At 42.0% G+C, this 134,899-nt stretch overlaps 32 protein-coding genes and 1 pseudogene across 32 annotated transcripts; 16 read left to right on the forward strand and 17 right to left on the reverse strand.

Moving 5' to 3' along the window:
- Positions 1-18,351: 18,351 nt before the first annotated feature.
- LOC128718638 (mantle protein-like) lies at positions 18,352-18,984 on the reverse strand. Its single transcript, XM_053812259.1, has 2 exons — positions 18,979-18,984; positions 18,352-18,903 (listed from the first exon to the last, which is right to left on the reverse strand). The coding sequence occupies exons 1-2, from the start codon at positions 18,982-18,984 to the stop codon at positions 18,352-18,354; spliced, it is 558 nt and encodes a 185-aa protein (XP_053668234.1).
- A 1,729-nt stretch (positions 18,985-20,713) lies between these two features.
- LOC128718639 (mantle protein-like) lies at positions 20,714-21,335 on the reverse strand. Its single transcript, XM_053812260.1, has 2 exons — positions 21,330-21,335; positions 20,714-21,265 (listed from the first exon to the last, which is right to left on the reverse strand). The coding sequence occupies exons 1-2, from the start codon at positions 21,333-21,335 to the stop codon at positions 20,714-20,716; spliced, it is 558 nt and encodes a 185-aa protein (XP_053668235.1).
- Positions 21,336-22,883: 1,548 nt separating this feature from the next.
- Positions 22,884-23,505, reverse strand: LOC128718640 (titin-like). The gene is made up of 2 exons (XM_053812261.1): positions 23,500-23,505; positions 22,884-23,435 (listed from the first exon to the last, which is right to left on the reverse strand). Exons 1-2 carry the CDS (start codon positions 23,503-23,505, stop codon positions 22,884-22,886), a joined length of 558 nt encoding a protein of 185 aa, XP_053668236.1.
- Positions 23,506-24,946: 1,441 nt separating this feature from the next.
- On the reverse strand, positions 24,947-25,568 carry LOC128718641 (mantle protein-like). Its single transcript, XM_053812262.1, has 2 exons — positions 25,563-25,568; positions 24,947-25,498 (listed from the first exon to the last, which is right to left on the reverse strand). Exons 1-2 carry the CDS (start codon positions 25,566-25,568, stop codon positions 24,947-24,949), a joined length of 558 nt encoding a protein of 185 aa, XP_053668237.1.
- Positions 25,569-27,235: 1,667 nt separating this feature from the next.
- Positions 27,236-27,857, reverse strand: LOC128718642 (titin-like). Its single transcript, XM_053812263.1, has 2 exons — positions 27,852-27,857; positions 27,236-27,787 (listed from the first exon to the last, which is right to left on the reverse strand). Exons 1-2 carry the CDS (start codon positions 27,855-27,857, stop codon positions 27,236-27,238), a joined length of 558 nt encoding a protein of 185 aa, XP_053668238.1.
- Positions 27,858-29,250: 1,393 nt separating this feature from the next.
- Positions 29,251-29,872, reverse strand: LOC128718643 (titin-like). Its single transcript, XM_053812264.1, has 2 exons — positions 29,867-29,872; positions 29,251-29,802 (listed from the first exon to the last, which is right to left on the reverse strand). Exons 1-2 carry the CDS (start codon positions 29,870-29,872, stop codon positions 29,251-29,253), a joined length of 558 nt encoding a protein of 185 aa, XP_053668239.1.
- A 1,410-nt stretch (positions 29,873-31,282) lies between these two features.
- LOC128718644 (MAGE-like protein 2) lies at positions 31,283-31,997 on the reverse strand. Its single transcript, XM_053812265.1, has 2 exons — positions 31,914-31,997; positions 31,283-31,834 (listed from the first exon to the last, which is right to left on the reverse strand). Exons 1-2 carry the CDS (start codon positions 31,995-31,997, stop codon positions 31,283-31,285), a joined length of 636 nt encoding a protein of 211 aa, XP_053668240.1.
- Positions 31,998-33,432: 1,435 nt separating this feature from the next.
- On the reverse strand, positions 33,433-35,197 carry LOC128718645 (MAGE-like protein 2). The gene is made up of 3 exons (XM_053812266.1): positions 35,159-35,197; positions 34,027-34,062; positions 33,433-33,957 (listed from the first exon to the last, which is right to left on the reverse strand). The coding sequence occupies exons 1-3, from the start codon at positions 35,195-35,197 to the stop codon at positions 33,433-33,435; spliced, it is 600 nt and encodes a 199-aa protein (XP_053668241.1).
- A 150-nt stretch (positions 35,198-35,347) lies between these two features.
- Positions 35,348-36,193, reverse strand: LOC128710431 (uncharacterized; annotated as a pseudogene).
- Positions 36,194-37,693: 1,500 nt separating this feature from the next.
- Positions 37,694-38,323, reverse strand: LOC128718646 (zinc finger protein 512B-like). The gene is made up of 2 exons (XM_053812267.1): positions 38,318-38,323; positions 37,694-38,257 (listed from the first exon to the last, which is right to left on the reverse strand). Exons 1-2 carry the CDS (start codon positions 38,321-38,323, stop codon positions 37,694-37,696), a joined length of 570 nt encoding a protein of 189 aa, XP_053668242.1.
- A 726-nt stretch (positions 38,324-39,049) lies between these two features.
- LOC128718647 (mantle protein-like) lies at positions 39,050-39,679 on the forward strand. Its single transcript, XM_053812268.1, has 2 exons — positions 39,050-39,055; positions 39,116-39,679. Exons 1-2 carry the CDS (start codon positions 39,050-39,052, stop codon positions 39,677-39,679), a joined length of 570 nt encoding a protein of 189 aa, XP_053668243.1.
- Positions 39,680-44,511: 4,832 nt separating this feature from the next.
- LOC128708962 (vanin-like protein 2) lies at positions 44,512-46,851 on the forward strand. Its single transcript, XM_053803944.1, has 3 exons — positions 44,512-44,796; positions 45,322-46,502; positions 46,584-46,851. The coding sequence occupies exons 1-3, from the start codon at positions 44,512-44,514 to the stop codon at positions 46,849-46,851; spliced, it is 1,734 nt and encodes a 577-aa protein (XP_053659919.1).
- Positions 46,852-47,766: 915 nt separating this feature from the next.
- On the forward strand, positions 47,767-49,779 carry LOC128707715 (probable ATP-dependent RNA helicase DDX52). The gene is made up of 4 exons (XM_053802674.1): positions 47,767-47,847; positions 47,904-48,673; positions 48,776-49,420; positions 49,500-49,779. Exons 1-4 carry the CDS (start codon positions 47,767-47,769, stop codon positions 49,777-49,779), a joined length of 1,776 nt encoding a protein of 591 aa, XP_053658649.1.
- Positions 49,780-51,763: 1,984 nt separating this feature from the next.
- On the reverse strand, positions 51,764-54,370 carry LOC128718649 (uncharacterized). The gene is made up of 2 exons (XM_053812269.1): positions 54,216-54,370; positions 51,764-54,149 (listed from the first exon to the last, which is right to left on the reverse strand). Exons 1-2 carry the CDS (start codon positions 54,368-54,370, stop codon positions 51,764-51,766), a joined length of 2,541 nt encoding a protein of 846 aa, XP_053668244.1.
- Positions 54,371-65,387: 11,017 nt separating this feature from the next.
- Positions 65,388-67,889, reverse strand: LOC128718650 (uncharacterized). Its single transcript, XM_053812270.1, has 4 exons — positions 67,860-67,889; positions 65,877-67,806; positions 65,553-65,812; positions 65,388-65,453 (listed from the first exon to the last, which is right to left on the reverse strand). Exons 1-4 carry the CDS (start codon positions 67,887-67,889, stop codon positions 65,388-65,390), a joined length of 2,286 nt encoding a protein of 761 aa, XP_053668245.1.
- Positions 67,890-78,505: 10,616 nt separating this feature from the next.
- On the reverse strand, positions 78,506-79,241 carry LOC128709101 (MRG/MORF4L-binding protein). The gene is made up of 2 exons (XM_053804084.1): positions 78,827-79,241; positions 78,506-78,768 (listed from the first exon to the last, which is right to left on the reverse strand). Exons 1-2 carry the CDS (start codon positions 79,239-79,241, stop codon positions 78,506-78,508), a joined length of 678 nt encoding a protein of 225 aa, XP_053660059.1.
- A 401-nt stretch (positions 79,242-79,642) lies between these two features.
- LOC128707356 (nuclear pore complex protein Nup75) lies at positions 79,643-81,993 on the forward strand. The gene is made up of 4 exons (XM_053802308.1): positions 79,643-79,672; positions 79,738-79,838; positions 79,899-81,572; positions 81,654-81,993. The coding sequence occupies exons 1-4, from the start codon at positions 79,643-79,645 to the stop codon at positions 81,991-81,993; spliced, it is 2,145 nt and encodes a 714-aa protein (XP_053658283.1).
- Positions 81,994-84,472: 2,479 nt separating this feature from the next.
- LOC128719823 (streptococcal hemagglutinin) lies at positions 84,473-89,795 on the reverse strand. Its single transcript, XM_053813460.1, has 4 exons — positions 88,988-89,795; positions 86,805-86,929; positions 86,391-86,724; positions 84,473-86,025 (listed from the first exon to the last, which is right to left on the reverse strand). Exons 1-4 carry the CDS (start codon positions 89,793-89,795, stop codon positions 84,473-84,475), a joined length of 2,820 nt encoding a protein of 939 aa, XP_053669435.1.
- A 3,479-nt stretch (positions 89,796-93,274) lies between these two features.
- Positions 93,275-94,504, reverse strand: LOC128708361 (regulator of microtubule dynamics protein 1-like). Its single transcript, XM_053803336.1, has 3 exons — positions 94,355-94,504; positions 93,943-94,143; positions 93,275-93,871 (listed from the first exon to the last, which is right to left on the reverse strand). Exons 1-3 carry the CDS (start codon positions 94,502-94,504, stop codon positions 93,275-93,277), a joined length of 948 nt encoding a protein of 315 aa, XP_053659311.1.
- A 1,789-nt stretch (positions 94,505-96,293) lies between these two features.
- LOC128708167 (uncharacterized) lies at positions 96,294-101,609 on the reverse strand. The gene is made up of 6 exons (XM_053803128.1): positions 101,329-101,609; positions 100,201-100,514; positions 99,324-99,382; positions 99,114-99,270; positions 96,491-98,438; positions 96,294-96,423 (listed from the first exon to the last, which is right to left on the reverse strand). Exons 1-6 carry the CDS (start codon positions 101,607-101,609, stop codon positions 96,294-96,296), a joined length of 2,889 nt encoding a protein of 962 aa, XP_053659103.1.
- A 2,321-nt stretch (positions 101,610-103,930) lies between these two features.
- LOC128706773 (ubiquitin-protein ligase E3A) lies at positions 103,931-108,035 on the reverse strand. Its single transcript, XM_053801715.1, has 6 exons — positions 107,992-108,035; positions 106,853-107,434; positions 105,742-106,717; positions 104,738-105,676; positions 104,202-104,667; positions 103,931-104,127 (listed from the first exon to the last, which is right to left on the reverse strand). The coding sequence occupies exons 1-6, from the start codon at positions 108,033-108,035 to the stop codon at positions 103,931-103,933; spliced, it is 3,204 nt and encodes a 1,067-aa protein (XP_053657690.1).
- An 817-nt stretch (positions 108,036-108,852) lies between these two features.
- Positions 108,853-109,796, forward strand: LOC128718651 (uncharacterized). The gene is made up of 3 exons (XM_053812271.1): positions 108,853-108,990; positions 109,065-109,078; positions 109,673-109,796. Exons 1-3 carry the CDS (start codon positions 108,853-108,855, stop codon positions 109,794-109,796), a joined length of 276 nt encoding a protein of 91 aa, XP_053668246.1.
- Positions 109,797-110,571: 775 nt separating this feature from the next.
- On the forward strand, positions 110,572-111,688 carry LOC128708574 (zinc finger protein 37-like). The gene is made up of 3 exons (XM_053803553.1): positions 110,572-110,709; positions 110,785-111,504; positions 111,566-111,688. Exons 1-3 carry the CDS (start codon positions 110,572-110,574, stop codon positions 111,686-111,688), a joined length of 981 nt encoding a protein of 326 aa, XP_053659528.1.
- A 1,334-nt stretch (positions 111,689-113,022) lies between these two features.
- On the forward strand, positions 113,023-114,745 carry LOC128718652 (zinc finger protein 235-like). Its single transcript, XM_053812273.1, has 4 exons — positions 113,023-113,169; positions 113,239-113,943; positions 114,006-114,154; positions 114,739-114,745. Exons 1-4 carry the CDS (start codon positions 113,032-113,034, stop codon positions 114,743-114,745), a joined length of 999 nt encoding a protein of 332 aa, XP_053668248.1. The 5' UTR covers positions 113,023-113,031.
- A 272-nt stretch (positions 114,746-115,017) lies between these two features.
- LOC128718653 (zinc finger protein 714-like) lies at positions 115,018-116,158 on the forward strand. The gene is made up of 3 exons (XM_053812274.1): positions 115,018-115,155; positions 115,225-115,935; positions 116,006-116,158. Exons 1-3 carry the CDS (start codon positions 115,018-115,020, stop codon positions 116,156-116,158), a joined length of 1,002 nt encoding a protein of 333 aa, XP_053668249.1.
- A 1,206-nt stretch (positions 116,159-117,364) lies between these two features.
- LOC128718654 (zinc finger protein 184-like) lies at positions 117,365-118,642 on the forward strand. Its single transcript, XM_053812275.1, has 4 exons — positions 117,365-117,514; positions 117,575-118,291; positions 118,362-118,510; positions 118,588-118,642. The coding sequence occupies exons 1-4, from the start codon at positions 117,377-117,379 to the stop codon at positions 118,640-118,642; spliced, it is 1,059 nt and encodes a 352-aa protein (XP_053668250.1). The 5' UTR covers positions 117,365-117,376.
- Positions 118,643-119,447: 805 nt separating this feature from the next.
- Positions 119,448-120,757, forward strand: LOC128718655 (zinc finger protein 184-like). The gene is made up of 4 exons (XM_053812276.1): positions 119,448-119,597; positions 119,667-120,371; positions 120,442-120,590; positions 120,703-120,757. Exons 1-4 carry the CDS (start codon positions 119,460-119,462, stop codon positions 120,755-120,757), a joined length of 1,047 nt encoding a protein of 348 aa, XP_053668251.1. The 5' UTR covers positions 119,448-119,459.
- Positions 120,758-121,554: 797 nt separating this feature from the next.
- LOC128718656 (zinc finger protein 57-like) lies at positions 121,555-122,837 on the forward strand. Its single transcript, XM_053812277.1, has 4 exons — positions 121,555-121,704; positions 121,774-122,487; positions 122,557-122,705; positions 122,792-122,837. Exons 1-4 carry the CDS (start codon positions 121,567-121,569, stop codon positions 122,835-122,837), a joined length of 1,047 nt encoding a protein of 348 aa, XP_053668252.1. The 5' UTR covers positions 121,555-121,566.
- A 1,043-nt stretch (positions 122,838-123,880) lies between these two features.
- On the forward strand, positions 123,881-125,089 carry LOC128708918 (PR domain zinc finger protein 5-like). Its single transcript, XM_053803899.1, has 3 exons — positions 123,881-124,018; positions 124,090-124,905; positions 124,970-125,089. Exons 1-3 carry the CDS (start codon positions 123,881-123,883, stop codon positions 125,087-125,089), a joined length of 1,074 nt encoding a protein of 357 aa, XP_053659874.1.
- A 424-nt stretch (positions 125,090-125,513) lies between these two features.
- On the forward strand, positions 125,514-127,461 carry LOC128718657 (zinc finger protein 26-like). The gene is made up of 6 exons (XM_053812278.1): positions 125,514-125,645; positions 125,711-126,508; positions 126,577-126,731; positions 126,807-127,063; positions 127,180-127,277; positions 127,342-127,461. The coding sequence occupies exons 1-6, from the start codon at positions 125,514-125,516 to the stop codon at positions 127,459-127,461; spliced, it is 1,560 nt and encodes a 519-aa protein (XP_053668253.1).
- A 424-nt stretch (positions 127,462-127,885) lies between these two features.
- Positions 127,886-129,616, forward strand: LOC128718658 (zinc finger protein 37-like). Its single transcript, XM_053812279.1, has 4 exons — positions 127,886-128,017; positions 128,083-128,892; positions 129,135-129,286; positions 129,355-129,616. The coding sequence occupies exons 1-4, from the start codon at positions 127,886-127,888 to the stop codon at positions 129,614-129,616; spliced, it is 1,356 nt and encodes a 451-aa protein (XP_053668254.1).
- Positions 129,617-130,487: 871 nt separating this feature from the next.
- On the forward strand, positions 130,488-131,522 carry LOC128709706 (sphingolipid delta(4)-desaturase DES1-like). Its single transcript, XM_053804716.1, has one exon. The coding sequence runs from the start codon at positions 130,488-130,490 to the stop codon at positions 131,520-131,522; it is 1,035 nt and encodes a 344-aa protein (XP_053660691.1).
- Positions 131,523-132,319: 797 nt separating this feature from the next.
- LOC128709705 (serine/threonine-protein phosphatase 2A regulatory subunit B'' subunit gamma-like) lies at positions 132,320-133,791 on the forward strand. Its single transcript, XM_053804715.1, has 2 exons — positions 132,320-132,374; positions 132,434-133,791. Exons 1-2 carry the CDS (start codon positions 132,320-132,322, stop codon positions 133,789-133,791), a joined length of 1,413 nt encoding a protein of 470 aa, XP_053660690.1.
- Positions 133,792-134,899: the final 1,108 nt, after the last annotated feature.

Here is a 134,899-nt window from a genome sequence, read left to right on the forward strand (position 1 = left end):
TGGGATGAGATTATCGATTTTTAAGCAAAAGGAAACCAAGCAGCCCCATTGATTGATGTATCGAAATTAGAAAACTTTCGCAAACAGCTCTTCACGCTCGAGGTGTGTTGTTAGGGCTAAGCGGTTTTGGAGGATTTGTGTGTGTGTTTTTTTTTGTATCTTTTTTCTGCTACTTCCCCAGTCAGTAAGAAAGAAAGAAAATGGAAAACTAATTTTCCAAACCATCCCACAAGCATCAATGTACCATTTCGCTCAAACAGAATGATTTTCTGTTGGCATAGTGCGTTTTCCGTGAGGTTTCCCGTTGTGTTGGCCCTCCGGTTTGACAGGTTGTGCTTCATTCTGCCAATTCCATTCCATTTCCTCGTCGCCTGATGGCACAGGTAAAGATAAGCACCGTTTTTGCATTCATGGCGTTGGCTTTGTGTCAATTTTAACGAACGGAGCAGCTTGTGCGGCAGTCGTTAAAGAATAATTTAACAAACAAAAAAACGCAAATGGTTGGTAGGTAAAACTTCTCCTTAGTTCATGAGTTTTTGTCAAGTATTTTTTTGCATTTCATCTCAGCAATTCAACATTATATTTGGGACCCACCAATAGTAAAAGTTACTTCCCAAAGTTCAAAGTAACTGAGATGAGAATCTGTCCACCGTGAGATGTTTGGGTCATTTTTCCCTTCCTTTTTACTCGTTTACCCTTTTTATACTCACTAAAAAATTGTTTTCGTTCTGTTTTACAACAGCACTTCACCCAAAATTCCCGGAAGCCAACTTACTTTCGCTAACGAACATTTCTAGTACTAATTTCACGCTTATTAAACACCGAAGAATAATACAGTGTAATGTAATCAAAAAGTGCTGTTGCCATTAATACAATACATCTGATGTTCTTTGAATGTATTTTATTTATGTGAAAAGTTATAAGTCCTGCGTACGAAACAACGGATCCGAATGAGATTTGATGTTAGGCTTTGTCGAGTAAAGACCAACGTCTCTGCTATGTAAACTACCGGGCGGCTTGTAATCAAAAGCGTTGGATTGGCAATTTAAACTAGCACGAATGTCGAATTGAGACCTAAAAGGGAGAGATGAAAGGACAGTTTTTAGTGCTCTTGAATTAAAGTAGAATTTTACAAAACATTCGACGGGTTTTTTAAACTATTTTTCAAAACAAATCGTTTAAAATTCAATTCATACTTTGTATTTAATGTATGTAATGTATTTATGTATGTAATTTTATGTATTGAAGAAACAATTTGTTATAAAAAATCATTATGTTTTCCAAAAAATTAAAGTAGTCATTTACAGTCTTCCTAACTCATTCCCTCACATATCTTTCCCTTCTGTATCAAAAAAAAAAAAAAAGAAAACGAAAAATGTTAACTTCCTGAAGAAACAAGCAATTGCAATTTGAAAAATAAGCAAAATGGGCAATGGTATGAAAATGAAAGTTTTACTAACAAATGAAATGAAACAAAAAAAAACAACAACAACCTACCATCAAGCAATTGATAAGAGCTTCCCAAACGGCATGGGGTTTACAAGAACAGAAGCAATGCTAAGCAGAGACTGGAAAATGAAGCAAGCAAATAGTAGGTTTGGAATAACATATCTCACCAAAGCGTAAAAGATCAAACCATCGCAAAGTAAAGAGACGAATGCAAGAGAAATGATAAGGAAATGTAAGTAAAAACGAGAAGCAGTTAGAGAGAAAAGTTGCGTAAACGAAGTGGATTTAAAAACGGCTACTGGGATGCGTTGTTGAGTTTCTGTTTGTAAAGTCGCTCCCGTTCACTAGGCACGGTTCACCGCTTGACCGTTTTCGTTTCTTGTTAACCGAAGCCCGATCGTCCCACGCGGACACGAGTTTGTTCGCAAATCTTCCGCAAGGGATGCAGGGCATCCATCCATCATCGTACCGTGCGTGCGGGAACACGTGTTACAACGGGTTTTGGGAACCAAACCAAGCGCCACATAATCGATTCGGTTACCTGGTCCCATTTAGAACGCGCAGACGAATTCATCTCATGCTCGGTTTAATCTCCGTTCCCGGTGCGGTCACGGGGCATGATGGATGGCACGGTGAGGTGTAGCGCGAATCTTGTAAAACGTTCATAGAGAATCATATCAAATTACACATTCATAGCATAATTTCTTGTCCGGCAGGAAGCGATCGCAACACGGTATTATAGTATCACAATTTCACAAACATTATACACGATTTGCTCTTTCCCAAAATCGAACCATCTATCACTCTGTACATATGGTCTCTTTCTTACACACTTCCAAAAAACCCTTCACACACATCGCGAGTTCCCTCGTTTGCCAGGCGAAGAGGGTTGTGCATCTGAGAGGAACGGTACCTTCAAAACTAATGAGTAAATTAAGTAAATGTACATCTCAGCAAAACACACCGCACCAGACACACCTTGGCTGTATAAGTACGACCTAACTGGCTGGCGTGTGTTTTGGACTTTTAGAATTCGTCCAGAATTCTGTACGTGTTTTCTGTGTGTGTGTGTGCGTGTGTAAGTGTACATCATCTTTATAGTGATATGTAGCTTGGGGGTGGATAGGAGGGGGGGAATGACCTCCGTTGTAGAATCCTGAAAGCAGTTGATAATAGTGCAAACACACACCGGGTGGTTTTCCACTCCTTTGAACAACCTCATCAACTCTATGTTGCATGTCGTTGCAGGGGATGGAAAATACCAAGCGAACAGTAAGTAAACACAGAGTCAAAACTACTGAGAAAACTACGAAAATCAAACATCACAAACGTTATACAGTGGAAAAAAAACGCAATCACACACACGCGCTCACCATTTTACTGGTCAGCTACGATGCAGACGAACGAAACCAAAGCTGTACTTTAAGCGTCTGCATCCAGCTAGTATATTTAGCTCACCATCAATCAGTTATCGATCGAAAAAACCGGAAGAACAAAGATGGACCTAAAACATTCTTCGTTTTTCACTCCCAAAAAAAAGGTGTGTACGTGATGTGAACATGTTCCATGTAGATGTAAAGTCACACAAGTCGTAACATTTTGGCAAAAGAAAACTAAATGAAAGCGTTAAAAGGATAGAATATTCGAGTGTACATCAATCTGAAATCTGTTTGATACTACAGCTTGGGAAGAGGATAACACGAGAAGCGTTAAAAAAAAACATGTCGCATCATAAAGCAAAAAATCACAAAAACCACACATCTCAATGTTTCGTGTACTTGTTCAAATGGGCGAATTCGATCGGAACGAAATGGAACATTGATGAAATGTTTGCTGTTTGTTTTTTTTGTTTTGTCTTCTGTGTCTCCTATTCGTGGCGAGTGGATGGGCAAACGAAAGCAAACGAAAAAAAAAAAACAGATGGTAAAGCATGTTTTACACAACTCGGAACGTAATCAACAATGGTGCGGGATTGTAACAAAACTTCAAACTCATTCGTAATCAAACTTGAAGCAGTTAGAACAAAAATGTACGTAGCAAATTGGGTAACGAAACGAACGAAATCACTAGAAAACAAGACAACACAAATCCAAAATTGTCAACTGAATCTCTTTTCTCTTTAATGAATTTAAAAAAAAAAACATAACAAAAAAACACACATCCACACGCTGCGCTAAAGGCTGAAAGAAGCAGCTCACTAACACCATACTAAGCATAAATACTAAAATAGTCTCGAGGGAGAGTGTGTACTGACGAATTTTCATAAGATAGTAGTTACAAAGGCAACGCGAAAAACGATCTGGCAGCATGCGAATGCGCCTGTTTAAAAAGGAATGAAAAAGACAACCAAACACAGCTACTAATCTTAACAAAAGTCAACAGGACTTTGACAGGAAAAAAATGTCCACCACGAAAAATCAAAAATAAAACAAATTGTATCATACCTACTGAGCTTTTTCCGGTTTTGTACTCTGTTATTTTTTTGTATTTGTTGGTCCGAAACTATATTAAATCGTTACCGTCTGTTTCAGCTTTGCAACATGTTTGTGGCTCAGTTGCGCTCAATATTTTGCAAGTTGACAGTTGAAATTGAATGAACAAAACGTTGCCTTTTTCACTCGTCAAACGCTTAGCACGAGGTATGCTTCCTATGGCAGCAACAATTCCCTAGCAAAAAAACGGTCGAGTATGCGTTGAAAAGTGATAGAACACTGCTGATGAAACTCATAAAAGTAAATACGCAAAAATACTTCAATTCTATTTAATTTCTCACAGCTGGATGAACTCTGCTACAATTCCCTCCGGTCTTTTTTATTTGTAACTTTACACCGACCATTCCAATCGGGCGAGATAGGTTTCTGGTAGGTGAAGTTAATTTATGCCACATTAATAATTTGCTATTTTATTGAATTAAATGCATCGTCGAGTGTGTTGTGCCTTTTCTCTCTTACCATTTTTTGTTCTCAATTTTTCTCTATTACATCGAATCCTCATTGTTCTCGGTGCTCATTTAATGTCTCAATCCAGCATACCATATTTTAATCATAATTTAATTGTACAATTACAATAGCCCATCACGTAGCTAATGAACAATAAGCTATTGATCATTGACGTTGGCCGAGTAGATAATGAAACAGCTAATGAGCAAATTGAACTAATGAACGCGTTAGATCGAAATACATAATAAAGAGATATATTTAGAAATCAATGTGCTCACTTCAATTCTATCAAGCGCTTGTTTCGATTTTTATTTCTTTTTAAAGCCAATACATGATGTTATTACTTTAATGCTGTTGGTATTTGTGTTTTCTTCTCTGCTGATTTATGTTTTGAGTAAATGACCGTAAAGCTACTCCTGCTAAATTAAAGCAGCCCTGTATATAAAACGCCCCAAGGTATGCAAAACGCACATCGTGTTTTAAGTGTCATTGTCCAAGCGATAGATTTTGGGCGAAAAGACTCTAAAAAGGTCTACAATAGGATTGAAACAACCCTGTGCAGTAAAGCGCCGTAAAGTATGCAAAACATAAAACATTTTCTTACAATCGCATTCTAAAATAGTGAGCTATTTGTGGCGATTCGTTTTAAAACGGGAGTAATTGGTTTCCTTTTCTCAAATTTACATTTTCAATTTTAACATTAACAGTTCAGCTGCGAACCATCACTTCGAAACACTTCTACGTTATTTTTCCAGGAATTATCGATAACGAATCAAGGACAAAAACGTCAACGAAAACGAGAGTACTTGTCAACATGGATCTATATTTCATGATGTCAATTAATTGTCGTGAGTGTTATACAGAACCATTAAATTAAACACCAGCCATTAATTTGTAACCAAAGAAAGCATGATATCGTTAACCCTTTTCTAGTCATTCACTCTATTTTGGGTTACAAACGCCTAAAAGTATGCATTCGCGTTTTTAGATTCTGGCTGGCTGGCGGTACCCTATAATGGGACGACAATTACCTCCCAAAAGTACGTTTCCAGCTATAAATAGTACGTGTGCCGTATAGTTAAAGCACTCTCCCGCGAGAAATGGTGCTTCACGGGAAATGGGCGTTAATAAGCATAACGCTGATTAGATCGTCAATCCATTTCCTATCGGTAGTGTACGCCCGAAAAATCCCAACACGAACCATGGCTGGAAAATTACGCCCGAAACCCGCTCGGGAAATCATCCAAACCTGTTGGTGCCCACGCAGATTCACCGTACACCGATGATGAACCGATGGAAAACTTTTCCCATGCCACGCCCCCCCCCCCACGGTCGATACGACAACGTGATTAGAGGTGCTTTAAAATCCGGATCGCAATCACCAAAAATGCTCGGTAAGCGCATTCGACCAAGAAGTTGAAGTTTCGATTTCATCTCGTGTCTTGATTCTTGGAAAAAATGAGACCTTTTCATGCTGGGTAAGAAAAGACAACATTCGACAAAAGGGCATCCAAAGTACCGGTCGGCTTAGTTCGTACCATAGAAAAGCTCTACCACATTTAGGAAGAGATTTCGTTCGATTCCTGGCTGGGTAGGCTATTTGCTGACGAACTCGTGAAAGCCAAGGATTTGATGGGGATTAGTTGCCACCGGGCCGAGATGGGCCGTTCGGGAAAGGAAGAATCAGCCCGCTACACTACGGTGGTACAATATACTTTTAGTGTGCCGTTCAAAACCCTTTCAGTTATCGCGATTCAATTCGGTTTCTCATTTCCATTTAGGATGAGCACTTGATGATCTACACACGGCCACCCCGGATGGTACCGTACATAATTCGCACACTCGTGCTCGGTGCTCGCATGTTATTTAATTCATGCAACTTTGTTTGTTTGTTGCCACTGCTGGCAGAAGGTCTTTCTTGTCATAAAGTGTTACCCTATCGAGCCATCCCATTTTTGCTCTACTCCGCACGTGAGAGCTTTTCGCGGGTTTTTGCGGGGGGGTGGATGATTTGGCTTCCGCAATACGAACTACATCGTACCCGTGGCTGCTCGATTGCATCCGGGGTGCTTCAGCTGATTGGATTTCCATTATCGACTACTATCGATGGCCAACCGGAAGTGGATAAGGACCACGCGGGCACGGCAACCAGGGTGGTGGTAAAGGGTATTGCTGTGGGACAGACTAATACATCTCGTCTAGATGCTGGACGGATTGGAATTGATGGTATGCCGTTCCATAATCGAAAATTGACACCATTTTACTTCGTCCGTTTTCGTGCATTCGTATCCAGAGCATTCGCTTCAGATAGTGTATAAATTAAACCCTACTCGTACTAGCGTCATGGCTATGCATTTCTCAACTTTAAATGGAAGCATTTCAAAACCCCACTGTACGCTCGTTCAGGAAGATACGAAATAATGCTCTAATGCTGTTGTAAGTAGCTGTAAAACATCTCTCTACATTTCATTCCACTCCAGTTGCGTTCACCATGCAATGTAATCTTTGAACTTTTTGCCTCGAGTAGCACCGCATGTATTTGGACAGAAATTCTCTTTAAAAAAACCCCCAAAAAGTGCTACAAACATATACACAGGGTAAAAAGTACACCTGTGGTACCAACCGATTCCGGGTCCGAATGGGTTGGAAAGGCTCATTTGGCTCATCTCTTAGCCGGGAATGATTTATGCTGTTTTGAAGAGAGGACCACCGCTCCCATCGTATGTTATGCTTTTTCGTGTGTTTGCACTTTTCCAGACCAAGCTTTTCAATTATGCTTTTTTTAGTGAGTAAAGATTTTCCCTGTACGTGGTGCACCGTCACAAACAAACAACACACACACTCACACAAAAGCACGCCCACCCGCACACCGGCCGGGGGGTTGCACAACATACATAAATCCGGGTGCAAACAAAACCTTTTGCGCAAGCACACACGGGTACGGTGAGCCGGGATACGTGTGTCCAGTTTTTCGGATCGGTCAGTAATTAAACTTCCATTTTTGTTTGAAAATGCGTAGCGCTACCCAACACTGCGCTGGAAGCGGCTGTAGTGTTCTTCTGTGCGAACCGAGCCGCGTGTGGTATGATTTGTGCATGCACCGGGTTTGTACTTGCATTTTTATCCCCCTCGGTGGGAAACGTGTCGCCTTTCTCGCTCCCGTTTCGTGTTTCGTTTTGTGGCTCAATTTTTCATTCATTATTTATTTTTAATTACCCTCGGTACCGGCGATGTTTTTCACAAAATTTGTAGGAAGATAAAATGTGCCACACTACTGGCACCAACGTCGAAATAGCCGGATCGAGTTTGAGTTTTGAGTTGTCTGTTGTTTATACCTGTTTTGTGCTTAATCCGTGCTGTGAATTTTAAATTTACTGTCCGAAAATTACATTTAAAGCTTGGGATGTTTTTTTTCCCTTGGTATAACATTTTGCGTTTCTAGCTGCCACAAGAGAGAAGCCTTCACTTATCTTTTAAAATTCGCGTTGATAGCCCAAAAGATCAATTTTTGATGGCTATTGGAATTTAAAAATGGTAAAAACTAGTAGACAGTCAACTCTCTCTTAACGTGTACCCCTTTCAATAAGGTCAACGTTATCAAAGAACCAATCGTTAATGTGTTAGTTAAGATGACCATTACAGGGTGCTCCACATCAAATTGCATTACGGAGAAAATGTTGAAGAAAACTACATAGCTGACCGAACCTTTCCAAACTTTTACACAAGAAAAATTTCATTCTATTTCAATACCATAACCATACGCTTCACTACACTCATTAGATTATGGATACGTGGCTGCAATTTCTTTTTTGCTTTTTTACTTTTTCTTCATGTTTGCTAAAGATATGATTTCCTTGAGATGCTTCCGTAGTGCCTACCTTATGGTAGCTTACTATTTTACGATGGGCCTTACTTCCAGTGCGTTGGGAAGGTTCATGTCCCTTAGGTACGCAAGTAACTTGGTTACGTTTCTCTCCAGGAAACAAAAATGAAATCAAGGTACGAAACTATATCAAACCTGAAGGCCCGTGATCTTGGGGCCCTCCTATTACAGCTATAGAAGAAAAAACGCATCTCTAGACATTCCTAGAAATAGATCTTCCCGTTTACAGTCCCGATTGCAACGAACTAACGAGCGCGCACTACTTTGTTTGAGCAGATCGCTCGCCTAATCATGCATTTCATGACAAACTTTTAGCGACTCTGCTACTTTCCTTTCTCGGGAACTTCAAGTTTGTGCTGACAGTAGCCTCGAATACACAATGAGACAATGAGGGTTCGTCAGCTTTTCGTTACGTCGTTTAAAATTAAACGTCGTTTTAAATTAAAAAAAAAATGAAATATTTTTCAAAAAACATTGTAAATAATACACTCCAAACAATTTGTGTTCAAAATTTCAAAAGAAAAACCATAATGGATAATTTTCATGGCGTTTTTTATGCAATTTGATGAAGGAAACCATTGATGTTGGACATTTAGTTCAGAATTGGGAATTGAAGACAATAATACCGAAGAGCTTCTACCGGAGCACATCAAAGAAATTCTTCGAATCCCCCGAAGAACTTGTGGTTGTAGATAGAACCAATGTGCAATCACCCGAAGACAATCTAACGATCGCTCCTACCTTCACGGCACCAACTACTCCGACACTGCACACAGCAGATTCATTTTGTCGTTGGTCAGGTCGGTCATCGCTCTAAACCAGAGTGGGAAAATAAAACATCATCGTCATTCCTTCAAGATTACACAAACACAACTGAAAGTCACTGTACGCATCAATCGGGCCCGTTAAAATCACAGCAAAATGTAAATAAATAAATAAATGCACCGGTCGAGCGAATCGGATCCGAAATTGAATTAATTACGTATCACTGAAGCAATCGTGGAGGGAAGCCAGCGAGCTTCACAATACTAAACGATTTCTCTTGGCTACTTGTATGGGGAGAGATCAGACACCCGAAAAAGGCCGCATGTGGAAAGCCAAAACCGAACAACAAAAAAACAAGCCCGCTGACACATCCGCATTTCGGTGGATCATTTTTGATTAGGTCAATTTACGACGAAATGCATCAAACAGGAGGGCAAGAAAAGCAAAAAATAACACACACAAGTGCAAAATGAACTTTTGTTTCTTCTTCTGGTGTTGAGTTAATGCCTTGGGATTAAATTTTGAGAGTTTCTACAATTGGTTGGTGTTACGTTTCTTTTGTTCATATTTATTTTTTGTACACTAAATTATTATTGCACTTTTTAAAGGGACATTAAACTAACAAACACGATCACTACTAGCACAGGTAAATAGATTCATCACTTTTAGGTGCCTTAGTAACAATTAACTCACTCTCTCCAGCGCTCCTGCTCGATCATTTACATTCATTGGGTGACAGGTGATAATTTTCTCTTTCTCTCTCTCTCTCTCTCCCTCTCTCTCTGCAAGAGGATACCATCTCCTAGTAGTAACCACGACAACTCGTGTTCGATTGGTTCACTCTTCACACAGCGCCATCTGTTATTAAAAGCAAGAAACATATTATTTTAATAGTTTAATTTCTACTTTGCAAAAACTTACACCGTGTAACGAAGTAACGGTTTATTATTCCCTTTGTTTTAATTATTTCCCATCATTGTTAAAATCCTCTTCGTTTCCCCCCTTTATATTTACCATCTACACCCTGACCACCACAGGCAAGTTTACCGAAAACATGAAAAACACACATGTTAACCGGTGAGAAACGCTACCAGCCTTCTGCCAGTATAACTCCCATGCCAATAGTACACCGTCCCACCTGTCAAAGTTTACAAACTGTGCGAATGTGAACAAACGGCAATTGCTCGCGGTCTGCTTCGATCGCTTCGGAAGGCGTTTTATGAATGTTTTATCATTATTTAATTTATTCAATGATTAATGTATCGGCAGATGATGCCAATGCTGTACGTTCGAGCTCTGGTTAATGTGCACATTCGGGTCGGTTTCGGTAAAGCGAACGAAATGAAAATAGAGAAACAAAAAAGGAGAAAATAAAAAACAAACATGAATCCCCCACTACGATAGATAATGCGCGGCAAATATCCGGCAGTGTACTCGTTTCGTGTGGCTTACACCCATCGGTCCCATGTTTTAACCGCTCCAACTCCAATGTACACACCTGCATCCCTTACTTCTTGGCGTCTGTGGCGTGCTGCTGTCGGTGATATATTTTATTTTGATTTTTACCACTCACTGATGTGGCTGCAATATTTTACTGCGCTTCGTACACAAACCAAATTTAAAATAAAAAAAAAACATTCAATGAGTGGGAGAGAAAAACTCTGTGATTAAACTATAGCGGAAATGGAGCTAAATGAGGAAAAACAAATCATGTGATGTGGCGAAAATTGGCTATGATTTCGTAATGGTTTTGCTACCCGGCAGCGAATGGGCAAAGCGAAATAATGAATGGGGTTTACGTACAAATGGATCAGATGAGGCTTTATTAGTTCCGTTTTAATGAACAGTTCGCGGATGGGTAGCTTTTCAATCTCGAGAAGCACCATTTTGAACTGGGAGGAATAAAAAGCTTGCCTCCTTTTTTACAACAGACTGCAGTAGAATTCTGTCTAGCTGTAAGGGTAATTATAAGCAGTTGCGATAAGAGCGATAAATGATTGTTTATTTTACAAAGGTGAAGTTACACTGCCAGACGGGCAAACACCGTGACAAACTGCAAAACATTAATTCATGAACTCACCTTACAACCTTTCCCGGGCCCATCGCTCTTCATTTCGGAGTAATAATCAACGATAAATGCCATGGCACAATAGCCACCGGTACGGGGCAACGTACTTCGGCGCCTTTGTTCTAGAACCGGCGTAAAAAGAAGCGTTAGGGAAGATTTTGAAAGGTTCTGCAACAATCTGCAGCCACCGGAGATGTGCGGAGAAAGCGCATTCTTCATCGACCCAACAGCTACAGAGATAAATAGACGGGTGAGAAAGAAAGTAAGCTACAATAGAGCACTCCACACTCCAACAAAAAGAAATCCCGCTCAAGCACTGCGTCAATGGAGCATCATCGACACCTCCATTATCATCAGCAACGGGTATCATCGTCGTCATTGTTACGAACGGTGGTGCTGGCGGTATGCCGGGCAAGATGCAAGTGAAAAACTGCAAGTGCTAAATTGCGCAGAGCTGTGAAGCTGCAGGACAAGCGCACAATAAAGCAGGTCTGGAAGAGTCTCCAGGGGCACGAATAAATAATACCACATTTAAATGAAGTAATGAAAAATTAAGAACGGACAGGACGAAGTGATAAGGGCTGACGGTTGGCTGAAAGACAAATGTTTCAGCACTGCGGAAAGATGACGAACGGCATGGAGGTGAAAGGTTTCTTTATCAATTTGAGTATCACTCCCGAGTTTTCGAGATTTCATCGTTCGCAGTTCATGAGCTGCAATGCACCGTAATCGCCCCCCCAAATTTGGGATATCAACCTACCTTTTACTCAATCATCTTTATTTGTATTACGAAGAATGAAATAAAACGTGCACATCGCAACGATAAGTAAATGGCACGAGCTAAAGCGTTGGTGTTAAGTGTGGGCAATAACCAAGCTTTTCCAAAAGCTACACTTCAACACCACGGTGAACCTGTTAAACAAACACTCATCAATCACAAGGGCGTCTGGGAAACTTTAGACGCGAAGCGCCGGTACGCATGCCACTTTGGAGGACCTTCGTGGTACCTGTAACGGTGAACGATGGTTGCTATTTTTCATGCCATTTGGGAGTATTAATAAGTTGGTGTAAATTTGATAACAGATGTCGCTGGTAGGTTTAGTGCGTGTTTGTTTCAGCTGTCATTGCTGTCAGTTTGAAGTGTTTGTGGTGGTAGATTTTTTGACAATATCTGTCATGTCGCTGAAGTGTAAACGATCCAGTTTCTGTGGGCTCCAAAGTTGTCAACTGTCTACAGTAATCGGCAATCAAAATACTTCCTTTTTGTTAGAAATGTTCAGTGTGATCACACTCTATCTGAGGATATGTCACCGACCGAAAATGAGTTTTATTTGAAAAGTTGAGTTTGAAAAGTTTGATCTTAAATTTTATAAATTGGTCATTGGAAAACTAACGCCTATCGAATAGAAGCTATCAGATATAATAGGAGTCACTTATCCTGCTACACCCTTTTTTGACAGTCTCTAATAACACAAACTTACATCCATGTACGGCTAACGGTTGGAATGCTGCCAGCTCCTAGCCAAACCATAAATTCATGCCAAGATTATCATATTTTTTATATGGGGGACCAGCTGGATATTATTTGTAATGAGCTCCAACTCATAATAGCATATATTTACTACACTTTTCAACAACTACAGACTTGTACTTCCAAGATTGATTATCCCATTAAATCCCACGGATGCGAAATCTACATCCAAATAGTTAAAATTATCCAAAAAAGGGAGCTAGGACATTAGTTTCATTTGGCCATCTTCAGAACTCGAAATAACGTCGTCTTCTCAGTATATCCTTCCAAACAATTATTGCGCCTTAAATGCAGTGGCTTGTACCAACCAACCAAACAACATGAAACAAAATGTAAAAATCAAATAAACATGTAATGTATTGCCTGCAAACCATGCATTCTTCCACAGCAATAAACCTCCACACTAACTCAACTCAAGGAAGGATCTACTCGCCCATTTTATCCCGTGATGGACACCGTTTCTGTTTCTTGTTTTTACTCCCGCTCGAAAAACCAAACCACTAACAGAGCTGACTTACATACACTACACAACGGCAAACACAAGCATCGATTACAACGTTCTTTGGAGAATGTTCAGTTCTCCGACTGTTACAAACGAATTCCGCCAGTGAAACATTCCACTTTTCCAAACGGTCACCAACTCGCGCGCGGTTTCGCGGTCTGGCGACGTATCGGGTTCGACTGCCCTATTTAAGCTTCCGAAACACCCAAACCTACCGATATCCGAATGCTCAATAGAGCAGCTAACAAATGCGAGTGTGGAAGTCGTTGGTGTGGTGCCTGCTTCATCTATGCGCTGCAGAATTTTGCGGATGCAGTTGTACAAACCGAAACCTACAGTAGATGGTGCCTTCCGGGTTTCCCACTCCTGCAGGGAATGACAAACGACATGAGATATTTTGTTCTAACTTTTAACCGCAAACATTTTTCTTCACTGTAATGTTATTGCGTTTGGTTGAGCTTTTTCTTTATCACTGGCAGCTCTCCGTTTTTATATGTTGCAAGAATTTCTCCAAGAAAAAAGGTCCTTCAAGTATCATCGCGAGCTGTAGAAAGTAAACGAACTTTATCAAGGATTTACCTCACTGGCTCACAGGCTTATCGCTTTGGCATCATTTTAAGCTAATTTTCACATTCCTGTCGTGATGGAAACTGCTGGTGAACACTCTTAGCTAAACTCCATCCACCCAAACTCGCCGGTGGACAAAGTGATTTATTTAAGCTGCGTATGAGCTCGTCTGGTCGGAAAATTGATTTAACAATAATACGTATCTTAGCTTCCAGGTCAAACGGCCTCCCACCACCGCACCTCGCAGTGTCCAGGGACCAGACCGCTTCAAAATCAGATTTATATTTCCTCTTCGCTTCCGGTTTCTCATCCCCAAACCGCTACCAGCTCCCAACCAAAAACGCACTGACGAGACAAATGTATTTGTGTGAAGCGGAAAAAAAACTTCTCACTCGATAAGCACGGACTCGTGGCGTGCCTCGTTATTCCCTCAGGCTTTGGAACGTACGACAGATGGATGAACGGACAGTTGGTCCTTGGTACAAGCAGGTGCAAGCTGGGTGGATGGGAAGGACACACAAATCCTCCCGAGATTCGTCGAGTTCCAGTTTCATCACAAAACAACGGGCACATTATTGGCACAGATTGCTCGTTACGTTCCGCCACAGTTCCACACAGTTGCAGGGCAGGGAGCCATTTTTCCTCCCCGATTTCCCACCATCTCTGTTCGTACTAAACGCTTGCAATACGGACAGCATTTCATCCCCTCCAGGCAAGCTATTTCACTTCGGCCTAAGCGATGGATGAAGCTCACGAACCATCCACGATCCACCGCTGCACGAGGTTGCGAATCAGCCCGAATGCGGCCAGTGGAAGAATGATACGATAAAAAGTCCCCAAGGAAATTAAATTTTATGGATTTTCATATTAAAACAATATCGTCAAAGAATGCGCACTACTTCATTTAGCTCACGCCATGGCAGATCTTATTGTAATTATGCTTGTCTAGACGAGCAATTTGCGCTGTGTGTGATTTTTCTCCTGTCTTTTGCCAATGTTTAGATAATTTTCTACCTCGAAGCTTCACTTGCATGAGTTTTTAACTTCTGTGATGCGTCTATGATGCTTGGCACTCTGTGATGTTATGCTTCACTGAAGCTGTTTTATTTCTTTTGGTGTAACATTTTTCTAAATGTTTCTTACTCGGTATGTTTGTTCAAAGATTATCTTCGCACATCATTTATCGCTAGTGTGATTACTTTTCATTATTTGAAAGGTAGGACTTTTATTCATTCATTTATTTATTTTATTCCATAATTTGGATTCTTTATCGATCGTTTTTCAGTTTTTTTTTGTCCGAAATGTATGGCTTAGTCTACTTAATATATCAAAATCAATTTTGGTTATTGATTTTAGTTTTCTTTTTTTATTTTATTTTTCTTTATGCTCTTTTCTTATTTATTTCATCTAATATGACGGCTTATGCCGTATTATCATGCTCCTTTCTGTTTAAGTATTTATTCATATTTATTTTTGTTATGTCTTTCACTTTTATCACTTTTTTTCATTCCATACGTGCTGTTTTATTTCAGATATTCTGTGTTTGGAATTGCCAACATTAAATTCAACATTATTTATCAAGAGTTTTTCGATTTCACAGTTACTGTCACAAAACAATAAGACTCAAAATCGCCTACAGTATAACAGAATCTTTTCTAGGTGAAATATTATGCATTGTTATACTTGGTAGCTTATCACTACTCTCCATGGGATACCTTACTTATCATTGAAAAGCAATTCCTGTGCCACTGACTCTGGAGTAGTTGCATAAATTTCACGACGGTTACTCCAAACAGGTTCATTCCTTTCAACGTTCAAGCTCAGCTTTGTGAGAATTCGCTCATCGACGTGTGTGATTTTGCCACCTAAATGCCACAAAAATGGTCACATAACGTGGCTCCAATCGTCGCTGTCGCCGTGCTCCCATTTCTGCTTCGTGTTTGTCATATCGTGGCAATATCCTCCGAGTCGCCTTATAAATGTGTTGAGAAATTGGATTCAACGGAATCGATATCGGATCTCCATAATCGCGGCAAAATGTACCCTGCCGAAGAAGCATTAGGAAAACAACCAAAATGTTTCTCCCGCAAAAAAAAAACTCCATCATTGACATCTGGGAAGGTTTTGCTTCTTTTCTTCGGTACGGCTTTTCGCGGCCATCTTTCGCGCATTTTGTGTTTTATCTTCATCTTTAAGTTGGAAACTTGCCCGAATTTCACATCCGGATCGTGACAAGAGAATAAAAAAAATAAATAAACGCTCTCCAGCGGACGCGAGGGATTTAAATAATATCAAACGTGCGACGTGGGACAACTCTGGCAATGCGAGCGGGAACGAAACGACGAGAACAAAACTCAGTAAAAACATGAAACCGAGCTGGTGTCCTTCCTGTTCCGGTAAATGGAATCGTTCCGAGCCTTTATTGGTGCTATTCTTTTGTCTTTCCCTCACTCTCTCTCTCTCTACCGCTCACCCACATTCCCGCTGTTCGCCCTTTCGCCGAACTGGTGGTGTATCATACCCCGTACTCTCCATTCTTCTGAGGTCTCTTTGTCACCTTCCCACGGCGTGGTGAGAAATGAAGCAGCCGGAATCAGGACGTGTTGCCTGAAGGCGATCTCCCCCATCCGGATTCGAATACATATTCATGATAGATAATCATAATAATTCCTGACACATCAATAACCATCAATATTCCGTTCCGGCTTGCTGCATTCCTTTGCCACTGCCACAGTGACTCCGACAGCGTTTTGAATAATTTTGGACACCCGTGCCGGATCGTTTTGGACATTTGCTGCGTACACCCGTTTGTGTCGAAATGGTTGTCATCTCCACAATTGTTCCCTTTTTCCACCCGGACAGGAATGCCCTAATCTAAGGGAAGGTTTATTGAAGGAGACCAATAAATTATGCCAAAATTATACCAAAATGTACCTCTGTTTTATTGGAAAATATCTCTTCCAAAGGTCCAACGATAAAAAACCCATCTTATTACAAAAATAGGTGACAGTTCTTTGCGTTGAGGAATAAAACAAAATCTTTCGGAATGTGAAGCTGCTCGACTACGCTAATTGCTATTGCAGTTTAATTTGACTTATTTAAAAAAAAACTCTTCTTGTAGCAAGCCTCCACGCATCAATCAAGTTATGCAAGTGCTGCATCATTAATAAAGTGACATTTAACGACTTTCAAATGTCACGGATCACGCTCTTCCTGCCACTCGGTAGATTACAACCATCTTTCATCCCTTCTCACACACACATACACAACAAATCACAAACTTTCGGTGCAAAGCTGAAAACAAACAGTGCCTCCAAAAACAGCACGAAACAAGAAAACACAAAACTTTCCCACCGAAAAGAACGAGCGGGCCTGCAAGCCTTGTTGGTTATGAATAATTTCATCCCCAGACTCACATGCGGACACACCGTTGACAGCCAACATGCTACTACTAAGTCACATCGGGCGAGGCGGACGGCGCGTGGCGGGCGGGTTGCGGCTGCTGCAGTGACAACTACCAGCTACGAAGTGCACCATCCATCACGTACGCTCCGGCTTGCTCGGTGCTGCGGCGGCCAGCTCATTAGACGAAACCGGCACACTGCACAGTCTGCATTCACATTTGGCTCCCGACACGGCAAACCCATTTTCGGGAGCGAGCAGTTATTTTCAATTTGCTTTACCTCGTCAGAAGAGCAAATGGGTAAAGCTGGCACATAATCCTTGCCGGCTGTACTTGCCACCGAAAAGGGGAAGAATGTGGATGTGGAAGGGGGGCGGGAAGCGGCCGAACGAAGGATCATAATCGGGCTCACAACCCACTAACATGGCAGATGCGCTACTGCGGAATTAGGCCAACCGGAATATGTGTGTTATGTAAAATCAGTAAAAATAAATACACACATACACACAGCCCTGTTCTACAAAAGGGATTACTACCACAGGTCACACATGCACTTTAATGCAAAACGGATCTTGTCGTTTAGCAACCTTTTTCTATGGCTCATCATACATATTTAATAAATTAAACTTTATTCTCCTAGACTGTAATAAAATCATGCTTTGCCCAACAACATAGAATAACGATTTTTTTTTCAACACTGTTAACAAAGAGAACCATTTCCGAAATTTCCACATATTGTTGGGAAGCTATAAAATTTAGAACTAAATTTAAATTAACCCATTCATTTTGTCTGCCGCTCAACTGGACATACATCGAAATCGTGGAACTAAACCGGATCACGTTTCGGAAAACTTTGTAACGGAAAGCATATCATTACCATGGTAACCGGTGTTTGGGTAGATGAAAGATTCGATCTTTGTTGAGAGCATCTAGGCACAAAACCGTTGGACAGAAAGCTCTCGAGTCGAAAGCTTTCTAGCGTATAATACGAAAAACCAAATCAAGAGCGACACTGTCAAACGTGGAAAAATGTATCAGACGTTTGAAAACTGCACTACAGACCATGATAGTTAGTGGGTTAGTAGATGTGCTAAATCATTCTGGGAGATGCACAAAATCTTACCAACTGTCTCACAGAGTTGTTTTTGAAAGTTCGTCGCACAAAACCAAGAACACAATCTAATTGAATTTTCGATTAACTATTGTATTGCACAATCCAACATCATTCGTCGCAACTTACAAAGTTAGCCCCAGAACGGCTTCTTGTGCTCCTTCTTCAGAATAACCGTGAATGGGACTGGCTTTTCGACGTACACTGGCTCCTTCACGTACACTGGGTAGGGCTTATCGACATGAACTGTGTATGGCTTCGGGACCTCGACGTATTCCTTCTGGTAAACTGGGACATGGACTGGGACCTTCACTTCCACTGGGTACGGGCGGTCAACGTGCACTGGAACCTTCTTCTCAACGTACACTGGAACCTTCTTCTCGACGTACACCGGAACCTTCTTCTCAACCTCCACTGGGTATGGGACCTTCACCTCGACGGGAACGTGCTTCTCGACCTCCACTGGGTAAGGTACTGGGACCTTCTTCGTGATGACCTGTTTCACTTCCTTCTCGGCGTAGTCGTTGTCGTAGTATCCGTGAGATTGCTGATGTTCATAGCCGTAGGTCTCGTACGATTCCTGTTGAGAGGATCCCAGCTCATACAGTCCCCGCTTTTCCTTCTTCGAATCGCTGACTGTCGCTGCGCTGGCAAGGGCCAGGGCCATAGAGAATGCAATGAACACCTGTAATGAGAATGGTTTTTTAAGTACAAGATCCTGACGACCAGTCCCTAGTGTACATTTCCATCCAATGCTTACCTTCATGTCTGCCTACCGATATTTGGTGTCTACCGTCTACGTGATGAACCAGTGAACGATCACAACCGAATGATACCGTTTCCTTCAACAGTGGGCATCTTTTATACTAACCTTTCCGGCCTAACCGTGAAGCACTCTTCTTCGTCATCTGTTACTACTGCTCGCCAATAAGACGCACCCGCTCATAGAGCCCAAATCAGTTACCACACGTTTACACCTTTGCGCAATTAGTCGCCACCCCGGTCGTGCACCGTATTCGGTGTTCCCAATAAAGGGGGTGGGTCGATTTTATATTTTCAGTTGGTTTTATTTCCAGCGGGCAGAGAAAATTGACGAGAAAGGAAAAGTTTATCGCACCCATCGTGCTGCGCTGTGATGGTCGCATCTTGATGAAAAACGCATCCGACCGAACCCAATTCATACGGCCCCCCGGTAGGAGGGTATTGACCGATATTGAGTCTAGTCTTTGAGGTCGCTGATGCGTTGACATTAAACGTTACCTAATAGTACGATTCAACGAATGCATTTGTGTCGGTGGATAACTTTCTTGGCAGCACGGTGGGTCTTACAGTACTTTGAACTTCCGCTTACAAGCCGCGTGGATGGTGTTGTCAGCAAAGTTGAACCCATTTACACCGTCCGGTGCAGCGTTAACCGTGTAACCGTTTTGTAAACGGAATAGACAACGAGTCTTACGCTGGTACATTCAAGGTCGACCTAAAAATTACACATTGTAAGTTATGCTTTAACTTCAATCAAACATCTCACACATAGGCATCATTTGGGTTGTCATTATTTTATACCTGATTTCGGTCAATCAGTTGGAAATTGAAGAAAAGTTCATCGATCGATTTTTTTTTCTATCAGTATTAAATTTGAGAGAATATAGAAAATTCTAATATTGAAATGATGATAGCAACGCCGGTCTTCGGAAAACAGACACCGGTGTCAAATTTCATCCTATAAATGAATTACTATTCAACTGCGGGTCATTGCAGACAAAAAAGCCAGAACTGATTGTCGAAGAGTTCTTGAGGGTTTAGTTCAACAATTAGAAGGACATGAAAATGGCATGCTATTTATTATTTAATCCGCAACCTAGCTGTGTAATATTAATTCTAAGTAGCGCCTCATGCAGGTAAAACATTCAGTCTTAAAGTATCAAAAAGCTAGAACATGAAAAGCAACAGTTGATAAAAATAAGCCAAATGCTTGAACATTAAAAGAATACAAATTAGACACCCTTAAGGTTGAGACAAGATTGAGCGCTTAAGTTTAATAGAAACTGCCTGATTGTACGCAATCCATGTAATCTGCGGGACTGGAGTGATCCATCTCATCAAGCAGCTCAAGCGGTTTTCTATTTGATTTTGCGCATGACGAATTATCTTTCCATCACCAGGAGCTTGTTTGGTGCAACCTTCGACATTTAAACCTATATGGAAACAAGTTCAACCAACATGTTCCTCTTTTACTATTTGACGATGATAACTCACCTACCACGTTCATCCTAAAAAACCCGCCAATAATGTCCAGTCTAAGCCTCTTCTATGCAAAGGCAACAGTCGGATAAATTAAAATTCGTCAAGGTTTTCATGCTAGATAGTCGTACGTTAAAAAGATGGATTTGGTCAATGGATTTGAATACCGTTTAGAACAAGACAGTAATAAATCAATGATAAACCGCATATTACAACCACACATAAGATTCAATTCATAACAATATATTTAACATTCAACCGAAGAATGGCTTCTTGTGCTCCTTCTTCACAAGAACAGTGAACGGAACTGGCTTCTCGACGTACACTGGCTCCTTCACGTACACCGGGTAGGGCTTATCGACATGAACTGCGTATGGCTTCGGGACCTCGACGTATTCCTTCTGGTAGACTGGGACATGGACTGGGACCTTCACTTCCACCGGGTAGGGACGATCCACATGGACTGGAACTTTCTTCTCAACGTACACTGGAACCTTCTTCTCGACGTACACCGGAACCTTCTTCTCAACCTCCACTGGGTATGGGACCTTCACCTCCACTGGAACGTGCTTCTCGACCTCCACTGGGTAAGGTACTGGGACCTTCTTCGTGATGACCTGTTTCACTTCCTTCTCGGCGTAGTCGTTACCGTAGTATCCGTGAGATTGCTGATGTTCATAGCCGTAGGTCTCGTACGATTCCTGTTGAGAGGATCCCAGCTCATACAGTCCCCGCTTTTCCTTCTTCGAATCGTCGACTGTCGCTGCACTGGCAAGGGCCAGGGCCATAGAAAACACAATGAACGCCTGGAATTGAAGAACACCTCGTCAGATTCATTCTTCGCTTGACCAATTGCAGGTGGATACTTACCTTCATGTCTGCCTACCGGTTGGATGTACTGCACGATTGAAGATCCTCGACTGAATGATGCTCTGCTGTCGCCGGCACCTTTTTATATCATCGACACGGTCAGCAATAAGCTTCGTTTATTTTTTGTTTGCTTCTTTTTTGTTAGGAGATGTTTCTGCAGTAACCCCACGTCAGAAGAGCAACCGAGTGTGACTTTCGGTATTGGTTGCATCTAGCATTTCATCATTGAGACATTTTTACATTACTTACATTGCTTATTGATGTTTATACCATTTCCGAACTATTGCATTCTTTATGGGCGGACCGGTGACATGATGGTACGGTCTTCACACGACAGGACCGGAACACAATCCCATCCGGACCAATCCCTTGTACGCAGGACTGACTATCCAGTTACGGGTGAATAAAGTCACAGAGAGCCAAAAATGGCATGCCTAGACCTCTTGAGGTTGTTGTTGCCGATAAAGAAGAAGAAGCATTCTTTACAACGCTTGACCAGTCTAATTTGAAGCAATTTTTATAAAATGAAAGTTTTGATCTCAACCCGCTTCCCTGTACCCTGTGTGCAGATAACATTATTTGTGACTATTTTATATTATAAAACACAATTGCAATTTAATGCCATTAAAAAGAATTCCGAATAAGCCATAATTAGCTTACGGTTTTAAAGTTCTGCATATTCACAGCATGTTCTTCCCAACGATAAATGGGTGAAATGTTGTAAGGAAGAATGAGTTTTAACCTTTTTCTTTTATTTTAATATCTTTAGGTAAATCAAATTTATCCATTTCTAGTTTTGAACGGTTTCATTTTCGTCAAAACACTCAATTAGTGATCAGTATTTGGATACTTTATTGTATTATCAGCTCAGTAAGCAATTTAAAACATCTACAATACATGATAATACCAAAAACCAATAATCGGATAAAAAATAACAAGGCATCTTAGCAAACCATGTATCGACAGAAATATAACGGAGTTGACCTAGAATTAAAGTGGCGCATGGTAAAAAGAAGATAATTAATGAGCTAATCAGTACTATCGCAGACTCGGAGGTGGAACTTCTTACATCATTTTGTATCACCATATTTTTGATAGCATTTGACGAATGCTTCGAAACATTGGCTGAAAAAGCCAATGTCCAATGAAAAAGCCAATGTCGAAGCATTGACTGAAAAAGCCAATACTCAGTCAACGGCTCTCGTGCATAGAGTGTCCAAAGTATTCCTGCGACAGTTAAAGAACCCTTAGTGATTCTATCGAATAAGTATTGAGTCTATATCATGCAACGAGTTACTAATCTTTCTACATGCCCACCAGAATTTTGTCGTTTCTTCAAACATAAGCCGAATAAACCTGGTAAAATACACCGCTCGTTTGAAAATCACTGTACCTGTGAAATTTACAAAGAAAATCATTATCCAACATATTCTGCAGATGATCTTCACCAACCAGTCCATAGACGCTACTAATTGCTATCTCAAATACACAGTCATTTGAAGATCAGTCTAGAATCTTTATTCTACCAGTATTTTACATCTCGCAAGCATAACTTCAACCCCAGAATGGCTTCTTGTGGTGCTCCTTGATGTGCACCGTCACCGGAACGTGCTTCTCGACGTACACTGGCTCCTTCACGTACACTGGGTAGGGCTTATCGACATGAACTGCGTATGGCTTCGGGACCTCGACGTATTCTTTCTGGTAGACTGGGACATGGACTGGGACTTTCACTTCCACTGGGTAGGGACGATCCACATGGACTGGAACCTTCTTCTCAACGTACACTGGAACCTTCTTCTCGACGTACACTGGAACCTTCTTCTCAACCTCCACTGGGTATGGGACCTTTACCTCGACTGGAACGTGCTTCTCGACCTCCACTGGGTAAGGTACTGGGACCTTCTTCGTGATGACCTGTTTCACTTCCTTCTCGGCGTAGTCGTTGTCGTAGTATCCGTGAGATTGCTGATGTTCATAGCCGTAGGTCTCGTACGATTCCTGTTGAGAGGATCCCAGCTCAAACAGTCCCCGCTTTTCCTTCTTCGAATCGTCGACTGTCGCTGCGCTGGCAAGGGCCAGGGCCATAGAGAATGCAATGAACGCCTGGAATTGAAGAACACCTCGTCAGATTCCATCTTCGCTTGACCAATTGCAGGTGGATGCTTACCTTCATGTCTGCCTACTGGTTGGATGTACTGCACGATTGAAGATCCTCGACTGAATGATGCTCTGCTATCGCCGGCACCTTTTTATATCATCGACTCAGTGTCGATTGACCGTTCGCACGTGCTGTGATTATTCTCCGTTTGCTTCTCTTTCGTTTGGAAGTACTTCTTAAGCAACTCCTCACAAGAAATGCACTCGAGCGTGAATAGATGCATTCGTATTTTCATGATTTTTTTTCTCTAATGGGCAATACACGTTATGGTTGTACTTACAACGTGCATTTTTTATATTCTTGTAAATGCAATTTCGTGCAACAACAATACGTTTTATATAGTAATATCATTCTTAAAGAATAAAACACGACGATGCATAGGTTATGAGTGTTGAATTTGTTTTTAGTTTAATTAATATTATCTTAAGTAAAGCCCGGTTATATTTGTTACGTAATCGAACAGGAAACTACAGCCAGGGTGATTCTCTCATAAGGACATCGCTTATGCGGCCTGGAGAACATTGTAATAAAACTAAACTTTTTTTATCATTTCATCCTCCGGCCAAGTAAGTTCAAGTGCTCATAGTTTAAATTGAAAATAAAATTTTGTATGTTTGATATAAAACGTACATTCCTAGATTATAATAATCCATTCCACTAGTGATGAGTACAAAAATTCAGAGTGAATGAATGATTGAAATCTTTTTAGGGAGTGAGTTAATTCAAATCTCCCAGAAGAATACTTATAACTCTGAGACAAATAATGAAATCATTCAAAATAATTAAGATTTAACTCTTTACGGCGACCTTCAACTCACGATTTAAATCGCGAGTTAACTCCCACAACGGTTGAAGGACACCGTGAAGAATTAAATCGCGGCTTAACTCACGATTTAAACCATGAGATGAAGGCCCCTTCCCTCCTCGGTCGCTTAATTAAATTATTAAAATTTTGAAGAGTGAGTTTAAGAGTTATTTCTTCATTTTAACACTTCAAATTAAATTTAAATACATGAATACTTGATTTAAATACTTGAAAAGAATTAAATTTCCTATTTCTCCTTTTAACCGTTAAAAAACTGTTAACTATGTCATTCCAGGTCAGAAAAAACAGTCCTTCCCGCTAAATTATTACTTGTTGTCTCTACAGTACCAAACTTTGACGAGGCGCATGTAAACAGCTTACCATAGATACAAAATTGCATATCATAGAGGAAAATAATCCAGCCGTAGAATTAAAAATTAATTACTTAGCGAAAAAAATTACCGGCAACGATTAAATTGTAAAACTGGGTGTTATTCAACCCAGTTACATTACGAGTAGATTCCTTAACCTCTTATTACACGTTTCTGTGACGTTTTCACTGATAAGTAACGATTATTGATGCCAAAACACGACATTTCAATTGAATAATACACCGATATCAGTTTTAATAGTTCACAATATATTTAACATTCAACCGAAGAATGGCTTCTTGTGCTCCTTCTTCACAAGAACAGTGAACGGAACTGGCTTCTCGACGTACACTGGCTCCTTCACGTACACTGGGTAGGGCTTATCGACATGAACTGCGTATGGCTTCGGGACCTCGACGTATTCCTTCTGGTAGACTGGGACATGGACTGGGACCTTCACTTCCACCGGGTAGGGACGATCCACATGGACTGGAACTTTCTTCTCAACGTACACTGGAACCTTCTTCTCGACGTACACCGGAACCTTCTTCTCAACCTCCACTGGGTATGGGACCTTTACCTCCACTGGAACGTGCTTCTCGACCTCCACTGGGTAAGGTACTGGGACCTTCTTCGTGATGACCTGTTTCACTTCCTTCTCGGCGTAGTCGTTACCGTAGTATCCGTGAGATTGCTGATGTTCATAGCCGTAGGTCTCGTACGATTCCTGTTGAGAGGATCCCAGCTCATACAGTCCCCGCTTTTCCTTCTTCGAATCGTCGACTGTCGCTGCGCTGGCAAGGGCCAGGACCATAGAAAACACAATGAACGCCTGGAATTGAAGAACACCTCGTCAGATTTCTTCTTCGCTTGACCAATTGCAGGTGGATACTTACCTTCATGTCTGCCTACCGGTTGGATGTACTGCACGATTGAAGATCCTCGACTGAATGATGCTCTGCTATCGCCGGCACCTTTTTATATCGTCCCACTGGCCAACCGTTGCTTCTCTTTCGTCCGGTTGGGTGTCTGAAGCAACTCTTCACAAAAAAAGCAATCGAGCGTGACTCAAAAGATTGGTTGCATCTTGTTTTTATTGCTGAACATTTCTCTCATGTGCAACACACGTTGATCCTATGCATTCGTTGTCCGTTACATTTTAAATCGCCAGTATTGCTTCAAAAATGTATTAGTGTTTATATCTTTGCCCTAAATCATCAAGTCAAAAATAAAATAGAACTACATACTTACTTACTTATATTCGTATTTAAATTATTAAATGACAAATTTTACGTTCTAGTTATGTAAAAGAACATTTACAAAATTCTTCTTGAATACTCTAAACAACGGAAACATTGTATTAATTTAATGGTAATAATTCATTTAATAATTATCTTCATTACATTCATACTCATATAATTAGACTGTTATTATTAAAAATTATTATTGGTTGAAGTTGAAATCATTTTCGCAATTCGAAAAACAAAATTAACTGCAACATCACTAACATAACAATTTCTCTATCAATAATAATGTAAGTCTCAACTTACACTTTCCTGGTGCAGTATGTTTTGTTAATACCATTTGCTAGATCAGTTTGTATTTATGTGGAATTTAAAATGTACCGATATATTAGTGTTTTAAATCAATTGGACCTTCTCGAACTTGAGCGGATTTATGGGGAGATATTTATTATTTTTCTCAAAACTTATAGATTTGTACGATGCATAATGATGTGGCCTTGGCAATGAATTACAGAAACCTGCACTCTCCACGTGGTTGATGTGGTGGTTGATTGCGGTTGATGTTTTTTTTATGTAAATTTACAACCCTAAGCAAAAGTCGATCATACGTATTACAATATTAATAGTTTCAAATCTCGGTCTAAACAACTTCAGGAGCAGTTGAACTACCACGCGTTATATCGCCGTTTTATGTGACTTTAGTTACCCATAGTTCATTACGGTTCAACCCAGTGGTAACATTGCTGATTCCGTACGACAGGAATGGTACAAAATCCTACCTCAGTACGTGGTACTGACTATCCAGCTCCAGGTGAACAAACTCAACAAAAGCAAATAAATGGTAGGACAAGACCCTTTCAATTTATAGTGCCACTAAAGAAGGAGGAGATAAGGTTATGTTTTGACCCATTATTAAATCAAAATTTTACAAAGACCAGTCGAATAATTCAGTACTGCCTCAAGCATTTGATCAGCTTACAAGTCTCAAGTCTCATTGATTAGAAAATCAAAATAATGATGCATTTTCTACGACATCGTATCATATCTCATGACAATTGTTTGTCCTTTTTGATTTGTTTATGAAATCATTTAAAGTGTGAATACTACTCATTGATTCTAGAACATTTGATTTGCTAATTTACAGAACGGCAACAGTGGTAAAACAATACTTCCACTGATACTTACGCCTGTTACAGCATCGCCCATTGTTGTTTTCCATCCACCTCTCAGATGACGCTACTAATTGCTATCTCAAATACACAGTCATTTGAAGATCAGTCTAGAATCTTTATTCTACCAGTATTTTACATCTCGCAAGCATAACTTTAACCCCAGAATGGCTTCTTGTGGTGCTCCTTGATGTGCACCGTCACCGGAACGTGCTTCTCGACGTACACTGGCTCCTTCACGTACACCGGGTAGGGCTTATCGACATGAATTGCGTATGGCTTCGGGACCTCGACGTATTCCTTCTTGTAGACTGGGACATGAACTGGGACCTTCACTTCCACCGGGTAGGGACGATCCACATGGACTGGAACCTTCTTCTCAACGTACACTGGAACCTTCTTCTCGACGTACACCGGAACCTTCTTCTCAACCTCCACTGGGTATGGGACCTTTACCTCGACTGGAACGTGCTTCTCGACCTCCACTGGGTAAGGTACTGGGACCTTCTTCGTGATGACCTGTTTCACTTCCTTCTCGGCGTAGTCGTTGTCGTAGTATCCGTGAGATTGCTGATGTTCATAGCCGTAGGTCTCGTACGATTCCTGTTGAGATGATCCCAGCTCATACAGTCCCCGCTTTTCCTTCTTCGAATCGTCGACTGTCGCTGCGCTGGCAAGGGCCAGGGCCATAGAAAACACAATGAACGCCTGGAATTGAAGAACACCTCGTCAGATTCCTTCTTCGCTTGACCAATTGCAGGTGGATACTTACCTTCATGTCTGCCTACCGGTTGGATGTACTGCACGATTGAAGATCCTCGACTGAATGATGCTCTGCTATCGCCGGCACCTTTTTATATCATCGACACGGTCAGCAATAAGCTTCGTTTATTTTTTGTTTGTTTCTCTTTCGTTAGGAGATGTTTCTGCAGTAACTCTTCACCAGAAATGCAATCGAGCGTGTCCCAAAAGGTGATTGCCTTTTTTTTCTTTGTTTATTATTTCTCTTATGTGCAATACACGTTTATCAATACCAATTTTTGTCTAATTCATCTTGAAACGCAGACATTGTTCATTATTTCAGAAAACAATTAGAATATTTCTTATCCTTGGAGAATAAGCAGTCCGGAGCAAAATCCCTTGTAATATACAATTAATGCAAGCAAAAAAGGCGTACGTACTTGAAACGAGAAGCGAAAAAATCATATGATTTAATTCATCAAATTATTATCAATACAAAGTATTACAACATGTCTCTACTAATATCATAATTCCATTTCAAACCACATATTTATGTAAACGACACGGATATCATGCTGCCGTTATGAGGAATACCTGTAGCTAGAGCTTTCCAAGTGAACAATTTTCTCTGGTACTGCGATAAACTAAAGATGTTTTGTAGATATACATCCTAAACTAAAGTCAGTAGAGAGAGCAAAAGGGTTGTGAAGAAGTATATCGCACACCTTTGGAAGTATCATACGCTTGGATCATGTAACGTTACAAGTCGAATATATGGCTCACAGAATGATAATATTCCCAAACTTCATTCTGTAATATACCATACAAGGTGACTGATAATTATTATTTAATTTGAATACTTTCGAACACAACATTGATCTTTTTCTCTTTTTTATTTTACTTATACGTATACTTACTCTTTATTTTGCTTCATGAGAATGACACTGGACGACCAAGTTCGTTAAGTCCTTTTAGCTCGTCACATGGACAGCGGAGACCCAAATTGAGATGGAGGGATGACGTTGATGCGTCCACCAGAAAGGCCTTGATAATGGATTGGCTTAGCGGCTTATATGACTCCTGCAGCAGGCCAAGGCCGCGAAGCGGTTGTACATCCCGATAACATCCTTATCGAGCTGCCTCTCTAGCATACGGAGAGGGTTAAAGCGACGCTATTCTGACCCATTTCTAGATCAATTTATACAGTTTTTCCTACTTAACAGCCTTCTTCGGGGCACCCCACACGGCGAGGCCCTAGGTGGCCGCCTATTCGGTCCACCGTTAGATTCGCCACTGACACAGGGGCTTTTTGTTAATGTATAAAGGTACGTTCCAAAACCGCTACTAATTACTATCTCAAATACACAGTCATTTGAAGATCAGTCTAGAATCTTTATTCTACCAGTATTTTACATCTCGCAAGCATAACTTTAACCCCAAAATGGCTTCTTGTGGTGCTCCTTGATGTGCACCGTCACCGGAACGTGCTTCTCGACGTACACTGGCTCCTTCACGTACACCGGGTAGGGCTTATCGACATGAACTGCGTATGGCTTCGGGACCTCGACGTATTCCTTCTTGTAGACTGGGACATGGACTGGGACCTTCACTTCCACCGGGTAGGGACGATCCACATGGACTGGAACCTTCTTCTCAACGTACACTGGAACCTTCTTCTCGACGTACACCGGAACCTTCTTCTCAACCTCCACTGGGTATGGGACCTTTACCTCGACTGGAACGTGCTTCTCGACCTCCACGGGGTAAGGTACTGGGACCTTCTTCGTGATGACCTGTTTCACTTCCTTCTCGGCGTAGTCGTTGCCGTAGTATCCATGAGATTGTTGATGTTCATAGCCGTAGGTCTCGTACGATTCCTGTTGAGAGGATCCCAGCTCATACAGTCCCCGCTTTTCCTTCTTCGAATCGTCGACTATCGCTGCGCTGGCAAGGGCCAGGGCCATAGAAAACACAATGAACGCCTGGAATTGAAGAACACCTCGTCAGATTCCATCTTCGCTTGACCAATTGCAGGTGGATGCTTACCTTCATGTCTGCCTACTGGTTGGATGTACTGCACGATTGAAGATCCTCGACTGAATGATGCTCTGCTATCGCCGGCACCTTTTTATATCATCGACTTAGTGTCGATTGACCGTTCGCATGTGCTTTGATTATTCTCCGTTTGCTTCTCTTTCGTTTAGCGTTTCTGCAGCAACTCCTCGCCATAAAATCAATCGAGCGTGGCTCGAAGTGTTTGCGACATACATGGACTCATAAAATCTTAAAGTACTTAAGTAACATGTCGTTTATAATCTTTAAATTGGAATGTTTTATTTTGCTATCTTCTTGGATTTCCTGCTGGATTATAAAACATTCCTTCAATATTTGGTGGAATGATTAGTGAAGTTCGCTACTTCCATTCGAACAAGTTTACTTGAGTTGGAATCAACTAAAGTAATTCTCAATACTATTAATGTCATACAAATAGAATAAAATTTGCCAGTTTGCTAATGCATGAACTTAAATACTTTATCTATAAACGAATTACGAAACGTTTAAATTATTTAATTTGAAACTATAATTTAATGTGATAATATTTTACTTGTAGTCCGTACGAGCTGAAGGTAATTTTTAAAAACGATAATAAATTGATAAAATACTAGAATTTTTGAATAATGATTGACGAAAATTTGCTTTTTTATTGTAATTTTGGAATTGCTGTGCAATTTATATGCGAGGAAAGCAGCAATTGCAAGATAAATGTATATCGACAATATAAACGATTTAAAGAACAAGCTTTGTTAAGCGATCATCCTGGCGAGCGGTTATCGTACCTAGAAAAGGAAAAAGTACCAAAAGTTGTGTAACGGACTTGTTTCATCAGAAAACCTGTTCCGGTACCGAGTAACTGCATACTTTGGAACAGTTCGCCGAATGGTGACGTCTCCAATGCCTATCTGTCACTCTCATTCGATTCACTCGAATCCTAGCAATTCACTAGCAATGTTTCCTTGGACCTGTCTACTTTTAGTTTTATGTTCCTAGAACAGAATTAAACTTGCGTCTGGTGTAACAGGAGTGATTTTTAACATATTAGATCTATTCAGGTGCGTTACTAAACGTAATTGTTTCCATTCACCAGATGGAGTGGTACTTTCCCACCAATACCTTCAACGAATCAATTGATACCAATCGTGGACAATCTTGTATCCAGTGACATAATGACACTACTACCAAATCTAACAAGCGCTTAGTATTTGTTTCGAGATTTAGCAATATTATTTTCGTCTTGTCGAATACACAGTCGAAAACACTCAATTAATTTAAAGAGTAAATAGAATTTTTTATTAACAAAATCTTACATCTCTATCATTGCTTTGTCCATTAATTGCCAAAAAGATGAGCATGCTTCATTGATTAAATTTATTACTAGTTTATTGAGTTAACTACACATCCCATTTAGAATAGCCACCAGAATGGCTTCTTCTTGTGCTCTTTCTTCACAAGAACTGTGAACGGTACAGGTTTCTCAATGTAGACAGGCTGCTTCACGTACACTGTATATGGTTTATCAACGTGTACGGTGTAGGGTTTCGGGACCTCAACATACTCCTTCTGATAAACTGGGACATGTACTGGGACCTTCACTTCCACTGGATACGGGCGATCCACATGGACTGGAACCTTCTTCTCAACATACACCGGCACCTTCGTCTCGACGACGACCGGAACCTTCTTCTCAACCTCCACAGGGTAAGGGACTTTCACCTCAACGGGCACGTGTTTTGGCACTTCAATTTGATACGGGATGGGCACCTTTTCGACCTGATGCACATTGTGCTCCTCATAGTCGATGTAGTTTCCATCATCCTGCTGGTGTCCGTAGTCGTAAGCCTCGTACGATTGATGCTGGGAATACTTCTCCTCGTTCGATTCCGCACGTTCCTCGGTCGTTTTATCATGCGCCACACCACTTACAACAGTGATTGTTAGGACGAGTAGGATAAAAATCTGTCTCAAAAAGAAATGGGGAAAACGAAAAAAATATTAGGATGATGTCGAATCATGTCACAGGTTATGTTTCATTTACCTTCATTGTGAGTGATTGTGTTGTTTCGACGATCTGTTCGTAACTGATCGAGTGATCGCTGCACACGCGTTTTATACCAGCCATCTTCTACTTATTAAACTGTCCACGAAACGGACGAAGAAAGTGAAATCCAAACTTTTTCCTTGTTTTGTTTTGTTCAGCTGTGCAGTTTATTGGAAGTCGTTGTGCAAATTTACACCACTAACGCACCGGTCGCACTATGAGTCTATTGGTTTAATGATTCTTTATGTAACGAAGTTTGTAGGATAGTGAATTTGACAGAAGAATTGCTTTCATGCCAAAGGTCTAAAGTAAAATGTATAATTCATAAGCAAAATGACACAACACTTACCTGTCTGTTGTGATGTTGTATGAGCGATCGGGATTTAGCATGAGCCTTTATTTCAATTTATCTATCGTATTAACGATTTTCGAATCTATTCCTGTCCCTAAGACCTAAGAGCGTCATCCATCACTATTGAGCTTGTAAACAAACTATTGATCAATCATTACAAAACCATGCAACATCTAAATGGCTTACAGCGTTTTTATTCACTTTAGGTAATTTAACGATAATGTGATATTCAATTTTGTGTTAGTTTATAGATGACATTAGAAACAGATTCGATTGGAATCATTTTCATGTCCTGACCATACTTTGAGAGTTTAGGCAAGTCTTATTTCTTATTTCTGAATAAGTGCATAAGCAAGATTAGTCCTCCTGCCGAATCCTGCCAGATTCTTACTCACATCTGCAATACAGCTATTAAGTTTAAGTACATTAGTGATGTTTCTTAGTGATGTTGTCTCAACATCCTTGCCGTTCGAATACTACGAGCCATGTAATTTCTAGATATTTCCCGACATATCACGCATAAATAAATCTTGTCCAATTAATTATAACATTGTGAACAACAGAACGGAGACGTGATGTATTGGTAGCGATGCCGGTCTTCACACGACAGGACAAACCCAAAATCTCATTTGGACCAATTTCCCGTACGTAGTCAAAGACGGTATAAATGGTAGCCCTAGGCCAATCTCTCAAGGTTGTTGTGCCGATAAAGATCAAGAAGTACAAAAGAACGATATTCAAAGCAATGTTCGCCATATCGGAAATGATCAAATTCACTGTTGAAATTACGAAATTACGAACTCGTATTAAAATCTTTACCAGAAAAAAAACATTGATCACAGCATTGGTCATTAGAAATATATTACAAAGCTCATTACAAAGAAGATCTCTATGAGATGTACAATAACCTTACTATAGGGCAACCTCAACAGCGTTCGGTGATCATGTCTTAAGAATGACCCATACTGCACAAAAATATAGAAGAGCCGTAGAAAGATCACATTAGGATAATGCAATGAAATGGATATGAGACCAAACCCAAAGAATACTTTAAAATTAAAAACCAAAACAACCAGTAATTCCATTGCATATTTCAAGTAAAGAATTATATTTTTGGCATCATTCGTCTCTTACAGGCATGCGGGAATTCGTTAAGAAAACTTTTCAACCATAGTACGGCTTCTTGTAGTGCTCCTTGATGTGAACCGTCACTGGGACCTGCTTCTCGACGTACACGGGCTGCTTCACGTACACTGGATAAGGCTTCTCAACATGAACTGCGTACGGCTTCGGGACCTCGACGTATTCCTTCTTGTAGACTGGAACGTGGACTGGGACCTTCACTTCCACCGGGTAGGGACGATCCACATGGACTGGAACCTTCTTCTCAATGTACACCGGGACCTTCTTCTCAACGACGACTGGGACCTTCTTCTCAACCTCCACCGGGTACGGGACCTTCACCGGAACTGGAACGTGCTTCTCGACCTCCACTGGGTACGGAACCGGGACCTTCTTGGTGACAATGTGCTTCACTTCTTTCTCAGCGTAATCGGAGTAACCCAGTCCGTAGTTATCGTAGCCATAGTTGTCGTAGGATTCTTCAAACAGCCCACGCTTCTCCTTCTTAGATTCGTCGTCGTTCGCTGCGCAAGCGATGGCCAGGGCCATAGAGAACACGATGAATGCCTGTGAATGATCCAGAATTAAACTCTCGGCCCTTTTTCATCATATTCTCTGATAAGCCACCACACCTACCTTCATGTTTGACTTTCCGCTGTACAATGCTTGGATCTACCGTATGCTCACTAACGCAGCGAATGCTCACAATCGAATGATAACATTTGAGGTTGGAAAAATTGTATTTATAGCAAAGTATGTTTCCTTCAGAAGAAACCCCCACAAAAAAAACCATCGATCGGTCAGTCGGTTGTGACTATTTCGCCGATCGCAGTCTTACAGACGTTTTCGCATTTTATTGTCGCTCATTTCCTTTGCCGTGAAGCAACGCAATTAACGAACCATAAACAATCAAGACCTCGCACTGTATGCTACTGTGTTTTTTTAAGCCTTATCATGATATAGTAGTGACACAAGAAGCAGTTGGTGTCTTTTGTTTCGATTAAATGCATGTGAATTGATTTGTTATTGGAAAACTTCCTGCACACATAAATTCCTGAACCAGTGTTGGTGGTGGTGGCTGTTGAAGGACACGGGTTCATCATTAAAACAATTGCTTTGCCCAAGAAAAAAACATTTTATTCCATCCTGTGTAGAGAAATATTTAGTTTTGAGCTGCTGCCTTAGAAATTGTTGTATTTTTGTAACATGTTTTTTAATGTGTCCATTATACAATTGCCTTGCTCTGTCTGGCTAAACGGCCTTTGCTAGACCCATATTCCTGTTGTGTAAATAGGGCTGTAGGCAGAATAAAATATTTGAAATAAATAAAAAATAGGTAATATAATTAAGCTTTATTTATGCAATGAAATCAGATTGTCACTAAGTCACACATTAATGCTGGTTTAAAGACAGATAAAATTTCACCCACGACCTTCAGATGTTTATTCAGCACGCACAAAGTCGAGACGGACTTGGTTAATAAATAGTGCTTTACTGTCCCTCTAACAATTATGTCCAGAAGATATGTCAGATATTCAATCCAATGCAAGCAGAATCAGCACAACTACTAATCAGGTCTTGCTTTCTAATTGTTCTATTAACTGTTCCTGGGGATGGTTCCCATGACCAGTTTCAAATAATTATTTGTTTTTGGTCCAATTATCACATCAGACAACCTTATTTAGAAAGTGAAAGAAGTAGATGGGTTGCTTTACGTCCTCTGGATGAAAGTACCTCAGAACATAGTGTCAAACTCGATCAGATGTACCTCAGTTCCACGTCCACCAGAATTGGTTCTGGAACTCATGTTTACTCATGTGGCCCATAAAAGCAACGATCTTTGAATTATGCCATCAAACAACGCAATACAGTTTTAATTTCTATGATAACATTTATTTAGGATCATCAACAGGAGTCAGTAGTATCCACCGACCAATCCCAACACACTCAAGTCCTTTCAACCAAAGAATGGCTTCTTGTGGTGCTCCTTGATGTGGACGGTCACTGGAACCTGCTTCTCGACGTAGACGGGCTGCTTCACGTACACTGGATAAGGCTTCTCAACATGAACTGCGTATGGCTTCGGGACCTCGACGTATTCCTTCTTGTAAACTGGGACCTCAACTGGCACCTTCACTTCCACCGGGTATGGGCGATCGACGTGCACCGGAACCTTCTTCTCAATGTACACCGGGACCTTCTTCTCAACCACGTACGGGACCTCCTTCTCGACCTTCACCGGGTACGGGACCTTCACCGGGACTGGGACGTGCTTCTCGACCTCCACTGGGTACGGCACCGGAACCTTCTTCGTGATGATCTCCTTCTTGGTGTATCCATAGTTCAGTGGTTGATAGTGATGGTCGTAGGACTCGTACGATTCATGGGCCGATTCCAGCTCGTAAAGTCCGCGCTTTTCCTTCTTCGAATCGTTGACTGTCGCTGCGCTGGCAAGGGCCAGGGCCATAGAGAAAACAATGAACGCCTAGGGGGAAGGGATGCAGAATATACAGACTCAACGGTCACTTTTACTGCTGGATCGACAACGACCACTTACCTTCATGTTTGCCTTTCCAAAAAATGCTGCTGGTGAACTGCTCCGTACAACGGTCGTCTGTTGGATGATGGTTAAATCCACGCCACGGGCTAGCTTTTATAGTTCGCCGGACTTATGTCTTCTTTCTCCATCATCATTTCGATCAATCATAACTTTCCAACCTACTACTAAAAAGTCCCCCTAAAACTCACACACACACACACCTTTCCAGCTGACACGCTCCGGTAGCGTTACGGGGCGTTGCATCGTACAGTCAGCGAAATAGCACCAAAACATCATGCAGATCTTCTTCATCTCGGTGCTCCGCGGCGATGTAACGCACGGCCCAACAGCAGCGGACAGGCCGAAAAGCGGAAAAATTGCAATACAGTTTGCAGCACCGGGGCGTGTAAAATATGAAAAACCAATGATAATTTTGAAGGTCATCGCTTTGGTGGAGATTTCGTTGGTTGTGATGGTGGTGGTTGAGATTTGTAACGGAGCTTGAAAATATGCCACGTGGGCCGGAAATATGCGCGAGACCGCTGAAGAAAACACTCAAAGATTTTTCCGATACTGTTCATGACCATGAGCTTATTAATTCCAAGATCTACAGTTTATTCTTCATAGATATAAAACTAATGTGTTAGGTTTTTAGTAAATTGTTGTGCTGATCAAACCTCAAACGAGTAGTATTGTTGCTGCAATCGTTTACCTTCTTCTACGCCATGTGGCTGAATGTGCTTTTTCTATATTTTAGTATAAAACATCATGCTTCAACTGATACTTAATTTTTGATGATTAAAGACTTAATGGACTAAAGGGTGTCTCACATCAACACCAGATGCTGACGAGACTTCATTGTCTCATCATCTCTACCGTTCTTCGCCGCCAAGCACAAATTACATGTTCCGGAGAAACCAAAGTAGCACAAGAAGTACTCGATTTGGCAGGCGATCTACTCAAACAAAGTAGTGCGCGCGCGTTACTTCGTTACTACCAGGACTGTAAACGGGAAGATCTACTGCAAGGAATGTCTGCTCTGTTTCTGGAATGTGTCGTGTTCATCCATATAAATAACATAAGGGCTCCACGATCTTCTTAGGACATGAACCCTCCAAACGCGCTGGAGGCCAATTGAAAAATATTAAGCTATTATGAAGCAGGCACTACGGAAGCATCCAAAGAAGGTAAAATCTTTAGTAGACAGGAAGAAAAGAGAGTTTGAGTAAAGAGAAAAAAACTGCAGGCAGATGTTGTACAGTGGAGTGAAACGTATGTTGCAAGCATACGCTTATGCTATTTAAGTGCAAAGAATGTAATTTGATGTGGAAGACTTCATTTTTTTTAGATTTGTGTGTATGTGGAAAGTGTTAATTTACCGTAGCCGGGTTCATATATACAATTATACAGTTAAAACAACACCCGTCGAATTATTAGAGATATTCAATTCGCTAGAATGTCAATTTCATAGGGGACTGTTTCATAAATCATTAACATAAACCAATGCTTTCTTCATTTAAAGAAAATATTAAAGAATTAGCATCTGTAGTAATTATTATTTTCTTCTGAAGAATGTTTTGAAGATTTGCGTGCGTAAATAAGTAATTTTTACGGCAGATCATTATTCCATACAATAGCGTTTAAACATTTCCGCATCAACATTAAATATTAAAAACAAAAATTATTTAACACATCGAACTAAACGCAAAATTCCATCATATTTTATTAGTTTTTCCAACGCAATTCAGCCTCGTTCCAGATCATTTAACCCCACAGTGCTTTGTGTTCGTAGGAGACCGGGCTGCTGTAGACGGTGGACTCGTGTTCGTACACCGGCGCTGCAACCGTCTTGTGGACGTAATGTGGCTGCTTCACGTACACCGGGTACGGCTTCTCGACCGGCACTGGGTATGGCTTGGCCACCTCAACCACCTGCTTGTGGTAAACCGGGACCTTCACTGGTACCTTCACCGGCACCGGATACGGACGATCGACATGCACCGGAACCTTCTTCTCAATGTACACCGGGACCTTCTTCTCCACAACGACCGGGACCTGCTTTTCTACGTGCACTGGAACTGGAACCTTCACAGCGACCGGCACCTGCTTCTCGACGGCCACCGGGTACGGGACCGCGACCTTCTTCGTCACCGTAACGTGGTTCGTCACCTGATGGTGGTAATCGTTGCCGTAGTACTGATCATGCCCATCGTAATACTGCTCGTAGCCGTTGTTCAGCTCGACGATGCCGCGTTTATCCTTCTTGTTAGCCTCTGGTTCGCTGCTGCAAAGGACGATTGCCATCACGGCGGACAGGACGATGAAAACCTGGACGAGGAAGCAGAGAATTAGGCACTGTCAGAGCTTCTGTCTCAGTGGGTGTTTTACCTTCATGTTTAGGCTTGGTTTAGGTGGAGCTCACTCGATCACTAAACGATTACTGATGATCACTTTCGGTTCAATGGGCGGCTTATATACTGCGACGTTCGCTTTTCGGTTGACCATCACCTTCACAAAGACACAACAATTTACGGAATTTACCTTATCGACAGTCGATATTTTATAGCCCATCGAGGAATCAGTGTCAAATATGTGTGGTTTGGATTCAATTAATGTATCAACTTGATTATTTTTCTTTTAAGATGTACGAACTCACCTTACCCAAGAAGAAAAAAATTGCTCGATTTAAAAAGTATTAAATTAGGTATTATATTGTTATGTAAAAGCACCTTATGGCTCTTACTTATACAGATTCTTCTTTCCTAATCAAGTTATTTTATCAATCATCAAGTAATTTTTTTTAACATTTTTTAGTTTACAACTTTTCAATTTGTATGAAAATTTTAATTATGGTATGGTAAATGTTGTAATAACTTTTAAAAACTACATAAAACACTACAATTAAAATTCGAATACAATACAATAGTCAATTTGACGAGATACATTTTAGTCATTAAGTATTGCCAGTGGTTTATCACTTGCTGTAGAATTGAAGTCTCCGTAAAGGTGATGGTCAACCGAAAAGCGAACGTCGCAGTATATAAGCCGCCCATTGAACCGAAAGTGATCATCAGTAATCGTTTAGTGATCGAGTGAGCTCCACCTAAACCAAGCCTAAACATGAAGGTAAAACACCCACTGAGATAGAAGCTCCGACAGTGCCTAATTATCTGCTTCCTCGTCCAGGTTTTCATCGTCCTGTCCGCCGTGATGGCAATCGTCCTTTGCAGCAGCGAACCGGAGGCTAACAAGAAGGATAAACGCGGCATCGTCGAGCTGAACAACGGCTACGAGCAGTATTACGATGGGCATGATCAGTACTACGGCAACGATTACCACCATCAGGTGACGAACCACGTTACGGTGACGAAGAAGGTCGCGGTCCCGTACCCGGTGGCCGTCGAGAAGCAGGTGCCGGTCGCTGTGAAGGTTCCAGTTCCAGTGCACGTAGAAAAGCAGGTCCCGGTCGTTGTGGAGAAGAAGGTCCCGGTGTACATTGAGAAGAAGGTTCCGGTGCATGTCGATCGTCCGTATCCGGTGCCGGTGAAGGTACCAGTGAAGGTCCCGGTTTACCACAAGCAGGTGGTTGAGGTGGCCAAGCCATACCCAGTGCCGGTCGAGAAGCCGTACCCGGTGTACGTGAAGCAGCCACATTACGTCCACAATACGGTTGCAGCGCCGGTGTACGAACACGAGTCCACCGTCTACAGCAGCCCGGTCTCCTACGAACACAAAGCACTGTGGGGTTAATCACGAATTCCGAGCATAAAGCCCCGGTTGCAACACACTTATCAACCCCTGCGCATCGAATGGACAGAATATATTTATGTACCCAACACAACCACCTAAATCTGATTGGTATGTGCAAATTTGGCCGTTCCCACACAGACGAAAGAAAACAATCAATAACAATAATTTCCAATGGTTGAATTTTACGGGATTTACAATCAAATGTCACCAGATTTTGTGCAGCGCGTTTCCCTGTCCCGAGTTTGGGTCGATGATTGCGTACCCTGAGTTTGCTGACCCATATTTATCAAAACCATTTAGGAGATTCGACTTCAGATCTTCAAGGAAAAGGTCCACTCACATTCTTGACACGTTTTACCTTTTCTTACACAACCGGTGGAAATCACATTTCATCCTTATTCGTTTGCAGTTTTGATAGGGTCATGAAGGGGATGTAAAGGTTTGTCGTTATTGGTTCATTTGGAGCACTGTTATAATCTAATTTTCAGCTTCATATTCTTTCCTTCAGTTCTGCCACTTTCACATATCTACATTTCAAAACCAAAAACTCCAGAAACCAAGCCCTCTCCAACAAAACACTCAATCGTTTCGATTTCATTTTCGGTTAACTTCCGGATGAGTCAGCGTGCTACGATATAAAAAAAAAAGAGAATGCTCTGGTTCAGTCCACAACCGTCGCATACATTAAGTGCCTTCCGTTGTGGAATTTCGTTTTCGTATGTCTTATCTTACGGTGCGTTGTTTGTACCTTTTTTTTGTGTGCCTTCCCCATACATCACCTGTACACACACTAGAACCGTTGATGTTGCCCAGTGCTAGCCTATAGAATATCAATCAACCGAAAACTGGTACCGAAAAGGGACGAAACGATCGTGTTTAATTGTGGATTTAGTTTTCCGATACGTGATCGGTACGGATTAGCAGAACCGTACAGTGTGTAGCAGCAGCAAAGCGGTTGACATGCCTTATAAAAATAAAAAGAGTTAGTCATTTATGAATCTTACCTTTTGCACTAGAAAACTTCAGGAAGAGATACCTTTTCGTCAATTGTCAGTCAGTCAGTTAAGCCTACTCTAGTCTAACGGATCGGTGGCGTATCGGCAACTGCGTCGGTCTTTATACTGCAGGTCCGGTCCAGAATCTCCTCGGGACCAATTCACCGTACGTGAATAAAGTCAAAGAAAACTAAGACTGACAGGCTTGGATCTCTCGAGGTTTTGTTGGGTCGATTGAGAAGAACTCTAGCCAAACCTAGTCCAGAATTCGGAGATTTGATGAGTATGGGATTTTATTCAGGTCCTGTCTAGGTCCTGAGTAATCTTCTTAATACAATCATCAAGGTAATTCATGTTTTCAATGTCTAATACTGAGGTTTGCAGGGAATTCTAATACTGAGGTTTGCAGGTCTATGGCTTGCGCTTGTTCTAACTGAAACTCCATCTTTCCGTGCAAAGTAGCACTCAGGCTAATGGGGATTAAAACACTCTCCTCAATTTACATTTTCTTGCTTTTTTTTTTCAAACGAGATAATTTTTTACTGAAGTCATTAGTCGTGAAGTTAGTTGTAGATTAATAATTACTTTTTGCTATTAGAAACCGGTCATAAAGAGAGTCGATCCACGACCCTTAATGTACTAAACCGAACACCGAACCAAAAGATCTTGTGATCACCCACAACTCCTACAGCAATACCACACTGACGTCCTCATTATTGTACTCCCTTGTATATGTTACTGTAACATCATGCCCGATTGATCACCGCACCCAATTCGTGTGGAATCGAACCAGTACGTGAGTGGATTGCGTTATCGGCATGGTAAACTGCACAGGGTGCTAAATATGCTAACAGGCTTCGCTTCGTCAGCCTACTTGCAACCGGCGAAAACACGTACATTAAATTGCTGCTTAAGTTCTAAGTCAAATTGTCACCGCTACCGCAAGGTCACACCGAAACGTTATAGCGTGTTCTACGCGAACGCATTAGCCAGGTACGAGTTGTTTGTGCTAGAGTTCCAATCATAATCATCGTCGTTATTATTTGTCATCATCGACGTCTCCGTTAGAGCATTCTGTCTGCCGGCTAGAGCTGGAAGTACACGCGCTTGGTTAAGCAAGGGGTTAGATCTCTCTCACCTTGAGCTGAGTCACTACTCTAGCGAATGCCAATCACTATGGGACAGTTTGATGTCAAACAAGCTTTAGTTTTGGTATCACAAGATAGAAGTTTTTAATTCTTCATTACTTGTTGTCCCACTTTCCTGAGGTTAGCGTATAAAAAAAAACATATCTATATTTTACTTCACAATAATAAAATTTCATGCGGCCGACCATCACAGTCTCCCGCAGTGCGTCAAGAATCATCCGCGGGTGTGCTTCTGCCTACGGAAGCATCCACTATCAGCGAACCGTGCGATCGTGTGCGCGCCAACAGTGTTGTACGCTCTCGCGCTCGCCTCTGCGTTGTGTGTTTGCGTGTGACCGCAGCTGACAAGCCGGGAGTCATGCCGCTTTATCGGTAACATTCCATTCCTACGCGTCTCAGTACCGAATCCCGCGTGCACTGTTCCGGATGCAGCGTACGCCGAGGGTTTTGTTTGCTGTACGAAAAACAGTGTGCAAAGGGCAGTCGAACTAGGAAGAAAAAAACCACATCAAAACAAACAAACCTGCAACGTGGTCCGCCCGTCAGCTGATCCGGTGCAGTAGGCCGTAGCTGAGTGTGTGAGTGCGTGCGTGCGCCGTTTGTGATCATTGCATTCCTATGACATGCGTTATCAGCACCGAAACGGTGGCCGGAACACGGCGAATTTCATAGAAGAAGAAAAAAACACCTGAAGAATGTGATTGTGAATGTTTTATTTTTTCGGTGCGAGTGGTTGTGTGTTCGTGCGTCACAACGCGAAACTTCCTGTGGACAGACAGGTGTGGAGAAAGAGAAATGTAAAACAAAAGCAAGATGTGGCAGTTTGCTACTGCTCCTTTCATGCAGATCTTTAAAATTAGCACGATTCAGAACAGTGATTATTGTTTTAGTGAAACGTTTTAGGTGTTATTTATTGTATTTTTAATATTAATGTAAAAAAACGAGGCTCAAAAACGAGGTGCTGCAAATCAAGCACCTTTCTATACGCAAGATACGTAACTTTGAATATCCTCAGTCATCGTATTGTTGAACTATTTGGTGAGTAATCAACTGTTACTGTATACATTCCACCAGTAAGTGTATCATACTAATTTGAGTCATCGTTGTTGTGCAAATACGCAAGCATGAAACGCAAATGGTTAGGTTTCAAAGACTACAAAATAGAGCCATGGGAATAATTTTGGGATGTAATCATTTCACGTCAACGAGCACAATGTTAAATATCCTGCAGCGGATGTCAGTTCGACGAAGGATTGTTTACATTACTATGGTGTGCATTACAAGACAAGCTCGTAAACCTATAAACGCTACTTCTAATGCCAGGAACTCTTAGTGGTCTCCATAAGCTTTATGTAGCTTTATAATAAAACACCTAATCATGTTGTAAATGAGAGTTCTCTTCGCAAATTCAGAACGGCATGTGTGGCGACTTGACGAATCATTCCTCTAAAGACTGAAACCGTTGTCCACTCATATAGATATTTTATGTTATTATCGTTACGATAACATCTCCAAGGAGAAGGACATTATCACAGCTATCTAAAAATGTAGAACTGCTTCGAGGATGTACAGTATTCTAATCGTTGATAACGAGAGAAAACTCTGGATTGAAGCCGCACTTTAGCAAATTACCCTTACTGGAACCCATTTCTAAATATGATTGCTAACTACAGAAGCGAATCATCCATAATGCGGATTAATCAGCCGCGGAAGTTCCAAGGAACCCGCGAGATCCGCAGTTACTGGAAGAACCAGGATGATTTGGCCGTTTGAGGCCTCGTTATTAAGGGGAGCCCACGAAGAAAGTTTACTTCAGCAGTCAAAGGGTCTCGACAAGTTAGACGACTCTATACCTCGGTGAACCTCCAACGGGGTTTCGACGATAAAACAATCGTCATTCTATTTGAGGCAACAGCGAGACCTCCAAATAGCTTTTCGCTTAGGGTCTCCGAGGAGCTTAAATATATGGCTTCTAGTTAAATGTATTGCAAATCTTGCTACAAGCATAACATACATTTTCTGAACTCCCAGCAAGTTGACAACAAGATCTTTCCGAATTGAAGATTTTATCAACGATTGCAACATTGTATGTTACTCTTTTATCATTATCGCTTCGTAATTTGTCATTCAATGCATCATTGCCATTCGATTTGGAGCAAGACTTCGTATATTTTTGTTGGTATTGTTTGTCCACGAATTTCTGATAACATTGTCTCCGTAAAGTATGTTCTCGTGTACGCTTGCTTCGGCAAACCTAATTTTGAATTTTCGATCAAATGCATCTTATGTATTACTTCAACTCAATCATTTACGCAGCATGCACCACTACACCACCGCAAGTTCGCTATCAGTCACCCGGCCTAGTCACAGCACCGCTCACACACGAACCACGCCGCTATCGGATCGGAGAAGCATTGACTGGCAAAACAAAACAAAAAAGGCAAAGAAATAAAGCTCGAAGAACGCTCGGTGACGATAACGTGTGCCCCCCGAAGAAACTCCCTAGTAGCAATCAAGCGTACAAGTGTGCCTCAGTCTTGCATTAGCTCTGGACCGGAACAGGGCAAAACCACAGTCGGGGCGATTGTGATCCTCCGATCGGTCGACAACCCACCGTTTTGGACATCGCATCTGTACGTAGCACCGCTTAGAGGATCACCAATTCTTCCCACACAAACAAGTCGACGCTATGACGTTCAGCAAGAATCGCTGGTTGAAACTGGCCCAATTTGCAACGGTGTTACTCGCGGTGTCTCAGCTGTCCGGAACAGATGCTTCGTACGAATACGGTGACTATAGCCAGGAGGGAACTATCGAGGAAGTTGTCCAGTTCGCACGGTCTACGCCAGAAAGCAAAAGTTACGTAGTGTCGGTGGTAGAATTCCATCCCGAACCGATGACGATGCCCATCGCACTGCGGACCGATCTACATCTAGCAGAGTACGGTCGGCTAATACGATCACCGGAAGCGAAGGTACGTTGAATTATGAACTGATACGGCGCGCAGCACAATTTCAACCAACCATTCATAACGATCGCGTACAGTTTAGGATTTAATTGCGTTCTTATCTGCTGCTCTTAGCAGGCAAATGTCCGAACGTGACGAGTTGTGTGCCCATGAACCGAGTGTACATAAACTTAGATTTGCATTCTTTTATGACATGAAGTCTCTATTTGTCAATGAGCGGCTCCATACAGCTGGTGAACAATGACATCAATACACATCTTCTACAACAAGCAAAAGCGTAGTGTTATTGTCTTTCACTTAAAATGTACACTGATCTAAGCCTAAGCTGATGTGATCTGTCCTGTAGGGTCGTGGAAGGGTAATAAACAATCTCAGTTGTTAGCTCAGTGTTGCTCAGTTGTCACACACGCTCCGGGGAATGTTAAACCAAAGACTTACGCGATCGCAATTATTAGCAATAAGTTGTGGAATTTCATTGACAGTCACTAGTACCAGTTTTAAAAATTTCCGTTCAATTGCGTTCATTTTTAGCCCGCCGATATTATAGTGTTCCCGGAGCTAACGCTCAACACGCTCTCCGATACAGTGTTTGTGCCCGATCCGGCGCATCACATTGCACCGTGTGACGATCACGGTACCATTCTAGTCACCCTGTCCTGTCTCGCGCGGGAAGTACGCAAATATCTGGTGATCAACCTGTCGGAACAGTTTTACCTACAGCAGCAGGGCAGAACCGTCCTGTACAACACGGACGTCGTGTTCGATCGGAACGGTACGGTTATCGCACGGTACCGGAAGTACAACCTGTTCAAGGAGCCGGGAACGAGCGTAACACCGTTGCCGGAGTTGGTCAGCTTCGAGACTGATTTTGGTGTACATTTCGGGGTGTTCACCTGCTTCGACATTCTGTTTGCGCAGCCAACCCTAGAGCTCGTTAAGCACGGATTGCGAGACTTTGTGTTTCCCGCCTTTTGGACGTCGGAGCCGCCATTTCTCAGCTCGACACAGATCTTCGAAAGCTGGGCTTATGCGAACGATGCTAACCTGATCGTTGCCGGTACGAATTATGGTCCATCTGGCGCAACCGGGACCGGTGTGTTCAATGGTCGCAACGGAGCACTGTTGGCACACTACACGGGACAGGCTACACGTGCGCTGTACACCGTGACAGTGCCTAAGTCAGGAACGGGCACCATTGCTCGATATCACTCTCAGACGAGCGATGTGCTGGAGGTGCCAATAGCGGAACCGAGTGGACATCGCATACCGGGCGGTGAATACGAAAACGTTCGCTTGGGACGAGACTTTCTGGAGCAGTTCACCACAATCCAGCTGAACCCGAACTGGGAACAGGAAACGATCGGGCAGATCGTGTGCAGTGGAATGTTTTGCTGTGACTTTACCGTTAGCTTAACGTTGGATGCTGGGCGCGATCTAACTCACCACTATCGGTTCGCGGTGTACGATGGCGTACGTACCTTCCAGGGCTTTGCCGACGCACACGTATCAATATGTGGTGTAATTGCGTGCGCGAACCAAAGCATTGCGAGCTGTGGACTTATGTTGGAACACAATTCGGAGTATCTCCAGTTTAACTCTATCTCCATATCGGGACAATTTATCGCAAACGGTACGCTGGCGATGCCTAATACGCTCGACATGCGCATGTACTCGTACGATGCTAGTCACTACAGCTTTACGGCCGATGTCAAGTAAGTCATCAAAATAGTCTAGGAGTGTCATTTTTCTTATTGTAATATTCGTATTCAATCTACTCGTTCATGTGTCCACAGCTATTCCTCCAACAGCCAGATTGTGACGATGAACCTGACTACCCCGATCAGCGACATGCAAACGTTTGGTATCTATGCGTTCAACCACAAGGAGTTTGAATTCTTTAACCCGATTCAACTGCCCGGCGACGGCACTTCAATACCGGACCAAGATGATGATGGTGGTGCTACCACGGGTGCAAAACCCTCAGCAATTGCATTTCTGTTTCTGGGAGCTCTACTCACCACCTGGCACTTTATGACATTCAAGAAGATGGAGTATCTATAATACTATTGTGACTGGGTACCGAACCATTTTTCCATGCAACATCAAAGTTCCTGTACAGTATTTTCGGCCAAGCCCACGAACCCCAAGCACAATCAGCTTGATGATAACATGCTGTGCCATCGCATTCGTCAGTAATTAGTGTATTTACAGTTACAAGAAGCCAACTAAATGTATAGCAAGTACCAAAAACTCACACTATACTATCCTTATTCGAAGTGTTGTACGACAAGGATGTGAAGGGCACCTGGTTTTAGAAGAAAATTGTTGTGATAACTAACTACGCTGAAGGTGTAAGTGAATATCTAGAATAAGTACATCGATTATGGACCATCCCATTGTACGTCTGTGTTTCAATATGCAAGCACTATTGGCTGGATTTATTTGCCTAGCTACTTAAGTTATACAAATTTTGCAATGATGCATGTGCAAATAAAGTCAGCCATCACAAAAAGTTACAAAATATTTATCTGTGTGCTATACCACATCGTAACGAATTATTTCTACAATCTATTAATGGCCATAGCTTTGCATTGTTTTGAAATATTAAGGGTAAAATAAAAAAAAACAAATTGTACATAGCATGTGAAGAAAACTTACAACAAAGAATATTGTATAAATGGTTAAACCTAGCACAGGTTCTTCCAGGTAGAAATTTGAGAAAAGAAAATTACAACTATTTTTTCTCCCTGTTGTCGTTTGATTTTGAAATTTAATTATTTACCCGGTGAAAAATATACACCACTCCCCATTGCACAAAGACATCCCTACCCCTCACAAACTGTCAAGCTGACGTTCCGCCGCATGGTTCCATGGCGTGAGCTTTGAAACGCGTTCAAAACAGTGGTGAATTATTTGTCCTGCGCTGGTAAAGATAAAACGAATACTGGGAAAAAATTGAAATACTCCATTAATAACATGATTGCAAACGATTTGTTTCGTAAGCTTACGTGTGGTGCCAAGTTTACCAGCAAAAACAAACTGCCAACCAAGCGGAAGGTAAGTGGAATGTGTACATATTTCAGCTTACAAACCTAAACTGCATTACGTGTTAGCTCGAAAGTGCCGGTACAGGTGCGGTTGCAAAAATACAGGCACGTTTAAAGGACGAATCGGACGACGATGAGCATGATGTAAACCAGCGTGCTGGAAGCATATCTCTAGCAGAAAATGCAGCAAACCGTACGGAAATTAAAAGCGAAGCTTCATCATCCGACGAATCCGGGGACGAACAGCAGAAGCACCCGAAAAGGAAAGAGAAAAGCACGGGAAAGATGAAAGTAAACAACGTACACCGAATAAATCAGCTACGCAATGAGTTTAAAATCCACGTAAAGAAAAGCCGTCACAGTCCAGAAGTGCCTAATATCATAGAAACGTTTGATCAGCTTAGCACTGAATGCGGATTGTCGAACCGGCTAGTTTCAAATATATTGGCCTGCTATAGCAAACCAACGCCGGTGCAAATGCAAGCCATTCCCATACTGCTCAAAACGCACTCGTTGCATGCGCTTGCTCCTACGGGCTCTGGCAAAACGGCAGCTTTTCTCATTCCGATTCTGCATCATCTGAAAAAACCGATGAAGTGTGGCTTCCGCGCTCTTATCGTTTGTCCCACGCGCGAATTGGCCAAGCAAATTCAACGAGAAGCATTACGCTTGGGCGATGAAATGAACATACGCACACACGTTATTCAAACGGTAGATAATCCAAAGAAAAGTGATTATAGCTTCAATAGTGGCCGCAACTACGACATACTGGTGACGACACCGAATCGGATCTGTTACCTGCTTGCACAAAATCCACCAAAAATCGATCTAAGCAAGTGAGTAGCAATATTTGTTCCTATCCTTCTAGCAATTTTTTCAGCATTCCCACAACTGTAAACATTACGCCAAATTTGTTGTATTACGTTTTCCTCTCCCAGCATTCAATGGATAGTGATCGATGAGGCGGACAAACTGTTCGAGGATTCTAAAAACTCGTTTCGTGATCAGCTCGATACGGTGCTCACTGCATGCAACAACCCAACCAAAACGATGGCCCTCTTTAGCGCGACTCAAACACGGGAGGTAAATTTGTGGGTTGCCAAAAATGTTCCCAATCGCATCCGCTTTTCCGTTGGCCTTATGAACGGTGCGGTCGAACTGGTCGAGCAAAAGCTTCTCTTCACCGGTAGTGAATCAGGCAAATTACTTGCGTTTCGTGAGATAGTAGCACAAGGTCTCCATCCACCGGTGCTAGTGTTCGTACAGAGCAAGGATCGCGCTCAGCAGCTGTTCACGGAACTGATCTACGATGGGCTGAACGTGGATGTGATACACTCCGATCGTACGCAGCGCGAACGGGACAATGTGGTCCGCGCTTTTCGCGAGGGAAAAACTTGGATTCTTATCTGCACGGAGCTCATGAGTCGCGGTATTGATTTCAAAGGTGTCAATTTAGTGGTTAACTACGACTTTCCCCCCTCGACTATCTCATACGTGCATCGCATCGGGCGGACGGGTCGCGCTGGTCGAGCGGGAAAAGCCGTTACCTTTTTCACTAAAGACGACACTGTCAATCTAAAGAGGTACAGTAAAACGATCGTTTTATTGCTTTCTTTTTTATGGCTTATCGTTTGATAACTTATTTTATAATTACATTTGTAGCATTGCACATCTAATAAAATCAGCTGGCGGTGAAGTGCCTGATTATATGCTGCAACTACACGGCAGCAGTAAGCGGGCCCGGGATAATTTAACACGGAAAGCACCGAAACGAGCTGCCATTCGAACGCTTCCTACGTTCGAATATCAGCAGCTACAACGCAAGAAGCGTTTTGTTTCCAAAAGCAAAGGCAAAACCAAACCAACAAGCTGTTCAAAGGTGAAAATTAACGAAGCCGTTAAGAAACCCACACGTTCAAAGAATCCTGAGCGCAAGAAATAAAAAATAGTTGAATTTTTTGTTGGAAAAGTGTCCTATCTACCAACTACGGGTACATTACAACGCAGAAGGGAAAGAAAGAACATTACATTGGATCTACGGTAAAGTCTTGGCAAGGATTGAATTTCCGGATGAAGCAGGAACGCATCGAAGATTAAGTAGGAACGACGCCGATCTACACACGGCAGGATGGATACGCTACGTGGTCGAAAGACAACCTATACAATCGGAAAACAAATTGCAATTACGAATATATGTTAAAGTCGTCTAGTTTTTGGCTTCATTGATTTGAGACAAAACTTCAAGAGCTTTATGTTTTTAAAAGCTGTCAAAAACTTTATTTTCAAAATATGACCGTTGCATCACCGTAAACAACAGTCACTACCATTTATCCGATTTCCAATATCCAATATCCGATTACGTGGTAAAATAAGTCTCACAAGCCAGAAATGGCACGCATGACCTAGTAGGTCGTTACGCCAAGAAGAGAGATCATTCAACTTATGAAATTTATTATCTTTCAACAGATAATTGATGATGTTTTCATACATTACAGCCAAAGTTTTTCTAAAATCGAATATCCCCAGAGGGAAAATACAAAAGTCCTTAAGCACCAGATAGTACGCGAATTGTATAACTTCGGGGACTGTACTAATTTTGGCCGTGTATACATTTCACATATGTAGCGTAAATAATTAATTTTGTAACAGCTGGGTTGATAATTGTTTGGCCTAAGATAGTAAAAGACAATTCAGACAAGTAAAAGACAATCCCATCCGGACCGGGGGTAGGGTCGCAGGACTGACTATCCAGCTACAGGTAAATAAAGTCAAAGAAAAGCCAGAAATGGCAGGCCTAGACCTCTTGAGGTTGTTCTGCCGTTATATAATAAGAATAATAATAATATAAGGTTCGGACAGAAACACTTAGCTATTTGCTTCAGATTCTTTCTGAAGTAAAATACTTACATTTTGGTTAGAATTGAACAACAAAACTACTAAAAGTTAAGTGAATTTTTTCGCCTTTCCGGAACTATCAGCTGACGGAAAATTGTTTGACAAATACAGGTCTCTGCTTGTGTTAACGAATACATACTCTTAGCGTTGCATTGTATCTTACCTTTAGTTAAAAGTTTATTTCGCGACAACACAAAAGGAAATCATTAATCGTATTTTTCGTTTTTGACAATTCGTAACAGATAATTCGGGCCTACAATCATTTCGAGTAACAAATTTTACTCGTAAGGTTTCCGGACACATTGGTGTAGTAACAGGCTACCTTCCTTTTATCGAACAGATTTCTTTCTCTCTGTTTTCCCTGAGCGAACTGTTGAAGAAATCCAAAACAGCAAAATTGCACCTGATTTCATTAAAAACAACTGCAATCAACACTGCAATTGTAGTATTTTTTTCAATGTTTCGAAACAAAGGTTACAACCAGAGCAAATATAGGTAGCCTTGTATTACCAACGAAACCTAACTCTTCCTTCAACAGATCGGGGGAGAAGCAAATAATAATTTGAGACGAATATGAATAGTACACCTATGCGCTTAATTTTATTGAAGTATAAATATTCTTATGTTCAACGATTTTAAAATATTCTTAGTTTGTCTAACAGTATTTAAACTTCCAGATGATATTCTATTTTGCACTTGGATGAATGGTGGAACATTTGGCTGAAGAAACAAAATGATAAGTAATACAAAAACAAAGAAAATCTTTTAAAAATCATTCTTCACAATTCTCACACTTGCTACCCTAAACTTACCTTAGAACATCCAATATGGTATCAAAACAATTTCACAGAGTGTTTGTTCGTGACATGTTTCTGGATCATTTCCCAACCATTGATCCCATAATCACAGTATATGCTTTATATCATAAACATGTTATGCGAAATAATGTGGTCTATCATGTTCTTGGCAACATTAGCTAATCTCAATAAGCAGAATACTTGTGCACCGTTTGGGGCATAAATGTTGGATAATTATTTCTTGAAGCTGTTCAGCGCTTTATCCAAAATATTATTCTCTGTGGTTGAGAGGGTGTCACCTGGCAGTCTCTTAACACGAAGGCCGCTAGAATTCGAATGTTGACTTCTTTCTTCTATATCACTAGCACCAAAAGGAGCAGCAACTTCAAGTGGTTTGATATCGATGCTATTCAGAGGGTTGGTTTCGCATTGATCCATGCCGTCTGTAAGATTTTCCTGCTTTATAAAACTGACTTCTGGTTGCAATAAACGCTGCCCCTGTACGATGGCTTGCAACGGCGTCCTGATGTGTGTCTGGCACTCCTCAGATAGCGTAGGTTCTACTTCCTGCTTGACATTTTTTGGCAAACTTACATGTGCATTATCCCAGACTGGTTCTAATTTTACCATCCCGTATGGCAGTTCAATTTCTTCGTCCTGCAGGTTGAAGTTGACCAAGCTAAATTTCGTATATCCTACTTCAATGGAACTAGTTTTTGGATGATCTTCCTTGAAGTGCCGCATTATATTGACGAAAAGAACTTGCACAAAATTGCACTTGTTGCACATATACGCGTACAAGTGGTTCTCCTCAAAGGTGTATGTGTGCCACAACTGCATGGAAGGATTCGTACAAACTGAATGATGCGTCACTCTGTCGAAAGGCATTCGTGCAAATGTTGGACATAACATACATTTGTAACGGTATTCACCAGTGTGTTTCGATATGTGATCCAACCACTTCTCTTGCGATTCTCTCAAAACAAGGTCACAAAAATGGCACCGAAATACGATTATCTCGTGGTCCCCATACCGCGATACTGCTGTTATGCCACTAATTCCAAATGGATCCGCTCTTATAAGCTCGGCCTGCTCGGGGGCTATGCGACTAACGTACACAGCCTTTTTTGGATGTTTGTACACATAGTGTTGCACAATTAGTTCTCCATTGTAGGAACACAAACAACATTTCTCCATGTAATCGCTGCGGCAATGTACTTTTGGATCGTTGTTAGGCGGCGTATTTCGATTCAATATCGTATTCGCATCTCCAACAGAATCTATTTCAAATATCTGCACATTATTCTGTAATGCACGAAGATCGGTTGAGTGATTTTCGCTAGAGCGCTTTTTCTTTGCAAGCGGTGGACTTGGGGAACGTATTGTTCTTTTGGTTGATGTAGTTTTTGGTATTGCCGCTTTTTGTTCCTTCTGTTTCTTTTCGGTTGTTACATTATTTATCACATTTTTGATTCCATTACGATGATGGCTACTATTCATTGATGGTACATTGTTTTGTGGTTTGGAGACTGATTTACGTGCAATTGATTTTGTTTTTTTTGGGATAGTGGTCGTTTCTGTAGTTTGTTTTTTCAACTCCACTGGTTTTGATTCTCTGCGTTGACTAATTTTATTATGCACTGGTACGGTTTGTTTAGCCGCACCTAGATTTTCCAAATAATGCGTTGAGTCGATTGATTTGCTTCGAGTGCGTTGTGCAATTTCTCTCGTATCAGTACGTTGCAAAATTATTTGTACTGTTTTGGTTATTCCAAATTGCGCAAATAATTGCGTATTGTGATCTTCAATCGAAACACTTTTCCTCCTGCCTAATTTTGGTAGAATTTCTTTAGTGTATGAGATTAAGTCCTGAAGCTCGCGATGATTTTCTTTATTTTTTTGGTTAGATTTAGATGTTTGGTTTGGTGGCACTATTTGTTCAGTAGCCTGATCATCAGTATCATTATTCGTTTCACAATCTTTTGCAGAACATTCACTTACACCCTGCTGAGGGGTAGTTTTATTAACTGCTTCCGATAATACACGTGCATCGTTTCTGTTATCTGCATGACGTTTGTCGCCAGTGATATGATTGTTATTGCACGGTGGACTATTCCTTGAGGTTGATTCCAAGTAACCACTTTGTACTGATACCGGGTTAGCCTCTGCGATTCGGGTATCTGTTGCGGCTTTCTGCATGCTTTGTTTACGTCCATCTTCTAGAAGTTTCTGCAACATCCTTTTATGTTCACCATACGTGGCAGATTGTGGTGGTGGAGGAGCAAACACTTCATGTCTGCGTTTAAATAAATCGCTTTCAGATGTTTTGGCAACATTATTTGATGTACTGCAAGGACTGCAATTCTCTGGTTTGCTAATTTTTCTTCTGGGATATTTCAATGCAAGTCTTTGTTCGGTATCCACAGCGAGCTCATTTACAGGTGCTCTTGATGGGACAAATCCTGTTGAACCCAAATCAATGAAATCTTGAAGTGTTGTCGACCCGACAGTTCCATTAGAAATATCATGAGCGTTATTTTCTATCACCCATTTATAGAGAGTCTTTAACAAGCTCTTCAACATTATTTCTTTAATCGTTTCTAAGTTTGCTGTTTTAACCCTAGAGTAATAGGAAGAAAAATAAATTATTGCAAAAGTTCAAGACTGCGTACTATGTTCGTCACACCTTTTGTTTTCAATCATCTTTTGATTTATCTGTTGTAATATTTCTTCATTTTTTACACGAAATTTGGCATCCCTTATTAGCTTTAATCGATCTATTGCAAATAGTAAAAATTGTTCCACCTCCTGCCTCAAGCGTTTATTATAGGTATCGTCCATTTCATCTGAAAATAAACATCGAAACATGTTATTTATAAAAAAGTTTACAATATTATAACGATAATAACGAAAAATAGCATAACATACTTCGTTTGATAAGTGATTAGCTTCACTAGTATAAATTAATGCTCTTTACTTCTGAGAAATGGGGCACATCATACTCTAAGTTAGAAAGCTTAAGCTTTAACCCTGTATCTGCCAAATAATCCAGGGACCGAGCTGTACCATTCTGTACAGATTCGTAAAGGACATAGCATTTTGACATAAAGAATGACACAAGGGAACATTTTCGCGGAATTACAATTTGAGAAAAATTAATCAAAATTCAAAATTTATTTTTAATTTCAATTCATTTGAAATAATATATTAAAATAATCCTTTTTCAGTTGTTTTCGTTAAAAAAATTGTTTACATTTTTCGCACACGGGTAACATGGCCTAACCTGGCTCAGACCAGCTAGCAAAATTCTTTGTCATGACATTTGTCGAGCTTGGGTTAGCTACTTTCATTGGGAAAATTTGCCGACGGTACCAAACTACCGTTGGCCTCAAAAACCCTCTGATTATCGTATGCGTGATAAAGTTTGCACCACCGTACAAATAAGGATTCCGTTTAACCTGTGCATTAAATACCTTGGTTTTATTTGCATGCACATAACCTGCAGTTTTTTAGATAGCCTTGTAATTTTGTATTTTGCCTTTTGGTGCAAACTGCAGCGTTGTTGTTAATGCTCATGATTGTATGAAACAAAAGATAGTCATTAAAACTCCCCGTGACGAGTAAGGGCAACTCATTCGTTAATACGTTTCAACCCACTAGCTCTTACTGACTAGGTTTACTGACATTTCTAATGCTAAGGCAAAACGCGGTGAACAACAGTGCACAAAATCTTTTCTCAATATCATCTATCACCTAAATTTCATTATTAAAGTTTTCCAAACTTTATCATTTCATTTCGGCAATTCCGTTGTGGCGTGTTTCAATATTCGTACTACAACATTTAAAGTTCATTTGAAGGATCCTCTCTCGCGTAGTGTGATGACAATACCCTAGTAGCAACCAAATCTGAAACATCCGTAAGCGATCTGGATCACATGGAATCATATTCATGACCTGATATACATAGTAGCTTTTTATAAAGCAGCCTATATAAACTATCATAGTACGACCTGATATACATACTATTTTGAGTGTAGCTCACGATTGGCGCTAGCAACTCTCAAGGATATAAACGAGAGATTTTCAATAAACGAAAAATTTATCATCTAACTTTGCTAAAACGACCCGTGTTCGATGGGCGTATTTCCGGTATATAGCAGCTCCCCGACAGCTGATTGGGACCTGATGCTTTGGTGTTACTCGAGTTTTCGCATATTCCGATTTCCTTTAGCCATATCGTTTATTTTTCATATTGAAGAGTTGAAAAATTATATGTACAAGGGGTCAGGCACTACTTTGTATTGAAACCAAGTTATCTGTAAAGGTGTGTTTTATAAACTAAGAGGAATTCACTTATGCTATGATATTTTCAATCGAAAACACTTGTAACCTTTCCGTTCGTTCTACTAATGGCGTTTCTGAGATGGTAGATTGGCCGGAATCATACTCTAAGCCAGTTTTTTTTGTATGCGTTTTGACGTTTCCAGGCTTATCCGCTTACAGTTCGCCATACAAATGGCCAAGTTAAGCCAAGGAACGAAGGATTAGATTGGTTTCCCAATGAAAGTACCCAAGTACCCAAAACCGTACCCAAGCAGTCAAAACAAAGAATATTGCTAGCTGGTCTGAGCCAGGTTTAGGCCTTGTTTCCCGTGTGCGAAAAATGTAAATGATTTTTTTTAACGAAAGCAACTGAAAGAGGATGATTTTAATAATGAGAATTATATATTACTTCAAATGAATTGAAATTAAAATTAAATTCCTACACTTTTATCGATTTTTCTCAAATTTTAGTTTCACAAAAATGATGCCTTGTGTCATTCTTTATGTCAAAATGCTATGTCCTTTCTCTGTTCAAATCTGTTCAAAATGATACTGCCCGGTACCTGGATTATTTGGTAGATACAGTATAAAGGCTTTTGTTAAGCTTTTTAACTTAGCGTATGATGTGCCCCAATGGCCGGAATCACACTCTAAGTCAGTTTTTTTTTTGTATGCGTTTTGACGTTTCCGGGCTTATCAGCTTACAGTTCCTCATACAAATGGCAAGCCAAGTTAAGCCTAAAAGAATGATTTGATTGTTTTCCTAATGAAAGCAGCTAAAGGTAGCCGGACACGCTAGCTACCAATAGCCAGCTACATTTGACAGCCAGCGATTTTCCTTTGTTCTTCAACGGGGTTCATTGACGTAGCTAACGTTTTCGGGCCTTCTACCAAGGTCTGTGTAATAGAGAGGTCGATGCATACAGTACAAAATGACATAATAGCGTGGGAACTTTTTTTACATTTGGCTATGAAACTGTTTACGTCTTTCATTTCCTAGCTGTTGTTTTTTGTGTATTATTTTAGCATACACCATTCAACCATCCTAAAACGAGTTCAACTAAAACCATGTTGGATAAGATTACGTGCCGGACAGTATCAACCGATGGTTCGCCAACAACTGCGCAATCACTTTCGAGCTTTTTGGGTGCGTGGAATGTAATCATCAAGTATACAGTAGTTTCAGTGTACTGAGCTGAAAATCTCTGCATCCTTCTGCACGATTTCGTACGACGTCATCATTGTATTTACCGGTACCTTAAAGTCGAAGATCTCTGGGAAGTCCGACTTGGATCCGGAACTTCAAAAATCGATTTCAAAATGCCGGACATGACATTTGCTTTGCATCGACCTCTATATTACACAGATCTTGCCTTCTGCGGTCGCTGCCGCTGTGGCTGTCAATCGTCGGTCAAGCGACATGTCGGTGTGTTTATGTCGTGAAAGTTGATGGATCTGATGACGTCTTCAATAATAATGAATTCTTCATTTTAACAAACTATTAACACTTAGTTACACAAGTTGTAATTACTATTTACTCTCGATTTTTTGTCTATTAAATTTTGATGAAAACATTCTTGTTTAGACGAACTCAGTTATCTGATGTGTATACAAGTTTCCGCAATACGCGATTATTTTAATATGTTATATTTTGTTTCATCTAGCGACTTTACAATTATAAATACAATTAACGGGGAAATTCTTTACATGTAATTTCTTGCAATGTTCAAAGGTAAACAGTACTCTGCGCTAACCAAGTGTATTATTTACGAAATTACTTCCACGCAATAATTTCCCATATAACACTTGCAAGAATTGGATGGTAAACTGTAGTGTGGCCTTGAACTGCATCGGCAGCGTTTGTGTGTATACTGTGTTTAACAAATAACATGCATTCAAAAATACTCGCCGTGATGCTTCTGTTAAATCATAACAATTGGAAAAATCATAATAATGTTCGGTTTCAAAACGCCGGTTTCAACGGTGGAAATTCAACTCGTTAACCCGACTAGTATAACTTTTGCGGTCGCTGAGCTGTCAGCTGCGTCGCTGGCTCGTATTCCGCATATCTGGGATACAAGCCGACGACGAAAGAACAATGGAAAGCTGTAGACGTCAAATGTAAAGCTACCCGTAGACGTGACATATTTATCTGCCGAGATGTTTGACGTCTACAAATTTCTTTTGTTCTTTCTGCAATGGCGACCAGCATGACCTTGGATAAACAGCTCACGTTTGGGAGGGCTTCTGTGGTAGCGCAGATGTTGCTGTCAATCGCTGCAGTTGTACATGCCAAATAAGGGTTTGTTGTGTTTATGATTGTGATCAATATTCTTCAAGTTGTGGCTTGTGTTTGTTGTGCCGTTCTGTTTTTGTGAAAATTTTTGAACTAAAATGGCATTCAATGCAACTGTTCATGCTGCAGCGGCAGAAGCTGCAAGATTAGTGCAATTATTAATAGAAGAGGAGGAGGAGGAAGAGGAGCAGAATGCAGAACGGCGCTGCTGGATGACGGACCTTTTTCTGGAAAGGGATCTTGTGTGGAGCCGGCTGTTCCAGGCTATTGATTGAGAAGGGCCGAACAACCGCTATAACGATTTCTTCCAACTAAATCGCGAGGAGTTTAACCATGTTTTATCTTTGGCCGAGCCGAAAATTGTCAAAGAGGATACAACAATGCGCAAAGCAATATCCCCTAAGCAACGGATCGCTATCGCGCTTCGGTTTTTGGCTACAGGCGATTCATATGAATCCCTGGCTATCATATTCAGAGTAAGTTATAAGTTATAAATGATAGTAAAAAAATAAATCATTATCAGTTTCGGAATAATAACGGCGAAAATTCAAATCCGCGAAATATCTTCTCATCGAACATGAATCAACTCCTTAACACTACAGGTATAACTTTTGCGATTGCCGATCTGTCACCAACATCCCAGCAGATATCCCACATATTTGGGTTACGAGCCGCCGACGAGAGAACAATGGAAGACGGTAGACGTCAAACATCTCGGCAGATAAATATGTCACGTCTACGGCTGGCTTAACTGGCTACCTGTAGCTAGCGTGTCCGGCTACCTTAACCCATAATCTACAAATGTCAAAACAAAGAAATTTGCTAGCTGGTCTGAACCAGGTTAGGCCATTTTCCCATGTGTGAAAAATATAAACAACATTTTTTCCCATGTGTGAAAAATATAAACAAAATTTTTTTTCGTGTGTGAAAAATATAAACAAAAAACAAAAAGATTATTCTAATATTCGGGTTGAGACACTTTAAAAATCAGGCACAGCAGTGCTCCGATTTTTTATAGTAGAACTAATACTAGGGACCTACGTCGCTAGTTAATAGCTTTCTTTTACTGTTCCGCGAACGACATGTAAACGCCGACAAATTCTGCACGTAGCTCGCTCTAATATATATTCTTATATATATATTCTTATATATACTCTTCTTCTTTATCGGCACAACAACCTCAAGAGGTCTAGGTCTGCCATTTCTGTCCTACTGTGACTTTACCCGTAGCTGGATAGCCAGGGGGATTGGACCGGTCCGTTCGTATGAAAACCGGCACCGGCGTGTGCAAAAATGAAGTCTAGTAAGTCAGAAATGACAGGCATAACCTAGAAGGTCGTCACGCCAAGAAGAGATAATGTGGGCTACGGGGAAATAAATGTGTGCAGTTCGATGTGTGTGCTACGAGGAGAAGAATTTATGACGTTTAATTTCATTCATGATTTTTTTTAAAGATAAAAAGAAATAAAAGAGAAATAAAAAAAAGATGACAGAACGACCGTACGAATACGAAGAATTATACCCGTGCATCTGTACCGAGCGGACTTCCAAGGTACGCTGGCCAACGTACCTGTCATTTTGGTGTCTCACAAATCGTGGGAAGCTCCCAACGTACCTGGTAGCGTACCCAGCTCCATGGTAAACGGCAGGTAAGTTGGCTAACGTACATGTGAAGACCGCTAGGTGTAGATGCACGGTACCACGTCAAACTTTTTCAACTAGACGTGTCACTTGCGGTTTGAACAAAGCCTGTAAAGCAGTTGCCTTATTCAATTTTGGTAATGGCTATTACACATTTAAGAATAACGCTGTGAAATTTTACTTATGCATAAAAGAATAGCTATAAAACACAAAGCATGTGGCAAAAAGAATTTTAGCCTAGCAACGAAATATCTCAGACAAATTGTACAAATGTCCTGTGCATATTGCATAACTATGTAGGGGGGGGGGGGGGGGGGGGGGGTGGAGTGGGGGGAGGGGGTGGAGTTGCATTCCAATTTCTCCAGGTTTTAACGGCGCTCGTCCAGGAAGGTTTAAACGGCGCTCGTCGGTCCCATTTCTAGGATACTTTATGCACTTTTCCTACTAAACAGTTTTTTCCGGGACTGCGGGGCCCTAGGCGGCCGCCTACTCCGCCCACCGTTAGATCCGCCACTGCGACTGACTCTCAGGCTATGGCAAAAAAAAGCTGCTCAGAAGCCAGAAATGGCTGGCCTAGACCACTTGGAGGTTGTTGTGCCGAAAAAAAAAATAACCCTATTATCCGACAATGGGCGCCCCACATATTTGTTGTATCAGCCATTCAGCAAAAGCATATATTGCAATGCTAGCTTTGGCACATTATAGGAAATAACATGTAACAAATAAGTACATTTATTGGAAGTGGAAGTTTTGCAATTAAATATACAGTCAAGTGTTCTTTGAAACGCGGCTCGGTGTTGTATTGGTAGCGGCACCGGTCTTCACACGACAGGACCGGTCCAAAATCCCATCCAGACCATACCTCCGTACGCAGGACTGACTATCCAGTTACGAGTAAATAATGTCAACGAAAGCCAGAAATGGCAGGTTACACCTCTTGAGGTTGTTGTGTCAATGAAGAATTATTTGAAACGAGGCTCTGGATTTTTACAGCCAAACTACACATACAGTTTGACAGCAGGAGTCGCTATAATCTTTGGTTCCCACACAACCCAATCGTGTCTGGACAAACCGAGTCAAACGGCTTGATATCATCCGTTGAATGACTTTGACGTTGAGTTTCTTGATTTTTTTATACATTGATTTCATTATACATTGGTACTCCAAATTAGTCTAAGTTTGGTGCAATCAACTCTTCAAACATTTATTAATTCATCATTCGTAACATTGTTTTGATCTGAGCCTGACGCTGTTCAAACTACACGTAACAAACCGCGTCAAATCGCATCAGACAGATTTTTGTATGGGATTGACAACAGGCGCAGACTGCGCCATAATCTGTCGACTTGTCAAACTGTGTGTGTAGTTTGGCTGTTACAAGGAAAAATCAGCTCGAACGGTTTACGCAATCGAATGTAAGCATTATTGTTTCAACTGTATAAAAATTCTTGTTGCAGAAGCAAAAAAGTTAGCTTGCACAGGTTTGGTTGTTAGACAGGTAGAGCGAGAAAGCAAGATCATGTTAACCGATAGGACCTTTCTCTTCACTCACACAACAACACAACGCGATGCTCGAACAGCCGATCGAACCCACACAACCGTCGTTCCCACTTGGCTCTTTCTACACAGCACGCTATGATCCCACACACACTATCAAAAACAATACATTGGGCGGCCATTTTGTTGGGACAATATGGCGAAACTGCAATGTACCTTACAAGCATGCCTTCGCGTTCTCCCTAACTGGCGTATCATATGTGACAGAGCGAGAAAGGATACTGGTTTAGCTAGTAGGATATTATTTGTTTCGCTTTTCAAACAGTTTTTCAGGTGCTTAACCAGCACTTGAATGTTTTACGAGCACACCCGTTTCTGCTATCCTTTGCACTCAATAGCAACATGTTTCATATTATTCTCCATGTAGCAAACGTATACACATAAGTAGACTGCGCACGATTTCCAATAGCAAAGATAACTAGAACTGATGTTCTGTTATAACTTATAAAATAAGATCACCGTGCGTGTCTCGTTTAACACTTGTTCGTGGTCCGTTTTTCTATGGCAAAATCAAACTAACAGTATTGTAAGTGATATATACGATCCGACTCGGTACACCTGATGCGTCATTACAAAGGTGCACCAACATCAGGTAGCACATACAAAAACCACTTTGTTTATCACTGAACTCAACACTGTCTTTCGTTTCCCAACGGGTAAGCGGAGTGGAAAGTAATATTTTATACTTACGAAGAAAAAAACGAATCAATCTTTTCCACACAACAACACATTCCACGGCTTATAAAATCAGATCCTTCTTTCTGAACGATGCAGCCTCGAATGATACTGGATCTTTTGACAGTTCGCCCATGGAAGGTTGGTCCATGCATTCTGTTTGACAGTTGTGCGTATTATTGATTTCAAAGTTTTGTTGTTGTGTTCACTGGTGGCAATAGTTGGGATGGAAAAAATCCTTTTCAACAATTGCGCTAATTTAGCACCTCCAGTAGTTTACTCGGTAAGTAACTCGATAATAAAGTAAGTAATGCAATGCATATATACAAACCCATTTTTAATTCTGCATTCTACTTTCTAACTTACCTACTTTTCTACCGAAAAATAATAATGCACGATTGCAGATCACGAATGATCTAGGTTTAAACAACGATTGAACCGTGCTTTACATACGCTTGTCTGACGATGCAATTATGGTTTATGCATGTAGCCAAAAGCACGGCAAACGAAGATCACCATATGATGTACAATCAAGTAAGAAGTAGATCCATCATCGTAGCGCTGTAATATGGATATTTTGCTTAAGTTCAATTACCATTGACACACTTTGGTTGGATTCGGTACATCACGACTGCACAACACGCTAGATCTGAGTTTACTTTAAGACTGCAACGTACCGTCAACACGTAGGATTGACTGGGCTGATCATGGTCTAGAACCGAAGACACATAAGCTGCTTGAAAAAACAACAACAGTCAGCTACACTGTACAGTTTGTTTTTTTTTTTTGTTTCCATAAGCACGGTCTGGCAGAAACCAAATCTTCTTGCTTACAAAACCAAACGAAAACCGGATTCCTTTTTCCATTTGTTTGTGTTTTTTATTGAAATAGAAACATAAATAAAATAAATAAATGTAAACCATTTTCTGCCAACACCCGCAAATTGCTCATAATTGGCCATGTTCTTTGGCATGACACAATTTTAGCACAGAAGCAACTACACTCCATGAGAAATGCGTGATGCAAATTTTATAGAAACAAATAACAAAAGCATTTTTGCAACGATTCTAAGGAAGATAAAAAATTCCCCACGTCGAAACTACGACTTCGATTACGATCGAAAGAACAAAAAGCTTCCTCGATATCATGCCGAACATGTGCAAATAAGCTAACTGAGCAAATAGGAGATAAGGTAATCCGAGTAGGCTCGGTGGTGTAGATAGTAGCGGCTGTAGATTGTTCTGGCCTGAGAGAGAAAGAGCATCGTCAGCAATCTGCCGCTTGACAAAACCGATTTGTACAGCACGGCGTTCTTTGAATGTAGCCGTTCTTCGAGGTCGCGACGGAAGCCGAACTAATTTTCTTAGCACCTGCGAAAATGCGATGTCCCCTCAGTAAATGCTGCGATTTGTTTCGTATCGAGTACGGAATTTTGGATTGCATTTGCACGGAGTGTAGCGTATTGTAGTGTGCTCCACAGTGCCGTGTAACAAGTTACTATTTTCAGCCTTAGAATGTGTGTTCGAATGCCGTGGATTCATGCTGTTAATAAGTATACACACATTCTTTAACGGATGCGCCAGAGTCTACGTCGCAACACCAGTGAACGCATATCTCATCCCGTACGGCCCGCTTAGCTATGCGTGATTCGTGTTTGTACGGGAACGATCCAGCGGAACAATACGACTCACGGCGCCATCTGGTGTACACTAGTGGCAAAGCTAGTAGCTCACGCATGTGATGCGAATAGCCTAATACAGTGGTCTCCAGAAGCTTGCACCTTATCTCACTTAAGGGGGACCTCTAATACAGAGGGGGGAGGGGCGGGGGGTTTTCTGTGGTCAGACGCAATAGACTTTATGCAGCTACCGAACCTATATCACCCATGGTACATAGTTTTAACACATTTTACTGTGGGATAGATTTTAACACACTGTCATCGTATCATGGTTGTTGTTGTTTATTGTTTTTATAGAGACTTTGAGCTGGGCAGCTTCATTCGCCTCTATCGGATCATGGTGAAACTTTGCGTTATATTAGTATGTCAGTCTTCACGCTGATTTGCACAAATAAACAAATTAGCTCATTAACACCCCGATGCGCTTTAGTTACCTTCATTCTTATTTTCTTCTGTAGATTTAAATTGTGCTTAGTTTCTTGTTTAGGGCCTGAGCACAGTTCTACCGCATGCGAATTACACTCATGCGATGCGCAAACATAGTCACAGTTCTTGTAATGTAATCGTGCGACATGTCAATATGTTTAATAGAAATCCAATCAGGTTTTCTTATTTCGAATGCAAACTGCCTAATTTACAATATTAGGTATCACCCAAGTTCATGCCATGCCCACCAGATATAGTAAGCTTTTGTCTAATTACTTCTCAAAGTTCTTGTGTACAGACAGTCCCCGATATTCGCTATTATAGCGGACCGCTATAACCCGGGAAAAATTCACGTATCTCAAAATTCTGCGTAAGTCGAATCCGGGAGTGAAACCTTTTATACTTCAAAGTTAGATACTTGACATCCTTCTCTGCACTTAGTTTATTCCGCAAACCAAGCTACTTTTGATAGAATTCATTAACAATAAACTAAAAACAAATGTTTTATATGACAAAGGAAACTATTTCAGACCAAATATTAACCTTTTTTCTTAGATTTTGTGCTATAAACTAACTCAGCTTTCAAATAACCAAAAACCGCGTATCTCGGGGACTGCCTGAACATTCATTTTGCATGTATTTTGTGAGACCCCATTTTGAATGACACGGTAATATAAAACTTTTTTTATATTGCCGCATGACAGCAGGCCGTCATTAATTCAAATTCCACACAGCATGCGGCAAAATCGCGCACGGCAGAGCTGTGACAAGGCCCTTTTACTAGAAGCTCGGTAGCATGAGAATTGTATCGAATCCTATCGGACAGATAAGATCGTACGACCATGTTGGTTGTCTGAACCATGCCAGTTCAAACATAGCTTTGCCACATGCTTTTCTATGACATTTGACGTTAATGACAGCCGCTGCGAATTTACTGTACGGCAATATCTATCAAATCTTATACAAGTTTGACAAAGGCGTGCAGCGAATTCGAATGCGACAGAAATGTAACTTACCCGTACAGAAATCATTGGTAAGGTTATATTATCAATGGGACCTGACTCCTCGGTTAACACATTCAAATCGATGTCAAAATCGTGCAAGACGGTTTAAATAGACAACAATTCGGGTGATACTGCGCTGCACCAAAGGAGAAGAAAACAACGAATCGACACGAATACGAATATTACAACTAAGCGCTTAATTTTATTTATACATTAGTTGCTTTAAGTTAAAACAGAGATTATAAAGCCCTAGCTTGCCTAACAATTAAGAAAACGTTCCGGCGATATTCTGTCTTGCACTCGGATGAATGATGGAACATTTGGCTGTGGACACAAAATGAGAAGTAATACAAGAAAGAAGAAATTATTTTAAAAGTAGTACTTCATAATTCTACCTCCCACAGTTTACTCCCCTGGACTTACCTTAGAACATCGAATATGGTAGCACAACAATTTGTCAGAGTGTTTGTCCGCGACATGCTTCTTGATCATATTCAAATCATTTATCCCATAATCACAATATATGCATTGCAGCATAAACATGTTGTGCGAACTAATGTGGCCTATCATCTTCTTTGCTGACATTAGTTGATCACAAACGTGGCATGCAATGTACGTATCGCCATGCGTTTTTATGTGATTCCGATACTGTTCCAGATCGTTGAATTTTCTTAAAGCACAATCTGCAATCGAAAACAAACAAACACATTAATTGCCGTGTGGTGGAACCAATACTTATCAACTTACTTGCACATTTCAACATCTTCACGTTGCTTTTCAGTTCATTCATAATGATGTCTCTATCCATAGAGTTGTAATCCTTCTGTCGACCCGGAATGCATAAGATTTTGGCATCGGCATCGTGTTCGATGTGGTAATTCCGTTGATGAACTCTCACACTGTTGGGATCCCGGCTCCGGTAACAACAACGATCACATTGATAGGCAGAGTACTTGTGAACCGTTTCAACGTGTTTCTGCAAATTGTATACGCTTAATGAAGCATAGCCACAGTAGCAACATTCCAACCATGAGCTGTCACGTGCTATCGGATGCGGGACGGTCGGTTTTTGATGACTTTTGAAATGTGAGCCTATTGTTTGTGATGCTTCTGTGTAAAACCCACAGTTATGCGCAATGCATTTGTATGGCGCTGTTAAAAAGAGAACTGTTAGTTTACTCCTATCTATTAGCCTTTTGTTGGCATCACTTTCAATCCAGGGCTGCAGAGCTACCATTGATGACGATACAGCGCGCTGATCATTTTGTAGACACACAACTGTAGAGCTCGCTGTATGTTTAGAACCAGCATTGTTTGTACTATACTTGAGTTGATTGCTGTATTTTTGTATAGAGGATGAGTTATACACTGGGATGTTATTTCTTGCCGCTATATCCGATACATTGTTCTCCGCTGTTGAAAGGATGTCACCAAGTAGTCTTTTAACACGAACGTTGCAAGAATATTGGCTTCTTTCTTGAGGTTCCATTGGGTTGTTGTTTCTTGAAGCTTTATCCGATACATTGTTCTCCGTTATTGAGAAGATATTCCCAGGTAGTCGTTTACCACGAACGTTGCTAGAATATTGGCTTCTTTCTAGAGGCTTTATTGTTACAAAGCACCCACTAATATCACGCCCTTTTTTCGCGATACTTTTCAAGGGGTTTGTTTCACCTTTATCGATGCGGTCAGTTAGAATTTCTTGTTTTATAAAAATTACTTCTGGTTGTAGCAAACCCTGTTTCTGCACGATAGTTCGCAACGGTGCCGCGCTGTGTGTCTGGCAATCCTCAGATAGCGTAAGTTCCACTTCTTGTTCATCTTGCGTACTTACATTTGTGTCATCCAAGATCGGTTCTAATTTCACCATCCCGTATGGCAGTTCAATTTCTTCGTCCTGCAGGTTGAAGTTGACCAAGCTAAATTTCGTGTATCCTGCCTTAATTGAACCAGTCTCTGGATGATCCTCTCGGAGGTGTCGCGTCATATTGACAAAAAGAACTTGCACAAAATTGCACTTATTGCACATGTACGCGTACAAGTGGTTCTCCTCAAAGGTGTATGTGTGCCACAACTGCATGGAAGGATTCGTGCACTCTGAATGATGCGTCACTCTGTCGAAAGATAGGCGCGCGAATGTTGGACATAACATACATTTGTAACGGTATTCACCAGTGTGTTTCGATATGTGATCCAACCATAATTCATGCGATTCGCTCAAACGAAGGTCACAAAAATGGCATCGAAATACGATTATCTCTTGGTCACCGTACCTGGATACTGCTTTTCGCCCACTAATTCCAAATGGATCCGCTCTTATAAGCTCGGCCTGCTCGGGGGCTATGCGACTAACGTACACAGCTTTTTTTGGATGATTGTACACATAGTGTCGCACCATTTGTTCTCCATTGTAGGAGCACAGACAACATTTCTCCATGTAGTCACTGCGGCAATGTACCTTTGGATCATTGTTAAGTGGTGGATTTTGGTTCAATGCCACATTTGATGATAGAATTGTTGAGTCATCTTGGTCAGAATCCTCACCGGAGTTTCGTACTCCTTTCTCTACTGCACGGATATTGGTTGAATCATTTATACTAGAACGCGTTCTCTTTGCTGGAGGTGGACTTGAGGGGCATCGTGTTCTTTTTACTGAGACCGTTTTCGGTGTTGCCACCTGTTGTCCCTTTACGGTTGTTTCATTATTTATCACATTTTTGATTCCATTACGATGTTGGCTACTACCGATTGATTGTACATTGTTTTGTGGTTTGGAAAATGATTTACGTGCAATTTGTTTTGTGGACGTTTCTGTTTTCTGTTTCTCCATCTCCTTTGATATTGATTCTCTACGTTGATTAATTTTATTGTGCACTGGTTCGGTTTGGTGAGATGCTTTAAGATTTTCCAAATATTTCGTTGAGTCGATTGATTTGCTTCGAGTACGATGACTAATCAGAGCTTGCGCAACTTCAGTACGGTCCAAAACTATTTTTACTGTTTTGGTTATTCCAAATTGTTTCAACAATTGTTTATGGCGATCTTCTTCAATCGAGACACTTTTTCTTCTGCTTAATTTTGGGAACACTGCAGCAGTGCTATTTTCCTCAATTGAAATAATCTTTTTTCTGCTTAATTTTGGTAAAATTTCTGTAGTGTATAAAAGTAAATCATGCAGCTCGCGATGATTTACTTTGTTTTTCGGTTTGGCTGGTTTTGATTTTTCAACAGTTTCAACGGCTTGATCATTAGTATCATTATTCATTTCATCACCTTTCGTAGAACCTTCCTTATCACTCTGTTGTTGAGGGGTTTTGTTTGCTGTTTCCAATAGTTCACACACATCATTTCTGCTATCCGTTGGAAGTTTCTCTTCAGCGTTATGGTTGATATTGGACAAATTTTGCGGACTGTTTAATGAAGTTGTTTCCTTGCAAGCATGTACTGCTATCGGATCAGTTTTCGGTAAGTCTTTATCGAATGATTTATCATTATTCTTCTCATTGCTTCGGATATCTGTTGCGATGCTTAGCATGTTTTGTTTTTTCGCTTCTTCTTGAAGCTGCAACATCCTCCTATGTTCACCATATGTGGCTGGCTGTGATTGTGGAGCGAACATTTCATGTCTGCGTTTAAACAAGCTATTAGATGATTCTCCAACACTATTTGAAATATTACAAGCACTAGATCTCTCTGGTGCGCAAATTTTTCTCCTGGGATATTTTAACGCAAGTCTTTGCTCGGTGTCCACAGCAACCTGATCTGTAGGTGGAATGCAATTCTCACCTAAACTAACATTTCCTGCTGGTTCTAAATTCGACGAACTTTGAAGTGTGCTCGCATTGTGATTTTCCAACACCAATTTGGAAAAGGTCTTTCGACATGCCATTTGTATCAACTTTCTGCATTCTTGTAACGTACTTGTCCTGTTTAAATGGATTAAAATTGTTATTTAAAATGTTAGATCATATTGTCACGTTTCATTTTCAGACCTCTGGTTGATACGCATAAAATCGTTTAGCTGTTTTAGTTTTTCCTCAAGGGTTTTGCTAAAAGCTTCATCTTTAACTAGCTTTAACTGAAGCATTGCTCTTTGAAGCCATTCTTCCACATCCTGCCGCAAGTGTGCATCAGCTACATCATCCATTTCATCTGAAAATAGACAAGCAACGTAACATTAATTTCTTACACACACACATAATTAGTTGACAAAGAGCAAATAATACACCATTTATATTAATTATAAACAGAAAATAATAGCTTGACTTCTCGTAATTCTTACTTTTCATATCCCAGAAATATATTTTGTGCGACGTTACTAAACAAATAAAAATAAATCCCAGTTTATTGAACTCATTTAAGTTGGAGGTTCAATAAACCCCACAAAATTGATCTAAAATTGCTTTAACCAGCTCAATGCTTCACTACCTCGAAGTGCAAAGATACCGAGTGCGGCTCGATAATCATAATTTCAAAATACTCCGGTGGGTGAAATAAGATATCAACGGATTATTGAAACATTAAAGACAGGTTGAGGTGCTATTTTGAACAGAGTTAGTACATCAACAAAATCGAGAAACATTTCTACATTCGGCAAAATATCAGAGTTTCTTGTCAGAGCATATACGGCAGCGCTTGGTAGGGTCGGTTTTGTTGCCTCATTAGACAGTTGGCAACTTAACGTTTTGACAACCACCCGTTGCACAATGATTACCACTTAGCTGGGCGCCGGCAGCGTTTTCTCAAGCCAATGCACGTGCCACCGGTTTTATTTTAAAGTTCTATCTTTTTTCCAGATTCGTATTACGTATTACGTGTGACGTAAATGTTACACGTTTTCCATAGAATTGTAACTAATGTTACATCAATAAATGGAGTATGTTTATTACATCACTGTGGTGTGATAGGCAGATATTCGCGTCATTACACTGCGTTCCCACTGCGATGGGATCAGTTAATATTTTTGCCATCACATCACTAGATCGACTGACGTTGAGCTACATTTTTAAATACGCCACCTGTGCGTGTACAAAGCCACAAAACAGAAACAAACCAAATAGTTGATTCACTATTTTTTTTATTCACAGCACTTCCCTGGGTTAGATTGCATGTTAAATTAACAGATCCAAGATAGCCTTTGAAAATGGGACGCCAGTAACCCACGGTTTGCGGTATCAGATTTACGAATTTTTAGTAAAACTAGCCCAGGGAAACGATGTATACAATCTTTTCTCAATATCATCTATTTCCTAAATTTCCACAATAGTCATTAAAAACGTTATAGGTTACAATATTATATTTTTGACGGAAGTTCCACGAAACCATTATGTTTCGTATAGACGAGAGCTCGGGTCTAAATTGGCAGTTTGAACAAGGTAATCTCTTAAAATCAACCGAAATTTGTTACATCTCAAACAACTCAAACACGGCCCAAAAGCAATGTATGGATCGTTTTAAACATCTGAAATTCGATAGTTGGACAGTTGTGGTGCTGATATTCATAGACATGACCGATTCCAACTGCTATGTACAGTGTTCTCCCACATCAGCGACTAAGTGTCAGACTACCTGAGTCAGCAATAGACAAGCCGAAGTTGTAAAGAAGTTATGGATGACGTTCACTGAACATTCTTTTTTAGGACGGCCTGGTGGCATGATGTTAGCAGCGACAACCTTCACACGAACGAACCGGACCAAAATCCCATCTGGACCAATCCTTAATTTGTTCATGTATTTGAACTTTCTTTTTTTAGGGCGACCTGGTGGCATGATGATAGCGGCCCCGATCTTCACACGAACTGCCCGGACCAAAATCCTATCCGGACCTATCGGGGCGAACGGATTGTTGTCGAGTACCATTCTGATAGGGCATGTGTCCGACATGCTCATGGCCTTAGCCATCATATCCTTTCGACCTTGAAGTACTGTCACGATGACCGCCATGGTCCTTCACCACACGTTTTAAATAACCGGTCTAGCTTATTGTATTATTGTATTGCAGCAATACCTCGGCAATACAGGAATGAATCCAATACTTCTAAAAGATTAAAACCGAGACTTTCCATTCCATACTTTCACTCCATATGTCCACTCTATGACGTGCCGTAGAAGGGTAACATGTATCTTCAAATATCTGACCATGCGTATACAGAGAAGTATAATGCTTTGGGAGTACAGGACCCTGACAGTGCTCCATATTAGGATCGTTTGGCTCTCTTTTCAAGAGTCTCCGACAGCATGGATGGTTCTCCGACGAGATAGGGAATTGAAGAGATTCCCAATGTAAGCACAATTTTGATCAGCTGATAGTTGAGCACGTCTAGTTGATATGGGCAGGTCACCTATCCGTTTCCAGGTAACTTGTTTCGGTAATTGATAACAAACCTCGTTATGTGGACACGAGACACGTCAAACATTGTGACTGATTCGAGGTGATATTTTGACTTATGTATTCATTTTACATTTTCACAATCACTGCACTCGTACTCAACGTACATTCCTCGCATGCATGCCTTGTCCTGTCAAACGGCGAACAATTTTGTGATACCACCACATGAATCCACCTCACTGAATGAGCCAAGAATGATCTCATTTCTATCATCACACAATTGAAAATATCGTTCAGCACAGCTCACCAGTACTCAGTTGATCACAACACTATTTATGAAGCTTCGTGTCAAACAATGTGTCAAATTCATAAAAAACCTGGTTGAGATATTTGAAATCTTTTGTTCTTCCCATTTTCACTGCGCTGTCACTTCACTCACATTTGACGTACATACCACTTCCATGTGATGGCTTGTCGATCTTCGAACATACACACTGATAGGCTATTGTCTAGTATTTAAACATTATGAATCGTCCGTACTACTGTTACGTTTCACTGCTCATTAAAAACGGAATCACTAATATTTCACTCACTTCACATTCTTACACAGTAAGTACACTTTTACGCTTTTATCCTTTGATTGTATCTTAGCATCACGGTCGCTATGTTACACTCACACAATTTTTTTGTTTCACGTAAAGGGTACGCTTACAAATACTCTTTAAACTCTTTCGTCATCTGAAGTTCATTAGATATTTCGGTGAGGTTACTCTTATTAGAACCTTCTTTCCATCTTGGCGTCATGCCTGCCATTTCTGGTCTACTAGACACATTTTAGTGCATGCGGAGGAACGGTCCAAAATAGATTTTGTACTGATCTTGTCGTGTGGAACCGGCGTCCCTACCTAGTACACCACCGGGCCGTGTTTCTTGTTGTAACCTTCGATACATTAAGACTTCGCTGTGGGTATGGAGACACTCTGCTCTTTGAGTACAAAGACCAAGGGTTCATACAGTTTTTAGGGGGTTTGACCGTAGTTCGGAGCCCAACATTTATTCCTCCTTCCTTCTTTGTTGGGACTTAGCCACTCTTCGGTCTTCCTTGGGGTTGCAGCGAAATGTTCGTCGGTTGACGGGGAAACGGTAACTACTTTTCGTTCGGACATGCCACCGCTTTTATACTGTGCTGGCCATGTTTCGAACTTGCCTGTCTCCTTATAATTCGTGTTTGATCCTGTCTGTTTTTCGTTTGTTCGCCTATTCTTTCGTTCCTTTCCTACAAACAAGGATCTTATTGTTCTAGCTTTACCGGTTGTCTAGTTTGGGTTTACCTAGGAACAGAGAACTAATTGTATTCGTCTTGTCCAGGCAAAAACTTCCCAACTAGCAATTTGTTTAGTACCCTCTTTTTTGCCTAGGTGGCGCTTTTTCGTGTCTTGGCTAATTACGACGCTCTGGTCGCCACAAGTTCATCATTATAGTGTCAAGTGTAGTGACATGACAGAACGCATTATCTTGCAAAAAAGTGGGCTATGAGAGAGAAAACAAATGATAACGCAGTAAAGCAAGTAAGTAAGCAGCAAGTAAGTAAGTAAGTAACTCACTCATTGACCGACCATCAACTTAATCCACTACATATGTACAAAAGATCCAAAACATACTTGGTTGTTCGATATGACGAACTAACGACAAACCGACATATCTTCTGTTACGTATATACAATAGAACCTCATTGGTTGGCTCTATCATTTTCACTGATTATAGCACATTAAGCATTTTTTCATTCAAATCCAAGCAATCTTCAGCTTCAATGAGCAAATCCATATTTGTCAAAATCCATATCAGCAAATCATTCATCCATAAACAACCCAACCATCGAGGATGAACTCATTAGTTGGTAAGCGTTTATATTCCAACCAGTAATGGGGTTATTTGATCTAACTGATCCTGCCAAGCCGTTTTGTCGTTTATCTGTCAAAACGCCTTCGACAGATATGAGGTTATTAAGGAGCGTCCAGACTGTAGACCATAACAGTTATACATATCAACATTTTGTTATGTTATACTTGTTATGCGCAACAAAAACAGAATAGCGAAATGTGAAATCCGTACCATAACTTATGCTCGAATTTGGCACATTCGAGTTGTTTTGCAGTGGAAGCAAGTTTTAAACATTGGCGATTCAAATAAGAACTGAATTTAACTTTTTTTTCATGGTCTGGGTGTGGAAAAGATATATTTTAGCAATAAAATAGAAACTTGTTATGCTATGCGAGAGGTTTTGCGTCCACACTTGTTGCGGTCCGTTCAGTGTTGCCAAATCATCAAAAAACGCAATTTGCTATCAATTTGGTTGCCAGAAACGCCGAATTTCTGCTCGAAGACCATTCGAGCATATGTTATGGTTACAGTCTGGACGCTCCTTTAGACTTGTCCGAATCTGCCAAACGATTTTGTCGTCCATCTGTCATATCGTGTTTGACAGATAGACGACAATCCTAAAATCAGAATCGAGTATGCACAATTCCGATTTGCTTCGGGCAGTCGTTTATCTGTCACAGAGGTGATTTGTTTACTTTTGAGTTGTTTTGATACAAAATCGATGATACATGTTTCGAACGTATTTTTTTCATTCAAACTTTGCAGTTTTACATTAATAAAATGAAATTTATTGATGATGCGTTCCGCAGCGTTATTACACTAGCGGTCGGCATCTATCCGTCAACCGTTCTGTCAGAGTCCGGTTTGACAGATAGACGACAAAATCGTTTGGCAGAATCGGACAGATCTAATAACCCCAATAGACGACAATCTCAAAATTGGAATCGAGCATTTCCGATTCCGATTTTCTTTGGGCAGTGGTTTATCTGTCACAGAGACAATTTGTGTTTCTTTTGAGTTGTTTTCATACAAGATCGGTGGTACGTGTTTCTAAATTATTTTTCATTCGACCTTTGCAATTTTAAAGAAATAAAACGAAATTTATTGATCATGCGTTTTGTTGCGTTATTACACTAGCGGACGGTATCTATATGTCAATCGCCCTGCCAGAGTCCGGCTTGACAGATAGACGGCAAAATCAATTGGCAGAATCGATCAGATCTAATAACCCCACAAATTCGACTGTACCTTGACGTAAGCGCACCAAGTCTATACAGGCAGTCCCCGAGATACGCGATTCCTCTTATTCTTTAAAGAGTAGCCTGGTTTTCTGAATAAATTGATTGCAGAGAAGGATGTCAAGTATCTAACTTTGAAGTTTAAACGATTTTGCTCCCGGATTCGACTTACGAGGAAATTCTAAATACGCGGATTTTTCCCGAGTGTTAGCGATCCGCTATACAGGGTTTACGGGGATTATATTGGCAAGTTCAGCGAGATGTTGTTTTGTTCGGGCATATAATTGACTTATTCGGCAAGTTATTGAATTGTACAGAAGATGGCGTTGACATGTTCGGCGGAACTATTGAGCAATCGTCGAATGATGTTGCTGGCAACACTGCTGCTAGCAAAGTGCACAGCGAATAGCAACGCAGCCTCTGTCAAATCCATAGCAACTGCGTTGCCAACATTAATATTATACCGTCGCTGACATCATTCTATTTTGTTGCTCATAATAAGTCGAATATTGATCAACTTTACTCTTTAATTATTTAACATTAATAAATTACCAATTTTTTTTTTTTCTTTATCGGCACAACGGCCGTTTCTGACTTTCTTTGACTTTATTTATCCGTAGCCGGGAAGTCAGTCTTGGGTACAGAGCATTGGTCCGTGGAAGCTGTTCACACGTGTCAGACCGCGTCAGATCGCATTAGGCCATTTTTTGTAAGGAATTGACAGCAGGCGGTACACTGTACCATAGCCGTGCATCTACACCTATCGGTCTTTACAGGTACGATTGCCAACGTACCTGTCATTTGCCATCCACCACGTACCAGGTACGTTGAGAGTTTCCCATGATTTGTGGGAGACCCAAATGCTAGGTGTATATGCACGGTAAAATGGCCTGCTGCCAAAGACTATTGCAGTTTGACAGTTTGTCATGTTCACATCATAGCCACACACACACACACTGCCAACGAAAATCTATAGTGACGGCCATTTTGAAGGCATAAATTGGAGAAAGTGCACGTCTTCTTCTTTGCGTTTTACAATTCGTACATTTTTCTAGGTACTTCACTTGCAGTTAATTGTTTCCTGAGAACAAATGTTACCATCCTCCCTAGCATCATCATAATCTGAACTCAGCTGGAAAATATTACCTAGTTTTCTCTATGTAGCAATTCCATTTAAAAAGTAGGCTGCGTACAATAAGCACTCTATTCGTACCAATGGTAACTAGAACTGAAGATACTCTAAGTAGCCTTTGCAATCGTAACTTTAATCATAACACGGCGAAGTTAGGCAGTTGATCTCATACTCCGTTTTTCTATGGCAAATCATAGGTGTTAAGTGTTCATACGATCCGATCCGGGACATCTGGTGCGTCATTACGAAGCACCAAGGTCATGCAGCACACACAAAAACCACGTTTTTTTTACTGAACCCAACACTCCAATCCACACTGACTTTTGTTTCCCAACGGGTAAGCGGACTGGGAAGTATTTCTTAATACTTACAAAGAAAAATCGAATCAATCTTTTTCACACAATAATCGATTGCACACCTCAGGAAATCAGGCGCACTTTCCACCGCGATGCTATCTCAAATGCGCGTGGGTCTTTTGACAGACGGTTAATGAAAGGTTGGCCCATGCAGTCTGTTTGACAGTTGTGCGTAAATATTTCATTTCATGAATTTGTTGTGATGTTTGACAAGTTTCAACATCCGTGCACAGGAAAACACGAAAGATTTCTTCAAAGTTATTCTTTTTTTCAAATATTATTTTTAGTCTGCTTTGCTTTCTCAATTTTTTAAATTCTCGTTGAAACATTTAATCAGTGATAATTTATACCATGTCATTTTTGTCTAAATTATTTGATAGCTGTGAAAAAAATAATTAAACGACTTCAGCAGTTTTCACAGGAAGCTACATAAGCTTATTCTTGCATACGCAGGACTGACTATCCAGCCAAGGGCGAATAAAGTAAAAAAAAACGGGATTGACAGGACAAGACCTCTTGACTTTTTGACTTTCTATACACAACTCTTCTTCTCCCGGCAAATGGTATTACAGGGGATACACCATTGTAGCGCTGTAATGGGAATATTTTGCATAAGTTCAATTACCAACAAAACCTGACGGCATCGAGAATGATTATTCAAACACACACTGCGTGGGTTCGGTAAATCACGACTGTACAATCCGCTAGATCTGAGTCCACATTAAGACTGGACCACGTACTACCACGTACTACCTCCAGGTAGAATTTACTGGACAGATCATGGACATAGCGATAGCGGTTCTAGAACAGAAAACGCGTAATCTTGAAAAAACAACAGTCAGCAAAACTGTTAGGCTTGCTTTTTCCATTAGCACGGCCTGGCAAAAAGCAAAAAAAAATAACATTAACCCTGATTCCGTTGTTTTTATTGAATTTGAGCCATAAATAAAATTAAATGTTAACCAACTGATCCGACTGATATCTATTGGACATCTCATAATTGAATGTTTTGGTAAAGCGTTTTAACTTTAGCCAGTCCATTTCCTCCAGTGATAGCCTTGTAAAATGATTCATGATCCTGAAGGATCCAAAATCCATATCCTCCTTCGTGTGATATTTCTTGATGATGATGAGAACCTCCGGAAGGAAAGATCATTTCCTTTTTAGCAGATATCACGACAGTGGTAACTTCTTCGGACACTTGATGTCGGGGACGTCAAAATATTATTCCTTGGTGGGAATGGCAAGTATCCGGTTCCACCACCATTAAGAATTCATGCTACGCTTAAATTTTGTCTCACCGGCACTTCTAGTGCCTCCTTCCATGTGTTCACCAGCTGATCAGATTCCGTCAACACCAGCTAATGTTCGTATAACCATTTTCAATCTTAACGCATTTCAACCTTGTGTAGGTAGAAATTTCTTGATGATTCGAATGGCTGCTCCAATAATCCGTCCGGAACGATGCGGACACCTTATCCTCGATGTTCATAACTGAACATAGCACAAAGTTGATGATGAGGGCTTTAAGTCATAGTATCTGAATCTGTATCTGATCAACTCTTCAACAGAGCTTGTAGTAACAAGTAAAAATAAATCCTCTAAACCGATATCTACTTGGGTAATTTTTGCTATGCTCGGTGTGCAGTCAGGTTTTCACAGACTAAAAACTGCATAGGCCTTCGTTGAACATTTCCAAGATACCAGCCAGTATGACTTCAGGAACAAAATGGTGCACGTCGTAAATGTCAGGAATCTCACCTAGCGCCATGCTAATTGGTCAAGTATTTTGATATCCAATATATTTGGGATACTCAGTCTATACCAGTTAATTCCTGCTAGGGAGCTACGGTACGTCAGGACCCCTCTAGCTATTTACGGTGATTCTAAGTCTTTCGCGCAATAGACGTCTTCTCCACTGGTGTTTCATCGATCCAGATGCGAAAAATGAACACATTGCAATATGGACACTTCTGGCATAACCGGAAGTATTGCATACATGTAAGTTTGGTACGAAGCGGCCCGCGTAGCCCGCATTTTTTATCACACGGGTCTAAATGAGTTTGGCATCACTGGACTTCTGCATCAACACAAACTCTGATTCTTCCTCTCAGAATATTGATAATGGCGGAGCTCGGGTTGAAGTGCCCTTCCACATGGCGAACATCTCTTCGGCCATAAGGAAAAAGGTATTCAAATTTTTCGTTCCATATCCGATGGGTTCCGTCTTCTACAATCAATCGCAAATGTTGGATATCGCTTTTGACTGGCTTTTGAAGTAGACCAGGAACATTATTGTAAAAGAATACGATATCTTTTTGTATTCCAATACTTCGTTTTCAACGCGTGTTGCAAATTACCGAGCAACGAGTAACTAAAGATGAAGATATTTACATGACACGGCTAGTAGCTTCCTTCGAAACAACTGCATTGTACTGCAATTAAATTCGTCGACGTTTTGTATTTGGTCCATTTGGCGGTGTGTTTGCTGGACTGGATGCATTCGAAAGACCTGGCTCGGTCGACATCGAACCGCGGGTCCGTTTCTGTGACCGTTTCGGTCCACTATCGTGTGTTCCGATATTATCATAACTTTTAAGCTTAATTTTCGTAGTTCCTACTTCACCACGTTCCTTAACGTCTTTTTCTTCTTTTTCCCCATCTTTACCATCCTGCCGAGAAGACGGTACTGGTGTTCTGGAAGCTGTAGGACAGTGTTACTTCACATCTATCAACCACAATAAGCGAGTATGTCAACTTACCACATGATTTCGCAACCGGAGTGTCCAATTTCGTTTCCAACTTTTTCGAATCGTGCTCCCCACCAATCGTGGCAGTAGCGCTTCGTTCCGAGTCTTCTAGTCGCCGTTTCGCAAGTGCAACACTGAAATCAGATTCCGGCAGACAGAAGTCACACTCATCATTCGGGAATGGTACCGGTTCCGCTTCATCCAGTGCTTTAAGATTGTACAGCGTGCGAAGATGTGACCAGATTGTGTCGCTACCGATCTCTCGCTGTAGCGCTTTCGACAAGCGTTCCACGATGCAAGCCATGAAGAAATGTCTGTTGATTCCAACCGGCCGAACACCTTCCATGGCGAGAAACAGTTGCACCTCTTCTTCCGCCGTCCACTCTGGATGTTCCATTTCTTGTTTCTCGCGTAAAGCCGACAACATTGGTGAAATTATTACCACTGTTTTAGCATAAACACAAAATGTAGAACTAGATGCGCTTGCCTGATGGGATCCGATTGGCTGTCAAATACCAAGCGGCGTCTACACGATGTTGATTTCCGAGAGCAAAAGCAAGAAGAAGGTGCACATTTCACAGAAGGACGCATAAAAGCATTTGATGCGATTTTGTTAAACAAAAAAAGCTTGACTGACGCAAACAAGTTGTTAAAGAATTGCATAACTCTTAGGAAGGTTTTTTACATATATTTTAGAAATTTACGATACATTTTGAGCGATTTTGACCTTATGTTTTCAAGAAACCTTGGCATGCTACGCATATTGTCATTAGTGTCATTTTTCTCCAGTTGCTTGCCGCTACTTTTTATATCGCACAATTCTCAACAATGGCATCGAAGGAGCACGCGTCCGATATTGTAAGTAAATGTTTTAACTTCCCACTAGAAAACATTGCCACATAAACGTTTATTTCCGTCTACAGAAAGTGCCCAACACGTTGGGACAGCAGCTAGGACTAAACATTGGTTGGATTACGGATCAGCAGTTTGCATGCTATGCATTCGGGAGTGGGAAACGGAACCGGTAAGTACCGTAATAACTGGCGTCCTTTCGTGTGTACCTGACAATTAATCTTTTTTTAAGCGCTCCGGTTAAAGATTTTTCGTCTGTTGACATCAATCTGGTTGGGGCGAATTTCATCTTTGAGGAACCTGCTATACGATCGATGATTACGGAAGGTAGCCGAGTTTTTTACCGATTGCAACGTTTGCGATACGGCGTTGTGGAAGCTCCGTCCAAACCGATCGATTATGTGAAAATATCCCAGAAGTATCGTACCATCTTGCGAAAGACACTGCAGATCATGAATCACCAAATCAGCGAACTGTCGGACGATGATCCGTCCCAGGAGACGTACCGCAACCTAATAAGCTTGTTTTATTCGATCGAATGTACGTGGCATCTGCTGGAGTTTCTCGTTATCGATAGTAACTCTTCCGGTGCGATCGTTTCGTCGCTGCTCGAGTGGATTCGCTTTCATTTTCCCGAACCGGAAAGGGCCGCAACCGAAATGTTGCAGAGCGGACGCGAGCTAGACAAGCAGGAAGACTACTGGCCCGTCGTTAAGGGATTGATACTTCAGGGACAAACGACTATCGCCCGGGCGCTTTTGCGTGTGCACACAAGCTCGGAAACGCACTGTTTCCAAGTGGCCGAACAGTTGCTCCAATCCATGCCGATCTACAGCGTGTACAGTGGGCTGTCGGTGCACCGGTACAAAACGCAATGGCAGTGTTGGTGCGACAACGTACGCACCCTCATTACGGCCGGTAATTTTGCGGCAGAACCGAAGCTGGAGGAACTGCTGCGACTGGTAGCCGGTGAACGAAAAGCTTGGTCCGAGCAACTTCGATCGTCGACCTGCTGGTACGAATATTTTCCCGGCTATCTACTATACACCGATTCTAGCTGCAAGTACTATCAGTTGGGCCAGTACGCCAACGATTGGATTGCACAGTTTCTGACAAACTGGAGGGCTGCACCGGACGATGTGTTGTCAGGCGAACGACAGTTCAAGTTTCTGGACAAGCTCGTTCTTTCGGTGATGGAAAATAATCTTGTGAGCGTGTTGCAACAGGTACAACTGTTTCCGGACAATCGTTGGTTTGCCGTCCACATAGTCGATCTGCTGTATCATGCGGGACTGCTAGAGATGAGTGCCGGGGATGATGCGGATGAGAACACATCACCCTCAAAACAGTCTCGAGGTGACGATGTTTCGGATGGTAAACTTGTCCGCGAATCGTTACTGTTTGATTTCGGCTCGCTGCTAATGTCGCGCAGCACATTCTGGCAGGTTGGGATGGATTATCTGGAATTTTCCTCCACCGAAGGATTAGGGGCCCGTGAAATCTTGCTAGCGCGCGTTCCGTTTCAAACCGAACGGCAGGCCGATCGGATCATAGCAGTTGCTCGACAGAACAACTATCCCGACGTTGTGGCGGAGGTATGCAAGGTTGTGACGAAGCGCAACCTCGCGCACAAGAACTACAGTGGAGCGCTCGATTGGGCAACACGCTCACGGGACAGCTCGTACGTGCGTGATGTAGCGAATATATTTCTCGAACACTACTGTAACCATGGTGAGCTGCTGTGCGAACAGCAAGTGTCTCACCTGGGTTCAAAGCTGTTCATCTCGCCCAGACTGGTGTTCCTGGGAGCTTATTATGATTTTCGTAGGTTCTACCGAGAGCAATCATACGCTAAAGCTGCCGATCAGCTTATACGTCTGATGGACTCAAAGATCATGCCATCGTAGTAAGTTTCAAGCATTCTATCCTTCGATCGAATCATCATGCACACAATCTTAATCCTATCATTACTGTCCTTTTTTTGTAGCTTTTGGCCATGCCTGATGGCTGACGCCATTCCACTGCTGGAGTTCAATGAACCGATCATTCCTTCGAAGGAAACGTACACTATTCTCGAACACTTGCAGATGGACCTGGTTCCAATGCTGAAATTACGGCGGGAGAAGAAAAAGACCCCCAAGCCAGCTGATACGAAAATGGAGCAAGATGAAACGGAGGCGGATGATCACGACCAAACAGCATTGATACCGAAATTTTCCTCCAATCTGCTCAACAACTGTACGGAAGATTTGATCAAAATATTACGCTTGGCGTGTGCCCGAAATCTTTCCCGCGCTCTTATTATCGAAAACACAATCAGCTCATAGTATGTGTTTCCGTCATCATGTTCAGCGTCCGTAATTTTTGGTTTTGTACTTGTGTAACCTCAATAACCACAATAAAATGTACAACTTTATAAGGATCATTCATCTACTACAGAAAGATTCATGTAGAAGGTAAGAGACAAAAGAATTCTTTTAGAATCAAATTACCTTCAAACCATGTCAACAACTAATACCGAAGTTCAGGGTTGGAAAAAGGATTAATATAAAGAAAATCAGAAGTACTATGTTTTCTTGTTTCTTTCAATTGCTGTACAATAATTTCTGAGTAATAATCAACTTTTTATGAATAATTTAAATCTATTTTTTGCTTTCCAAATTTCTTGTTTTTCTGTTGTTTGAAATAATTTAAATTACAGGTTTTGTGAGCGTTACGTCGTTTCCCGGGTTTTTTTTTGTTTGATACATATCTAACATGCCCTATGTCTTACATAATCTCGTTTTGTGTTCATCTACTGCTTTCCCTCCACTGCGTTGTTATCTTTGCTAGCATTTCTTTATATTCCCTTGGTTTTTGTGTGTTTTGTTGTTGTTGTTGTCAGTTTTAGTTAATTGTAATGTTGGTGTACGCCTGTTACATTATTTAGAGTTGTGTACTTTTCTTTTTCTCTATTGCTGCAAATTAAGTATTGTCCTCGGCTCGTCAACATTCGTTTCTCTGCATGCACATGTGCCCTAAAAATGGCTTGCGTTTTACTCTTGGGGTGGTGCAAGAATTTTTGAGAAAATAAAAAGCGCACCTGAATCTTTCAATGAAGACATGTGCTGTATGAACTTTAAACCATTTTCTATACATGTGCATTGTACATTGCCTCTGTACATCACTCCATGAAGGTTTTTTTAACCCTTTGTTAATAACAATAATGCACTGCAACTATCTCGAGGGTTACATTGCCTGTGAGTGTGTTTTTTATCCTCATCTTCCGGTGCCCAATGGGACGTAAAGGTTATAGTTAGAAGATTGCATTAACTAATCGAAGCTAAACTTAAATAAACAACTTCTGCGTAACTAAACTTCCTATTCTGCGCGAGTCTTCAATCTCTATGATTTCGTTTTCTTCGTATTAATTGTACGTTTGCGTAGCGTACAATATTCATTTCCCAAACAATTCACCCATCGAGAATCGTTTTCGAGCAAATCTATTACAACATCAGGCATAATTTTGACGGGTTGTTTAAATAAACATTAATTCCACGAGATCTTCAAATTAACACCATGTGTATAGTCCTACACGTGCCGGCCGTACAGCAGCAGACAACTCAGACTGAGTGGGACAAATCTAGTAAGCCGGTTTAAAGTAGCCACACAACTGTTTTCGTGTCACAACACACACAAAAAACGTGTCTCGATCATTGTTACACACAAAAAAGAACAGAAAAAGAAAACTGTCGGACGGAACAGCAATCAAATATAAAACCGCACCACTTTCTATTATGCAATACAACAAATGACCAGTTTAATATTGTTTAATAATATTCGACCGATTCCCATGCGAGGGCTACAAAATGTAAGAAGTCATTTCATACAACTAACAACCACAAAAATAAAGCGTGAAATGTTTAATCTATTTGCCGCCTACTTTGTTAGCATATTTCCTCACTGTTCCGCATTGCTATAAAATCGACCTTTCTCAACCATTGCCTCTGTACCCTCTTGTTTGCTTCGGTAAAGAAATGTTTTATGTCTTCTTTCTTTTGCTAAAAAAAAAACATTAAAATGTGTGGATCTCGTGTCTCGAGGATTGTAAAAATGTGTAACAATAATCCACGTACCGAAATTACGTAGCACGAAAAATGTACAACACAACACTTGCAGCATAAACGAGTGTATCAGTGTGTGTAGGTGAGAGAGAGTCAATTAATTACAGCTTATAGATACTTAGTTAATTTCTTTATTCAGCAGCATTTTTGACTTGTTTTCTCGTTTTGTATGTTTCACTTTGACCTACAATGTTTTTGTTTGTATTTTTCTTCTCTCTCTCTCTCGCTCTATCTCTCTCTTGTAATATTTTTTCCAGTTTCGTTTTGTCTGTTTACGTTTTAAATGTACTTTAGTTGCTACGATGTGTGTACCCTACGCACAATATCCCCTACGGTCGTCCTGGAGGCGGGTTTGTAATTGATCGCCTATAGATCATACTCATACTCAAGCAAGAATAACGTACCTCAAGGATGGGGTGGGGAGGGAGTTTGTAATGAGTGGCGAGTAGTTATCAATCCCGAGATGCTGCATGAGTTCAATCAAGATGGTTGTTTTGCTTTACCTGCCCTATAAAACAGCTGATATAAGTTGTACGAGCCTCGAGGTTACCACTTTCTTTCAATCGCTCTGTCTCAATTTCAAGAAGCTGCATCACACCACACTGCGCTTCTCCAGGACCGTAACCCAGAGCACAAATGGACAACTCGTGTGTAACACGAAAGTAAGAAAAAAAAGAACAGACATACACACACGCTTTCGAGCCTAATTCGAACCGTTGGCGGACGATATCGTTTGTTGCTGTGGCTGCTGTTGTTGCTGCTGCTGCTGCTGTTGCTGTGACGAAGGGGGTGCATCACACAACGGATCAACTTCGTCGTCCGGTGCGATTGAACCTCTTCGGAGCTTTTTCGCCGCACTCGTCATTAACACGTTCGACGCGGAGACGGATGATGAGGAGGAGGATGTGGTGGAGGCGGATGAGGAGAGGGTGGAAATGGACAAAACGGACGCAGCCGCTGGTGCAGCAGTTGCGATCGCTTTACCCTTACCCGATCGTGTCATGCGTTTGTTGCTGTTTGACGATTCGACGTCCTGCTGCTGTTGTTGCTGCTCGATCAGCAGTGAACTGTCGGCGGCGTTCATCAGCTTACCGTTCGCAACACTGGCACCACTACTAGCACTACTATCCGCAACACCAACGTCCTTCACTAGCACACCGTCAACAACAACACTTTCGCTTCCGTAAGCGCCACCACTGACAACATCACTACCACCAGCACTGCTACCAACACCACCGTCCAGCTCTGCCGAATCAATCTCGGTTTCATTGTAATTGCGCTTCCTAGCGGCCACTGTTGTTCGTCCACCGTTTCGACCGACATTATTACTTGTTCGCTGCTGCTGTTGGTGGTGTTGCTGTTTCAGCGCAGTACTGTTGCCACTGCTGCTGCTGTTAGTACTATTCACACTGTGGTCGACTTCGGCAACGTTACCGCCACTATTGCTATCGGTATTACTGTTACTAGTTCTACCGCTGCCATCACTACCAGCGACACTACTAGGCAACAGCGGATCATTCAGTTCATTAACTAACGGGTCACCACCAACACCGCTGCTGCTCACTGACGCGATCGCTGCAGTGGAACCACCGTTCACCGCAGCAGCAGTACTGCTGGCACTGTTGATGCTGCTGCTGCTGCTGCCGCCGCCGCTGCTGTTGCCAGGGTTGCCGGTGGCAGAGACAGACGGAGCCGCTGTCAGTGACAATCCACCGGTTGACGGTGTAGTTCGTAACTCATTACTATTCGTAACAGCGCCACCACAGTGCGTCCGATTGCTGTACACCATCATATCGTGATCATCACCACTACTTGAACTTTTATTCACCAGTCTGCTTCCGGTGTCAGCGTTGCCGCTACCAACACCACCACCGTTCACTAGATAGATCGGGGTAACACCACCGCCCATATCACCCACTCTGACTCCACCGCCGATGCTGTCCGGACCGCCACCGTCCGGCTGGTGGTAGGCATCGTGACCATGGCTGTTGCTGTTACTATTGCTATCGTGCGCATCCATCATCAGCATCATCGATGAGCTGCGCTCGTCCGTGGGTGTGCTGCCACTAGTGGGGTTGTTGGCGCTACCGGAGAAGGGACCCAGATTGGCCGCAACGTAGGCGCGCAACTGTATGAGCTCCTTTTCCATTTCGTCCCGCGAATCCTTCGTCTGTTTTAGTTCCTGCTGGAGAAACACGATCGTACCCTGCATGCCCTCGACATCTTCATCCAGCTCCTGCAGAAAATCATCCAACTCTGTAATAGGTGAAGAGAAGCAATTAAACAGGGGACTATATTTAAACCAGATAGTATTAATCAATTAAATTTAAAGAATTTTATCAATGAAGGTGTCTTCAAACGGACATCGGACAATATAAAAAGCCTTTGAATTCAAGTTATTGTTTTCAAATTGAAATAAACACTTTCCTTCCTAGTTTGAACCAAATTAGAACATGATACTAGATTTGCCAAGGCGCCTTGACGAATGTTTTGGTGATCGTTAACATGACGTTTGACAGAAATTGTACTAAGATTGAAGATCTCCAACCCATAGCATCGTAGATCTCAAAAACTGTATCCGGAACCCCGTTAATAGCCTACCCACGCGTACGAACACGTACCTAGCTGTGATTTTTTCACCTCCTCGTTGTAGCTCTTCTGCAGCGCCAGCTCGCTTTCCAGCTTTGCCAACCGACCGTTGGAGGTCATCTTACCAAGCTCCTCATTTTCCTGATACAGCAAGCGACATTTGGCCATCAGTCGCTTGCCGGTGTTCGAATCGGGCGTAAACTTCCACGCCGATAGCTCGTTTTGTGTTTCCTCCAGCTTCGCCTTGGTCGCCTGCAGTTCCGCTTTAAGCTTCTGAAAGAGTATGTTCACTGCGGGATCAAGCAAAGCCGACCGCAGTGCAGCCGGACCGGGTGCTTGGGCAGACTTGAGTTCCGCAATTTGTTTCTACGGGGAAAAAGGAAACGAATCGAAATTTATTAACTGCATGAAAAGGTTTTTTTCTTGGGTAACTTAAGCTTTATTACCGAATAGTCGCGCATTTCCTGCTCCTGCACGGCAACCCGACGTGCAAGGATACGTTCCCGGCGCTGAGACTCGCTATACTGTTGTTTGATCTTTGCCTCGGACTCCTTGATTAACTGTACCTCCTCTGTAAAGTTGAACGAAAGAAAAAACAAAACAGTTTTAGTGTGGTGAAAAGTTAATTAATTATTACGGCAATGTATTGTATATAAATTGAACAATAATTCGTTACATTAGCCAAATATAGTGAATTTTTTAAAAAATCATACAAAATACGCCATTTTCATAGGATGTCATAAGTAAACTAACCGGACTGTGCTCTCAGCGGGACAAACGGGACCACATTGCACATTGCTTCCATGTTTGTATTACGTAATTTATTACTACGCACGAAAGGAGCTGCTGGCTCATAAAACAGGTTCATTGAACCTTTCACCGGTTAAAAAAAAAAACAAACAAAATTATACATGTGTCATTTCATCTCCCGAACTGGACTCGCTTCATCATGTTGTTCCGTCATTCATTCCGGTTTCCGTTTTATGGAACCGTTCTACTACAAAAACGTTCTCATGCTACCTCCAAATACTTTCATAACACGACGGTGTATTAAACGATACTATTTTTATCGTTATTTGTATTTTGATCTTTTATGTCTCGTTTACTCGCTCTCTGGTTTTGCTATGCTTTTTGGGAAGGAATTGCTATCGGACCAAAACCCAAGGAAGCAAGCACTGCTGGAGGTGTAGAGCATCCACCGGCAGAATACGCACACAAACACAACGCATTCCCAACCAACGGCATTCACCTTCTACAATATTTGTGCGCCAGCGCAATTTTACCTTCCTTTCTCGTCCGTTGGGATTTTTAGCCTCTCTCGGACCACGCATACCATAACAAGCCGCCCGATGCCCAAAAAAACGGCGGTTTAATTAAGTGATTTTACATCATTTATTTTCCATTGGCTCTACATAACCGTGTGTTACAGTGGCGATAAAGTGGGTATCTCTTCTTGTACAATGGTTAACATATGCCCATTCTTGAGGTGAATGCTGCTTAAGACATATTCAAAGTTTTAACTCTTCTACAGAACAGACAGCTCCACTCCTTCCAACACTTAATTGACTTCAAAAGACCGCATACAAATTCGTCTTAAAATAATAGCCTCGTCCAACTTGTTTCTCTCTGAGATGTATGTAAAGCCTCGAATTTTGAATGATTACTTTTCAAATATAACAGTGGAAATTCCAAAAATAAAACTTATGATTTAATGATGGCTTCACTTGATAGAAACCATGATCGATCGTTGGCCAATCGATGGAAATAGGATGATTTAGTTATCAGTAGGTCCTCTTCTACCATGTGTCACTTACAGCAAAAAATGTTTCGCAACAACCCGGATGGCTCATCCTGCTTGATGGCCACTTCAAGCAGTCTCTTACTGTTGCCCATCTTCATAGACCTCTTAAATCAGGATTCTTTAAACATTATCTAAGATATTATGATCTACCGAAACGGCCAACCAGCTCATTATGATGATATTCAAAATTAGCTGCCTGTAAGCTGGCTATCACTGTCTTGTTTGAGTGAACGGATATTGATGCTGCGAAAAAGACCAGATTAGACTTAAGTTGGTGATCTGCCCGACCGGACCAAACGGACCGAACCAAAATCCGGACCCCGTAGCAAGGACTGACTATCCGGTTACGTGGTAAAAAAAGTTAATATGACTAGACCGTTCTTATGAAAAAAATACAAACCGCTTTTTTGGGTGTAATAACAACCGCCAACTCAATCAAACCATGGCGATTTCACCCTCCCCCTATTATGACTGAATTAATTCCATAATTAAAATGTAACTATATTTTACACAGTTTATAAAGTAACCATCAACAACAACAAAACCGATCGAACGCAAATTGGACTAGCTAGCCACCGCTGTACCGGTAATGTTATTAGAATGACACTGGACAACCTAGCTCGTGGAATCCTGTTTGATCACTCACATACAAACAGGTGAGGTAATGTCAAATACAGCAGACTCTAAAGATTGATGAGCTATGAAAGGCTAAAAGAACTCCTACAGCCGACTGAGTCGCCAAAGAAGATTCTGACGGCTCATAAGTTAGAAAGATGTCGAATTGGCGCCTAACCGGTCACTAACAATAATTTTATAAATTCCGCTTACCTTCCAGCACCCGGCAGTGGTATTCCAGCGAGTGTTTGTCGGTTACATCGCGGCCACGCAGCGTAATCGTGGTACCTGCTGTTACAGGTAGTACGCCTGTATTATTCCCACCACCTCCATTTGTAACCGTTGGGACAACACTGCCGCTGGCAACCAGCGACGTTCCGCCACTACCTGTCGCGGAGGATAACGTTTTCGTAGCAGCGACATCACCGGCGGCCAGCGATGCAGGGGATACTCCTCCTGCCACTGGTGTTGAAGTGCCACCGGATGAGCCGGGTTCTATCGCACCCGGATTATCTGACGTGGCAACAACAATTCCTGCAGCAGAAATTCCTTCTTCAGTCCGTGGTGGACTGGAAGTGGTAGCCGCTGGTACCTTTTCCGCATCGCAAATATTCGCCGCATCTGTAGCAGCATCGAGCGGACCACTGCTTACGTTCCGGTTATTTCCGTCCGGCACACTACTGTTGCTGGCAGCGGCACCAACGCCGTCTTTACTGTCACCGGAGTGGCTGTTGTTATTGCTTCCGTTATTGGCGGGAAGTGTTGCAGACGCACCAGCACCGCTTCCGGTGCCTGTGTCTGCTGTACCTGTTATCACTGCACTCAGTGTGGTAACTGTAGGCGATCCAACATTCGATGGTGTTGGGGAAGATAGTAATGATGAAGCTGGTGCTGCTGCTGCTACTGTTGCCGGTACAGGCGTGGAGGACGCGGAAGTTGCTGACGGTGACACAACATTTTGCTGGTGATGATGATCGGAAGCAAGTTGTGCGGTCGCAGTGGTGTCTTCAGGGGCACTCATTGCTCAAGCACTTTGTTGTTTCTTGGTTGCCGTTTTGTGTGTGTGTGTGTTGTTGATATTAGTTTGGGTAAGAACATATGCAAAACACAAACGACGCCGTGTTGTGCCGCCAACTGTTTAGTAGCCTTCAAGTAATACGTACGAAAATACTTCAAGCGCAACGAAAACACAACCGCAACTCTATCACCACTATATACTGCCAGCGCTTAACGTACGTTAACAGCAACTAATTCTTTTCAACTTCAAAATATCGATTAACTGAGAGTAACTGATGAAGAAGCCACTGCGCTTCGTAAGCAATTCGGGTAATCCTTTTCCGAAGGATACTTCCTCCGTCGCCACGGAAATGAAGCTCGCTTAGTGTACTATTAAGCTTTCCAGATTACTTTGTTTTTCTAATTTAACGTTCCAAACAAACACACACCCCGCAGCACCCGAATTTATGTTTTCATATACCACCATCAACACACTGCATTGATACTTCCTCCACGTCGAACAGTAAACTCTGCCACGGAGTTACAAGATTCAAACAAACTGCGGAACTACACACCGTTCTTGCACTGTCTTTATATATGAAAACTTCTCGTTTTGTTTGTGAACTGTACGGTTTACGATCTGAAAGTAAAAAAGGTGCAGAAGAGAAATATAAAACAATGTTCCGATGCGAATAACAAGTTTGAGGGAACCTTTCGAGCGCCTATTTAAAACACTTTTCTGACCGGAAAGCCTTATGATACATCCGACGTACTTCAGATAAGTTTACATTTATTGCTATATTCACACGGAAGTTCGTTTTTATCGGAAGGTTCGCTTCTTGCATTGCTAGAGAATGTCCTTCAACATTCTTTACGTTAGATTGTCATCGGAATCAGTTTCCTCCCCGTTTTCAAAACGCTTTCTTCATATTCCCTCCCCGGCACATTCTTCACCCTTAAATGCTGTGTGTAAGTGTGTGCGTGTGTATGATGAGTTATGAGTTAACATTGTTGTTGCAAACATAATTCTATGCTGTACGCGCGTATTTGCAACACTTCGCCGCATCACACAGTTGACAAACAACCAATCAAGCCGAAAAAACTAACATTTTGCGTTACTTCTTCTCGTTTTTTTCCTGTTTTATCCCCTGTCTACTCTTCTTTTGCCGCTGCCTTTCTCCCTTTCGCGTGCTCCACCAGTTACCAAAATGCACAGGTGTGTGCGTGAGTATGCGGAGGAAACGATTTCAACTACCATTCGGCGTTCGCTTGCTGGGATGGTGTTTTTTCTCTCTTGTTGCTTTATCGTACGCGATTTTTTTCTACTTCTTCCCCACATAATGGTGCTCCTTGTGGTTGGATCGTTCTTGCTCGCTCGTTTCTTAATTTGCCCACTCGCTTTCGCCAGGGCGCATATTTTCATTCGCTTTTGCTTTACTTTCCCGCGGGTTGCCCTCCCGTCACGACGGCCGACCCACCTTCTCGGCGCACACACACACACGCGGTGCCCTACATCGGTCGGGCACTTTTCCACCTACCCACTGCACTTCCTGTTCAACTCCTTTTGACGCGTACATACTACACCAAGATCGTCTGATGACGACGCCTTATGCTGCTGGGGAAAAGGTTTTTCTTTCCATTCGCTCCTGATTTTCCCAATTTGTTTTACATTACTATCTGCGATGGTAAATCTCGGAACTACTCATACACGTAACAACGCCTAAATTCGACTCGCCTGTACTATACTTTTCGGCCATTTTCACTTCCCGCCCGAAGTGGTTATGCTTATGACAATCCACGGAAGTGCGTTTTTATGCTCACGGATTCCTTCAAGTTCGACGCCTCGACGCCTTAAGAAGAGTGGAAAATAAAAGGTGTATGAAAGCATATTCAGGCATTGGGACACATTTGATCCTCTTGCGTGCGCATATACACACATATACCCTGCTACACACACTAAACGCTGCTACACGCGCGCACACTCACTCACACACACAAACAAATAAGCGCGCGCGCACGCACACCAACACACAGGCACACGTCGCAATGAACGGAAGGGCAGGCGGCTCAAGCAAAAGCATCAAGGCTTTTTAAATCATTTCTTGGATAATTCTATTTTCCAAAAATGTGTGCAATATCTCGAAACAATTAGACCCAGGGAAAAATATATATCTAGACAGGGAGTCAAAGCAACCGTATCATGGCATCCTACTTGGGATGCAGCGATAGGCGGCATTCAGCGCACTGTTCACGGTACCAAAATTTTGGATCACTTTTTACCACCTTCAGCACACCCGTACCCGATGGAAAACATACACACTCGGACGCATTTACCTTCCACTGCACGTTGTTAATGTTTTCGTACCGTTTTCGAACGGTTTTCGGGGTGAAAAGTTGCCACCAAAGATGCTCACCAGCCCGAAGCCATAATTCTCGCACACGGTCGCACACACACGCACGCACGAGCGCACACTCTTACGCAGCGCACGAAACGGGACATTTGGAATCGCGGGGAAATTTTATTTTCAACCCTCAACATTTGACAGCAGGGAGGGTTATTTTGTGCACAGTGGGATTTAATAAATAAATAATTTAATAAAATGGGGTAAATAATTTAATTGAAACGTTTTCTCTTTTTTACAAACAAATTTGATGCCAGACTGAATAATAGTGCGAATACTTAGTTACTTATCCGGTGTTACCATGTAATCGAGGTTGATTCTAAGCCACTCCGCTAGGTCGTCGGGTGTCATTCTAATGACGTTAACAGCCCACCGTAATTTAATTCTCTCTACGATAGTATGTTCAACACACGGGGTTCAAATTCTGTATTTCTTCCTTTCCACCTTGGATGAAAAAATCCATGTTTTACAGGCGCATTAGAGTACCGTTATTAGTTAGCGCGTATCTCAACATCAATGTTGGCGGTGCTGACCTTTGACCCAAGATAGGCGAAATTTTGGATGACTTCGAGTAGGTGCGATCACCTTTCTGTTCGTCACTCCTGCTCCTGCCTGAAGTCAATGAAGACATGTGAAGGGTTGGAGTTATCGCTACACCATCTAGTCTAAAATATGCCGCATGGTGAAGATATACTTAGTGGTCGATTTTCCGTTTCGGAATCGTATTCAACTACAATTCTACGAGTGGGACAACCGGATCTTGTAGGTGGTATATATCACCGTAAACGGGGTATTTATGTTTTTCCAGTTTAACATACTTTAGTTTCAGCATTTGGCCGATTTAACCAGTTGAATTCTAATCAGTCAACATCAGTACATCATTTATCACCATACTTAATTGCGACCAATTGCTAAATAATCAAATCAACGCCGTAAATCGGAAACAATAATACTCACAAACCTAGTTGGAATGAACCTTTTATTGCATGTTTCTTTTGTTTTTCCTCGCCGTGTAAATATGTCAGGAAGCAAAGGAAAAAAAAACCTTGTAAAATCCCCTTAACCGCCGTCCCCCAAAAACCGTGATAATTACCACACTTGATTACATTTTCTTCAACAGTTTCGTTGCCTCCTCCTTGCACTGCTTGTCGTCCTCGTTCAGCACAGCCACGTTGGCAGCCAGTGTCATGAATTCTTTTGCCTTTTCCGCCTGCTTCAGGGCCTGATATGTTTTGGCCAGCATCAGGTGATTCATGGAGTAAAAGTTTGCCTGTGTTGATTCGGCCTTCTCGAAGCATTCCAGCGCTTGCTCGTACGTACCGGTGGGTGGAGTTGCGAAAATTGTCGACACAATTTTCCGCTGGTACCAGGGCAAATCGGCCAGCCCGTAGTAGAAATGGCCCAAGATGTACCAGCTGGTCGGATCGTTCGGGTTCAACTCAACCGCTCGCTGCATGTGCTGTTTGACCGTTTCAAGTTGCGTTACGCGCTCCTTGATACCATCCAAGCTGCTTTTAGCGTCTAGCAAGATCGAATACCACTTGTGGGACGCAAAATCCGCATCGTTCAGCTTAAGGGCTTCCTCCGCGTAACGGAACGCTTCCCGCACCAGTTCTTCTTTCCGAGGGCTTGGTTGGGGTTTCGATAGTGAGAACGTCACTCTCGCCAGTCGCCACTTGATATCGTACGTTTCCTGTGTCTGCAATCAGTGAAACGCGAAAGTGTTATCGTTCGCATATCCAATTATCTAATTGACCGTAACACTCTTACCGGGTACTTCTGCAACAGATCGTATGCATCTTGGAAGTTGTTCTCGTCAAAAAGCTGATCTGCGTGCTGAATGGTCTCGCTAAGCGATTTTACACCGTCTTCCGCCATTTTAGCGTTCGCTGGTGAATCTATCTTCTTCTCCTTGGAGGAAAACAACGAATATGACGTCACGAATAAGAGCGGCCGCACCGGAACGGTTAACTACAGCGTACAAAAAGCGAAAGATGATTAGGGCAGCTCGGAACTGTCGGTTGATTGCTTCGTTGGCTTATAGAGAAGCTCGAAACTGAATGCAGCTGCCAACAGGCTGCGTTACACTTTATAAACCGTTTATGAAAACAAAAGCCAACACACTCTTTACGCAGTTTTTGTTAAACAAAAAATCTCAGCTGGAGATGTAGTGAAAGAATACCTTTTGTTTGCTACCAGCAGCTTGCAGTCTGCGCCTTAAGAACGTCGGATTGTTGCGTCCGATCACCACCTCTTTTGTGATACGTAGCGCGTTGATTAGTAATCGGCCGTACCGTTGAATAATGACGATGCCACCGTTGTGTACAATCATGCTCCGCGATAGCAATGCTGTTTGACACTTTGAACCCACTGGGCAACAACAATAGCAGAAACAGCTGTTTGGCAACGAATTCCAATGCGCGGCACGGAGCAAAATAAGGCACCGATGTTGCTTCTGTACGTTGCGTAAGTTCGGTAAAAACTAAACGCACTGTTCGATAGCACTTACGATAATGAGGTTTGGGATCAGTGAGTGATTTTCAGCTAAAGTCTGATAACGGCCAAAGTCTCGGATAAACATAAATAGGCGCCTTCCTGCTCTACCCTTCCTGTATTTCCCTTTCCCTGTTCCTTCACCAGGTACGGTTGAAAACATACAACAATAAATGCGCTTTCGTTTCTGATTAAGTACCATACACACGAGTGCGGCGAAAAGCGGGCGAAAACTCAGTTTTAAGAAAATTTAAAATAACGTTATGCTCAGTTATTTTAAATTCCTCCACAGCCGTTCTATACGCGCGCATAGTTTAGTACACTGGCAATTCTATTCTGTCCTTGCGAACTTTCTACGGAAGAGAAAGTAGGTGCTTATCAGCTACCCCAAGGCTATTGAAGGAGACAAGGTTGAATATTAACGATTTTCCGCAAAATTCTTCTTCCAATAATTTGACGTTTGTGGGTGTGGGGTCATACGTTTATAACTACAGTTAAAGCGGTTCAAGCGTATAGGACGTGTATCATTTGAGAAGGGGAAATTTAATAATTATTTGTAGAATATATCACTCATTTCATTGCTACGTAATTGATATCAGCTTATCTATTAAAAAATAAGAATATTGCAGTATATGCTTGATTTATATGTCCAGACGCATTGTAGTCAGCAAGATTTTTGGTGTGGTTCGCCGAATGTATGACTTGAAACCAAATTGTGGCGGTGCTAAATATGAACGAAAGGATGTTACTGTACCAAGTGCATGTGGTTCTTTTCGTGTAAAAAACATCAATTAATCGGAAGGTATTCATTTCGTTATAACTGAATCTGCGCACGAGTTCATCCTTGGGAGTGCCACTATCTTAAGATGCCGCTCTCTTAAGATCGAATGGAAAGGGACATTTCACGGACGATTGTGGCTAATCGATATCGATAGATAATGATTGTACAAAATGATATGAAATGTAATCATCATCAAAAACTGTTTCACTTATGCCTTTTCATTACTCAATTTATTCTGGATGTAAATGATACAGTTTTGCTTGGTAGCAACTTTGCATTCACCAATAGCCTTAACAATATAAACCGTCCCCAACGGACATTCTCTTTAATACTTCATTAGTTATTATCATTACTTCCAATTCAAGCGCAAAATGTTGTGTAAATGTACAATAAGAAAAACATAGAAATGATTAATTTTAATCGAACAGAGAAGCACCGTTGCAATTCAAATGGCCGGTGTACCTTTTCTGAGGGATTATGCAGGCTGTCAAACGCACCCTCCCCTGTCAAATGCACCTTCTAGTTTTTCGTCTTCTTACTTGTCAAAATACTCTACATTCCACCACCTTGTCTCCTTCAATAGCCTTGAGCTACCCGTTCGTCATGTCAGCTCGATGTCAACCGTGAACGGGAGAACATCCAAGAAGAAGATCTTCGAACTTATAGTGATCACTATGCCACTTAAAACCAGGAATTCAATGCAACTTCAAATTATAGTAAACATATCGTTTGATTTATTCTGTTTCTGCTGATTGCTTTGATGCTTTGGTAGTAATTTTTACGGATTGTAGCATTTTGTTCGAATGATGATTGTCCTTCCGGATTGTGCGAGCGTCGCAGCGATATCTTAGCAAGACTGGGACGATCTCAAACGAACACGAGAACCGGCACAGTTAGTGGTGAGTGCGTTCTGTCGACTTAATCTCGCCTGCCTATTCGGACATTCCTTTTCCGGTTCTGCAGTTTTGTGCAACAAACTGTAAAAGTAAGCATGGGTATTGGTTAGACTACTTAGCAAAAACATTATACCAAACGCACTGCTACCTGTTTTCGGAGTTATACTGCCGGAACTCCAGTACCCTTACGGGCAGTGGGTAAGGTATGCGGTTTAGATGACTCCAACGAAACCGTTTCGTTCCTTCCTCACCATGCCGACATCCGATTGGATAGCGGCGCAACAGTAACGGTGGAAAATCGGCCCCATCTTCTGGGCCCTCTAATCGTGCCAGGCGAAGCTTTTGCATCACGTAGTGGATGGTTGTCTTCCACCAAACACGTGCCCTAACAATCGAGCTGCTAGATGACCGATCATCCGACATCACGCTGAGGTTGTTTTCGCTTCGGTTCGCATACTTTGGACACCATTCCCGGTAGGCATCGAAAAACATAAACTTATGTTCTACCGAGGACATCCGATGATGGTGAGCACGCTTCAGGGATGCCTGGGTCGGTGTGTTGAGGCGTGTGATTAACGAATCCATATTGCTACCGCGCCGTTTCAGTCGCTTCTTGCGATTCTGCAGATCGTGCGCGTCCTGTTCTTCCGACTTTCGATCCGCACGCTTCGACACCTTCACGTTGAACCGGGGCTCATTGTTGGCGTCCCCGAAAATGCCTCGCAGTTCCGCTATCTTAATGAGATACTTCGAATCCAACCGTATCACTTCTTTTCGCTTCACGAGCGAAAGGTACACGCCGCATTCCTTGAAGTCCAGGCAGCCATCCTGCTGGGGACAGAAGTCGGGCAGCTCTACCACCTCGAACTGATCCGTCGGTGGCACATTTACCTCTTCTTCGGAGTTTTTGCGCGTACTCGTCCCATCTGCGCCCCCGTCAGCACCGTCACGCTCACCGTCGGACACTTCTACATTTTTAGCCCGGGCAGCAGCTTCCTGTCTGCCGAGCAATCGGTTCACCAGCGTATTGCCAGCCGCTTCGGCAAGTGCTGCCAGCTCTCGCTCCTTCATCGCTTTGTAATGCACCTCGAACGCTTTTTGGTTGGTGTATTCGACCGCCCGCTGTACCATCGTGTCGTTCTCCGTCTCCACGATCGAGTGCGTTTGGTAGAGTATGAACTGCACCTGCGGCCGGGACATGGCCAGTTTGAGCGTTTCCCGCTGCTTTTCGAGCAGCTTCGAAACCCTCCGACGGCTGTCGTCCGTCATTTCCGACTCGGACAACATTTCCAGCATCGAAAGATCGCCGCCCCGGCTGCAGATCAGATCGATCGGATCACTGACGGCGCTGTACGAGCTGGGCGGGTTCGCTAGGATGCCCACCACCTTGTCGACAATCGGCGAACCGTGCGGCACGTCGGAGAATGGTTCCGCGAACAGCTTCACGTTGGTTACGCCCAGTTCGGCCATATATTGCCGATACTCGCCGAGTTTGTTGCCACAGCCGTAGGCGACAAAGTTGCGCACACGGTTACAGTTTGCTAGCAACGAGGCCAGATACGCGGTCGAACGCGGTGAAGCGATATGCGTCTGCAGAACATCACCCTGCACTTCGAAGTAGTCGAGCAGGTGGGAGAAGACCGTGGGACCGACGGTAAACGAACGATCCTGTATGATGAACTGATGGTCAACGAAAATGGACGATTGCACAAATTTGGACCGATCCTCGGGATAGATGAACACCACCTGCGGGCACAGCCGATCCCATTTGTAGCGATTCATCGAGATCGGCACATAGCCGGTCTTTTCCCGTGGGCTGAAGAGATTTAGCAAACTTTGAAAGCTGGCCGGTGCTGGCGGTTCGATTAGTTCAAACCCAAGTTGCTTCAGAATTTCGTTCGCTTCCTGCTTCGTGCGGATGCGAAACGTATTGATCCAACCGGTTATGATGGGGTTTGACACGACGATCGCTACCTTGTTGTCCTGCAGATGTAGCGGCAGTAGGCACTGCATGTTGTAGGCGCTGTTCTGGATCCGGATGCGCGTGAGTGCTGCGGCAATTTTGACGCTATTCAGCTCCAGACATCGTTCAATTTCTGTGATCCAGGAGAGCACGAAAAAGACAACAAATAATATCAGTAGTATGAAATCGAGGTCCAAGACCAGTATCGAATCCCATCTGGGTTGATGTTAGGGACCGTAAAAACGGATTCACGAACCAACTTCGACTCTGGTTAAGAACCAAAGTCCCGGTTCTAAGAGGATCAAATTCTGGAATTCGGAATCAAATTCGGAGCCTATTTCTGGATTGAATTCACAGTCACATTCATCGATTCCGAGTTCTTATCTAGGTACTGTCTCTGGATTCGTTTCCGGTGTTGTCATATAAAACATAGAAGAGTCATATGAATCGTTAATGAGGAGCCATACGAATCAGGAATCGAGTCTCAAAAGTTTCATGAACACTAATATGGATCTTTAGTAAGGAGTCTTTTAAATCAGAGATGGCGTCATAAGTGGAGGGCATAAATTTTGGATGATTCATGAATCTTAGAGAATCCATTAATCTTTGGAATACACCAACACCAGTATTGACTCTAGTGTCGTGTACGATATGTCCGAGAACCTGTAGGATCTAGTACTTCCGAGGTGCTTGTACAAAGGGAACAATAACCCGGATATAGACAGATGAGATTCGATACACGGTCTTTGATGTTCTAAACCGATCTACACTACATGGTCGCCCTCTGTTACTAGTGATCGCTAATTACCCAGCAGATGTGCCTCGTGGAACAGTTGATCCTTGTGAGGTACCGTGTCCGGTTCGCGCTTCACAAACTTCCGCAAATACATATCGTAAAGCAGCAACCAAACGCGCGTAGTTTCGGTGGCTAACTGCGAACAGAATGGAATACCCATTGCAATAACCTTGAAACGTAGACACGAGGTTTATGTTTAGCTAGCATTTTATGGCCACTTACCATCGGGTAGCTTTCGTAGAAGCCAATGTTTTTCAATGCCTGTTGAAGAACGAGCTTGACTGCGAGTAGAGAAAAAGGTACACTAGAATTTAACTTCTCCAGCGGTTTCTGCCGTGTTTAAATTAAACCCTCGCATTTCACTGCCACCTCGCCCAAAAACTTGCCCCACCGGATGGTTAAGAAGGCTAAGGACATAAATTTTATGTCAACAATTTCTTATTGGCTTCCAATAACCGTCCCCAATCACGCGCTCTTTCGATTGATTTGCCGTGCCGGAGGGTTTGCGTTCGGCTTAGGTCATGGTAATGCAGATAGTCCGCACTCAGGGCAGGAGGGCATTCGGCAAAACTGGCCCGTAAAAAAACGCGAAAACGGTGCAAATATGATAACGGAATTGGTCGCAGACACGAGATGGGACCGCGTTCCGCCTCATGCTCATGGCCGACGGTCGTCAGCAGCGGCAGGCAAAATTACTTTTCCCAAACAAACTAAACATGCAAACCTCCGCACCCGAAACACCAAAAACGGACGGAGCAGAACTTCCATTTACGTGACATCTTTATAGACGCTACTACGAGGTGCTGATGTAAAGAATTGTTGATGAGTTTTCGTTCTACCCGGGCACGGGTGTTTATCAGCATGTTTTATGAATATGAAAATCAGCGTGGACCACATTCTACATGGTGCCATGACCGTTTCATTGCGTCTTATCGCAGGATCTTTAGACACTTTTGTTCTGCTGCAACAAGTGTAAGCACCGGCAATCGATTGTTTGTGTGCTGGAAGCACGACGGGACGTTAGGGCGCAGCTCGCAACTCAGAATCAATATCCGATTGGGTACATTGGCGGTCGCTACAGCTACTTTATGATACCTACACCGGTAAACGTCGTAAATCATGGAGTACACTTTACGCATCTCGTACTCATCGTCGAACTGCACCGGAAGTGGTGGTTTGTGCAGCAACTTCCCGGCCCGTACGATGTCCTCCAGCCGCCACTGGTTGTACGCCGCGATGTCACAGAAGTCGATCGGATTGTCCAGTATGCAGAGGCGCCGTCGCCGGCGAAAGGAAGCGGCCGACGAATCGCCACTAGCGGGCGAAGTCATCGGCGATACGACCTCATCGATGGATTTGGCCTTCACCTCCCAGTAGGTGTGGTCGACCTTCTCCAGGGAGCTTTTCAGCTGGCTAGCGAATGCCACCCGGGAACGAAATGAAATGAAGTACTTATAGTTTCTGAAAGGCAATTACCGTGCGTGCCGCGAAAGGTGTGAGTGTGAATCGTGACAGTTGATGCGAACTCACTGCCGCGTTTGACCTGAATACTAGTACCGCACCCGCAATGCGACTGGTTCCGCCCTTCCCAACAGGAGAACGAGTTTCAGGATGGGTAAGCTTCCCCTTTTAGGGTTGGGAAACTGCTTTTTTCTGAAGAATCAATCAAACCTCCTTCGGTGGAGCACATGCAAAACGATGATTATTTATTTGACGAAACCGCAAAAGCCGAACCCCTGGTTCGTTTGCAAACTTAGACATGGCGGGGAACCGTGGAACATGTGTGGGCGCGCTTTGTGCAGTGTGTCGCGTGCATTTAGAATTTGAATCTGGATCTATATTTCCTGTTTACTACACATTGTCTTAACTTTTACCGCATTTCGATTGTGCCACTCGTAACGTGATTGTCCTTGAGCTAGTGCACTATTTTCTATGTGTAGCAAACTTAGCTCAGCTAATAAATCCTTCCCTATAGCTCCAACGATTGGGGAGGCCCGGTGGCATGTTGCTAGCGGATCCGGTCTTCACACGGCAGGACCGATCCAAAATCCCATCTGAACCACAATCCCCCGTATGCACAAAACTTTTACTATGCAGCTGTCCGGTTAAACAAAGTAAACGAAAGCCAGAAATGGCTGGCCGTAGACCTCTTGAGGTTGTTGTGCGGCTAAAGAGACAGATAGAGCTCCACTGACTGTTGTACTTCATCACTCACAACAAAACTCACATTCCTTGCTCTGTGGCGGCGTTAATCTTCTTCTGTTGCTCAAGTAACCGGAAGTACTGCTTTAGCTGCCACTCGAACTCACTCGGTAGCTGTAACGGCACTCGATCACTGGCAGCGATCGTATGTCCGAACGCGGTAATCGCTTTCGTGCGGAACAGAAGCTCCTCGAGGACGAGCAACTCGCGCAATATCTCCGGATACACGGAAAATATGTCTGCCCGACTGACGTAGAACAGGTGATTGGATACCATCGTTGAGGCGGACACCGGATCGGTAAGCATTTGTACGGACCGCCAGAGGTGTGGTCCAGCAACCGTCCGCTGACGACGACGACTAACGACTGACGGCTCGGAACCGCTTAGGTTGCCTTTCGCATGGAAGGACCTCGCGTCAGTAACGACACGCGAACGGTGAGAGCCCCAGCAAAAATAGCATTCTTCGGTTCCGCATTCCGCTCGGCTAGACGCCAACGGGTAGAGGACCGCACGTGGTGAACTTGTTACACGGCGAGTCCTTTGCATGGAGAGAACGGTTGGCCTACATTTTGTCTGCCCACAGGAACGGTGTACCAAAACAGAACTATTTGAATTTGTGACACATGGAGAAATGTCGCCGAGACCAGTGCAGGTTTGCCCGGGCTTTTACACGGCAACACTTACAGTATGCCATGGCCACGTAAATATGTAAAAATTCTTAACAAAACCAATAAAACAAACATTCTACTGGAGTTTAGTGCCATAACTTCCCTCTCCGCCTCACTTGCGTTCGTGTGCGAACTATCGCTTTGGCACCGGGCCCACACCACGAAGCGGACCCACGAAATGACGCGCCTTAGCCTTATAGGTGCATAAATTATGTTCGCCACTTCGCTGCTCAAACTGCTGCGGCACGCAAAGACAAAACTTGGCCACTGACGCGGCACCTTTTTGAGGCTTTGGGTGTGGAACTTCTGCATCACTCCGCTCCGCTTCGGGCAAAGAACGGAACAAAGTTTCAACAACTCTCCCGTACACGTTGTTCAACCATGTGAATCGTTCGCTACTACGCGGCAAACTGGGCTTGTTTTACGGTGATAATGATCGGAACGATTTCGCTAGTGAAGCCGATGGTGTAGATACTACCGAAAAAAAGCAAAACTTCAATTTATTTATCACTTTCCCGAAGCGTTAAACTGTTGAGCATCGTTTAATTTACTTAACTCCCTTCTGAGGCGCGTATTTTATGACACGGGAACACTTGAGTTTCTCAAAAAACAATGCATAAATGCGTGAATTTACTTACGTATTTGTTAAGCGTTATAGCTACTCAGTGGTCGTGGCAGATGTTCTTAAAACGGTAAAGCACCAAACGGATCCAGACGAGCTATGAAGCAGGTTTAATGACTCTCGTTGAACAGCTTGTAACGTAGGTAGAGCGACCTGGATCGGCAGATTGAGTGTACTACGCGTCGAATGTAGGAGCATTAGATGAGCGGAACTGCAGGTTGGCCGAACTACATTATGAACAAGATAAAGTATGAGAGACACTTTTTTATGAGCGATAAAAGAACGAACGGCTCGTTCCGGTAGTGTATTGGAAGCGGTGCACATCCTAATGCAACAGGACTGATACAAAAACTCATGCGGTCCATTCCCCCGTAGCACTTGTTCAGAAAGAACGAACCGGTTCGCCCAAGTTCATACAAAACTAATTGATGATTGGTCTAATCTGTTGGCCAGTTCTACGTCGTCTTACCTAGAATTATGGTCTGTCAGGCCTCTTCAGCTTATAAGGACGACCTAAACATCGGAACCTTCCGAGTTTCAATCGTTGCACTACAGTGAAGCTATTGTGCAACTCTTAATGTTCGTAATTGTTGTGGCTCTTCCATTTGAACAAAATAGGGGAAGTTCTGCTCGATGTGAAGGGTGCAATCACCCTTGTGTACGCCACTGCGAATATCAGGCATCATGACCCGGCCTTCGATACCGTCAGGCTATCTGACGATATCCTTCTCCACACACTCTGCTCAGAAATCAATGGCGTCCCCTGCTCGTATTGAAACTAGCCGCCTTTAGCCGTTCGCCGGTTTCTTTATTTACCAGTGTTCAAATATTTGGAGATATATGTTACTGGTCTGCATGCCGTGGACGTATAGAATGAGACCAGGGAATGGAATGTCTATGTTATCCTTCTAGACGTTTCGGATCCATTTCCGAGTCAGCGAGGTGAAACAGCACGTGAATTGAAATACAAGTGGCAAAAAATAAACAATATATTTAAAAAAAAGCTTCTCAAATACAACACAGTCCTTGAAGGGCACAGTACTAGGGAAAGTGGGGTTTCCGATGAAACATGCTCGATATTACACCAATTGTTACTGTTGGTCTTCTCTCTTCTCCTTGTCAGCTTCTCAAATACAACACAGTCCTTGAAGGGCACAGTACTAGGGAAAGTGGGGTTTCCGATGAAACATGCTCGATATTACACCAATTGTTACTGTTGGTCTTTCGCGTTTGTTCGTTATAATTACAATGTTGATCGAAGCATGACTCATTGCTGACATCAAGTGGTCGTATTGAGCGGTACGTCAAAGACGCAGAACTGAAATTGAACCGCTTGCTTACAGCATCCCGAAGCCTTTCGAATAATTAATTGCTTTAAGCAATCGTTCCTCGAGCTTTTCCTTCGATTCGTACTCAGGAAGCAGCAGCACATTAAAGCAGGTGTGACTGGTTGGCAGCCGATCACTGTCCGAACCATTACGGGCTATTACCAGCTTCAATCGACTAAGCCCGCCAACAGGAACACGATCGGAGCCTGTCATTAAAAGGAGAGCCAACACATAATGGTTAAATATGGCACGCTCGATTCCATTTTTCTTTATCACTTACCTGTGGTGAATTGTAGCAACTTTCTTTTCACCTCCATTGACAGTCCATGTACGATGGACCAAAAGTCCTTGATAGTTTGGGACTCGACGGTAAAACCGCCCTGATATTCGGTGGACTGTTCGAGTTCATCAAAATCAAACTCCTTGCTGCCACACACGATCAACTCCACCTCTTCCGGGCGAAACAGCAGATGTAACAGACTTTCGTCCGTAACCATTTGAAATCCACGCCTAAATGCGTTAAATTGTTTCTCGATGCTTTTATTCAGCATGAAGTCGCTGTACAGTTCCACAAACTCTTGCTTGTTATCCTGTGTGACAAATATTTTGTCACCGTCCGGTTTCAGCTCGTACTCGAGCACGGATCCAAACACGTCTCGATAGCCGATGTTGAATGTTTGCATGAAAACTTCCTCCATGTCGTTTTCCGCATAATCCAGAAGCGACTTTAAGCTATTAAATAGTACCTAAAGAAAAGAGAAAAACCTAAGATCATCCCGTAACAAACACCATTAAGAGCTATGGCGCTTAGCTTACCGGATTAAGATCTTTCAAATCTAGAAAAGATCCCTTCATCCCCATCAACTTCCGATAGACCACCATAGGGAAGTTAACGGCAAGGATAATATTGTTGTAAATCGCTAATCCGAGCACGATACCTATCAGCGTAAATTGTGCTTCGTTTTCGAACGAGACCGGATTGAACCACACCGTATTGGAATCTTCGTTCGTCATGAACATGCCGTAGTCAGGGTTGAAGATCTCCTCGATGATAAGTTGGAAAAATTCCTTCGATACACCGCCTTCATCGATGCCCTGTTCGCCAGTAAACTCCACCACTAGCTGCTTCTTCAGGTCCTTCGGGTTCGACATGGCAATGATCTCCAGCTCGACCAGCGCGTCCTCGATGATATGGTCACGGCGAATCTTTAGACTGAGATACGGATTTACCGGTTGTAGGTCACTACTATTGGTCAGCTGATGCAGCTGGCGTTGCCGCTGACGCTGCAGAAAGCTAAGCCTCCGTTCGGAGAACATGCGAATGCGTGAATCGAAGTAGAGGGCCAGCGTTTTCGTCGTAGGCGTCATGACAAACGAGTAGTGTATGAAGCTAAACAGCTTGGATGGATCCGTTCCGAGCGTTGACGTTCCACCGCTTTCGGCCGATGCGATACTCTTGTACGCCATATAATCGTAATCCACTTCCATCACATCACAGAGCATCTCGTTGTAGAACTCCTCGTATGGCACCAGTGGTTTTCGGCAGTCGAGTGGATTTACGTCCAACTCCGCTATCAAAGGATCCTCAAGCTTCTTCTGGCGCGGCTGTCCCTCCGTATCGAGCATCTGCAGATCGTCGTCCTCGGGTATCAGCGAAAGGTATGTGTAGGTTGGTAGCGACGTATCTCGCAGGTCCAACTCACGATAGTGCTTTGGTTCTAGCTCCCCAGCCAAAATGTTGGCATAATAAACCAGCTGTTCGGTTAGAGGAAAAAAGCGCATTACAGTTCGAAAATATTTCCATCCCCTTTTCAACTCACCTTCATAACTTTGGTAGCATTGCAGACAACTTCGTTTTCATTTATTCGTACCACCTGGTACGAGGTGTTCATCGAAAGCGTTGAGACGGTTATCAGTTGCTGCAGCTGTTGCACCAACGGATGGATGCTATCCTTGCAGTGTTCCGCCCAAATGCGCACCAGTCGGCACTGTGCCCATACGGGTAACCGAGCCACAGCGGTGCAAATGCGCGGGAACGAACCCTCCAGGCAATCAACCGCCCCAACGAGCAGTGTTTCAAACGCAATCACAAACACCGTCACAAACGATTCTAACTCTTCGGTGGTGGGAAGCCCAATACGCAGATCCTTCGACAGCGATTCGCCAAGCAGCTCGAGAGCATTATTGATCGGACCGAATACGACTGGACGGGTGGCGTACAGTGCCTTCAGTGACCGCCGAAGCGACGCTACATCGACCGTAGTGTGAGCAGAATCCGGTACATCCGGAACTGACTTTATGGGAGCTTTACTGTCTTCATCCTTATCAAGATCACCCTCGAGCGATCGTAAATCTTCCTTTTTTATGTTGCGCAAATCTCCTGCCGGAGCCCGTGCCAGCATCTTTTCAATGCTGGACGATGCCGGACAAAACTGGAAACTTGCGGCCAAGCCACGATAGGAGGAAAACACTGCACCCACCGTGCGGATCAACGGTGCGTCCGATCCTTCCTGGGTGCATCGTTCAGTCAACTCCTGCAACATGCGCTCATCAAGATATTGTACTTCCTCTGTCTTTGATTTTGTGTTGCTACTACTACTACTACTACTACTACTACTGCTAGCGCAATTATGTTTACTGCTCGACACTGGTACACCGGCCGCAGAATGAGGTTCCATTTGGTTATGTACAGTACTGTGGCTATTGCTGCCAAAAGGACTGTTCCTAGAGTCCATAGTTTCTGCTGGGTACGGCTTGCTATCGTCCTCTTCCATCGAGCCTAAATCAAAAGCCGAGCTGTTTGGAGAGGATAGAAACGTGAAGTTAGCAATCTCGCTTTTGCGAATGCGCATGATTAGGGTGCTTTCGTGTAAATTTCGCAGCCTTAATGCAGCTATAAAAAGCAGTATTCAGCAAAAAAAAAAAACTTACTTGTCGTACGCCACATCCATTTCTTCGACATTTTTGTTTTCTTTACTTCTCTCCTCCCAGCGCATATTTGACGGATTTACCGTTGGACTAGAATCGCGCCCAAGCGAAGACTGGGACTCATTTGTCCGTTGAGCAATGGACGAGGAAAGAGTGGAAGCGCTACTGCAGGCCGCATTATGATGATTATCCGTTTTAGCTACTTTCGAGGGTTGGGTCTCGTAGCACAAATCAGCTTCCTGGGAGAACAGATGGATGGCCCGGGCAGCGGCCGCATTCGGTGTTAAACGTCCGACTTTTCCGCTTGAGGCACAGTTTTTGTTGCAACATTTCGGATTACCACAGCCTTGCATCAGCTGGTAGAAATAGCGCTCGATAAGCTTTTTCGCTGAAACACGTTTCAATTCCTGCTCTTCACTTGTCATTCCCGAACTCGTACGACTTGCTGCCCGTGGACGACCGGTAGAAGATGTAGCGGAAGAGGAGGACGGCGCCGTATGGTTGGTTTGTTTGTTGGACTTTGTGGTTTGGCTTTCATCGTTTCCGCACGATCGGCTTCCTGACGGTGACGATTCTTCATCGATTCTGTAACGAGGTTGGCATATTTACCAAACGTTCTGCTGCTATGGTAAGGCGCGCTACAGGCCGTCCTGCAATCCTGCTTAACCGGTTGGCAATCTATCCATCTGTTATGGTAAGACGCACTAGATACCGTTCCGCAATCCTGCTTAACCGATCAGCAACCCATCCACTAAAGGTACTAGCAGTTGTACAGAAAACGCAAGCAGTTGATGCATAATGCCAAAGAAGCAAATACTAGTTGCTCGCCTTAATAATTTAACTTGAATTGGACTATTGAACGAGTGCGCTAAAAGAGCATATGGCAATTATGCCGAGACCGTGGCAAATGAAGCAAATTATACCTTGCGTAGCATCAAATGAAGTTAAATTCTTGTGAAAACAAAGAACATCCTACACGCGACAGATGATCATGCTACTCTTCTACACGGTCTGTGACAGACACTAGATGAGTGAGCATTTTCAGTTTTGTTCCGTTAATAAAATTTGCTGGTCACCAACAACAAAAGACTTCAGCGATGTATCGGTGCCCTGCTAATTTAGTAGTAATTCTGTTGTCCTACCTGGAATCGTCGTCTGATTGGTTTTGTTCGTGTGCAGTGTTCATAGGACTGGCGAGATTCCAACAGTTTCAGCTTCCCGCACCTAGTGTTGTTGTACGGAGTGTGTTCAGCGAACCTACGATAACGCGAGAATCCTTGCACTGCATGCAACAGAGACACCTTGCGAGGCGCACCAAACAATCGAAAAGCGTGTGCCACAAGCCTTTGTTAAAATTTCACCAGGAAAACAAAACCGTATCGTCTGCGGATAGTTACGAATATAAAAGAAATTAACGAACCAACAGCAATCACTGATTCTAGACTAGGCGCGTTCTTATTATTGTATTCAGTCGTTTTTTAATAAACCTATTTGGTCTATGAAAAGCTGTCAAATGCGAAATAACCCACCCAGCAAATTTCGTTCCGTTTTGACAGCCAGTTAAACAGTCACCATGGGATCATACCGACTTTTAACCGACTGGAGTAGGGAGTAAGAATTTAATTTAATTAGTGGGGAGCACAATCGTAATTTTAAATTCAAAAAGTCTATTTACTATTGGTCGACGAATTAAACATTACAAAAGTGCATTGAAATCAACATCGTATCGAGTAATATGGGCTTATCATTGAATGGACCCTCGAAATTTAAAGTGTGTGAGGAATTCTATTCATATTTTTCGGCACAAAAAAAAATCGCGGAAATACGACCCATGGGTAACCGGGCGAACATTATGATGAATTTTACTCACTGGGAGACGTGATTTTTATCGCTGGAAGCACCCTGTAAGTAAGTGTGTGTGCGTAAAGGCGGCTTTTGTTGATACGAGTACTTTTGACATTTGTAATCGCAACGCTGTAAACAACAAACTCCCTCCGATCGAAATGGCTAACGCTTTGCGGGAATTATCGGTTATTTGTAGATTTTGCCTGTGCCAAAACGAGAGATTGCTCCTACCGATTGCGAAAACAGTAGATAAACTGTTAACAATCGAAGATATTGAGCGGTTTTCAGGAATTCAGGTGAGAAACGCGCGCTCGAACGCAGATCTAGAATAGCTCGGTGATGTGTGATACCAATGATTGTTTTTTTCCAGTTGGCCACCACTTCGTACGCAATGTGTCTAGAATGTATAAACAAGCTGAAAATGTCGGCCGAATTTCGAATCCTTTGCATAAGCAACGATTCCCGCTTTCAAATGTTACGCAGTATGCTGGTGGAAAGTGTTGAAAGAACAAAGAATGAAGCAATTGAATATTTAGATGTATCGGATGATGATATAGATATGCTGAACTTCGATTATTTGGAAGAAAGTGATTCGGAAGATAGAGCTAATGGATCATTTTCCATCGAACAAGAAAACTCCTATAGTGAAAAGCACACTACGCCCAGGCAAAAAAACTCCAACACAGCCTATAACGAAAGTAATTCAACGGAAAACTATTCCGCGAATTACATCGAACCTGGCGTAACATTAGTGTCGGATGAGGAAGATATCGACCCAAAGGATTTAATATATACTCCGTTAAACCCATCATATCCTCGTGTTGGCTCGTGTCAACGCGTGAAAGGGAAGCGGAGAAAGCACTTGTGTGATGCTTGTGGCAAAATGGTCATCGACATTGCATACCATTATTTTACTCACGCAACTGAACCTACTTTTGCCTGCCCACATTGTCCTGTAATGATTAAAACAAGAAACAGTTTAGTGGCGCACATTAAAACTGTGCACTTGAAAACTGTAATGAAAACTTGTGAAATATGTGGCAAAGGCTTTGTTCACCACAAAACGTATCGTTATCATATGGTAATTACAAAGAAAACATAACACTAAAAAACAAACTCATTGAACTCAATTATTTTTTCAGAATACACATAGAAGCGAAGGAAACACTTACGAATGTAAACCGTGTTCTAGAACATTCTCTCATCTACTCGGATACCAACAACATTTTAAAAGGTCTCATAGTATCAACAAAAAGTGAAAATGATCGGTTGGACATGTTATTTTCATAGTAAAGTAAGATGTTTTTGCGCTAGGACAGCAATGGTCTGTTGGAACAAGTAAAATGTTACTTCCTCATTTGTTTTATTCTCTGCAGTACATCAGAACAAAAACATAATGCAAGAAGATAGCGTAGGTGTTAATGGTAAGCGATGCTACGAACTTTTGCGCATGTTAATTTCCAAAATTGAATCTATGTTTCTCGCGGTTATTGGGCAGATATAAGAATCAGCTGTTGGTATCAAAATCATTTGTCTAATGCAATCCTTTGTAGCCGAAGCGTGTTGATGAGTTCAGCTGGATCCTAAGATTCTCGGTTGGTGCATGAAAGTTTAGTCCAAAGTATTGACTACATACTTTCAGTAAATTTCATCTTTCTGCATCTGGAACGAACTTTTTGCTTACTAAATGCGGCTAAAGAAGTGGCAATAAAAAACAGCGGTTGGTTTGAAATCAAAAAGCTAGCGGTTGAGCTCAACATTTGCGCGGGAAGCACCCTGTAAGTAAGTGTGTGTGCGTAAAGGCGGCTTTTGTTGATACGAGTACTTTTGACATTTGTAATCGCTACGCTGTAAACAACAAACTCCCTCCGATCGAAATGGCTAACGCTTTGCGGGAATTATCGGATATTTGTAGATTTTGCCTGTGCCAAAACGAGAGATTGCTCCTACCGATTGCGAAAACACTAGATAAACTGTTAACAGTCGAAGATATTGAGCGGTTTTCAGGAATTCAGGTGAGAAACGCGCGCTCGAACGCAGATCTAGAATAGCTCAGTGATGTGTGATACCAATGGTTGTTATTTTTCCAGTTGGCCACCACTTCGTACGCAATGTGTCTTGAATGTATAAACAAGCTGAAAATGTCGGCCGAATTTCGAATCCTTTGTATAAGCAATGATTCCCGCTTTCAAATGTTACGCAGTATGCTGGTGGAAAGTGTTGAAAGAACAAAGAATGAAGCAATTGAATGTTTAGATGTATCAGATGATGATATAGATATGCTGAAATTCGAATGCTTCGAAGAAAATGACACGGAATACAGCTATGACGGGTCAGCTTCTACCAAAACCATGAACCAAGAAAACTCGTATGCAGAAAAGCATACTGCACGCCATAAAAAAAGCTTCAACACAGCCCACAACGAAAGTACCTCAACGAAGGACTATTCCGCGAATTACATCGAACCTGGTGTAGCATTAGTCTCGGATGAAGAGGATATCAACCCAAAGGATTTGATATACACCCCGTTAAATCCAACTTATCCACAAGTGAATCCGCTTGTACGTGAGCGTGGAAAGCGGAAACTGCATCTGTGCAACATATGTGGTATTTTCGTCAAGCACATCCCGAAACACATTATCAATCATGATGATGATATCGCGGAAGCATGTCCTCATTGTCCCGTGAAAATGAAACAAAAAGCTAACTTAGTGGCACACATCAGAACAGTACACCTAAAAACGATTGGAAAAACGTGTGAAATATGCGGCAAAGGCTTTGTGCATCACAAAACTTACCGCTATCATATGGTAATGGTTCAGTGCCTATCAGCAAGCACAAACACAAATCTGCTAAGTTCTTTTTTTACAGATATCTCACCAGGACGAAGGAGAAATATTCGAATGCAAGGCATGTTCAAAAACATTCAGTCATTCGAATGCCTTAAAGGATCACTTTAACAGGCTTCATAATATTGCGAGAAAACAAAAATGAAGTATATTTTGAAGCACAATATTGAGGAAAACATCACCTGGTACGTACGTACTCTCGATAAGTTGTAGCTATTTTTTGAAAGTTTATTTGAAAACGGGATTGCATTCAATTTTCAGATAAAGGTAATCTGATTCGTCGAATTGTCGGTATGCAAAACACACACCGAGATGGAATCGGAGGAGAACGATGTACAACCTGGCAGCCTGATGCAGATTTTGCTATGGATATTCGTGTACACTACGTTCGTTCATGCCACTATAGGGTCTCGAAGTATGGTGGAGCAAGGTAGCTTCGAATCTTCGGCAAGAAGTTTATTAAACCTACCCCGTAGCAAGTGAAGGGAACATTACATACCATGTACATTCATTTCTTTTTTTATTTCCTTCCTTCATGAATAAGCTTTTTTTTATCCTACTTCTATGCTTGTATCCTTCACCATGAGAATAGATCGTTGTGATTAAGTGATAATCGAAAGTATTCGACAGCACTCGAAAGTGTGTCTATATGTTACTTTACAATATTTACATTATGTAATGTATACTGAAGTATAACCGATTTTATTCCCGGATTCGACTTACGCGTGTGTACTATTTTAGTATCCCCCTAGCATATTAAGGGAATACTAAATTGAATGTAGTACATGTACACGTACATGTTCTTCATATACCGTATATTTATTTAGCAAGCACGCGGGAACTGCATACTTACTGCTATACGGAAATGGTACTACTACTACTTACGCAACATACTTATATAGGCAGTCCCCGAGATACGCTATTATAACGGACCCGTATAACCCGGGAAAAATCCGCGTAAGTCGAATCCGGCATAGATGGTCGACTTCATTCTCTGCACTTAATTTATTCAGCAAACCAGGCTACTTTTTGATAGAATACATTAAAATAAACTAAAAGCAAATGTTTTATATGACAAAGAAAGCTATTTTAGACCAATTTTACACCTTTTTGTTTAGATTTTGTTCTATAAATTAACTTTGCTGTCAAATTTCCAATAACCGCGTATCTCGGGGACTTGCTGTATACACATTCCATGACCAATTCGAGCCCATAGTGCAACAAATATGTACAGGGTAGCTTCCAACCCTATAGGGAGGGGGGACTTCAAAAATCTTTTGCTCACGAAAATGTTGTGAAAATTCGGTATTATTCCGATAAAAGCTGCGATTATGTCCTTCATGACTACTTATCTTAGTAATAAGTGAAGAACGTAGTTTTGAATCTCTCTTTATTGTGTACGTGAATGCTTTCCAGCCTGATGACATTTGTTACTTTTGACAACCGCATCTGTGTTTACCAACATCCAACAATCCACTGCTGTTCGGGATGGCGATCGCATCGCAGGAAATGTTCCAAATTTGTCGGTTTTGCTTGTGCCAGGACGAAGCATTACTGATTCCACTAGAGGATATATTGGATTTCACTCTAGCCTTCCAAGATGTAAGCGCGGTTACGGGATTAGAGGTAAGGTGTACACAGTTCGGAACAGGTCTCTGTCGTCAATGTATCTCACCAGTCTTGTCGGTTTTGTAGATAAATGAGGACAACATAGCATTATACGCCATGTGCTTGGAATGTACAAACAAATTGAAAAGCTCTGTCGCATTCCGGGAAGCCTGTCGAAGCAATGAGTCTCACTTTCAAGAGCTATGCGCTGTGTTGTTTGCCAGCTTTAAAGAGTCACGTATCAAAATTATCGACACAATCGAGTTGTCAGACAGCTCTGATGAATCGATAGATTTTGACCTTAACACACGCAACGTAAATTTCGACGATTCTCCTGAAAGTTCACAAAGCAATGACGACCCCCTGCAAATTGCAAAATTAACAGAAGGGCGTGAAGAAACTGCTCAAAGAAGTTTTCAATTCTCGTACTGTGCCAATTACATACAACCTGGAGAAATCGTACTTTCCGAGGATGAGGATGTCATGGATATTATTGACTGGGATAGCAGCTTAAATCCTACCGTCCCAACGCCAATCATACATTTACGTGAAAAAGGAAAGCGCAAATACCACCTTTGTGACATATGTGGCCAAATGGTTAAACACATTCCAAGTCATGTTCATGTTCATAAAGAGGAATACATATACAGTTGCCCGCATTGTCCAGTGAAAGCAAAAAAAAGGGGCTCGTTAAATGAACACATCAAAACTGTGCACTTGAAAAAAATTAAGAAGACGTGCGACGTATGCGGCAAAGGATTCGTTCATCACAAAACGTATAGATATCACATGGTATGTATGATGCTTTGTAGTACAGGTTTGAATATGCGTTCAGACAAAAATTTCTCTTTCAGCTTACTCATCAAGATGAAGGAAAAACCATCGAATGCAAGGATTGTTCGAAAACGTTTTCGAATTCTATATACTTGAGGGATCATTTCAACAGACTTCACAATGCGGGCAAAATAATTCAAAAGAAAGGTACAGGAGAGCGGATTGGAAGGTAAGTTAACTTCAATTGTAGGAAATAGGTTTCGTTTATTATTGAAAGGGAAATAAATAAGATTCTAAACATATCAAACTTCATTTTAGGAAACGGAGCAGATCCTGCTGTGTAGTCGATATCTCAGTTTGATTGCGAATAAAACAATAGTATGTCCTTCACAGTTGAGGCAGGATACTATTATTGAAACGCTGATTTTAAAAGCCATAAAAAGATTTGGTAAAAGATTTTAAATTACCGGCAGTCTCCGAGATACGCTATTATGGCAGACCGCTATAACCCCGGAAAAATCCGCGCATCTCGAATTTCCGCGTAAGTCGAATCCAGGAGTAAAATTGTTTATACTTCAAAGTTAGATGGTCGACTTCCTTTTCTACAATTTATTCAGCAAACCAGGCTACTTTTTGATAGAATACATTAAAATAAACTAAAAGCAAATGTTTTATATGACAAAGAAAGCTATTTTAGACCAATTTTACACCTTTTTGTTTAGGTTTTGTTCTATAAACTAACTCAGCTGTCAAATTTCCAATAACCGCGTGTCTCGGGAACTTGCCGTATACACATTCCATGACCAATTCCAGCCCATAGTGCAACAAATATGTACAGGGTAGCTTCCAACCCTATAGGGAGGGGGGACTTCAAAAATCTTTTGCTCACGAAAATGTTGTGAAAATTCGGTATTATTCCGATAAAAGCTGCGATTATGTCCTTCATGACTACTTATCTTAGTAATAAGAGAAGAACGTAGTTTTGAATCTCTCTTCATTGTGTACGTGAATGCTTTCCAGCCTGATGACATTTGTTACTTTTGACAATCGCATTTGTGTTTACCAACATCCAACAATCCACTGCTGTTCGGGATGGCGATCGCATCGCAGGAAATGTTCCAAATTTGTCGGTTTTGCTTGTGCCAGGACGAAGCATTACTGATTCCACTAGAGGATATATTGGATTTCACTCTTGCCTTCCAAGATGTAAGCGCGGTTACGGGATTAGAGGTAAGATGTACACAGTTCGGAACAGGTCTCTGTCGTCAATGTATCTCACCAGTCTTGTCGGTTTTGTAGATAAATGAGGACAACATAGCATTATACGCCATGTGCTTGGAATGTACAAACAAATTGAAAAGCTCTGTCGCATTCCGGGAAGCCTGTCGAAGCAATGAGTCTCACTTTCAAGAGCTATGCGCTGTGTTGTCTGCCAGCTTTAAAGAGTCACGTATCAAAATTATCGACACAATCGAGTTGTCAGACAGCTCTGATGAATCGATAGATTTTGACCTTAACACACGCGACGTAAGTTTCGCCGATTCTGCTGAAAGTTCACAAATCAATGCGGAACAACGTGCTAGGTTAATAGAAGAGCGTGAAGAAACTGCGCAAAGAACCGATGCCGAAGGAGAGGAATCCTCATACTCTGCCAATTACATCCTACCAGGAGAGACCTTATATTCCGAGGATGAGGATACCCAGTATTGGATTGATTGGGTTAGCAGCTTAAATCCTCGAGCTCCACCGCCAGTTAAACACCTACGTGAAAAAGGAAAGCGCAAACATCCTCTTTGTGATATATGTGGCAGAATGGTCGCACACATTCCAAGTCATGTTATAGTGCATAAAGAGGAATGCACGTACACTTGTCCACAATGTCCTTTTAAAACAAAACATAAACACAATATTCAACCACATATAGACACTGTGCATAAGAAAACAGTTATGAAAACGTGCGAGATATGCGGTAAAGGATTCGTTCACCACAAAACGTACAGATATCACATGGTATATATGAGCAATTGTGATACATGTTTGTATATGAAATGATATGTTTAAAAACATTGTTTTCTTTCAGCTTACCCATCAAAGCGAAGGAGAAACTTTCGAATGTGTGGATTGTTCAAGTACGTTTTCAAACTCTGTTTACTTGAGGGATCACATTAACAGGCTGCATAACGCGGGAAAACCAATGAGGAGGAACGATGCAGGTGAACGGATTCGAAGGTAAGTATGTTTCAACAAAAGAAAATGTGTGAACGACAGAACCGATAATAACAGAAGTAAATATTGAATATTGTAGGAGACGGACAAGATTGTATGATGTGATGGGAAAATCCAAAAATTGATTGTAATAAACTGAGCTGTACAGAATGGCATTCGGGACCATTAAGCGTTGCAGGCGCTAAAATTGAATTCTGACAGTAAAGTGACTTTATACTTCCCCTGGTAGGACAGAGCAAACAGTTAAACGGAGAAGAATTACTCGTAAAACATGAACGTTTTTGCGCATCTGCATCCGCATCTGAAGGTGCTGATAAAAAATGTTTTTTCCAATGAAACTCGACGTTAGAATTTTGATGGATTACGAAACCTATTAGACTCTGAATAAGTTACTCTCGGAAGTAGTTGTTGTCATCAGTAAGTATAACGCGAAAGAGTGTTCTTGAACACAAATCAAACGCTGAACTTGCTCCAATAATGTTGAGGCACGGAAAAAGCTAAGTAAAAAATGTACATTTATGTTTTGGATGGCCTTTGATAAGGTTCTGGAATGGTCAGCAAGTAGTCTGTCCATATCTTTTTCGCATCAACCTCGAAAATAGCGCATATTTTACCAGGTAATCTTTTTACGCATAAAAAAAGTTGGTTCACATACACCTGTTTCCAGCTACGTTCGAATCTAGTGCCACTTGCTTCCATTCGGCACAAGATTCGAAAGTAGGTGTGAACAGGTGTATGAACAGTACAGTCAATACCCGACTTATGCGCTTTTAAAAATTTAACATTTCGCGGAGTTTTCTGTGCAAAACTCAAGTTTTAATTTTCAAACTTCTAAAATATGTTACAATTCATTATTTTAAAAATTAATTTTCATAACATTTTATTGCAGTTCTTGAAATAAACGCAATAATATAAACTTAGAATGTGCTTCATAACGGGGAAATAAGTATTTGTTCCCTTAATACGATATATAAATGATGTTTTAGAAGAAACTCGAGATACGAGGATTTCTTTAGAATGCATTTGGAACCGCGTATCTCGAGTATCGGCTGTATTTGTTCTACTGCGTTCTATGCCAACGTATAGCAAAACGAGAAGTGTCCGTTGAATCGCTTTTGAAATGTATCGTCACTGTGTGCGTGAAGGCTTTCCGTCTGATGACATTTGGTGCTTTTGACAACCGCATCTGTGTTTACCAACATCCAACAATCCACTGCTGTTCGGGATGGCGATCGCATCGCAGGAAATGTTCCAAATTTGTAGGTTTTGCTTGTGCCAGGACGAAGCATTACTGATTCCACTAGAGGATATATTGGATTTCACTCTAGCCTTCCAAGATGTAAGCGCGGTTACGGGATTAGAGGTAAGATGTACACAATTCGGAACAGGTCTCGGTCTCTAACCATACTTGTCGGTTTTGTAGATAAATCAGAACAACTCAACATCATACGCCATGTGCTTGGAATGTACAACCAAATTGAAAAGCTCTGTCGCGTTCCGGGAAGCCTGTCGAACCAATGATATTCACTTTCAAGAGTTGTGCGCTGTGTTGTCTGCCAGCTTTAAAGAGTCGCGTATGAAAATTATCGACACAATACAATTTTCAGACAACTCCGATGAGTCTATGGATCTGGATCTAGACTTTTTGGACACAATTATTGACGATTCTGCTGAAAGTTCACAAATCAATGATGATCTCTCCCAAAATGAAAATATTATAGAGGAGCCTGAAGAAACTGCACAAAGTAGCGATACGGATCAAGAGGAATTCTCGTACTGTGCCAATTATATACTTCCGGGAGAGAACTTATATTCCGCCGATGAGGATATCCAGTACTGGATTGACTGGGATAGCAGCTTAAACCCTTCAGCTCCACCGCCCGCTCCATACAAGCGAGGCAAAAGAGAGCCCAAATATTACCTTTGTGACATATGTGGCAGAATGGTTAAACACATTCCAAGTCATGTTCATGTTCATACAGATGAATGCACATACAGTTGTGAACATTGTCCAGTAAAATTCAAACAAAAAACCAATTTAATACAACACATAAAAACTGTGCACTTGAAAACAGTTACGAAAACGTGCGAGATATGCGGTAAAGGATTCGTTCATCACAAAACGTATAGATATCACATGGTATGTATGAGCATTTGTGGTACATGTTGGAATATAAAATGATATGTTTTAAAACTTAATTCTCTTTCAGCTTACTCATCAAGGTGAGGGGAAAACCTTCGAATGTTTGGATTGTTCGAGAACGTTTTCGAATTCTGTTTACTTGAGGGATCACATTAACAGGCTGCATAACGCAGAGAAACAAATGAAGAAAAAGGATTCAGGAGATCGAATTCGAAGGTAAATAAAATTTGTTAAAGAAAAAAATGGACACGAAACAAGATTAAAAGAATAATAAACATCTACATTCATTTTAGGAAACGAAGCAGATCCAACACGGTGATAGAAAAAGTCAAAGATCACACGACATAATTTGGATGTATACATGGTTTCGTATTCGGTTTCGTCTCTTGGATTGTTTTGCCTTATCATTCTCTGTGTCCTGTTTGAAAAGTAACCAAGTAGTTCGGATTGCGAGCCGACAGTTTTACACAAATAATAAAATATCCAGTTCATCATTCAACGGGCAACAAGTAGTCCAAATTGAATGCAAACCAGGCATGTTTAGTTGTGCTTTAATGGCATTTATTCATCCGCAATGGAATCAAACCTTGTTGCATTTCGCTCGTGCCCAGTGTTGTGATCCGATCTGGGGGAACTGGCTAAACTACTTGCTTGCCATTGATAGCCAGGCTGTCGTTGTGTCGATGTCCGGTCGGACACTGCAGAAGGCGCAGAATCGCAATAGCTCAAAGGGATTGGATAGTGATCGGTCGTGTGTGCGCGCCGCGTTGCAAAAAGATGATTTCTTTAATGTTGCCCAGAATGTAGTTTTATGTTGTAAAACGTGCGACATAACAGAATATCTCTAAGACATAAAACCTAGATTAGAAAACATTTGACAAACACCGTATAACATAGTGATGCGCGCTTGATTATACTTTAACATGCAATAAATGTTACACACAATGTCTCGTAATAAAAATGAACAGTACATTTTTGTGTAGATATAAAGATGCGATAATGTCCTTCTGCAACTCTGCATCCTAGCAACGCGAGTAGTGTCCGTTGAATCGCTTTTGAAATGTATCGTCACTGTGTGCGTGAAGGCTTTCCGTCTGATGACATTTGGTGCTTTTGACTACCGCATCTATGTTTACCAACATCCAACAATCCACTGCTGTTCGGAATGGCGATCGCATCGCAGGAAATGTTCCAAATTTGTAGGTTTTGCTTGTGCCAGGACGAAACATTACTGATTCCACTAGAGGATATATTGGATTTCGCTCTTGCCTTCCAAGATGTAAGCGCGGTTACGGGATTAGAGGTAAGATGTACACAGTTCGGAGCAGGTCTCTTTCGTCAATGTATCTCACCAGTCTTGTCGGTTTTGTAGATAAATGAGGACAACATAGCATCATACGCCATGTGCTTGGAATGTACAACCAAGTTGAAAAGCTCTGTCGCGTTCCGGGAAGCCTGTCGAAGCAATGAGTCTCACTTTCAAGAGTTATGCGCTGTGTTGTCTGCCAGCTTTAAAGAGTCGCGTATCAAAATTATCGACACAATCGCTTTGTCAGACAGCTCTGATGAATCGATAGATTTTGACCTTAACACACGCAACGTAAATTTCGCCGATTCTCCTGAAAGTTCACAAAGCAATGACGACCCCCTGCAAATTGCAAAATTAACAGAAGGGCGTGAAGAAACTGCCCAAAGAAGTTTTCAATTCTCGTACTGTGCCAATTACATCCTACCGGGAGAAACCGTGTTTTCCGAGGAAGAGTATATCAAGGACAGAATTGATTGGGATAGCAGCTTAAATCCTCCAGCTCCACCTTCAATAATACACCTACGGGAAAAAGGAAAGCGCAAATACCACCTTTGTGACATATGCGGCTTGATGGTCATACATATTCCAAAGCATGTTGAAGTGCATAAAGACGAATACAAATATAATTGTCCGCACTGTCCAGTAAAGTTCAAACAAAAAACCAATTTAATACAACACATAAAAACTGTGCACTTGAAAACAGTTATGAAAACGTGCGAGATATGCGGTAAAGGATTCGTTCATCACAAAACGTACAGATATCACATGGTATGTATGCGTCTTTGTGATACATGTTTGAATATGAAAAATTGTGTTTAGAAACATATTTCCCTTTCAGCTTACCCATCAAGGTGAGGGGAAAACCTTCGAGTGTTTGGATTGTTCGAGAACATTTTCGAATTCTGTTTACTTGAGGGATCACATTAACAGGCTGCATAACGCAGAGAAACAAATAAAGAGAAGTGATTCAGGAGACCAAATTCAAAGGTAATTATTGTTTTTTTTTTAATAGCAATACGGCCTTGTCGTCCTTCTTGAACAGAAAAAAATGAACACGAAATAAGATTAAAAGAATAATAAACATCTACATTCATTTTAGGAAACGGAGCAGATCCAACACGGTGATAGAAAAAGTCAAAGATCACACGACATAATTTGGATGTATACGTGGTTTCATATTCGGTTTCGTCTCTTGGATTGTTTTGCCTTATCATTCTCTGTGTCCTGTTTGAAAAGTAACCAAGTAGTTCGGATTGCGAGCCGACAGTTTTACACAAATAATAAAATATCCAGTTCATCATTCAACGGGCAACAATTAGTCCAAATTGAATGCAAACCAGGCATGTTTAGTTGTGCTTTAATGGCATTTATTCATCCGCAATGGAATCAAACCTTGTTGCATTTCGCTCGTGCCCAGTGTTGTGATCCGATCTGGGGGAACTGGCTAAACTACTTGCTTGCCATTGATAGCCAGGCTGTCGTTGTGTCGATGTCCGGTCGGACACTGCAGAAGGCGCAGAATCGCAATAGCTCAAAGGGATTGGATAGTGATCGGTCGTGTGTGCGCGCCGCGTTGCAAAAAGATGATTTCTTTAATGTTGCCCAGAATGTAGTTTTATGTTGTAAAACGTGCAGACTATCTCTAAGACATAAAACCTAGATTAGAAAACATTTGACAAACACCGTATAACATAGTGATGCGCGCTTGATTATACTTTAACATGCAATAAATGTTACACACAATGTCTCGTAATAAAAATGAACAGCACATTTTTGTGTAGATATAAAGATGCGATAATGTCCTTCTGCCACTCTGCATCCTAGCAACGCGAGCAGTGTCCGTTGAATCGCTTTTGAAATGTATCGTCACTGTGTGCGTGAAGGCTTTCCGTCTGATGACATTTGGTGCTTTTGACTACCGCATCTGTGTTTACCAACATCCAACAATCCACTGCTGTTCGGAATGGCGATCGCATCGCAGGAAATGTTCCAAATTTGTCGGTTTTGCTTGTGCCAGGACGAAGCATTACTGATTCCACTAGAGGATATATTGGATTTCGCTCTTGCCTTCCAAGATGTAAGCGCGGTTACGGGATTAGAGGTAAGATGTACACAGTTCGGAGTAGGTCTCTTTCGTCAATGTATCTCACCAGTCTTGTCGGTTTTGTAGATAAATGAGGACAACATAGCATCATACGCCATGTGCTTGGAATGTACAACCAAGTTGAAAAGCTCTGTCGCGTTCCGGGAAGCCTGTCGAAGCAATGATACTCACTTTCAAGAGTTATGCGCTGTGTTGTCTGCCAGTGTTAACGAACCGCGTACTGAAATTAAGGACAAAATGGAACTAGTTGATAGCTGTGATGAATCTATCGATTTGGATCTGGATTTCCTAGACACGAATATCGATGATTCTCCAGAAAGTTCAAAAAGTTATGAGGAGTTCTCGCAAAATGACAATGTTATTGAGGAGCATGATGAATCGTTACAATCTATCAATGCTGAAGGAGAGGTATTTTCGTACTGTGCCAATTACATCCCACCGGGAGAAACCGTATTTTCCGAAGAAGAATATGATGATCTATATGATTGGGACATGAAGTTAAACCCGGCGGTTGCCCATCGGCCTAGATTTAAAGAGCCATACAGAAGGAACAAACTGCGTCTTTGTGATATATGTGCCGTACTGACCACAGGCATTGCATCACACATGCAAAATCATGAAGAGGAAGGCACATTCAGTTGTCCGCACTGTCCAGTAAAAACCAAGAAAAAACACAATATAACACAGCATATACAAACTGTGCACTTGAAAACAGTTACGAAAACGTGCGAGATATGCGGTAAAGGATTCGTTCACCACAAAACGTACAGATATCACATGGTATGTATGAACATTTGTGGCAGAGGTTGGCATTTGAAAACAGATGTTAGAAATATATTTCACTTTCAGTTTACTCATCAAGATGAAGGAAAAACCTTCGAATGCAAGAATTGTTCGAAAACCTTCAAGAACTCTATTTACTTGAGGGATCACATGAAAAGGGTTCATAATGCGGCCACACAATCTAGAAAAAAACACCCTGGAGGAAGCAGCGGCAGGTAATTGTATTTCAACTCCAAATAAAATGGATGTACAATATCTTAGAAACAGATATTAATACCAAACATATTAATCTTTATTTTAGGAAACGAAGCAGATCCAACACAGTGATCGAACAAGTCAAAGACTAATTGTAATAACTCTATTCTCTGTTTGACTGCATATCCGGTGCGTGAGGTTAGTTTGCCTGGCCTGATCATTTGCTAGGACTCGCCCAGCTGCCAGTTTTTGTGGCTTTGAAAACCTTTATCTCGTGTTGAACTTGCCTAGATTATTGCCTAGTATCTAGGCTGCTTCTTGGTGAAGCACAGACTATTCTATGTTTTCTCGTCCCCCGATCTTCACGGCCAAAGCGACCCATTGCTTGGTTGATTTAGTTCGTTTTTCGAAACTGAATTAGGGTTCTTATGTCACGAAATATGTCCTAATATGTCATGACCACATCGATCCGGTTGGATTATTCCTAAGTTCTAACGTATTGTAAAGCCCTAGCGGCATTCAATGAAATAAAATAACTATAACAAAATTTAAAACAGTTGAACGAGACTGGCGGCCTTTCGTTTCATTCGTTCTGTTGTTTGACCTTTCGAGCCCTTCACTAATTCCATTTTCAGACTCTATCCTGCCCACCGGTTAATCCGCCACTGCTCTAGATATATATTGAGAAAATGTTGAATGTATGTTCGCCTCAATGTAATGTATGTTGGTTCCAAATTCCAGCAGTGGTTTAATTAACGCTAGTTAGGGTTAGGTAGAATCTACATATTAACTCTGCAATGGACTGCAGGATGTATTCAAACTCTGGGGTGACCATGTCACCTTGTAGTATAGCTTCGTTCGTTGGTCGTATTTATAATTTCGGCTGAACCGATTTTCTCGCCGTATAGGATGTATCGTCTTTCTTTAGGATGAGTATCAGATGGGGCTGATGAGATGATAGCCCACGTTTTTAAAACTCGAACATGTATATTTTGGCGACCTCCAAGCCAAGTGCAATTCGTCCGCTATCGAGTTCTTATTCAAGAGAAACACGCTGATGAGTCGCTGATGAACTAAGATCGGTAATCAACAAGTTGCAAGAAAGTGTGTATGTATGTGTGTAAAATGTTCGATGAAGAAAATTTGACATTTGGTGGAGCGGCATTGTTTGTCAACAATTTTTCTGCGTTTCGCGATGGCAAATACTTCGCAGGAAATGTTCAATATTTGTCGCTTCTGTTTGTGCCAGGACGAAGCATATTTAATTCCTTTAACAAGTTTGTCAGAATTTGCAATCACCATGCAAGATTTAGTGCTTTTTAGCGGTATACAGGTAAGATATGCATATCTGGAAACGACCAAGCCAATTAGCTCCCATTCAAAGTTCCGCATTTGATTTCGTAGATAAATGCGGACCAAACAGGGACATACGCAATGTGTCTGGAATGTACAAACAAATTGAAAATTTCTGCCACCTTCCGGAATACCTGCCTAAGTAATGACGCTCTTTTTCAAGAGCTATGCGCCGTCTTGGCTGCCAGTGCTGAATCAACGCGGGATGAGACTGTTGAATATTTAGAAAGTGATGATATTGTTGCGGACACGGATTGTTTGGACAGATTCGATGATGAATCTATGGAATATTATTCCGACAAATGGAGTCCAAAGAGTAACCAGGAAGTCTTGTACGAGGAAGAGTACATACAAGAATATCTGCAAGACACAATTCCAAACGTTAGTGAAGAGCTCGTGGCCGAGGATGACTTTTCATACTCCGCTAACTATATCGAACTCGGTGAATCATTGCCGGGTGATGACGAATCCGGAACAGATAATTTTGGTCGGCCATTTTACGATAATATAGCCAAGAGGTCACACTTTGTTAAACGCAAGGGAGATATTCCGCTGCCTGCTATAATGCACGGTGATGCTCCCAATCCGATCAAAACAGATTACGACTGGTTTGAAAAAGATCGTCCAACTGGCAAACGCAAACAACATCTTTGTGACACGTGCGGTTTATTGACGAATCATCTGAAAAGTCACACAGTAAACCATCTGAAGGATTTCGGCGAAACATGTCCCCATTGCTCGAAAAAATTCAAACATAAAACCAACTTAGTATCGCACATCAAAACTGTACATTTGAAGATGATAGGGAAAACATGTTCCATCTGTGGGAAAGGCTTTATCCACCATAAAACCTACAAATATCATATGGTAAGCGTGATGGTATGTGGGGTTGGCTAGGCGCCAGCATATTCATATTTCATTGTGCTTTCAGCTTACCCATCAAAGTGAGGGGAAAAGATTCGAATGCAAGGCATGTTCCAAAACGTTCGTGAACGCTGTTTACTTGAGAGACCATTTCAATAGACTGCATAACATTGCACGGAAGAACTGAAGACTAATAAACAACCTGTACGTGAGTTCAATTTGAACGAAACTAGAATAGGGTCGAATTCCATCTATCATCCTGATGCACCATTTTCCTTGTTCGCCTTCTGTTCACTGTAAGTACGAACCGCGACCAATAGATGGCGCAGTTGTAGTTTGATTGTACGATCGACGCTGAATGTTCCACATTTCTTATATTTAATCATTTCTATTAGACGAGCTTTTTACACTTAACATAGCATTGCGAAAGACTTTGCGTTTTACCAGCATTACTGAATAAAGTCTAACCAATTCAGCTCGTTTCAATTCATTGTCATGGCACTAGATGCTACATTTTTCAAAGTCACCCTGTGGTCTTTAGCAGCATTGTTTGACAGCTGTTTGTTTGGACTCATTTGTTTCTGCATTTGTAGAAACACTCTTCACTCGGTATGGCATCAGTGACGCGAAAATTACTTAATATTTGTCGATTTTGTCTGTGCCAGGACGAAAGTAAGCTTCGCCCAATCGAAAAAATACTGCCGCTTACGGTAAAAGACGTGGAACGGTTCACCGGTATAAAGGTAAGCCAAGAATAACCTTCGATGCAGCCGTGCTCGGTTAACTGACCCACGTTCTACAATTGCAGATAAACACGCAAGAAAATATATCTTATGCGATATGCTTCGACTGTACACAAAAATTGAAAACCTCAGCCGATTTTCTTCAGTTCTGTTTAAACAACAATGCAGATTTCGAACAGTTGCGAAGGGTAGTAGAAGCCAGTGCTAATAATGTGCCTAATAGAACAGTTCAACCAGCAACGTACCAAGATAGGGATCCGCTAGAATTACATTTTGTTATCAAAGATGATGATGATAATGAGGACGAGGAAGTAGAAGAGCCTATTGTTGAAATTTACGATGATGGCGAAGATTGTAAGCATGATGAAGAAGATGATACTGTTAATGATGCTAACATTGAAGACCATAAAGCATGGAACGATCGAGTAGACAACTACTCTGCCAATTACATCGATATTGGAGAATATTCGGAAAATGATGAATATGAGCCTGACTATAAATATTCAACATTTTCAAATAATAGCATAAACAAGTTTGAAGGATGGACTCAGCTCAATGCAGTAAACAACCGGGATAAGGAACCGCAAGTGGTCGAAATTGTAACTCATCGAACGAGTAAAACGTTTCTTCCCCAGCAATTATGCAACTTGTGCGGTAAGCTAATTACAAACATAAAAGCCCACCTAGCGTCACATGCAAATGATAGGAAATATGCTTGTCCACACTGCCCGTTGAGGATGACCAGTAAAAGTAATATGGACAAGCATATAAAGAGCGTGCACCTCAAAGTCAAAGTAAAAACGTGCTCCATCTGCGACAAAAGTTTCAGCAACAATACTTCCTACACAGCGCATATGGTAAGTGTAGTGTCATTTAATGCAAACTGAAAAGCATAATCTGACTGCGGTTTGTGCGTATTGTTTTACTACAGAATACTGTTCACGATGATAGTGGTATACGGTATACGTGTACGGTGTGCTCGAGCATGTATAAACACAAATCAGGCTTAAAGTTACACATGCAGAGAGCCCATTCAAACATTAGGAATTTGGCATGTAATATATGTGGCAAGTTGTTTAAAATACGGTAAGCCGATGCGAATGCTCAATCCATTAATTTACGTTTGCTTTTATGATACATTGTTTGATTTTTCCTTTGCAGCCAAACGCTGCGCTATCACATGAGAGTCCATTCGACAGACCAACCGTTCCCGTGCAGCAAGTGTCCCAAACGGTTTAAAAGTAAATATGCTATGAAAACTCACGAACTAACGCATAGTGAAATAACGTTCGACTGTGCCCTTTGTGTGAAAAAATACCGTTACAAATCACTGCTCAACATGCACATCAGAAAGATACACATGCACCTAGAGAAGGTGGAACTTCCAGAGGAAGACGAATCTACGGAGCACAGTATGAGTAACGATTGAGTTCCACAACTCAGTCAAATGATTCGCCTCGTCAATGGTTGAAACCTGTGAAATAGACTTGGTAAAAAATACCCCAAAACTTGTTGTAAGTCTAGTCTAACCTAGTATCGCACATCAAAACTATACATTTGAAGATGATAGGGAAAACATGTACCATCTGTGGGAAAGGCTTTATCCACCATAAAACCTACAAATATCATATGGTAAGCGTGATGGTATGTGGGGTTGGCTAGGCGCCAGCATATTCATATTTCATTGTGCTTTCAGCTTACCCATCAAAGTGAGGGGAAAAGATTCGAATGCAAGGCATGTTCCAAAACGTTCGTGAACGCTGTTTACTTGAGAGACCATTTCAATAGACTGCATAACATTGCACGGAAGAACTGAAGACTAATAAACAACCTGTACGTTGGTTCAATTTGAACGAAACTAGAATAGGGTCGAATTCCATCTATCATCCTGATGCACCATTTTCCTTGTTCGCCTTCTGTTCACTGTAAGTACGAATCGCGACCAATAGATGGTGCAGTTGTAATTTGATTGTACGATCGACGCTGAATGTTCCACATTTCTTATATTTATTCATTTCTATTAGACTAGCTTTTTACACTTAACATAGCATTGCGAAAGACTTTGCGTTTTACCAGCATTACTGAATAAAGTCTAACCAATTCAGCTCGTTTTAATTCATTGTCATGGCACTAGATGCTACATTTTTCAAAGTCACCCTGTGGTCTTTAGCAGCATTGTTTGACAGCTGTTTGTTTGGACTCATTTGTTTCTGCATTTGTAGAAATACTCTTCACTCGGTATGGCATCAGTGACGCGAAAATTACTTAATATTTGTCGATTTTGTCTGTGCCAGGACGAAAGTAAGCTTCGCCCAATCGAAAATATACTGCCGCTTACGGTAAAAGACGTGGAACGGTTCACCGGTATAAAGGTAAGCCAAGAATAACCTTCGATGGAGCCGTGCTCGGTTAACTGACCCACGTTCTACAATTGCAGATAAACACGCAAGAAAATATATCTTATGCGATGTGCTTCGACTGTACACACAAATTGGAAGTCGCGTCCAATTTTCTTCAGTTTTGTTTAAACAACAATGCAGATTTCGAACGGTTACTAAAAATAGCTAAGGCCAGTGCTAGGAATGTGCCCAAAAGGACAATTCATCCATCAAGGCAACTAGAAAGCGATCCACTAGATTTACATTATGTTATCACAGCTGATGACGATGAAGTAGATGATGAGGAAATAGGAAAGGAAGTCATTGAAATTTTTGATGACGACGATGATGAAGAAGAAGAAGAAGAGGAACATGATAATGATGCTAATGATCACCACTTGAAAACTCAAGACCAGAAAGCAAGGAACGATCGAGCAGAGAACTACTCGGCCAATTACATCGATATTGGCGAATATTCGGAAAGCGATGAACATGAGCCTAGATATGAATGTTTGGCTTTCTCAAACAATAGCATAATCAACAAAACTGACACTTGGAATCAGCTCAATTCAGCAAACACCCCAGTTGAAAACCCGCAGGTGCGAGAAATTATAACTCATCGGACTAGAAAATCGTATCATCCACAGCAATTGTGCAATTTGTGCGGTAAGCTAGTTACACACATTAGAGGCCACTTAGACTCACATGCAAATGAAAGGAGACATGCTTGTCCACACTGTCCGGTTAAGATGACCAGTAAAGGTAACCTGGTCAAGCATATACATGGTGTGCACCTGAAACTTATATCCAAAACATGCGGCATCTGCGGCAGGGGTTTCACCAATAAAAATTCTTACGCATCGCATATGGTAAGTGTGGTGTCGTTTTAGCGGGAATGTCCCCTTAGAAGCTTCTGAAGGATTTTTTTTGTATAAACTTTCTCATGTGTTAAATGAGATGTTTTTGTTATTGGAAAAGCGATTTTTATCAAAAATTGAGTCACTAACATAAAACAAAATGCAATAATTGAATATGCAGACGGTATATCTTCCCTTAATGTGAGAAGGAATATAGAATCTGATTGATTTATCTCCATATTGCACTGTTTCAGGTTGCTGGCCATGGCATTGGTGATCGGTATACGTGTACTTTGTGCTCGAGAATATTTAATCACAAATCAAGCTTAAGCGATCACATGCGGCGAGCTCATTCGAACGCTAGAAACTTGGCATGTGAAACATGCGGCAAATCGTTCAAAGTCCGGTATGCTAATAAAACACTTATAACTTTGGGTTCGTTTTTGTGACACATATGATTTGTTCCATTTGCAGGCGAGCGTTGAAAATTCACATGAATGTCCATTCGACAGACCAACCGTACCCGTGCGGCAAATGTCCGAAGCGATTTAAAAGCAGCTATGCAAGGAAAATTCATGAACTTACCCACAGTGGAATAGTTTTTGAATGTGCACTTTGTGGAAAAACGTACCGCTACAAATCACTGCTCAACGTGCACCTTAAAAAGATGCACCCCGAATCGGCAGAGTTTCCAGATGAGGACGAATCTCCGGAGCGCAGCATGAGCAATGAATGAGTTCCTGCACGTGGCCAAACGCACGTTTCTCTAAACAGTTGCTTGTAACCTGCAATCGGTCAAACGATACAAGGAGCTGAGAACAACAAGTCTACAAAACAGGCTGTAAGTTTGGTTTACTGAAGTAGCAACATTTTTAGCATGAAATGTTGTTAAGTGTGATCGGTTTTGATGCTCCTGAACCGTGCGGTTTATCGGGGACGTTAGATAAATGTAAATGTAACGCTTCCGAGTAGTGGTGGCAATGAATGTTTGGAAAATTATTCGGTTTTGCATAGTTTATTGTTCAAAATATCGTAACCCCCCTCGTAACGAGGAAACAGGTAACGGTTTGTTCATATTGTACGCGTATAATAAAAAGGTGAACAAACAATATTAAAATCACCTTCCTTCCCGATCCAGGTACGGTATTCCTATATGCATGACACTTTTCGTCCCACTAAACTTGCTCCGCAAGCTAATCCCATATCTTGTTTGGGTCTTCGGTTGGACGATAACATATCAAACATGATACGATTGATGAACGTTTGGTTCTGTCTTTTTTTTTATCGAACTCACAGATACGTTGGGCGTACCGTACACAAATACGCGCGCGCTTATACTGCTTCACTTGAGATAAGTGCCGATGGCAAATAATGTTATCAACACACCCTACCGGAAAGCTTCGAACCCATTATCGATGGATACGTTCCCGCGGTCCGACTATCAATTATCAACGCAGTGTGAGCTGAACAAACGACCGAAATACACACCAGGTGATGCGAAGGTAACCCGGATTAGCACCCACGGAACTAGAACATTAGCGTGGAGCGTACCTCTGGCGGGTACCGTCTCAGACTAATTCGGTTGTTGCAGAGAAGCCACTAACAAGATGGGTCAACGCGTTTCCCGGACGGATTTCGAGTGGGTGTACGATGACCAACCGCACACCTGGCGAAGGCAGGAAATGGTGAAAAAGTATCCCCAGATCAAGAAACTGTTCGGACCGGATCCAAAGTTTAAGTATATCGTGTCCGCGATGGTGCTGACGCAAATCGTGATGCTGTACGTGATGCAGAACCAATCGTGGCCCATGATCGTGCTGGTGGCCTACTGCTTCGGTGGTGTTATCAATCACTCGCTAATGCTGGCAAACCACGAGATATCGCACAACATGGCGTTCGGGTACGCACGTCCACTTGCCAACCGGTACTTTGGGATGTGGTGCAATCTGCCCATCGGTGTGCCGATGTCGGTTTCGTTTAAAAAGTATCACAACCTGCACCATCGCCACCTGGCGGACGACGATCTCGATCCGGATGTGCCCACGCTGCTCGAAGCGAAACTGTTCTGTACCACCTTCGGCAAGTTCATCTGGGTTTGCCTGCAGCCGTTCTTCTACGGACTTCGGCCCTTGTTCGTGAATCCGTTACCGGTGACGAGGCTGGAAATGATCAACACCGCGGTACAGTTAACGTTTAACGCGCTGGTCGTGCTCGTGTTCGGATGGCGTATGATGGCTTACTTGCTGATCGGGTCGGTACTGGCCATGGGGCTGCATCCGGTCGCCGGACACTTTATTGCCGAGCATTACATGTTTGCGAAAGGATTTGAAACGTACTCGTACTATGGACCGCTCAACTGGATTACGTTTAACGTCGGGTACCACAACGAACATCATGATTTTCCGGCCATCCCAGGCAGCCGTTTGCCGGACCTAAAGAAGATCGCACCTGAGTACTACGAAACGATGCCGCAGCACACCTCCTGGGTGCGGGTACTGTACGATTTTGTTACCGATCCGGCGGTTGGGCCATACGCTAGAATCAAGCGCAAAAGCCTGGACAAACCGAAAACGACAGCCACCAAATCGATTGGCCTAATCAATGACTCATGGCAACCTGAAGTAGAGCAGAAGAAAAGATAAGACCGTATCGCGTAACCCTTGCGTCTCCTCCTATCGGTGTACGTAATACGTTTCCAAAACAGGCAAGTTTTGTAATAAAAATTCGGCAACAGATAAAACCTGGTGATAGATAATGAACGTGATAGAAGAAAACGCCTGCAATCGTGATGATGTGTGATCGCCTGTACTAATACGTTATGAATACTAATGCGAACACTACCGGATGCATGATGGTAGTGTAACGTGCGTAAAACATCTTATATTGTGTATTACTTACGTCCGAACAGCAGGTCTATAACACTTCGCGAACGAGTCGGGACAGTAAGCACTAATCAAACGTCCTAAGCATGCGCGGGAACATGATGCTTTTTATCGTGATGGAAACTTTATAAGCACATTTAAATAATACATGAAACAACCACTTCGACTAATTCCTCAAACTTATTGATGAAAAATAATACGGCCTGAATCACGAAGAGTGGCATATCAAGAAGAGTGGCGCCCTGTGAAAAAATGTTGACAGTTGCTGTTTTTGCTTAAATCTATTTTTTTGCATCATTTTTATAGCGCAACAAATAGTAAACTATTTAAACATTTGTATAATAACGATTCTATAGCTGGTAAAATGAAAAAGGAAGTGTGAAATTATTTTCAAACCCATTGCTGTCATTTCTCAATGATCCTCGACATACCCACAGTGCACACACGCAACTAGCCGTACCGTTTTTGCGTCCGTTGCTATGCGATTTTTGTTTGCAAACAATTCAAGATGCAACCGCACACACAGCAAACATTCCAGCACAACATTTTCATACAAAATGAGTAATTTCCGTGAAAAACTGTTGGCTAATCTGGACAAAAGCAAACAAAGTGGTAAGATTGCTGTTGAGATAGTGTATGTAATGATTATAAAGCCAGCTTTTCCATTCAAGATCTACACCAGCAGTATCCTGCAAAGGCGGCCGATGAAATTGAGGATATACTTTTTCAAAAGTTTCGAACCGAACAGGCAACCAGCAGTGGGGGCAATAAATCGCCAGATCTACGACAGACGCAAACGCAAACCGATGATTCCACTGCCGACACGTACCGTTACATTCCCCGGTTTCACTTCGAGCTGCCGAAGAGCGCGGACTCGCTAGCGCAAAAGTTGCGCGAAGAAGCACGGACACTGTTTCTCCAGAAGCGTAGCAAGGAGCTACTCGATAATGGCGAGTTTAAGCTACTGTGGAGTTTACTGGAGAAGCACCATTCGCCACCGTTGGTGGGTGAGGAGCAGTACATCAACTACGAGAACTACTGCAAGGTGGGCATAATTGCAGGGGAGAAATTTTGCCGATATCTTACAGCGACAACATTTGCACGGCTGTTGGCTTCGAGCAGTAATCCGGGCAAGATCAGTGTGATCTCGCTGTTTAACTACACAATGCGCAAGGTTTGGTTGCAGCAGACGCGAATCGGTCTCTCGCTGTACGACTACACTGGCCAGGGTTTCTTGAGCGAGTCCGACATGGAGTCTTACATTCTGGAGTTGATACCGACCTTTCCGCAGTTGGAAGGGCTGGAAAAGTCGTTCCATAGTTTCTACGTTTGCACGACGGTGCGCAAGTTTTTCTTCTTTCTCGACCCATTGCGCACCGGCCGCATTCGGATACGGGACGTACTAACGTGCAGCTTTCTGGACGATCTGCTCGAACTGCGCGATGAAGAAATTCCGAAGGATGCACAGGAGTTGAACTGGTTCTCAGCACCGTCGGCACTGTCTGTGTATGGGCACTATCTTAACCTCGACAAAGATCACAACGGGATGCTAAGCAAGAAGGAACTGATAGGGTACGGATCGGGCACACTAACGCCCATCTTTCTCGAGCGTGTGTTTGCCGAATGTCTTACATACGACGGTGAGATGGACTACAAGACATATCTCGACTTTGTGCTGGCGCTCGAGAATCGCTCCGAGCCGCAAAGTTTGCACTACCTGTTTCGCATCCTGGACGTCGAACATAAGGGCTATCTGACCGCATTTACGCTGAACTATTTTTTCAAGGGCATACAGGAGGAATTATCCGCCCACCGGGCCGAACCTATAAACTTTGACGATGTCAAGGATGAAATTTTCGACATGGTTAAACCGACTGATCCGACCCGTATCACGCTGAAGGATCTGATAAGCTGCGGTCATGGAGAGACGGTCGTTTCCATACTGATTGAGTTCCACAAGTTCTGGGCGTACGAAAACCGGGAGGTAATGGTAACATCGACCGCTAGTGATGATACGCACAATTTATGATACAACGCCAACGGAGAACAGATCGAGCGTGCTGACGAAGCTGATGAATGTCGAACGGTATTCTAGGACCGGTGGAAGCAAGCAACAAACATTCCGGACAGTTGGAGCGAATTACAATCGAGCATATAAGCTCACAGCAGTATTCTTTTCGGCTTTTGCCGTTACAATTATCACACCAATCCAGTGCATTATAAAGAAAACGATGTACCAGGGACTGAAAATAAATGATGCCTTTATGCTTTTCTTACTCTTTCTTCTTCTTTTTTTCTAATTCGTGTTCACGGTTCACGGGGCCAAATGGCCATGCCTTTTATATAATGCCAGCTTCGTTCGTTGTGACACGTGTTTTGAGTAGAGTAGTAGCCAGCATCCTAGCCCGTATCTCAACATCAATGCTGTTTTCTGTGCAGACTTTTGACCCAAGATAGGTGAAATATTGGACGACTTCCAAAGTGTGATCACCTATCTGTACGTCGCCCCTGCGTTAGTCAGAATTCGTTAGCAAGATCACTGGTGGTACCAATGATTTTGGACTCGCTAATCTCCAAAACGAAGATTAACGCCTCTAGGAGACCTGTAAACCAATGACGTCTATACGGTCAACATGTGTCAGGATCACGATTGCCTTATGGTCCTCGTAGTTTCTAGATTAAACAGTAGACAAGCTAACTCATCTCCTTGAAACAGACCCTTGGTGTTAGCAGAGACTCTGAAAGTTTTCCATCCACCATAACCAGGGCATGAGACGTTAACCATTGTCGTTTGTACTAATATGCTAAGTTTGGTCAGAAATCCAAAGAAGCTCATTGCGTTGCGAAGTCGATGAAGTGATTGAAAGAGTGGAACTGTTGCTCCGTCAGCTTCTCTAGGATCTACCGCATATTTAAGATGTGATTAGTGGTTAATTTTCTGTTTCAGTATCATCTCTGATGGTTTCCAACTATCTCTTCTACGAATGGGACAAGCCGATCTTATATTATTAGAGAGATTTCTTTCTATAGTGAATTCGAATTCTTTTATGCATTTGCATTAACAATCATTCTTCGGATAATGTAGACAACATGGTGAAACCATCTCCTTTCTTTAACATTTAACGATAATAATGGTC

This window comes from Anopheles marshallii, chromosome 2, assembly GCF_943734725.1.
Source record: "Anopheles marshallii chromosome 2, idAnoMarsDA_429_01, whole genome shotgun sequence".
NCBI classification, from domain to species: Eukaryota; Metazoa; Arthropoda; class Insecta; order Diptera; family Culicidae; genus Anopheles; species Anopheles marshallii.

Excerpts from the sequence above, each read along its gene's own strand:
- LOC128719823 (XM_053813460.1), bottom strand. The coding sequence starts at position 89,795 with ATGAGTGCCCCTGAAGACACCACTGCGACCGCACAACTTGCTTCCGAT. Across the intron at positions 86,725-86,804 it reads AGGAAATGCGCGACTATTCG|AAACAAATTGCGGAACTCAA; the intron begins GTAATAAAGCTT and ends TTTTCCCCGTAG. Across the intron at positions 86,026-86,390 it reads GGTGAAAAAATCACAGCTAG|AGTTGGATGATTTTCTGCAG; the intron begins GTACGTGTTCGT and ends CACCTATTACAG.
- LOC128718645 (XM_053812266.1), bottom strand. The coding sequence starts at position 35,197 with ATGAGTTCCAGAACCAATTCTGGTGGACGTGGAACTGAG. Across the intron at positions 34,063-35,158 it reads CTGGTGGACGTGGAACTGAG|ATCCAAGCATTGTACAGCGG; the intron begins GTACATCTGATC and ends AGCATACGGTAG. Across the intron at positions 33,958-34,026 it reads GCGGAAAGTCAAACATGAAG|GCATTCATCGTGTTCTCTAT; the intron begins GTAGGTGTGGTG and ends GATCATTCACAG.
- LOC128718649 (XM_053812269.1), bottom strand. The coding sequence starts at position 54,370 with ATGGACGATACCTATAATAAACGCTTGAGGCAGGAGGTGGAACAATTT. Across the intron at positions 54,150-54,215 it reads AAGATGATTGAAAACAAAAG|GGTTAAAACAGCAAACTTAG; the intron begins GTGTGACGAACA and ends CTATTACTCTAG.
- LOC128718654 (XM_053812275.1), top strand. The coding sequence starts at position 117,377 with ATGGCGATCGCATCGCAGGAAATGTTCCAAATTTGTAGGTTTTGCTTG. Across the intron at positions 118,292-118,361 it reads AAACGTATAGATATCACATG|CTTACTCATCAAGGTGAGGG; the intron begins GTATGTATGAGC and ends ATTCTCTTTCAG. Across the intron at positions 118,511-118,587 it reads TCAGGAGATCGAATTCGAAG|GAAACGAAGCAGATCCAACA; the intron begins GTAAATAAAATT and ends CATTCATTTTAG.
- LOC128718644 (XM_053812265.1), bottom strand. The coding sequence starts at position 31,997 with ATGGCTGGTATAAAACGCGTGTGCAGCGATCACTCGATCAGTTACGAA. Across the intron at positions 31,835-31,913 it reads CACAATCACTCACAATGAAG|ATTTTTATCCTACTCGTCCT; the intron begins GTAAATGAAACA and ends TTTTTGAGACAG.
- LOC128718657 (XM_053812278.1), top strand. The coding sequence starts at position 125,514 with ATGGCATCAGTGACGCGAAAATTACTTAATATTTGTCGATTTTGTCTG. Across the intron at positions 125,646-125,710 it reads AACGGTTCACCGGTATAAAG|ATAAACACGCAAGAAAATAT; the intron begins GTAAGCCAAGAA and ends CTACAATTGCAG. Across the intron at positions 127,278-127,341 it reads AAACCTACAAATATCATATG|CTTACCCATCAAAGTGAGGG; the intron begins GTAAGCGTGATG and ends TTGTGCTTTCAG.
- LOC128718650 (XM_053812270.1), bottom strand. The coding sequence starts at position 67,889 with ATGTACAATCAATCGGTAGTAGCCAACATC. Across the intron at positions 65,813-65,876 it reads GAAGATGTTGAAATGTGCAA|ATTGTGCTTTAAGAAAATTC; the intron begins GTAAGTTGATAA and ends TTTCGATTGCAG. Across the intron at positions 65,454-65,552 it reads ACCATATTCGATGTTCTAAG|CCAAATGTTCCATCATTCAT; the intron begins GTAAGTCCAGGG and ends TTGTGTCCACAG.
- LOC128708361 (XM_053803336.1), bottom strand. The coding sequence starts at position 94,504 with ATGATTGTACACAACGGTGGCATCGTCATTATTCAACGGTACGGCCGA. Across the intron at positions 94,144-94,354 it reads CTGCTGGTAGCAAACAAAAG|TTAACCGTTCCGGTGCGGCC; the intron begins GTATTCTTTCAC and ends TGTACGCTGTAG. Across the intron at positions 93,872-93,942 it reads ATCTGTTGCAGAAGTACCCG|ACACAGGAAACGTACGATAT; the intron begins GTAAGAGTGTTA and ends CACTGATTGCAG.
- LOC128718655 (XM_053812276.1), top strand. The coding sequence starts at position 119,460 with ATGGCGATCGCATCGCAGGAAATGTTCCAAATTTGTAGGTTTTGCTTG. Across the intron at positions 119,598-119,666 it reads GCGCGGTTACGGGATTAGAG|ATAAATGAGGACAACATAGC; the intron begins GTAAGATGTACA and ends TCGGTTTTGTAG. Across the intron at positions 120,591-120,702 it reads TCAGGAGACCAAATTCAAAG|GAAACGGAGCAGATCCAACA; the intron begins GTAATTATTGTT and ends CATTCATTTTAG.
- LOC128708574 (XM_053803553.1), top strand. The coding sequence starts at position 110,572 with ATGGCTAACGCTTTGCGGGAATTATCGGATATTTGTAGATTTTGCCTG. Across the intron at positions 110,710-110,784 it reads AGCGGTTTTCAGGAATTCAG|TTGGCCACCACTTCGTACGC; the intron begins GTGAGAAACGCG and ends TTATTTTTCCAG. Across the intron at positions 111,505-111,565 it reads AAACTTACCGCTATCATATG|ATATCTCACCAGGACGAAGG; the intron begins GTAATGGTTCAG and ends CTTTTTTTACAG.
- LOC128708167 (XM_053803128.1), bottom strand. The coding sequence starts at position 101,609 with ATGCTTACCGATCCGGTGTCCGCCTCAACGATGGTATCCAATCACCTG. Across the intron at positions 99,271-99,323 it reads TCTACGAAAGCTACCCGATG|GTTATTGCAATGGGTATTCC; the intron begins GTAAGTGGCCAT and ends CTACGTTTCAAG. Across the intron at positions 96,424-96,490 it reads CAGTATAACTCCGAAAACAG|TTTGTTGCACAAAACTGCAG; the intron begins GTAGCAGTGCGT and ends TTACTTTTACAG.
- LOC128709101 (XM_053804084.1), bottom strand. The coding sequence starts at position 79,241 with ATGTTGTCGGCTTTACGCGAGAAACAAGAAATGGAACATCCAGAGTGG. Across the intron at positions 78,769-78,826 it reads TCCGGTTGCGAAATCATGTG|CTTCCAGAACACCAGTACCG; the intron begins GTAAGTTGACAT and ends ACTGTCCTACAG.
- LOC128707715 (XM_053802674.1), top strand. The coding sequence starts at position 47,767 with ATGATTGCAAACGATTTGTTTCGTAAGCTTACGTGTGGTGCCAAGTTT. Across the intron at positions 48,674-48,775 it reads CCAAAAATCGATCTAAGCAA|CATTCAATGGATAGTGATCG; the intron begins GTGAGTAGCAAT and ends TTCCTCTCCCAG. Across the intron at positions 49,421-49,499 it reads GACACTGTCAATCTAAAGAG|CATTGCACATCTAATAAAAT; the intron begins GTACAGTAAAAC and ends TTACATTTGTAG.
- LOC128706773 (XM_053801715.1), bottom strand. The coding sequence starts at position 108,035 with ATGAACACTGCACACGAACAAAACCAATCAGACGACGATTCCAG. Across the intron at positions 107,435-107,991 it reads CAATCAGACGACGATTCCAG|AATCGATGAAGAATCGTCAC; the intron begins GTAGGACAACAG and ends ACCTCGTTACAG. Across the intron at positions 104,128-104,201 it reads GTTGCTACAATTCACCACAG|GCTCCGATCGTGTTCCTGTT; the intron begins GTAAGTGATAAA and ends TTTTAATGACAG.
- LOC128709706 (XM_053804716.1), top strand. The coding sequence starts at position 130,488 with ATGGGTCAACGCGTTTCCCGGACGGATTTCGAGTGGGTGTACGATGAC.
- LOC128709705 (XM_053804715.1), top strand. The coding sequence starts at position 132,320 with ATGAGTAATTTCCGTGAAAAACTGTTGGCTAATCTGGACAAAAGCAAA. Across the intron at positions 132,375-132,433 it reads GGACAAAAGCAAACAAAGTG|ATCTACACCAGCAGTATCCT; the intron begins GTAAGATTGCTG and ends TTTCCATTCAAG.
- LOC128708962 (XM_053803944.1), top strand. The coding sequence starts at position 44,512 with ATGACGTTCAGCAAGAATCGCTGGTTGAAACTGGCCCAATTTGCAACG. Across the intron at positions 44,797-45,321 it reads TACGATCACCGGAAGCGAAG|CCCGCCGATATTATAGTGTT; the intron begins GTACGTTGAATT and ends GTTCATTTTTAG. Across the intron at positions 46,503-46,583 it reads AGCTTTACGGCCGATGTCAA|CTATTCCTCCAACAGCCAGA; the intron begins GTAAGTCATCAA and ends ATGTGTCCACAG.
- LOC128718652 (XM_053812273.1), top strand. The coding sequence starts at position 113,032 with ATGGCGATCGCATCGCAGGAAATGTTCCAAATTTGTCGGTTTTGCTTG. Across the intron at positions 113,170-113,238 it reads GCGCGGTTACGGGATTAGAG|ATAAATGAGGACAACATAGC; the intron begins GTAAGGTGTACA and ends TCGGTTTTGTAG. Across the intron at positions 113,944-114,005 it reads AAACGTATAGATATCACATG|CTTACTCATCAAGATGAAGG; the intron begins GTATGTATGATG and ends TTTCTCTTTCAG.
- LOC128718653 (XM_053812274.1), top strand. The coding sequence starts at position 115,018 with ATGGCGATCGCATCGCAGGAAATGTTCCAAATTTGTCGGTTTTGCTTG. Across the intron at positions 115,156-115,224 it reads GCGCGGTTACGGGATTAGAG|ATAAATGAGGACAACATAGC; the intron begins GTAAGATGTACA and ends TCGGTTTTGTAG. Across the intron at positions 115,936-116,005 it reads AAACGTACAGATATCACATG|CTTACCCATCAAAGCGAAGG; the intron begins GTATATATGAGC and ends GTTTTCTTTCAG.
- LOC128707356 (XM_053802308.1), top strand. The coding sequence starts at position 79,643 with ATGGCATCGAAGGAGCACGCGTCCGATATT. Across the intron at positions 79,673-79,737 it reads AGGAGCACGCGTCCGATATT|AAAGTGCCCAACACGTTGGG; the intron begins GTAAGTAAATGT and ends TTCCGTCTACAG. Across the intron at positions 81,573-81,653 it reads TCAAAGATCATGCCATCGTA|CTTTTGGCCATGCCTGATGG; the intron begins GTAAGTTTCAAG and ends CTTTTTTTGTAG.
- LOC128718658 (XM_053812279.1), top strand. The coding sequence starts at position 127,886 with ATGGCATCAGTGACGCGAAAATTACTTAATATTTGTCGATTTTGTCTG. Across the intron at positions 128,018-128,082 it reads AACGGTTCACCGGTATAAAG|ATAAACACGCAAGAAAATAT; the intron begins GTAAGCCAAGAA and ends CTACAATTGCAG. Across the intron at positions 128,893-129,134 it reads ATTCTTACGCATCGCATATG|GTTGCTGGCCATGGCATTGG; the intron begins GTAAGTGTGGTG and ends GCACTGTTTCAG.
- LOC128708918 (XM_053803899.1), top strand. The coding sequence starts at position 123,881 with ATGGCAAATACTTCGCAGGAAATGTTCAATATTTGTCGCTTCTGTTTG. Across the intron at positions 124,019-124,089 it reads TGCTTTTTAGCGGTATACAG|ATAAATGCGGACCAAACAGG; the intron begins GTAAGATATGCA and ends TTGATTTCGTAG. Across the intron at positions 124,906-124,969 it reads AAACCTACAAATATCATATG|CTTACCCATCAAAGTGAGGG; the intron begins GTAAGCGTGATG and ends TTGTGCTTTCAG.
- LOC128718651 (XM_053812271.1), top strand. The coding sequence starts at position 108,853 with ATGGCTAACGCTTTGCGGGAATTATCGGTTATTTGTAGATTTTGCCTG.
- LOC128718656 (XM_053812277.1), top strand. The coding sequence starts at position 121,567 with ATGGCGATCGCATCGCAGGAAATGTTCCAAATTTGTCGGTTTTGCTTG. Across the intron at positions 121,705-121,773 it reads GCGCGGTTACGGGATTAGAG|ATAAATGAGGACAACATAGC; the intron begins GTAAGATGTACA and ends TCGGTTTTGTAG. Across the intron at positions 122,488-122,556 it reads AAACGTACAGATATCACATG|TTTACTCATCAAGATGAAGG; the intron begins GTATGTATGAAC and ends TTTCACTTTCAG.